We start from the raw sequence: 101,340 nt of genomic DNA on the forward strand, positions 1-101,340 counted from the left end.
TTCCAGAAATGATGAATAGGTTTCTCAGGATAATCCACAGATGTTGTTATTATGAACAGTTATTTCTTCCCGTAAAATACTTGGCGTTGACTCTGACGCTGACGTTGACATTGTTTCCTGTATGCACTTGTGCGGTGTGTTCTTGTGTCATTTTTTTCTTCCACAGAGAGATTTATATAATGCATTAAAGAAGAAGGGATCCCAGGATATCTGTCTAGCACTAACTGTTTTCTGAACAGCGCTCGTCATGGTTCCGCTTCTGTCGAGCACTTTTCAAAAACATGAGTACAGAGAGTGATGTCAATCGTAGCATGCTGTCTCTATCAAAACACTCACATGCTGTCAGAGGACTTACCTCTGTCTCCCCTCAGGTGTTTCACTGAAGGTGGCAGCACAGCAAAGGACCTGGTTCATTCTTCATCTCAGTGAAGACTGAACCAGCGGGGAAACGAGAGGCAAAAACAAGCTGCGAGAACCACGACACCAGTTTCACCCTGTTCTCAGCTGAGACGCGCCAAATGACATGTAAACTAGCCGAGAGTGAGGCTATTCAAAACACCTTTTTAGTGCCACTGCCAAAGCAAATGCTTACACAAAGACTAACAGCTCACATGGGGAACAATCCAATAATGACGAGATTTTCTGCATCAGTGCAGCTGGGTCCTTGGGACTTAATCATTTCGATCTGTCTGTGGTTTTGTTGTTTAGGTGTATACAGCAATACCAGTCAACTACAGCTCAGTCTTGTGAAAAAGGTTTATAGATGGTGATTAATAGACAACGAGCATTGCGGAAACCCCAAACATGTGTGGTTGTGCACTTTTGGCTAACTTTTTTGTCTCCGCACTCTCAAAAGCCTCATTCATCAGGAAGCACGGACTTAAGCGATTACATGATCACATTTATCACATGCAAAATCACATATAAACACATTAGCTCACCGAGATCCATCCTGCCGTCCCTCTGTCACTCGTTCAGGGAAAAAAAAAATGCACGTGGCACCAGCACGAGTTAGCACAGATGATCAGTGTCGCACCGCTTTCTGTCAAAAGGGGCTGCTAGTATCAGCGAAAACCGAAAGTTCCTTGTAGTCACTTTGAAGGGGCACTGTGTAGTGTTGGGGGAAGAAATTCAAACGCTGAATTTTAATATTTACAATATTAATAATGTGATAATACAAATGTATTTTTTCCATAACTGAATGAACAAGCTGTTCTCAGAGGAAAACAAGGTCCCCCGAATACTGTTTGACGCTGGAAAGGTGGCAGGGTCCGCCACATATAAACAAAGAAAAACAATATGAACTTGTGTTGTCCTTTAAGGTCAGTTTGTTTATTCAGTTATGAAAGCAAAGAGGGATTGTTTATTTATTTTTCTTTTGGAAAAAAAAAAATACACCAATGAGGAGCTTTATCTTCTGCTTCCTAAAATTGACAAATTGCTCCTTTTCTTGTGCCCTAGAGAATGATCTGTGAGCGTTTTGTCGGTGCACCAGTATAGTGGGAGGGACTTTATAGATCCGACAGAGAGACTGGGAGGTACAGAGAGAGAGTCACAGAGAGAAATAAGCGGAGGAGACTCGGAGCTGGTGCAGTCTGTCTCTGTCTCTGTACGTCTCACCGCTCAGCGCCACTTTTAAACTGAGCGCCGGCTCAAGAGACGTTTCATAAATATTTTACAAAAACCTGGAGTCTGATATCGAGGAGAAAGCAGAAGAAACAGAGGAAGGAAGTCTTTAACAGTCGCTCAAGTGTTGCTGCTTCCCGGCAGAGTCAGTAAAAGGTGAGTGATTATTAATCACCATGATCAGAGGAGTTTCAGTGTGAGATCACAGCAGCAGCAGCAGGGAGACTTTAACAAGCTGTGTGAGAAGAAAATGCTTCACAGGATTGAAAGTTGATATTGTTAAGTGTCAGCACTCAGTTTGTGATTGTGTCATCTCTTCCACACAGAGATTTCTAAACTCTCTGCAAGACAGAGGAAGGGGAAAGTTGACGAGTGGCGCTCTGAGTCAGCTCCGAGCTGATGGGTCTCTCCGTACATCCCCGCCGTCTCTGCTTCCAGGCGATGGTGTCAAGAGGTCAGGGTTTCTGTCTGCTGTCTGTGAGCTCCTCCTCAACCCTCCTCTGAGCAGGCACACCTCTCCTCAGCAGCTTCACCATGAACGACAGCGTGCTCTCGAATGAGACATGCTCCAATATCACCTGCAATGATACTCCCATCGTGAACTGGAATGGCAAGCCGGTAACGAGCATCATCATGTTCCTGGCCGGCGTGGTGGGGAACCTGCTGGCCCTCTTCATCCTCGGGGTGCACCAGAAGGAGCATCGCTCCAGGTCGTCTGTCTTCTGCATCCTGGTGACCGGCCTGGCGCTCACCGACCTGCTGGGCACCTGCCTCCTCAGCCCGCCTGTGTTCATCTGCTACGCCCGCAACATGTCCCTGATCAGTCTGGGCGGTGACGGCCTGTGTAACCTCTTCGGCTTCGCCGTGAGTTTCTTCGGCCTCGCGCCCACTCTCATCCTGTGCGCCATGGCCGTGGAGCGCTGTCTGGCCATCAGCCACCCTTACTTTTACTCCGTCAACATCCGCCGCAGCTTCGCCAAATTCACTCTTTTCTTCATTTACCTCTTTTCTTTGGCCTTCTGCCTCCTGCCGTACACCGGCTACGGCAAGTTCAGACAGTACTGCCCCGGGACGTGGTGCTTCATCGACATGGACGCCACAGGTGACGACCACTCCAGCCTGGTGCTGGCCTTCTCTCTGTCCTACTCGTCCCTAATGGCGCTGCTGATCTTGGCGGTGTTCGTGTGCAACGGCTCGGTGATCGTCAGCCTGTGCAAGATGCACCGGAGCCAGATGATGCGGCGCGGCTCGGTCGGTTCGACGGGGAGGAGGAAGAAGCTGAGCCTGGCCTGGTTCGGACAGGGGGAGGAGGAGATGGACCACTTGGTGCTGCTGGCGCTCATCACCGTCATCTTCGTGGTCTGCTCCCTGCCGCTCACTGTGAGTTCACCTTTGACCTTCCATCAGTTTATGTATATGTGTGTTTGTGTGTGTGTGTGAGAGAGAGAGAGATAACCACAGATTGATATCCCGTCTATTAAAGGTGCACTATGTTGTCTTTTTCCCTTCAATTTTTAATCAGAAGAGAAAGATCCTCATTGACGGATTTTTTTTTTTAAATAAACTAAGTAAACAATAAACTGAATAAACAAACCGACCTGAAAGGACAACACAGTTTCAAACTGTTTAAGTTTGTTTATATGTGGCGGACCCTGCCACCTTTCCAGCTTTACACTGTGTTCTGGGGACTTTATTTACCTCTGAGAGCAGCTTGTTTATTCAGTTAGGAAAGAAAGTGTTATCGCCCAAATCAGAGTTTTAATTTCCTCTCCAAAAATAACATAGTGCCCCTTTAAATTTCCCCTCTGTGTGACTTCGATGACACATGCTGTGGTCTCAGCATCATGAGCATTTTGTTCAGGTTTCGATCTCTGAATCGTAAATCTGAATCTGATGGATTTATTGGACTGGAAAAAGGAGGAGAGAGCTGCTGATGCTCTCATGTGTCATTTGTTCAGTTGTCGAGACATGAACCAAGCTGCTTCCTCGGAATTAAAAGAGGTTCAAAGAAGGTTTGCACTGAAAAGGGAACAGAAAAGGGTGCTGAAACTCATTTTCATTATTTTCACTACAGATGAGGTAATAATACAAACGTGCAGCTATTTTGTTTTGCCGTATCTGAATAAAGAGCTTTTCTCAGAGGAAAATAAGGTCCAGAACACTTTTTGAAGGTTTATTCCGTTTATTCAGCCGTCTTCTGATTGAAATTTCATCCCCAAAACTACGTCGTGCACCTGGAGCATGTGTCCAGCTGGATGTATGTCTGCACACTGACAACAGAGGGGCGTCACCAGCACGGAGTAGGTTTATATTAGCAGTATAGAGTCCCCAACCTCCTATGCGCCCGTCTTAATAAAATAATTCCTTCCACTCTCTCTGTAATCATCGTGTACATTGAAAGCTCAGCTGGCATGGCGACCGTTGATGTTTTTGTTGCTGTGGTATGTGTTTGTCTCCCTAACGGTTGTGCTTTGCTCTGCTGGCTCCACTCATAAAAGGTGTGCCTGAGAGCGCAGCCCTCGCCACACAAAGCACTGTGCGTGTTCGTGTGTTGGTACATTTGTCTACACAGCTCCATATCTGTCCCTGTTGCAGAGTGCCAAACCTGACAACCCTGGAGGACTGGTCTGGGCCCTGCCTTTCCCACGGGGCAAAGCTCCTCTTGGCAGGAGTGTGTGGTGAAGCAGCGTCTTTGATATGGGCTAGAGGTCCTGAGGAAAGTCAAGGCTGGGGGGTAAAAAAAAAAAAACAGCTGGAGGATGTGAGTCGTGATATAAAAGGCATCACTCCTTTTTATATATCCGCGTTTTCTTTTGTAACAGCACCGGTGTGATGATTGAGTAGTTTACAGGAAGCGGTAAGAAGTGCTGTCTACTCATCGTCTGCAGCTGAAGGGTTTCGTGGTCACGCTTGGCATGAATGTTTGACGAACCCGCACCACTTACAGAAGTATTTACCCAGAGCTGTGGCTGAGAGGGCGCCGAGGAGTGAACCGTGATGATGGCGGTGTACACTTGTCAAAACCATGTGACTAAGACTTCAGGAAACTGAAACCCCCAGCTTCACCACTGGCAAAGCTCTTCTTCTGTTCTGCAGAGTAATTGGGTCGTGTTTGTTTCACTTGTCAAACAACACCGGAGAATTTGCTTTTTCATCAAGACCTCCGTTGCCTCCGTGGTTCAGTAAGATTAACTGTAAATGGAACGGCAGCTTTGCTTTTTGCCAAATACATAATTGACTTGATTACATTACAACTCTAAATTTAGATTTAAACATGTCAAACAATCTAGACTAACAAAGACTCATCAGCAGAACATCATTCGGAACAATTCAGGACTGTCCTCGTCATCTGCGCAGACGTGTGTGCGTGTTTATTTTTGCCTGTTTGCTCGTGTGTGTGTGTACATCCTTGTGGTTGTAACCGAAAGAACTGAGACAGCGGTGATGAAGTGTGTTTCCAGACCGCTGCGTCTTCATGATTAATACCAGTTATTTTGCCTGCAGCGCAACAGATGTTGGCGAGAAACTCTTGACTCTGTTTACTGCAATGAAAATATTGTAAAGCTCATATTTTGATATGACTCACCTCAGACTGACACAGTCCAGTACAAGTGTACTCCTCCACCTACACAAGCGACATTCAGTCGTTAGTCTTGCATCGAAACAACAACGCGCCAACACAAACCATGTGTTCCTGCTCCAGCATGTGTTTCCAGTCAGTATTTCTTGACTCAAAGCACTTTGATGGAACTGACTATACCTTGAAGGATGATTGTTCTCAATCTCCGTCTGCAGCTGGACCTCATAAGCAGCGACTGCACGCTGGTGGCTGAGATGGAAATCAGGTGCTGGAAGAATGAATGCTTCCTTTTTAAAATATAAGTTTAGCAGAGGAGATAAAAGATTATAGATTTAGATAACCTTTATGTCCATGGCATCACATGCATGAACGATGTTGCAGACTTTGTAATAGCTGGTAAAAATTGCGTGTTTTTGTCATTTTGGACAAAAACAAATGAGGTGGCAATCGCTCTGCATACTTCTGCATATTCTGATTTCTTGTGATTGTTTCTTCACCCCAGCAAGATTATTCATTTTCAGAAGGCAGAGGTTTACTTTGGTTTTGGTGCGGTGATCAGGGAAGTGATAAAAGGTGTGTGGGAATTTCTCAGAAAAGCTTAGTCTCTTTGGAGGTACGGGGGTGTGTGGTGAGCTGTCAGAGACGTTCTAAAGCTAATCCATTGTCTGTGAATGTTTGTCTTGTTCGCTTTTACCTGAATCACACAGGCTTCCCAGGCTTGTCACCCCACAGCCCTGACCCTGGATGATATATATCACCTCCCACTCGTTTTAACCTACAGTACATACTGTCCAATTACAGCAAGCAGCTCCGCAAAGATAAGGTGTCATTAACCAAGTGAACTTGATGTGCTGAGTGTTATCACTGCAGCTGCTGTGTGAAAGAACGTTTGATTTGTTTGATGTAGCGTGAAACACGAGGTCCTCTTGGTTTGTTCTAGGAGCGACTGTTGACATATCGTTAGACGTTACGCCATATGGAGTACATGGTTACTGCTTGTTTAACATTTTTAAATACAGTTACGAAACACCATTGATGCAAAGCCTCCCCTCTCAGAATAATAAAACACAGTTAGTGCTGCATTATGTAAGTTTACACTAGAGCTAACATATGTTAAAGGAGCTTAAGAAATCTCATTTCATGTTGATTCTGGCGGTTCCTGTGGACAAATACGGTACACGCACCACCCTCAGCTGTAATAAAGATCTTGAAAATATATATTCATGGATTTGTAAGACCAATAACTGTAATGTGACGATGGCGACAGAGTAACATTTTGTTTTAGTGCCATTCAAACACCTTGGTCAGGCTACATTTAGTCTGCTTAGTAATAATAATCTAGTTAAGAAAGTTAAAGTTATCACTGTTAACATTTTTGTCATGATACAGGAATGTCTAACTTTGATACGATACCTTGAAAAATATGAATATTTAACACAACCTCTAGGGCATAAAATATTTTTTTATTTTTTTGTTTAAAGGTAAATATAACACAGATAATAACGTGACAAGGACAGAGGATGTCATTCACTGTACAGACTGTTAAGACCATTGAGGCAACGTGATTGTGATTTTGGGCTATATAAATAAAACTGATTTGATTTGATTTGATGACAACGCGGTACAACTAGTAGCAGAGAACAGACAACACCATCTCCTAGTACACATGTTACATTTATGCAGGGAAGCCACCCTGTGAAAGGTATTAAGAATAACTGCAATACATGTATAGAAATAGACATCCACTTGCTGATGGTTTGCTGAGGTTCATATGAAGGGGCTGGTGGAAAATTTAGATTGTTACATAAGCAGTTCAAATTGATGATTTGATGATTAGTGCTGAACCAAAAGCCAAGTAGTTGCAAGTTTAAGCTTCTCCATTGTGAGAATTTGGTGCCTTTTATCTGATGATTGGATCTTTTAGGACTGTTGGTAAGGTCAAGCACTTCAAAGATGTCACCTCTGTCTCTGAGAGGTTGTGATTGACATTTTCTTGTCTAAAGCAAAAATCACTGAATCACAAAAAAGATCAAAAGGTTAATGGGGCATTAAAGCTGATCACCCTCAATTGTGGCCTTATTACTTCCCTCTCAGTCCAAACGATGTCGTCATTCTCCTGCAAGTATTTAAAGTCAGTATTTCAGGCATGTTGACAGAAGGGCTTCCCTTTGAAAGGGAAATCAACACTTTGACCTTTCTTTGTCCTGACATCTTCAGTTTATAAATGAGAGAAGCTGTCTACTGCTGGAAGCAACAGGTACAGACTGATAGCCTTGTTGTGACCGTTGTGACCCCCCCTTAATGTTCCCATGGGAACCACAGAAGCTGCCAGGTGAGTCATATGCTGCCAGTCAATACCTGGATCAATAAAGTGGTGCACTCGTATCACAAGCTGTACGCACGACTGTAAGTGGTTTCAGCTCTAAACGTCACCTTTTATAATAGTAATCAATAGTTTGGAACGAAAAATGTTAGCTTTTGTTTTGAGGTGCAACTTGCTGTTTGAATCCCTGATGAGGGTTTCCATTTGTGTTCTGAGTCTTTGTCAGCAGACTAATATTGTCCACGTTAGACGACGGGGAGTGCGACAAAGGTCCATAAACTGAATTATGCCTCACAGCGTTGTTGAAAGTCGTTGCTGTGCTCACTAAAGTCCTAAATGATAGAGTTGAGGTCAGGAAGTTGGGAAAGAAGTGAAGAATTACAGTTTCCTAACAAAGTTTTTTTGTTTACGTTCAGAGTTGATAACCAAAGCACGCTGTGAAAGCCTGAATGCATTTCCTTCCTTGAAGAGTTTTGTAATAATTTAAAACCTTTGGTGCGTACATCCATATCTGCTCGCCAGGAGCCTTTCTGCCTCATTTCCTTTATTGGCACACTTCTATATTTCTCAGCACGTTACCCTCACCTGTAGCTCACTCAAATAGCCTGAAAAACATTGGCATGACTGTGTGTTGTGTCACGATGCGCACAAGCATAGGCATCCTCTTGTCTCCCAATCCCTCTGTCTCTCCCCCTGTGGCTACCAAATAAAATGTTTTATGCAAATAAAAAAATAAAAAAAGTCTCAGGGGCTCACATGAGCACAGAACATCGCGTGATTTGGAAAAAAAAAAAAGAAAAATGAAAATACCAATCCCTTTCCAATAACTCTAAGCGATGTGTCAGGAAGAAGATAAACAACCGCTCTGGCACATTTACGGTCACAGGGCATCATGCCTTCGGGAATCAGTGCAGCGCCTCATAAATCCGGGGCTGCATCTCACAGTAAGCCAAAAGAGAAGTGCTCTGAAACAAAAGCACATGGAGTGAAGTTTGTGACAGTGTGAAGCAAAAGACTGTTGTTTTAAGATGCAAAAGCCTCATTGTTCACATGTTCAGGAGCTCTGACGCTTCATCTGAAGGCTGATTACAGATGAGATGCTGCTTTAAAACAACAAAACACTTCGGATAAATGAGAAATTGTACTTCCCCCGTAGGACTTTAACCTTAAGCATTCAGCTAAATCAACAGCCAGCAGCTCTTACATCCCTCAACATGCCCAGTCAAAGCCCGGACTCGAATTCCATCGGAAATATGCAGAATGACAGGATCGTAGTTATTCCCAGACACTCCCCTCCTCCTCCTCCAACTGGATCTGATTTAGTAAATCGGGTGGAGGAAGACGGGAAGAGGGGAAGTCCCAGAATTCAGACGAATCCAAGATGACTCAAAGCTGAAATGTCCTCCTGTCCCAGAGGTGGTATCGGATTAGTCTAGTTTTGCAACAGCACAAAACTGGAAAAAAAGCTGGAAGTCTCTGTGACGACAGTGTGGTATAGCATGACGTTTGAGGTGTCAGATGCATGCACATGGCGCTGGGCGTGTCAAAACATACATGCTGTGACAGAGTTAAGAACACAACCAGCTTTGTCTCCCGACCTGTTATTATGCTCCAGAGGCTCCAGGTGCTGCTGGGAGATAGTGTCATTGTGGGCTTCGTCCGGGTTTCTATAAGGAAAGATGATGCTCCGCAATCAGCAGCAGGCTTGGTAAAATAAACAATGAGGGTGCTTTTCTTTGGTGGATGGACACTTAATCCCACATTCAACATATACAGAACACACAGATACTGGGACTATATAGCACAAATATGCTCCTATTACGGTTGCCAGAGGGCCACAGGCTTGCTAGTTCTTGCCTGGTTTGTTGCACGTTGTCATGTTTGGAGAAACCGGGTACAACGAATGAGAGCAATGATGATCCTCAAGGCTATAAGGTGTAGATATTGAACCCCTTTAATGTGTCATTAAAGTGTCTGGGTGATCGAGACCATGGCCTCAGGCTTTAGTCACAGTGCAATAAGAGGTGAGCAGGTGCCAGAGATTTTAAAGGTTGAGGCACAGGATGACAAACAGAGGCTATAGAGAGACGTGGAGAGCAGATGTGGGATTAAAAAGAACAGCAAAAGTCATGGTTATTTCATGGCGTGCTATTTCATGGTGTGTTATTTCATAGTGTGTGTTCAGTTATGAAAATGAAAAAAAATATTCACGAGTCAGCGGCCCAGTGATGTTATATGTTAAGCTGAGCCTTTCAGCAGTTTGCATGAATTTCTATAAGCCGAACAGATCGTCTTCTGTTGTCTCTTGGCTTTCACCATTTTACTCAATTACATCAGGTTTTTATCTTCCACCTGAATGTGCACAGTAAATGACTTTGCAGTAGTCACAGGTGTTTATCAGTTCCAGCTCTGATTGGCTGTGATGGAAACACAACACCATGGGGGACACGCCCATTTTCACCCCTTTTTAGACACAATGCTGTGATGCATGTTGAAGTTAAGGATGCTGGCTTACTTCAATACTTTTTGTATCCTCCTCTTTTTAAGAAGCATTCAAACAGCAGGTGTTGAGTATGAAACAGAGACAGAAGTTGAAGATTTAAAAAAAAAATAGAACCACTAGTGGCAAAGCTTGCGCATGTGCAACTCTCAACTGAGATGAGAAAAGAAGTGAGATGTCTCACTCCTTAGCAGCTTCTTTTATCAGGTCCAGAAAAAACAATGTGTCTAATGCAAAATGTTATTAAGAGTTCAAAGAGGTTTATGATTTGCTGATTTTCTACTGTTCCCTGTTTCTCCTTTGCATTTGTGATGACACAAGGACAAAAAACAAAAAAAAGGCCAACTTGTCTCCTTGGCTACTGTAGGGCTGCAGGAACAAACTATACTGATGCATCATCACTTTCAGAGTTGATATTGCCAACTTGTAGCAAACGTTTACTCGAGCTGGGCAATATGATGATACTGTATCATTATTGTGACGTAAGAATATGTCGTCTCAGATTTTCATTTTATATATTGTCTCATGGCTCAAGTGTCGTCTTTTCCTGGTTTTAACGGCTGCATTACAGTAAAGTAAACTTACCAGACAGTTGTTACTACTTGTTCTAATGCTTGAGTTTATCTACTTAAGCCTACTTAGTCATTATACCCACGCTTATTTCCCTCTCTACTGTTACCCTGAGAATTTCTTCCAGGGGAGATCACTAAAGGAAGATCTTATATTATCTCACTTAGTTATCCGTGCAATAGTATCAGAATATCAATACTGAGGAATTTGATTTTGGTACCTAGGCCTGAAGTGCCTTTGAGAAGATTTCAAAATATGTTATATATGTATACTGTAAGCTGATGAGAGCTGTAAAAGTCATTTAAAAAGGATAAAGTTGTGGGCTGAAAAAACAGCTTAAAAATGCTAAAACATCTCACTGGCTGAGAGAAATAATTCTCTGTGAGTTCATCACTACAGTTTACTACAGTGGCCCATTTGCTCATGTTTTTGTATATGCTTGAGTTGCCACATTTTTCTGTAGAAGTGGAAATTATCAAACTTGCCTTTTTTTTGATTAGTCAGAATGTGTCACAGCCTCAAAGCATTCAGCCTGCAGTGGAACTGTTGTGGATCTGAAGTCAATACAATGTTAATTCGAGTGGTGACACAGCAACAATGAACAATGTCCTGTTTGGGTGTTCTTGTGTTTCATGGGTTCTTGTTATTTATCTTTTGAATGATCTGCATCTACTTCCAGACAGACTGGTTACCACACACTTTTCTCTGCAGGCATATTGAGAGACATAACTACGTTGGTCAATCTGGTCTGAATCAATACCATCAGATACAGTTGCTCCCCCGTACTGCTGAACTCTCAATGATTATATGTCAGGTTGAAAAGTATGACGTGTAGCTCAACAAAGACATTCAGAGCAATTGAAAACCAAAGGCTCCGGCCCCACAGTTTACTGACATCTGTCCTTGCCGTGCAATTGCATTTTGAGGAACTAAGACAAAACAAAAACACAGGAGTGTTGGCAATGAATGTGCAGTTTGCAACAGAGGATGTGTTAGAATTAGGGCTGTCAAAGTTAACGCGTTAATTGCGCGTTAACGCAACATCCTTTTAACGCCATTAATTTTTTTAACGTGCGATTAACACTATTGAAAAAAAAGGAACGCGCATTGTTTGATTTACGGCCGTCAATGGCACCTGTATTCTTGATCCAGAGGGTAGCAGAAGAATAAGAAAGGGAATCAGAAGAAGAAGAAGCAGGGTTGGCGTTCGGGAAAAACACGGTGGACTGAAAAGCGTAAGTGAAAGTAAATGGAGAAAGGACTTATGAACGGCAAATTCACTTTCAAAACACTGCCAGATAGTTCAGTCAATAGGACAAAAGTTATCTGCACGTACTGTCGTCATGAAATGAGTTACCACTGAAGTACGTCGAGTCTCAAATATCATTTGCAAGCCAAACACTTGGCAGATGCAGAGAGCCCACCGCCCCCCCTTGCCAAAAGCAGACATCACCATGTCTTGATCCCATTTAGGGTAAGGGGATATTTTTTGAGCCTTTTATTTTCCTTCATGATTTGAAGTGTTGAATAAACATTTTTATAATGCAAGCATATTTGCCCTTTCTTATGTTGTTAAAAGTATTAAGAACATGAAAAAAATACATTAAGGTACATTTAGAACAGAAAGAAATGTGCCAAAAAAATTGTGAGTAATTTGCGATTAATCACGAGTTAACTATGGACAAAATGCGATTAATCGCGATTAAAAAAATTAATCCTTTGACAGCCCTAGTTAAAATGTATTTTGATTTGTGAGATGTTAGAAGTGTTTACATGTTCTGCTTTTATGGCTTTGATTATTTCATTGACCCATGTAAACATATATTTTAGTGTATATTAGTAAATATCCATTTTCCACTAGTCATGACTGTGTCATTAATGGACTTTTTAACAGTGGGCCGACATTTAAATGTCAAAGTGAGGGGCTTGTAATTTGAATTCCCGTGTTGTACTGTTATGGTGTCAACAGGGATAGACTTACAGTTAGTTAAAGGGTAACTCCACCATTTTTACACATTAAAGTGTGTTCAGAGGTCTTGTGGAAAAAGTAGTATAAGCCTTTTGTGGCCCCAGAGGAAGCTGTGTGTGGCTATGGTGCATTGTGGGTAATGTAGGAGCCAGGTTTGGAAAAAGAAGAAGTATGCGTGGAATAAAAAAGGGGATATTTCTGATATTACTGTCCATAATGAGTCCAATAATGTTATTGGAGTGCAGTGCTAGATCAGCAGACTGCTTTTCAATATATGGCACCTATGTTAGCCACAATGCACCTTAGCCACTGAATGCATGCAGCTTCCTCTTGAGACACTAAAGTCTTTATACTACAAATATGCATTCATACGACGTTAGACTAGTAAACAAACTTTTAATGTGTCAAACTAGCGGTAACCCTTTAACACTTAAAGATGTCCTGTATACAGTAAAAATAACTCTGTAAAACATTAGTGTCACATTTTCACCAAGCGGAAACTGAAGAGAACAGACGTAAACCCATTTGGATAAGTCAAAAGTAGAATCTGCACACCACTGGTTAGGGTGCGTCATCGTTACAATTAGTTGTAGGAAACGCCTCTGGACACGTGTCATTAATTACCATTGTTTTTCATGTTTTTTAATGAGGTTTGCTTTGCGGTGTTTTTGTGGCTCACTTGTCATTTCAACAGATAATTAAAGCTTACACAGCAGAATGATATACTGACATTCTCCTTCTCTCTGTAGAATCACCACAAGGCCCACGCACGTCTTACAGTTTATGACATTGACTAAATAATAAAAAAGATTATTGATCTGGGTGAATGGTATTAGTTGTGGGCCTAGCTGACGTCTTCAGGAGCTGCAGAGACATCAGCCCAGATTAAACCTGTCTCCTCTGATCGATCGCTGCCTCCAGACTCATTTGTTTAGTTGCTCACACTCTAATTGAGCAGAGGGCCTCCTGACAGCAGCTGTCGTTTGTTGGTGTTATTTTATAGACGTGTATGTTGTCTTCCTGCAGATGCTCCTATTCTAAAAATACTGATATCTTCACTGGGCTTTTTGTTCAAGGCAAACTATTAAAAATTCTCAACCCATCATCCTGTATTTTTCTAGTCAGTCAGAAGGAAGAATCTAACCAGAGTGGATGTACATGCAGCGTGTTCAGCTGTGTGTTAAGTGACACACGCTTTCACTTTCAATATCTTTTCTCAGGAAACATCACCTACTGATGACGTGTGTTAGGTGATTGCCGTCAATATCGCAGCGTAAAGAACAGTGAGACAAACTACAGACAGCAGTGATGAATGAAAGAAGCTTTTTTGCAGGAAGTGAAAACAAACAAACACTGAGGATGCTCGTTACTTGTGTAAAAAGAAGAGGGGCATCAACACAGGAAGTTCTTCAACTTTACTTGAAAACCACATTCTGTAACGTGAAATGGTTTCTAATTCATTATTTATTTAACAGAAATTACACAACAATCAATACAATAATCCTGTAACAACTCTCTCTTTTTTAGAAATAGAAATGTACAGTATATATTAGAATCAAGCTCAGCGTTACAAATGATCACAACTACAAATAGTGAGAAGAGATCAACAGATTTTTGTTCTGGGTAGTGAATCCACCAGCAATGAGCTTCATCTTATGTTTCTGCAATTTGATTTTGTTATCTGATCAATTAGTCTTCTTCATCACCACCATAAACACCATCAGGAAACCACTTTTCGATTCCTCTCCAGAGGATCTGCTCTGTTGTTTTCCACATTGCATTTTCTTCCTTCTTTTCCCGCTTGTACGGGTTGAGGAAGACCACCGAGCTGTAAGCATGTCTTCCTGCTGATCTGCACTCTGAAGCAAAAAGGAAAAAGATTTCCCGCTGATGCATTGGCGTGCAAGGTCATTGGTTGTGGTTGCAGGTTGTGTGCATGTGTTATCAGAGAGGTTGTTTGAAAGACTTCCTAGCTGATGCCAAGACAAACAAAAAATATCAGGCAATCTTTCTCACACAGTCGTTAAGCGTACACACATTATTCATATCTCCATTAGTATCTATTTGGTTTCTTGCGATGTGTGCACACTTATTCATCTATCCATCAGCTCCTTTGTTGTTCACAAATAATTGTGTGAAATGTGCTCCATCCCAAGTGTAGAGTGTCTCAGCCTCAGGGGCGGGACCCCTCGCGGGATCACTCGATATGTACTGGCTGATATATTGATATTCATTTGTTGCCGGTGTATTTATTCAACATTTTAGTTTTAGTTTTATGTATCTAGCTATTTTCAGCTCCATTCATGGTTTCTGAAAACTTAATATAAGAAGTATATCAAACTAAAACTTAATATATATTTCAGGATAAACAGACACTTTATTAGACAGTTTTTTGGCTTGATAGCTTTTATTCTGAAGAATTATCAATGATGTGTACGTTGGTGGTAACTAGGGGAGGAGTTTGTTTTTTTGTTTTTTTTTAATCTTTCACATTCAAAGACACACTAAATCTGCTTATTTATCCTATTTTGTTTAACTCAACAACATTTGCAAGTAACCAAAAGCTAAAATACCTACAGGTTGTTGTTGTCTCATGACCTTTTGTCAGCTGAGAGAGCAGAAACACAATGGTTTTTATTTGGAACATGATTAATGTTAAACAGGTAACTGCAACCTGAAAAACCAGGTGAGTAGCATCATGTGCATTAAATGTATCTGACACTATAAAAGATGTATCCTAGTGTACTTCATGAGCTACCTGCTCCACATTCACAGCTATGAAGTGGATTAACATCTCGCCTCAGGAGATTTTTAAATCAGCGATAACTACTACTAGCTACTTCAGGGAAGCCAGAGAAAACACACCATTGCCGAAAAACCTTTTATTGTAAACTTGTTCACAAACAGTTGTTTATTTACACATGTAGTCGGTATGAGCAAGGTTATCATTAACATGGAGTCTTAATTCTGTCTTCTTGGTGAATAATTGTTCTCTTTTAGCTCTGTCTTTAGTTTCTACCAACTCCTGAGGGAAATATCTGTCTCTTTAGCTGCTACATTCTCCTCTATGTTCACTGGTAGGGCTGTGAAAAATCAAAAACAAACATAACAACACAGTTATTGAGATATCTGTAGAAATTTGAAAAAGAAAAAAGTAGCCAGAAATCAAAATTAACTTTTTTCACTTCGTGGCAAATACATTTCCCTTTAGTTTAGGGAGTCGGAGGTAGAGTCTGTAACTATTACTATAAGTGTACAAAAACAACAAATACACTCAATTACTATTGACAAAGCAGTGGTGTTAATGATTTAATGCACAATCAACGATGGGCTATAATTCCAGGGATTCTCCTGACAGGCAACCGGATCCAAAATGGTGCTGCTATCCAAAACCATCCCAGGTGCTAAATTAATGATTAAATCATCAGAGAAATGTATTTGCACAGAGAACAATGGGATCCTTGTTTCACGCTCCATGTAGCTGGCATTCTCAGGAGATATATGATCTATTAAAACTTGGCTAAGACACTGCGGTGAAATAAAACACCCTCACATCAAACAAACCCATGTGGCGATCATCTGTTGCCGTGCGGAGAGAGGTGTGAAAAAGGGAAATAATTTACATAATTAAACAAAAGCCTGACATTGCTTTACACGCAATGAGATGAGACGAGATGGACACATTCCAAATCATCTCAGGTCCTTCATCAGAAGAAGACAAAGTCTAATATGAATTCAGCCGCATGACTTCATTCAGAAAGGAATCGCTGAGGAAAGGAAGTATTAATGTTATTGTGGCTTTGTTTTCTGTCTTTGACATCAGCTGGCATCAGATCGGTTGTGATTCACAGCATTCACCTTCAAAAACAGATCCACGCTGTGCTGTGGCCTGGCTGGGTGTTCCCTTTTCTGTCACAACCAGTCAGTGATCAAAAACTGATTATGATGCCTGCGTGTGCATGATTCACTCCAATTTCAATAACTGATCATTCTTGCATGTCAAAACAGCAGAAAACAATGCTTTTCCCAGTCTAATACATTTCTTTTTTTGGGAGCAGGCCTCATTACGTTTGTCTTTGTGAACTTTCCAAACATTTATTTTTTTTCTGCTGCGTATGGAACAAGTTCTGCCTTCAAGTAGTGTCTGAGCCAGACTATGCAGACAACAGGGACTAAACAAATTCAACAAGATAATTGCAACCAGGCAGCCAGTGCAGATTCTGTGGTTTGGGATTTAAGGGCCCACAGATCCCTCGCTGATGTTTACTAGAGCACAGAACCTGAAAAAATATGTGATGGGAATAAGTTCCCTTCACTCTCCACTGCTCCCAGAGACTTCCTCTCAGTCCTAAAAATACATTCAGTAAAACACTGTCAATGTCACAGAACAATAGCTCCACGACTGGCTTTGTATTACGACGCTGACAAACGGTTAATCCCCAGATCAGTTTTGAGTCGCTTTATATTGTTTGAAATGCGCAGCTCAGAAAAGATCCCTGTTTATAAAGACCAAGAATGTTTATTCGAAGAACTCCTCTATAAAACTGTACAGTCAGTGTTGCAACTGGACAGAACATCTGTGAAATGCAGATTTGTTTGTTTCATTTGAGTTTTTATCATCCTTCTTTACCTTTTTACTTCGCTTGGGATGCTAAAGTTTGCAATGGACTGTAGTGACCTTTTCTGGTATAATTTTGATCAATCAAATGATTTATTGAGAAAAGAAATCAAACTTATTAATTGACTAAGGAAGTAATCAGTAGTTGTAGCCCCAACTCACATAGAAAACACTGAGAAGAAGACAGTTTGACATTAAGTTCACTCACAGTCCTTTTTTACAGAGCCAGGCTTGTTTTGTTTCCCTGCTTTTTCTGCTAAGCTAAGCTAACCAGCTACATTGTAGACGTGATAGTGGAATCAAACTATAACGATCGAACCAGAGAGGCAATTTAGCCCATTTCTCAAAACCTCGAACTGTTCCTTTAAGTTAGCCAGTTAATCAAGATAAACTTCAGGGTTGTTGCATTTCCTGTGCTATCCAGGGCACGATCCATGCACATACCACGCATATATGTTAATCAAAAGTAGATAGATTATGTTACCCTTTATGTTTAATTCCTTTGGTTTCACACTAGCTATGTTGTTGTCAGGTGTTTTTTTAAAAGGCTGTTTGTCTGACAGTGTTGTGATGTCTGAATGGGCTAAACTCAAACAAGATTCTTAATTAAAGCCCAGGGCCACACATTTGCCCCAGATGGCTTCAATCTGTGTCAAGTGTAATTGTATATCAGGGTACTGAGGAAGTCTTCACACAGCCTCTCCTTGTGATTATCTACTGTTTAAGAGTTTGCCTCAGATGCCCTTTTCAGTGTTGCTGTCCAGCTGACGCCCCCACCCTCTGACCAACGGCCCCGGCACACAGATTTATGCTCCCAGAATCCCAGAAGGAAGAAACTTGGATGTTGACAGAAAGGAATTCTGGATGCTGTTCTGACAGAGAGATCGTTTACGAGAGCTCGCCAACTTTCCCAGGACAACTGAAGATCAGAATAAACATGGAAGCACAGCTGCACGTGTGCTTATTTGTCAGCATCGCTTACTCGTACCATGAAGAGGACGTTTGACGAACGCAGTCTGAATTCTGCTGAGCTGCGCAGTGACTGCCGAATGAATTAATTTCTGTTCATCATGTTGTAACATTTAAACCCATGACGCAACAGGTGGTCTAACTGAAGCGCTTGCCAGGTGGATTATGAATCAATCCGCTTTTGTTTATCCAAAAACAACATTGTGATTTTTGCCATTATATTAGGTGTTTAAGCCCCGAAACAAAAACACAGACAGACTGCATGTTGAAATGACTCTGACAGCACCACTGTCAGATTCAGTCTGAGTAAGTCATATATCTGCAGGCCGAAACTTGCGATTCCTCTCTGTGATGCTGATTGTCTTGTCCTTACACTGTGTACTTGGTAAAGCTGCGAGCAGCTAACCAGAGCAGTAACACTGAATAGCAGCACATGGACAGCAGGTAGAGCCACAGTAAAAGTCCCAGTCTTATCTTGTTACAACATTACACTATTGTGAGGATATATTTAGCTTTAAGCAGTCAAAACACATATCTAAGCTCACAGATTTTGTACCCTGAATCGTGACTCGAAGGAGAATGACAGGAAAACAGTAAAAAAAAACTCAGCTCGTTTTTACGTTGCTTGCTGTTTTTGGCTGTAATCACTATGTGTCAGTTAATGATTTTCAAAGTCTGAGATGTGGGCCCCCCTCCGGCAAGGCTTGGGAAAAGGCGCCCCCTCATCCGAACATGGTTTGCTTTCTTAGTTTCACACAACTCCCAAGATGCCTGTTTGATCAGAAATACGTTATTTGATTGAAGGAAGATCAAAAATCGAGACAAGATAGGCCAGTATTGCGGTTTGGCATAACTTCAGATGAAACCAAATCCAGAAAAGATCAGTCAGAAGAATACTACAATTCCCCAAAACTTTGGTGTGTCTGAACTCGTGATCTCTCTGGGATGTCCTTTTTGGTTTTTTAAGTAATTTTTTCCACTTCCATTCACCAAACCTCCGCTGAAACTGTTTGGAGCCCCCACGGGGAGGCCCACTTCCTGCTTTGAGAACCTCAGCTATATGTTATGATCATATCCATACAGTCCTGGATGACAAATACTAGTAGTCAGACATTAAGCCAGGCCATTTAGTATGGCTGGATCACCAGTTCAGCCATGTACACAAACTACCTTTCTAGAGTTGAAAACAAAAGGTTGGTGTTTCTATGCAGTGGACAGCTGTGATGGACATTTTGTGTACATCCACCTTCGTTTTCACTTCCAAATAAGTGGTTTAAAGAATAAATAGAAGTTATTCACAGCCCGTTTAGTTGTCTGATGCCTTAGCCCACGTAGTTATGTTATCACAGATGTTATCACACCTCAAGAACTCCATAATGAAGTTGTTGTCCTAACTGATAAAAATGATGAATAAACCAACAGAAATAGAACCCAGATTTCAAAACAACAGAAAGGTTTCAAGCGGATGCCGCTCACTGCCAACGAAAATAAAAAAACTAAAGTTATAATGCTGAGTTTTGCTCAACTCTTGGCAAATGAGATGATGAAGTGTGCACAAGGTCAGGAATTAGGAAAAAAAGGGACGTGGCTGCCGTCCAGGTGGCTTTCTTTGACAGGAAGTGCACCGCAAACTTGACATTAAGAAAACTGAAGAGGGAAATTAAACACAAGTGTGAGTCAACAATAATCACATAAATTCAAGCTGTTGGGTTCAATTTGAGATCGTGACTCCCTTTTATCGGGAAGGAACAGGACGTGACTTCGCCTGATGATTTTCATTGGTTCTCGCGTCTCTCAAAAGATAATCTGCTGCTGATCTTAAATGCTGACGCTGCGATGCATTACCAGACATCAGCAACATTGAGTAGGTACAGTACAGCACAGGGCTCGGGCATGTTTATCTCTCTTGAAGGGGAACTGTGGTCAACGTCTCTCGAGTGCCTGCTGCAAGAGCTACTCGGTTTTGCAACACAGACAAAGTAAATCTTTTCTTATCTTATATTGACACATATCAGCCCACCTCGTATTTTTTGCCCAATTTGTAAGATGGCAAGTTTCACAGTTGATTTCCCCTTCCTCTTTACTGTTGAGTGCATGAGAGTGCATGCATGACAGTTAACTCATGAGAAGGCTCCCACTGACAGTTGTAGTTTGCTGTAAATTCTTTGATTCACACTACTTGTGAGAAAAAATGGGTGACGATTATAAATTCTGTATTTTATCTTATCTTATATTTTATCATGTTATTTTTTTCACAAACTGAGGATGAGAGTAAGGTTTTGTTCTGACCCAAATGCATCACTGACAGTAGCAGGGTGTTTAAAAACATTAAATTGTGATACTTTTGCGTGAGGAGAAACTTTATCAACTTTGTTAAACACTGTTTACAACCGTTTCATAACTGTTTGGGACTGCTTGTTAATTCGGCAAATGTTTTTTATGAACACATCATTCGAGATGCCAAGATGCATTCGGGTGAATAAAAAAAACAAAAACAAAAGGCAGGCAACAAAAGCAAGAAACCAAGGGAAAATAACAAAATTCAGTACAAACCAGGATGAGACGAGGAACAGAAGCAGCAAAGACAGTGAAGAAAAGAGCAAAACAGGACCGGGGACAAACAGACAACAAATGAGGGAACACACGTGGATGAACGATGAGTTCAGTCAGCATCAGAGGTCGGAATTTCCTAGTTGAAATTTCCAACTTCCTACTGCTCCAAGCGTTCCAGGTGCACGATGCCAAAAGTTACAAACAAAAAACATGGCTGACCGTAACAAAATAATGTCTCACACACGCAATTGAACCCTTCGCAGTGCAGCCTGTGTGCTCAACAAAACTGAGGAGGAAAAACATTACGACATTGTACACAGATGTAAATATTCTATTTCATCAGCCTGATACAAATACTGCCATCAGTCAGACAACTGGCTGCCCATGAAGTCGGGGTAGATGGATCTGCCCCAAGTTTGCAAGTAGGAATTGCAACATCAAGTGGCGTTCCCCTGCAGATTTTAGACCGGAAAAGTTCAAGTTCCAAGTTATCTTGAACGCAGGGTAAAAAAACTAAACCCAAAACCATGAGAAATTAAGCATAAAACAACACACTTGATTTATAGCAGAATGGAATGAATTGTGTGTGTGTGTGTGTGTGTGTGCATGTGAAATAGTTTGTTCTCTGCGTGCTCTGTGGTCACGTTTCCTCCCAGATCGGAGGAGTAATGACTGTTCTCTGCTTTTCTCACAGTCCATTGTGCACACAGCTGATAAAAGCTCTAATAGCTCCAGGTAACTCACCCGCAGCCCCAGGGGAACTTCTTAAAAAGGAAACTCACTAATGGATGTCCAGACAGGGTAACTCCCCTGATGGAACTTGTCTTTAGACAAATAGATCGTCTTTACTTCCTCATCAACATTTGGTGCTTTCTTGCTCCTTTCTAAATCAACAGTTTAATTGTGGTAGACTTAGATATGCTCAGGATACAAAAGATTTGTGAGGAGGAATGACCATAAATGAACAAATTGATCAAATGCACCAGATGCATGTAAACGCTCTCGCTAGCAGACACCCACTCATTCTTCCTCTCTGTATCTTTCTCTGTATCTCAGATGAAACAAACCACCTCCTCAATAACTTTTCAAACTGCAGATTATGGATCAGTAAAATTTCCCCCCAGCTTAGAAACGCTCCAACCTTTACCTAAATGTCTGCACGGTATGACTCACCGCAAGCATTTCTATCTGTCCGTCAAGGACTGAGCGTGGGGCGGAGGTTAGTGTGGTCAGACCGCCCGAGGACAAACATATCTGATTTTTTGCTTCCACTCGGCGCCCAATGCTGCACCCGTTGATGGAGCTCGGGGGAGAAAAGGTTTAAATTGTGAGAAATAATTCCCCCTGCCTTCATTTCTCACAAACCCAGTCAATTCCAATGAATTCTGGATCAATGCGCTGAAATGGACAGCTCCTTGTCACAGGAGCAAATATGCTGCACAGACATGAAGTGAAATTAAAGATGCTTCAATTTCTGTCGATTTTCTCTGAACTGTACCATCAGACTGAGTCACAAAAAATGAGGAGAGGAAAATGGCTTTGATTTTAAAGAAATGGGCTGTGGTGGAGTTGCAATCTTTGTTCCCAAGCAAGTAATCCAACTTTGTTTTTCTGCACATGAACCAGAAATGTTGACACAACATTTTGTGTTTTTAGGAAAAAGTTACTGTGAGTACTTGTTTCATCCATCTGTTTGAACACACAGTTCCACGATTTCACCATTCACACCAAATGTATTAACATTTGATAACATACTGTCAGTAAACGTGAATTTTTATAAAAACTATATATTGTAACTGATTGAGGTACTTCTTTGTCATCTGAGGAGAAAGTCACCAGACTCCCTTACAAAAACACTCAATTTTGAGACTTAAAGTGTTTGGAGGAAAATGTTATGCTGTCTACAACAAGTTTTTAACCTTTTGGGCCTTCTTGTTAATTCGGCAAATGTTAAACATGAAGATGTGTCTTTCTTTGCATAGAAAATGTAGTATTGGTTTGTTCCAGTTATGTAGCTGTGTATTTTTGTGTGAACTGACGGGCTCGGGGCTGTCCACTTCATCAGTGATCAGATCACGCAGGACGGATGGTAAAACCAAACTGAACAGCCTCTTAATGTACCGCAAGAAACCTCCAGCAGTCCTGTTGAAGAAGGGCGTAGATTTGGTTTAGGGAGGTGCACGATGAAGTCAAACAAAAAGAATTCCTAAGTAAATTCCTGCATTATTAATAAGCTTATCCTTGATATTCGGCCGTAATACATGATATCATAAAACGAATCCAACATCAACAGAGAACCATTAAGTTCAATGGATAATTTTCCCATATACTACAAAGAGCACTGCTCTCTCTTTCAAGTGTTTCTTCACGAGGATTAGCTGTAAACTAAAACAAATACACTATGCAGAGGCGGTAAAGGACTCTTTATCCCTGATTAGTGTAAGCGGGTCTTCAACAACCTCTACCAAGAAGGTAGGGCAGCTCATATGTTGCCTGAGAGGGGAACGCAGGGCAACACCAATTGCAAAATGACGCACTATTGCTTGTAAAACTTTATAGCTGTGAGCACATTATGACATATTGAAGCCAGCTCAGGCGAGCAAATTAACATTTTTATCTTCTGAACCATAAGACCACATTGAATGAAAAAAAGTTCTTTGGTGAATGAATCATCACAAAACAGTAAAAATGGGTGGGGTGAATTGTTGGGGGGCAAAATCGCGATTCTTCACCCACAACGGAAACTACGACGTTGCATCATACTGCAGATGCCAGGTTTGATATCATCCTGCCTTTACAGAGAACAAAACCAAACCCTTTACCGACCAACAGTGTCTGGAAACCCGAGCTATTAGCAATGACACAGCTACAGGAGTATTGGGTGGACTCAAGGATGGATAAAGAATTTTGTCCCTCAAGAACCAGCAACTCCCTCTAAAACCAGACTTTATTGCGAAAAAACCTCCTGACTCCATCCCCTGACTTAAAGCTGCCACAACCAACATTTCTGTGTTAGTAATACATCATATTAATATGTGTAATGTCGTGTTTGTTGCAACTATCCCACAAAGAATTACCGCCTCATGCTGCACTTCCTTTCTCCTCAGCTCAGCTTTTTTTTCAGACTTTATTTGACAGGACAGCTGAAGGGTTGTTGGGAAAAGGGCGAAAGAGAGGATGATGTCTCGGGGATGACACAGCCTTTGTAAATAGGAAGCATGATCCATCAGCTGAGCTCCTAGGGTGCCCTGGTGCCAGACAAAGTTAACTTTTTTAATTCCTGGAGCAGCGGAAGAGTTTATAGGAAAGGGGTGAGAAAGGGGGATGACGGGAAGCAAAGGGACAACAGATCGGATTCGAACCCTGAGCTGCTGCGGCGTGGACACAGCCTCTGTAAAACGGCAGCACTCTCTACCAACTGAGCAACTGTCCGGTGCTGGAGAAATTATTATTATTTTGTGGCTTCACTTGAGAGGACAACTCAAGAGTTCATAGGAAAGGAGCTAGAGAGAGGGGACATGTGGCAAAGGCATCCCGGTGCTCAACAAAGTGTGACAGACAAAATTACAGACTAGCTTATGATCACAGTGGAACATTTAGCTTCTAAAGAGCGATATATTTCCCTCATCAGTTCATGGAGGCCAAAAGTGCTAAATAAGGAGTGAACACTGGACTCTAAACAAATGCTGCATTTGCTAACAAATCGACAATAAATCAGTTATCAGAGGTTTAACACACATGATGTAGATATCAATCTTTCTTATGTTACTCTTGGAAGAATTGCATTCAACTACTAATTTTAAACACTTGCGCAGCACTGCAGCATTACTCTCTCTCCCTTTTTGCTCACGGCTGTCAGCAGTCCTTTGCGAAGGGCCTGTAATCTCCGCACTGCCTCCTCTCATCCCCGTGTAATGATCCCAAAGTGAAACAGGATCAGGAAGAAGGGAAGTTGGGGAGAGTCCTTAAGGACCAACAAGATGGAAAATAATGGCTGGTAGAGTGTAGACATCCATTATGCGGTCTGTTTCCTGAAAGACACGGCAGTCATCAGCCCTAAATAGCATCTTATGTGTCTCTGCCAGGATGTGCCCATTTACACCAGCTGAGTCCAGGTACATGAGGAGAGTCAGGCACCAGGACATGATGTTAAATATGAAGCAAAAATGCTTTGAGATTGTAAACAAGATTAGGGAGTTGTGCGATAACAAATTGAATATCTAATTTTCACCATTTTCTATCATTTTTTAGACATATCAGACAATTTATTTTGTGTGATGAGTGACAAAGATAAATGATGAATGGCAAAATATCTCTGTGACTGAAACACGGTTCTGTTTGACATTTAGTTTCAGATATGAATCAGGTACAGATGCAGAGGAGTAGACAGTGATGGATGAATGTGTTTGCATAAGAAGCAGCAGTGTGTCCATCTGTCTGTGAGCGCACTGTATGCATCTGTTTATACTGTGCAGGTGTGAACAGATCGGCTTCTGCTCCCTTTGTTCTATAAGCAATCTCACGATATGTTCTTTCAGAGCTTTCCTCAACAGAGTAATATCTCTGTTCTCCTAAATGATCGCCCTGATCCTCGCCTGCTGTGAACCCTTTCTGGCCTGCTCTTCATCCACACGCTGATACATTAATATGCTCCTGTTTAAGGAGAGCCTGACATCCCATCAGTTTTGGCCCCACAGCCTGCGGTGCTTGTGGACGACAACCTGTGATTAGTGTCCCTCTCTGCGGGGCTCGAGGTCTGCTGAGAGGACCATAAGAGGCAGGGTGGCATGCAGGAACAGAAGCAAGGGCGAGGGGTGGTAATGTGGAGCAGGACAACGAGAGTGACGGTGATGGCAGTGTGTGTGAGGATGTACGTCTGTTTGAAATGTTTCTGGCAACACCGCAAGATGAATAAAGTGTAGGATCGCGGCACGCCGAGCACAAGAGACATTTGTTGCTGTGCTTGTTAGTGTGTTTAATGCCAGTAGGCCTGAGTTTCATTTCTTACTCTTGACTATCAATTCAAATAACAAATTGGTGCCAGGCTAAGTTCTTTTTCTTGGTCAAAAGCCGAGACAGTTAATAGTGCTGTGAGTCTTGTTGTGAAAGAGGCTGTGGTCAAAAAAGGACACCTGTCATTGTTGTTTTTGAGGCTTTTAACATCAGTGTGCAAATAACCTGGCAAAAATTTCATTTTAGTTGGAACTTAGTCTTGTTATGATTTAAGTGAAGATTTATGCATCACTTAAGTAAAACGGGCTGCAATCCTTCGGGGAATGGTCATTTATTTGCATCACAGTTTTCATTTTCACTGAAAAAAGCTATACATTCATGATGATGCAACATTCGTTGAGGTCTGAACCAAACAAACATGTTTTCTTACATCATAAGAACAGTATTTTTAGGTCAGGGCATCTTTACCTGTATCAAAATAAATTTCCTCTTCTGTGGTTTGGATGTTATATTCAACCACATTGCAATTTCAATAATATAACTGTATAACTGTGCAGCCCTACACCCAGTATTTGACAGATGCAGCTGCTTCTGACAAAGCTAATGTTAGCTAACATTGTATCCTAGCCTGAGCCGCTTAGATCGAGGCATAACAGAGGTGCTGTGAAAAATTATACATTTGATAATAAGCGTCTGACATGAGGTAAATTGGGAAGATTTTAAGTTACATTTTAACATGATATACCTGCAATAACAAACATACCAATTGAGTTTGGCGAAGGCTAGGTTAGCATGATGTGATATTTCCTACACTTGCTAAACTGCATCAACACTTCCAACTAATATTTTCAACCCCATTTGTGCATATATGAATAATGCAAAGTAATATATATTTACAAAAGATTAGTAGATTGTTTGTCAGCCTTAAAGCTTTCATTTTTAGATGTTATGTTACAGCCTGCTAGGTTAATTTTTTTATTGGACAGCGCCACAAATTTACAGATTATTAGCACTTTGCTAATAAAAAAGCTTGGTCATTTCTTAAAGCTGCAAATGCCTCTTACGAATATTTCCTATGGTAAAATTACCATTAAATGTCTGCGGTACTTCATACCTCATGTTCCTGTTGTACTGTACTACATTTAGTAAATTCCTGTGTTAATCAGAGGCTTGTATGGTATTTTGGGATGTTTACCGCAGTGCTTGTACCTCAGGCTGTGTGGTAATGTACCATACATTGTGTAATATTGAATTGTGTGTCATACATTACAACATTTTGGTAAGCCTACACAGTGGCCACCAAAAACTTGAAAGGTCCTATCTATAGCCAGCGTTTGGTTTGACCATTCTGGGCTACTGTAGAAACATGACAAACTCGTTAGAGGAGGACCTGCTTGATCTAAATATATACATGATTGAAAACATAATTATGAATATTTTATTCCATTTCTGCTCATGGATCCTTTCCAACTCCTACACACAGGACCTTTAATTTCTAACTGGATCTAATGAGTCACTCCTTTAAGACTACTCACAATAACCTTAACCCTAACCCTAAGATATTTTTAGTTCAATGCCAGTCATACAGATAAATACAGTGATCGATGACTGGGAAGGTTGACTGACAGTTTGACAAAGAAGTGGCGTCCGGTCAGATTGTGAAGTATGTTGTTGGTTTCTCGTCACAGTCAGCAGTTTTTTTGGGGACAGTGTGTTTGGGGGAAACTGAGGCCACGCTGTCCCGATCTGGGTACATGTTCATTATGAGTGTCCTTGCGTGCGTTTGTGTGTGAAAAAACTTTATTACGATGCATAAATACTTCACGGATCAAGGCTCTGGAAGCAGTGAGAATTAATCATGTGTCATTCTGACATTGGTTGTGTAATCCAAGAAATTTCACGCTGCCTCAAATAACATGATTACTTCCCTAAAAAGCCAAGAACATCTGGGCAGAGTTATGTTCAAGCTCGCTGACCGCTTGTGACACATCTAAGATGACAACACTGTTCCAGGGTTTTACTGTTACTATGCCAGTGAGCTCAGTGTGTCCTAGAATCAAGTTGATTGTTGTTGTTTTGGGATCGTCTCTGTCTCCCTTGTGGGTGTACCTGCAGATCAATATGTGAGCGACCACATCCTTGTGAGTGTAGCTTGTTAATGAGCATGGAGCGGACGTAGTCAGCCCTGTGTCTGCTCCCTGCGGCAGTCTAGTTTGGCCTGGCTCTGGACGTGCTCCCTCTGGCCCCTGCCCGCTCCTTCTCCCGCTTATTAGTTTTCAGTCAAGGCCCTAGCAACAAGGAAACATTTACACCAATGCACTAAAGCTTTCAATCAGCACGAGCCATTAATTAGTCCACTGTTTGTTGGATATTTCATGGAGGAAATGGAGAATTGTTGATAGAGAAGAGGAGCGAGGTGACAGAGAGGCTTCCTGGGCCAGCTGCTGCCTCTCTCTCTCTCTCTCTCTCTCTGCACAGGACGGATGAGTCGCCGGCTGTGGCTGTCTCGACCGCCTGTCTGCAGCCTGTCATACCTTATAGGTCAATGCAGGAGAAAGCTGTGGTTTTGTCGTGAAGCTTCGTCTGCATCTGTATTCAGGATTCTTCTGCAATATCAAAGGCGTGCTCCCCCAGAGCGTGTCTCACTGGTACAAAGAGACGGATGTTGACTTTTGGTAGAGCCAAGCATAACATGATGAACCACAGTCTCAACTGACACTGATACTAAACACACAGTCATGTGTTCTCATCTGGTTTTAACACCAAAGTGCCGACAACTCCATCACGATGTTTCAGAGGCTTGAATCGGGTTCGATTTGGCTCCGTCCAGCAGACGAGATGTTTCATCTTGTAGGACGACCAGTTACCAAAACTCTGTCCAGTAAACAAGCTACCTTTTGAAGATTTGATTAATACATTGATTCTTTCATTGATCATTTTGTCTATAAAAGGACAAAAATAATGTCAAGAATCATTTACCATTTACCAGAGTCTGCCAGTCGTCTGAAAAGTCATCTGTCATCTATAAATGTTTCATATTTTGGTTCATCTATGCTTTAAAACTATTAACTGTCGTCATTGATAAATTGTCTGTTAACAGAGCCGATGACTGGTCGTTTCATTTAAGTCCACATAACCTTTCAATAGGGCAACAAAAAAACAAACTCACCCAAAAACACAAAAACATTAAGTGTGACAGCTCAGAGATATGACACTCATTTTTTCCAGGTGTGATTTCGTCACATCAGATTTAAACATATCAGTGTCTGACAACACAAAAATCCCCACAGAAATTTTCCTGTTACAGATGTGAAAACAAAATTTGTCGTCAAAAGATGTCAGATGTCATGTTAAATGTCAGATATACATTATCAAAACACTTAATATCTGAATGGAAGCTGATCTGACTCCAGTGGTACCAAGAATATGATACAAGGCCTTTTTGAGACACCTCCATTTCTGCATCTGTATCTATTTATTTATTTGGGTGAGAGTCACATGGTGTTACTCATTTTGTCATTGATCCCCAAAAACACACATAGTTCCTTTAATGTCTTGTGACTAACCAAGGATGTTGCAACATTTGAACAGCAACCTCAAACTTTGACATTTCAGAGTCAACACTATACAAAGTGAAGCTGCATTTGGCTTCATTGCTGCTCAAATGTTGAACAAATTGCCAGAAGAGCTAAGACTTGCCACCTAGCCGAGTTACTCTGCCTGCTTCTGCTGTTTGTGTTTATTGTTTTATCCTACATGCATGTTATTGCTTTTTGATAATGTCTTCCTTGTGCTTTCGGCTGCAACACTTTGGGTTGCCTGTGGGTGTGCAATGCCTCGCCTTGCCTAATAGCTTTGACTTTAAGTGCTGTAAAGTAAATAATCAAATTCCCTAAGGGCTTTAATGTGTTGAATAACATTATGCTGAGAGGCTTTCTAAATGTATCGGTGTCAGACGAGAGTCAGATAACAAATAGCACAAATGTTTACTACACTACACTCTAGGTACCGTACTTTACTACGATACTCCAGCAAAGCTTAAGCTGAGGAAAGAAAGAAACGTGAAAAACAAGGTGGGTAGTGAGTAGAGAAGTTGAAGACATGACAGCATTATTCTAGATGAGTTGTAAAGGCTTGAGGTCAGATGGTGAGGAGAGAGGATGGATGATGAGACAAGACTTCACAGGATGTGTGCGTGTGAAGCAGGTAATTTATGTTACCAGACCTGCTCTGGCTAAGAAGAGGTCAATGAAGGCCACGAATGTGGCGGCAACATGATCGTCAGACTGTCCTGCCTGCAGAAGCTTTTTAACATTTCTAGGCTTCTTTACATTCGTAACCAAGGATCTTGTGTCTAACCTTCACTTCTGTTTCTTTAGATTGCAGGTTTCATCAACGCCATCCGACCGTTTTGTGGCGACGAAGAGAACCTGGCAGCCTTCCGCTTCTACTCCCTCAACCCCATCGTGGATCCTTGGGTCTTCATCATCTGCCGCAAGTCTGTGTTTCGCCACCTCTGCTCCCTGCTGAGCTGCCGCTTCAGCCGAGGAGCGGTGAAGACGACGGCACACTGCGCTCTGTCTTTACCGCTTGACAATCACATACAGCGCAACCCCCCCGACGTGACTGTTCCGCAGAGCAGCATGTACGCCAGTTTACCTCTGTGACCCAGCAGACACCCTCAGCTGTGCAGAGAGCTGGGAGACTTTAGCGTTGGATATACAACGGTGGAGCAAAACTGTCAAATGAAACTTGAACATTTGCATACAGGATTTCTCCACTCACCAAGACTTTGACAACGAAGTGTCTGTCACAGCGGAAATCTTGAAAAAACGTGGCCGTTACAGTTTCCCTATGAACTCACTTTGGGGGAAAATGATTGCACTAAGTCTTTAAACTTCATCGACTGATGGAAACTGTTTCAAAGTTACCAGGTGAGTTGTGCCATAAAACAAACAGCACTGTAACGTAGCACTAAGAAGCGCATCGAACCATATCATGCCTATGAATCATATACTGTCAAATCAGAATATATGCACTCGGGTAAAGCTATATGCATCAATGTATACTGGCTATTCTCTAAGCCTTTTGCTCTAAGACATTGCCAGGTATCTGTTGATTTATAGATTGTCCACAGCTACAGTGATGAAGTATACGCTCAACATGAAGATGACGGTTTATTTCATTGTTCAACTATTTTCCCTTGATAATAATAATAATAATACATCTGAGACACATTTTATTCAAGGACAGGTTGTCACTTGAATAAGGTAACAAGGTGCAGCATGAATCTTAATATAAACCACTAGCAGGACGCGATTTAGACTAGTCGATCATGTCGGAACTCAATGTCACGCTAACCTTCCTTTTAAGGCTTAACTCTGGCACAGAGGTGCTTTGAGCTAAAGGCCAAAGTCATGTGCTCACGATGACAAGCAGGCGAAAGATTATTAGATCAGTTGTCCACTGTTCACGTAACCAAATATTTTGCAAATCATATAATGATTCTGTGTATTTTTTTTTTTGATTTCTTGATTCCAGCTTCTTAAATGTGAATATCTTCTGGTTTCTTTACTTCTCGATAACTGAATATAACTGATAACATTTTTTCGTTTTGCATAATTTATTTGAAATTTTATAGACCAAAACGACGAGTTGATTAATTGAGAGCATAATATACATCATGATCACCAATGAGATCATCGTTAGTTGCAGCTCTAATGCCAATGCTGACATGAGGATATCAAGCAGATACAATGTTTACCGTATTCACCCTCTTACAAAAAACAAGGTACAGCTGAGGCTGATGGGAAAGTCATCGATTTTGCAGATGTTTAGTCTTGACTTGACGGAATTCAAATGTTGACTTCAGGATGTCGATAAAAGAAAAAAAGTTGAAAGGTGTCACCCAAGTTGATACTATTTACATTGTACCTGTGATAATCGTCGGACTCATACTGCTGAATGTTGACATAGCTCAAATATTCGAGGCGTGTTCCCTGCACACAGCACTTCTTACCTGCAGCACAGACTGCTGGTAGAATGAAATATGAATATGAACATACTGTATAGACACTAATCGATTAGAATCTCATCTTTCTGGGTGTTCAAGCAGGAAGGACCTGTTGTAAAATTAAAACTAGAATAGGTTTGGGACTCTTCCAAACCAGTCAACCGGGTAAGGAACTCCTGTTCCCCTCCAGATTCTCATTGTATTGCATGAATATGTGTTCCCCCCCCTTACGTCTCCTTCTCACTGATTTCTAAGCTACCTATCATGATGATTGTCTATGAATGTATCTTTCTATTCGAAAAAACTCTGCTGCTGCAAAATGCACTGTGAGAAATTGTCTTTTGCTGTTGTTGCTGTGACTTTTTAATGCTGTAACTGCGTTTTAAATATAGTGTATTTATGCCTTTAAACTGCGCTGTAATGTTGTGTATCCCCACACTCGTGTTAGTTTGGTTCATGCTGTGTAGTGCGGATGTTAAGTTGTAACAGAGACAGGGATTTGAGTTCAGTTTTTGTTGTGTTGCACATTCACGTTGATTCGCTTTACTGTCCTTAAATGCTCAGTCATGCGGGACCCGAGGTAAGTCACATTACGACTCGCACATTTGGTCTTTTTGGGGGTTTAAGTATTTGAGTTGTTCATCCAATAAGATGAATGAAAGAATACATTTTTAGACTAAAAAGACAGTATTCATTATATGGCACACATTTTGTTCATGTGAATTAAAGTATTAATAAATGAAACGATCTCTCACAATGTATGTCCGTGTGTTGTGTTCAAAAACTCTGCTCTCCATCGCAGCTTATGTGAAGTTCTTAAGTGCCGTGAGACCCGCTGTACGTTTACAGTGTATGCACTGGAAGCAGAGACAAGATAAACAGCAGACGGTTGTGTTTAAGTTGGATAATCACATGTTTTTGTCTTGTTACAGCCATAGTGTCAGTGCTGACTACAGGGGGAACATCTATTTCACATGCAGTATGACTGTAGCCCCTTAGAGATGTTGGAATCAGCAGCAACCATTTGTTCCAGTATTTTCAGTTCGTAGGAGTAAAAGAGAAGAACAGCAACATTCAGATCTCCAGGTCAAACTCTGTGTTGCATGTCATTTAAGAAGGCATAGGCCGCATTCACACGGCAGCCATTTTCCTCTGATGTCATTCTCAGGGTGGGAAGTTGGGAAAAGGCTATGCTGCTATGCTTTAAGTTGGTGGATAGGGAAGTTCTGGAGGGACATCGGGCCATTCTTCAAGGTTACACAACACATTTGGTAACCATTAGCGACTGTCAAACAACCACTATTGTTAGCATTCAAACACTTTCTAGCTAACATTACTTGTGAGCTTAAAATAAATGTTCATATTTTAGAATTTATCTACACTTTTAATATACATCATGTAGCTTTATCAAATGGTAATGTCAGCTAGGGATGAAGTATGGTCCAATGTCCCAATTCTTTTTTTGTTTGTTTTTCCTTGAATGTTGGCCTGATCTCTCCCAGAATTGCACCACCAATTGTCATTTGAGTTGCCAATCAATCCGAAAACGATACAATTATGATAATGGGCTTAAAACCAGGAATACAGCAGTGCAGCATTTGACTTTAATGTCCGGGAAAATGGCCGCCGTCTATAGCCTTTTTTTGGTTATGAATATAATTATCCATTTGCAACCTCACAATCAGGAGTAATGATACAGACTTTGACCTGACAGCCCAAAACTGTAAATTGATGTGTGTACGTGTGTGTGTGAGATAGAGAGAGAGAGAGAAAGAGAGAACATATACTTCTAACTTTTGATCTGTTCAAAGATGTGTCACAGATGTGTGATTCAGAGTGATTGAAAGCCAAAGTGTTCATACTGACAGATAAATATTTACAGCTGAACATGCCGGTTTATTCGGGGACAAAAGAGGTTCAAGCAAACCAAAATGACATTTAACATAAACAGCACTGAATTCAAGAGCTAAATGATGGAAGCTTGTAAACATTCTCATTTATATGTATTAATATCGTTTCCCGTCTTCAGAAACATCTTAGAAGTCTCTCATATTGGAGTTGCCAAAGCCTGAGGCAGAGGGGCCTCCCCCCGGTCACCGCACCTGATTCAAATGAACGGGGCGTCATCAGGCTTCAGCAGAACTTAATGAGGAGCTGTTCATTTGAATCAGGTGTGTTCGAGCAATATGAGGGACAGGTTTTGTCAAAGCGTGAAGAAGGAGCCTCCGCAGCCACCAGTTTACTTTCTTGGTTTTGCTCAATTCCCGGATGCCTTCAGGCTCTTTACTGTATGTTATCTGATGGATAAATACTCAACAAGATATAGTCTAATATTGCAGTTTGAGAGCTCTTTAGACTACAAAAATACATTTAAAAAGGTCTGTCCTCAAGCGGTTATTAGTTGCTGACTCTGGAAAAGTGGAAAATTTCAAACCTGCTGTGAACTCTCTTTTAAAACAATTGACACCACCTTGCACTTTGAGAACCCTGGATTTACAGTCCAGAAGGGCAGCCAAGCAGTGATGGCACTGCGGCACCACCATGTGGTTAACAAATGTAAGCTTCCGAAGCTGTCAGTTTTTCATCAGGCTGCCACTCTTCAGCGGCAGCATAGTGGCAAAAGGGATTACGGCAATATGCTATAAATCAAAGCAGTCGCGGACTTGTATGTGCTTTCCAGTCATCATTTGCTCAACAAAAGATCCCCCGCAGGCTTTGAGAGAGAATGATGACTCATAAGAGACCAATTAGGATGTGGCTCAGTGTGGTTTGTTATATCTCATGCTCAGACAACTTGATTAATTGCAACACCACTGCAGAGAGGCTTCATGTTGTTCATAACAGAGGCCACATGTGTGGAAGAATTACTGGAAATTCACCATGACATTTCGAATACTTCTATTGAATGCTTTGACATCATGGAAGAGAAGTCGGTGATTATCACTACAAACATTTTCTAGTGAACCCAGCTGCCCCGCAAGGTGATATACTAACAAGTACTGCAGAGGAATTTAAGCAATAAAAGTGTGATGCAGTCCATTATTGCAACTTTTCTCTTGAGGTTTATGCATTCGTGTAAATCACCGAAAATTTGAAAAAGGTGCACTATGGAGCTTTCTTAGGAATAGTTCTAATAACTCAGCGATGCCCTCTTTGTGCTCACCCTGCCATGAATCAAATACAAGACTGTTTTACTCAATCGTTTGCAAACTCAAACTATTTAAAAACACCTCATGTTAGGTCTTGCAAACTGTCTGTTTAGAGGCCCAAAACAAGTTACATTGTGCACCTTTAAAGCTGTTCTCAGTATTATTTTCTCGTCAAATTAAGCAGTAAATAGCTCTATATTCCAACAGCAATTACTTCCCTGAACACTGCTCTTGAAAAAAACAGAAAGGAGTCGTTCAAGTGTGGTAATGTATAGCACACGGAGGGGATTGCCAACAGTTACCTCAAATGACGACAACAATCGCAGCGGATTTAATTTGCGTTTCTTTCAAAATGCTATATATCTGAAGTTGCTTCACTCCGACTAAAACATGCTCAGTGACAACAAATGATGCCAGGCATAACCATCATTTTATTTTCTGTGACCTCTGAGCACATACCAATCATAACGTTAAAAAAAAAAAAAAAAAAAACAGTTTTAGACATTTGTCAACCTGTGAGAGGAAAACTCAAATCTCCATCTCAATGTCCACATAACTGATAGGAGCTCTACGAGTAGCTTCCTGCCTTAAACAGTTTGATGACGATGGCTTCGTGGGGCCGCAGCTCCAGTTTGTCCAGAGTCATGGACCCCAGTCGGTCCATCCCTGTGCTGGTGACAAACACTCCAGCCACGGGGAGGCTCGGGGCCCAGGCAGGGTCCAGCCGGTTCATCTCTGGCCCAACATTGAGCAGGATGAGGAAGTGGACGCAACCCCAGGAGCGCAGGAAGGCCAGGATCGGCGGAGATGAAGGAGAGGCCAGAGTGGAGTTTGAGGAGAAGGAAGAGGAGTTGGTGGAGGAGTTGAAGGGGAGGAAAGTGAAGCTGCCGTACAGGAGAGCTTCTTCTCTGCCTCTGGAGCGACTGAGGGAGGTGAAGAGGGCGACAGCTAAACGCTTTGTCTTCTCCCCATCCTGAGGGAAGGATGGTGGGACAGACAGACCAGTGTCAGACAGACCAAACTCATGTACTCTTTTTTTTGTAGATTTACATTAAGATAATACTCATTCATATTATTTGTAGGGCATCCATTACTCACTGTACTAGTGTCTGGTTCTATGGCCTCTCCCTGTGATGAGCTGACCTTCATAGACACGTTCTGTGTGGAAGACAGGTTTCATTTGGCAACATGACATTTTAAACAGACAGTTAATGAACTGTAATGCCTCGGGCAGGACTTCACCTGTGTTTGGTCGAGGTCTTCGTCATACCGGACTGCAGGTGATCCTGGCAGCGTCATCATCAACACAAGGAGTAATTTCTTCAAGTCGCGAGATACTTGTCCTCCAACCTGGAAAAGAACACGTTGCAGTTGTATGAGGACAACTTCTCTAAACCAAAGCTCAATAAAACTGCAACTATTTTCCGATTCAGGCTCCTCCAGTGTGAGGTCACATCACTGTAAACTGTCATTAGGTCCGTTAGTCAACTAGATATCTCAATAGTCACCATTTGTCTCCATTTATGTTCATTTAGGAAAATTGTCCTCAGAATAAGTTGTTGCTCGTTAGCCACATTCATTATTATTCAACTAATGGGTGCAAATTGTCACAAAACTCACCGGATGAGGAAACACTTTTCCTTTCCATTCCACATTTTGAAAAAACAAGAGCATTGTGTTTCCAATGAGTCATGACATTTTTATTTTGGCCACGTCTGTTACAAGCTGTTTTTCATTTGGGTATGCCAATGAGGAATTAATTAAAACACATATTAATCATCAGACCAAGTTCACTGTGTTCGGTGCCTTACTGTCCAGCTGGGCCATATGACGTCTTCTCTCGTTTGCAGGTGCGTCTCTATGGCATCAGCGACTTCGTTGGCAGACAGGAGGTGGCGTGAAGATGGCAGAATCGACCTCATGACCACATCCACCAGCGTGACGTTGTTCAGAGGTGGCAGAATGTCTTGCGTCTGTTTCACCACCACTATCCTGCAGAGACACATGCGCGCAAACAGATTTACAACCACCTCTGAGCTTCATTTCAGAATGAACAGAAACGTCCGCCTGCGATACCTTTCCTCGTCCTCCTCAGTGCTGAATTCCTTGAAGACACCTCTCCACTCCACCAGAGTCTGAAATGTAAATATATCATTAGACATGAGTCTGTGGAAACGGCTTGCATTGTTGAGTATCATTTTACCTTTTCTGAATACGCTGCGTCTGTGTCACAGATGGCAAACCCTGCCACCCCCTGCTCCAACCAGAACCGCAGTGTATGCTGTGGAACAGAGAGTCCTCATGTTATCATCAGACATCCAGCATCACTGAGAGCTCAGGTTCAGTAGCACGAGTAGAGAAGTAGGTTTATATGCGTACTGTGGCTGAGAGGTTCAAACGCTTGTTTCCTGCTACATCCTGTTCACAGACGTCCAACACCACTTTGAGACCTGCAGGACCAATGAAACGCTTGTTTATCATCAGATCATGCGGTAGAAGAGTTTACTCTGGCCTTTACTCACCTGCTCTGTTGCTCTCTGCGAGCAGATGCTGGATCTCAGCCACAGTCTTCAACCTTTCCCCAGTGACAGTGACGTTTAAAGGAGACGCCTCTTTGTCAAACAGACCCGCCAGGATTAGGGCACCGAAACCAAGAGACCTGAAGTACGGAAGCTGCTCACACAGAGCTGCAGAGATTGAAACATTAGACTAGGCCAGTAACATAACTCACTTATTTTCTATAGTGACTCAATTTTTTCCTGGATGACATCAAGTAAAAGTTTATTTTCTTAGGCCTGTTGTTCATAGTTTGTTGCAATCATGTGGTAGCCCGCAACATGATCCCTGTGCTGCTGACACAGAGGCGTTGTGATGAAGTACAAAGTAGTTTTCCGCCCTGATGAGACAGCCATGTGCAACCATTTCATGAGAGTACAAAAAAAACATTAGCCTCAGATTGATATTCTCACAGTCATCAAAGAGCCGGATTGAGGTTTGTCAAAGGTTGTGGTCGAATCAAATGTTCTCATACATTTTGAACTCGACTGATCAGATTCGTATCAGCCGTGTGGTTTTCATTTGACGGAACTGCAGCTCAAAAAAAAAACAAAACTGTAATGAACAACTTCTGAGCGAGGCTGCGTTACCAAGGAGGCAACAAACAGATACAAGACCGACAAAGGTCACTGTACGTCAACTTGTTTGTGCTGGTTTCATTGGCATTTCTTGGAGGAATAAAGACACACAATTACAGAACAGATTCACCCAAAAATGAAAATTCAGTCACATTCTACTCCCCCTCATGCTGATGGAAGTCTGGGGAAGTTTCATAGTCCACAAAACATTTCTGGAGCTTTGTAGCATTCTCCTCAACATCTGAAGTAAATGGGGGACTAAACTAAAAATGCAGGCACGTGCACACATAAGGCCCGAGGGGTGCTTGAGCCCCTGCCCTTTTTGCCTCGTATTAAAAACTGCCTTTTTTGTGTATTTTTAAATGAATACATTCCTGTTGTGCATAGGGATGTGAAATAAACGCGGTATAAAAACGCCACGGTTATCTACCGTACGTATTTCGCACGTAATATGGTGTTGTGTGAGTGTGTTGAGCCTATAACGCGGCTTCTCTGTCTGTGGCCAAATAATAAACCAGCGTTGTATTGCTTTTCAAGAATTGCAGCTGAATTGCATGTCTTCCGAACCTCAGTATTATTATAATGTGAATCAAATCATGTTGACAATACTTTATTGACACAAAAGAAATGGCAATTGCGTATCACTCACAGTTACCCAGGATAGACAGCTAAGTAGTTGGCTTTCTATACATACTTTTTAAAATTAATTTTACATAAATTAATCTACATGTCATTAAGGCCTGAAAAAAAATTTGGGCACATACTGTCCTTTTCTGACTTTGAGCCCCTGCCCCTCTATAATCATGTGCACGTCCCTGCTAAAATGGCTCTATAAAACTCGTCAAGCATAATCCAAGTCTCTGGAAGCCCCAAGATCTGAAATTCATTTGAGGAAACGTTATTTACAGCTTGTCATTTCAAGCTTGTTCACCCACATCAGACCGGACGCATGCCAACACGTCTTTTCAAATCACCTCAGGACCCCGGGGCTTGTAGACTTGTAGCAGGCAGGACATGCTATATTTCGGTTGTTTTTTAATGTTTTAACACAAAGTCTCAATCTACTTCCGTTGTTTGGGAGAACAGCAGCGATGCCATTTTAGCTTTGTGGACCATGAATCTTAGGAGGTAATGACTGAATTTTCATTTTTGAGTGAACTTGTCCTTTAACATGATCAAAGCCTTAAAGTAGGCTCTGCTCCATTGCAAAATCTTGAAGCCTTGACATTAGAGTATTCTTTTTTCTTTTTTTTGGTTTAGCAACAGACATAACTAATAAATGTGCTTATCTGCCAACCAAGGAAATGATCAGATGGCAGGAACGAGGTTGTCAGAGGGCCACATCTGGCCCCCTCACCACCGGTTGAACAGGTGTGCTCTGACCACCAGGAGGCAGACAGACAAACTTATGAATGTGAAGAAATGTAGTTGCACATGGACTTCAACTAAAGGAGCTGGTTTTATGAGAGACTTGCACACATTTATTATATAAAACGTCTCATTTTCTTTAATGACAGCAGTGTTTCCTCACCTCGGACACCTCCTGGCCCCTCATTGTCGGGCTGCAGCTGGTAGAACTGAGTCTTCTGCCACCACCGGAGCGGGGTCACCTCCGGCCGGGGGCTCATCACCACGATGGCGATGGAGATGGCGAGCATGGCCAGCCAGGCCAGCCAGAAGACCAGCACCAGGTAGCAGCGCACCTTCCTCCACCCCGGACCCCCCGCGGCGGCCTCCAGCTGCTCCCTGGACAGGGGCTTCCAGCGGTGGACCGCCCCGGGCTCCGGCTCCTCTTCCGGGATGAGCAGCGGGGAGGACTCGGAGGCCGCCACGCTGCTCGACAGCACTGAGCCTCGCACGCTGCCGTACCCGGTGTCTCCCGCGTTCAGAGGCATCCTGCCCGGCTGCAGGTGGGGGACATAGAGACAGGTTTCATTTAGATAAACATGGAAACAGTTTTTTATTTGTTTGTTCTGTCTTCATACCGTGCTGCCTGTCGCCTCAGTTTGTTCCATATAAACCACAGGGACACTATAGGTGTTAATACTCAGCATGCAGCTCCACCATGACCTGCAGCACCCACCTATCCCCTGCTACTTCCTGTCTCACACAGGTGTTTTAACTCATTTCATTTACTGCCGACCATCTCTGGCACCTGATTGGCCTTAAACACCAAAGAAGAGGAGGAATAATTAATGTTACTGTGAGTCTCTAAAATGAAAAAGGGGGCCTGTGTGACCTGTTGAGTTATCTAAAATATGAGAATACAAACTCTGGACCTTCATGTTCATGTGCACACTGAAATAATTAATGACTGCAGGTTTCTCCTGTGATCCCCTTTATAAACCAATTACAGTGTAAAGTAAAATGTAATGTCACAATGTTTTCCTCTTGACATCCTCTTGCCTTAGACCCCCTCGTCGAGTGAGGAAAACGTGTGATATTGAGAGAAAAAAAGCTTTTAACAGTGGAAGATGGAAGAAACATCAGGAAGAGCCACAGAGGAGAGATCCCGCTGCCAGGAAGGACGGACGGACATGCAGTAGATGCCGCAGGTACAGAGCTGCAGAACTAAATCACAGTTTACACATTTCATTGACAAGTTGAACTGAAGCTGAAATGAGGGAAACTCAAAGTCTTTCGCAGGGATCATGCAAAACACTGTGACACACATGTGCAATTTTGAATACTCTCAGAGCAGAAAAACACACACACACACATATATAAATGTAATTATTAAAAGGAACCACATTTGCCACTTGCTTTTCTTCTTATCACTAAACAACAACACAGGATGAGATTTAATTTTACTTATATGGACAAAGTATCAAAGAATTTAATGTTTTGTTGATGGCTGTGTGCAGGAGCTGCAGGTTATTTGGCCAAGTGGAAAAGTCACACCATGCCGTTGTGAATAAAGCCTTGTGGTGCTACAGAGACGCTCCGGCCTGTAAATCATATTTTTCAGACATAAGGGAACGTGCTTGTTTGGTACAGACAAAATAAAATACCACTCCACTCCAAAACTGTGACTTTTATAGCAATATCTATACTATTTATGATTGTTTTTCTCCATATCGTTCAGCACTATGATCTCTTCACTTTGATACATTTTACCATTAGTATGTTTGTAACCTCTGTGTGCTAAAGGCTACAGCTATCTTGGCCTGGACACTCATATAATAATCCTTAAGTCCTGGTCAAATGAAGTTAAAGTCTGGATTGAGATCATTTAAAATCACTAAGGCTCATAAAACCCATAAAAAACCCTTTAAACAATAATGGCATATTCATTGAAGATGATACAAGCTTCACCTGACAGCAGTGGCTAGTTCAGGCGCCCTCTGGTGGCTAGTAGGATCTAAAGAGCTGCTTAGTTCACCAGTAGGCCCGGATCATGGAGAGACTCTAGCTGAACGGGTCAGGTTCAAACTCAGGACCATCCTGCTGTGAGGCTGCTTTGCCTTCGTGCTACACAATGAGTACTCACATTGTCTTTCTGAGGTTTCTTGCCTTTCCTCTCAGGTTGTTTCTTCTTGTCCTTCTCTTCTCTTCTCTCCTCTTTATCTTTGTCCACAAGTGTATCCCAGCTGAGCAGCACCAGCCTGAGTGGAATATTGGAGTGATCAGACTTGTCAGGAGTGAGGAGGTGAGAAGGACGCTCTGTCCAATATAAGCGCTGCTCCGTCAATTAATACAGAGGTGCTGAGCCTCACCACACCCTTGCAACACATTCATGAGAACCCGTGACTGCCAGAGAGAGAGAGAGGGAGAGGGAGAGCCCCCTGAAGACCCTCTTGTCCGAGTCAGGACAGTTAGTTTTTATAACTTCTTAGTCTGTGAGCTGAACGTCTTACACACTTTCATTTGGGGTGGAGTGTTTGAATGAAATGCGGGATTGTTAATTCAGTGCCAGCGAGATATCGTCATACAGTCACTACTATACTTGTGTTTTTGACATCTAGATCTTCAGATGTCATCAAGATTTAAAGTAACTTAGGGCTCTAACAATTCAGTTATCAATTAGTTGTATGATGAATTTCTCAGTTAATAGTTTTGCCTATTAAAGATGTCAAATATAGTGGGAAAAAAGGGAAACTTGATGTACATTTTCAAGTTTTTTGGAAGCTCAAACAAACAAATGTTTGACATTTTTCTCTTGAAAAATGACTCAGATGATTAATCTTTCATCAGATTAATTTCCACTTACACTTGACTTTTTCGGTCAATAATTAGTTGGTTGGTGTTCAGCTGATTTCTTGTTTTCCTACAGAGATTAAGAAATTGAGACTGTGTGGTTTTACATGAAATAAAATATCATATTTCAGTAACCGTTTCGCAAGTGCAAAGGGTTTCAGCTCCCAGAAACGTGAAAATGCACTGTTTGTCTTATTTGATATGGTCTAATAACTTAATGTCACTGTAGACTGTACCATTGTTTGTACAAAGCAAACAAAATAGATTTGTCAAGTTTTTTTTTCTGGACATTTTTAATGGACAAAACTATAAATTGAGAAATTCATCAGCCAACTAATTGATAACCAAGTTGTTAGAGCCCTAAATAACTGTCAATCTCAATGAGATAAGTCTAGATGTCAAAAACACGATATTATGAAACGAAACATATAGTAAAAACACTGGTCAAAGAATGAAGAAAAATAAACGTGTGATTTTATAGTATCTTTGTATAATAACAACACACTATGCTATCAGTCAGCTCAGTCTTTTCTGCTCAGTCTGCTTCCTGGAGAACGACAGAACGACTTTTGAATCACACTGTGACGAAACACATGACACGTCCCCTCTAAAGTGCCACAGGCGTCCACGTTTAATGAGGTATGTGTGCTAATTCCTGGGAACATCTCATCCTCTTACCCTAATATTGGCCCTCCACCCTCCCTCCGTCTCTCCCCGGTGTTTCCTTATCCCTTTGTGTCCCCCCCCCCGGCTTTCTTCTCTTACAGTGTACGTTTATGTTCCTCGCTACAATGAGTTATCGCTATCCAATGTCACCTCTGCTACCTGACAGCATTGTGCAAACTGATTATTTAGTGAGAGTCGCTGCGTTTCCTCACGAGACGCTCTGACACACATGCAGCTCACGTGTGGAGCACATAGAAGAAACCAAAGCTGTTTACAGTGCAGTGCTATTTTGGGGAGTTTTGCGAGATTAATTGCTTTAGAATAAAGAATGTCAGATCATTTATTTCCACGTGTACAGTTTGTATATAGTATCGGCTACACAGTGAAGAAAAATGAGCAGCCTTACACAGAAGCCGCCAGCATGTGCAGATAATTCATCTTTCAGACACTTTACTGTTAAGTGTTATTAAATACTCCCTGTCGATAACAAGTAACGTAAACAGAGAATGCACTGTAGCATCAATATTGCAAAAGAAATGACACAGCAGGTGTTTGATTTGAAATGTTGCTTTAATGCACCTGAAAACAAACGCTCATGGAGAATATGTCACACAAATTCTTCCTTAGCTTGGTGCTCATCTAAAATGTAAAGTTTCCCTTTGAGCTGGTCTCAGTTGAGCCGGTGATGAGTCCCCCTTCTCTTTTAGTTTGAGTCCTCCTCCGATCCTTCGATGTCCTGAAATGCAACGAGACACATTGAATACTGAACAAGTATTTTACATACAGAAGAGCAACGTGTACTTTTACATCAGTTTAAAAATGAAAGCACACAACGTCAAGTTTAGTTTTCTTTCATGAGACATTCCTGAATATCTGCGTTACCCTCACTCTGAATGCAGACCAGGTGGTGGAGAATATGTATTAACTTTTTATTCACGTAATTCCTGCGTCTACAAATGATTTTCATCATCGATTTATTGGTCAATTATTTTTGCAATGAATCCACTTGGTGATTACGGTAAATTGAATATTTTGTTTTCTGATGTTTTAAAGACAAAATGATCACTTGATAAAAAGCAATATACAAATGAATTGGTAGTGACAATAATACAGCCATGGGAAACTGTATGGAGATTGTTTTGATGTGATCATTTCCTTGTATGTATTGACAGCCACACCAGTCACGTCTTACCATTGGCTCCTGAGATTTGATAATGGCGACGTGTTTCTGGTATGCAGAGATGATACAGTCTCGCCTGAAAACAGAGAAAATACAGTGGTATTATGTCAAAAGAAGTTGAAAATGTTTTCTTTCTTGCTTTTTTTGTTTGTTTGTTTGTTTGCTTGTGCTCGGACTCACTTGCTGGTGATGCCTCCTCCCGGTGGAAGTCCTGGCATCTCCTCCGCAGCCAGGAATTTGATGACGTACAAAAGGTCGGGGTCCTCCTCTCTGGACCTCATCATCTGGATGATTTCTGTGAGGCGAGAATCAAACTGGTTATACATGAAGAAGCTAACAGGAGTCTAGAGTGGAGAGTGTTTTGTTGTTGGGGTCTGGAGCGACTCTTTACCTTCCACTTTCGTATCGATATGTTGCTCCAGCTCTGCCTCCTTCTGCAGGGCCTCCGGAGTCACCTGGGGGGCGCCGGGGAAGCAGACGATGATGATGCTGATGTTATCCAGGCTGCCCTGTGGAGGGAGACAGAGCACAGACAGATCAGAGTTTGAGGTATTTACTCAAACTGACTTTTTCTCCATTACATTTCGTAGGGAAATAATGTGCTTTTTATTTCATTATTTCTTGCTTTTGATTAATTTATTTGGCATCTATAGTAACTGATCAGTTACTTTGCAGATTAATATTTGGTAAACCAATACTGAACATATACAGTAAGTGACGTGTTATCAAATGTTACACAGTACATTTAGCTACTTTTTTTTTTTAACTCCACCTCTCCCACGTGTTACATGAAAATACCACTAATATGTTAAGTCAGTAATTAATTGTAATACATGATGAAATAACTCATGCATGGGTCCTTTTTCCTGTATTATAACTGATATACTTCAGATACTTTGAGTACATTTTCTGCTAATACTTATACAATGTTTAAAAATTATTTTCTGGATTAATCATTAGTTATTTGGTCTATAAAATGCCAGTGTTTCCCAAGATGAAATCCTCAAATGTCTTCTTTTGTCCATGCCCAAACATATTCAGTTCATTATCATGGAGGAAGAAAGAAACCAGAAAATAATCCCATTTTAGAAGCTGGAATCAGATGATATTGATTTTTTTTCCTTACAACATTGCTTTAACCAATTAATTGATTATTTAAAATAGTTTGTGATTGATTCAATAGTTGACACAGTTCTGAGTAGTCAGTACCAGTACTTTAACTTAAATAAAGGATCTTAAACCTCTTCAGACCCTTGAAATAGACCTGTCTACTAAGAAAATAGCACTGAGGTCTGTGTCAGGTTGGATGGAGATATATTTTGGTCTGTACATGACATAAACCCCTTTATTATGTCACAGTTAAGTACCTAAAGATGTTGATATTCTGATTTTTTTTTTAAATCATTACTTAGTGTAGGCTTTGGAAAAATGCCCCTGATGATTTGAGTTAGACAGAAAACTCAGCTGGGCTGATATAAGCTGTTGCAGATAGATTGATCTCAATGTCAGTGTTTGCTGATAACTGATACAAAATTGCAGAAATGCCAAACTTCTTGTAGGTTTGAGGTCATTACAGACCATCTGTAACATGATTGCTTGTATGTTGTGTGTTCATCTTAAAAACAGCAATAAATAGTTATCAGATTATTTTTAACATCCACTGTTGGCTGGGCTATACTGTGAAGTCATTGCAGCTTTTCCACCCATCAGCCACGTTGGTTGTGACGTCAGAGGTGCGAGGCTCAGTGCGTCCTGGAACATGTAGTCTACAACAGCGCAGGACAGTAATAAGCCTTTTCAGGTAAGATAAATAGCAGCCCATCCAGCCGGGATAAAGACTCTGAGCCTGTCTATGGAGCAGTGACACAGAGCTGCCGTCGACAGACGCACATTCAGTCTTAATCCGAGCTGTGTGTAGCATTTCTCCCCTCCTATCCCGTGTCCCCGGGATGCTCTAATGCAGCTATTTATAGGGCGAGCGGAGGATTCGTCAGTGTTCAGACTGTCAGCTACTAACAAGCGCTAAGAAGACCTGCAGGAGAAATCCCCTTATGTAATTCGTCCTCACAGAGACCCTCCCCCCCGTGAACACCTGTCAGGATCTTTTAATGTAAAGTTTCCCATTCATAAATCCCCCCGCTGCGACGCCGTGTGTCGAAGAGCAATTCAGTGAACTGATTTTGCAGAAATGTGTAGAAGTTCCCTATTACTAAAGTAGATTAATTACTTTTTTCCATACATTTTTTTTTAATTGCTGCACTCTTATCTGTGCTTTTAGTCATTACGGAGATTAGAACCGTACTTAAAATCTGGAATGACTGCTCTGACGAACAATTAATAAAACACAAGTCGTATGTTTTGACTTTGTTGCCCTCGCGGTTTACGGCCAGATATTGAACCTCAACCTTTTTGCTGTCCTTTACAAGGTTCAATATGTAAGGAATTTAGTTTAAAAAAAACATTAAAAAAAACTAGCAGAAATTTTCTGAATAAGAAGAAATCTGAAGAAATAACAATGTTGACATTATGACTGCTACTTACTGTGTTGCAGAGATATTCACTGAGGTTAGCATGCTAACCAGCTAGCCCCGGCCCATCTCGGTCCAAAGCTCCCATTCTAGAAGTGTTACCACCAACACTCCCATGGGGCTCCGAGCCTGGACCGCTAGCTGCATGGCTAACTAAGATATCTAGCTAAGGGCAGCTACAGCTAGCAGCAGTTAGCTGTTACTCTGGTGATTTTTTGCCCTGTATTTTCTTTTTTGAGAATGACTTTGACAGGTGGCTAATTTTTACAAAGTTCCTGTTTGTGTTTTAACATTGAATACTTTTCTTGAAGCCTGTCGTTTTACACTGTGATCTCCCTCTGCAGGTAGAGTTCGTGCAGATTCGTGACATATTCGGGTGTTTGTATTTTCGATATTTGGAGCATCATTTTGAAAGCATTAGTTCTCATCCGTTAAAAAATTGAGATTTAAAAGTTCATTCTTGACCTTGAACACAGTCGTGGAGAAAACAATCTCACCACAAGTTCCATTACGTGGCTACATTGAGAGTTTCTAATCGTAACTGGTTTTAAATATTTTCACAAAGGAATGCTCCAGACCAGTTGCTAAATCAAACTTTGAGGGATAGCCAATCAAAGAAGTATTGTTGTGACGTTGGTTCTGAAACTCAGGTATTGATTGGCAGCACTGCATTGAAAAGTTACAAACGATAGTCATTCCTAGTCATAACAAACTGATTCAGATGCTTTTATACTCAGGTACTATCTTCTTCCTCACTTTTTCATCAAATTATTATTAGTAGTAGTGGAAGTAGGCTGTGTCTGATATCACCCACTCATGCCCTACTCCCTAGTCACTTCATAGGGAGTCCAACATAGTGGACTATATAGGAAGCTCATCGGCAGAAGGAAAATCGCACTTTCAGACACTACTGAGGCGCCGTTAATTACGTCACTGCTGTCGCGCAGTTGAAACATTAAATCCCGGAGATCAGCTCCCTCTCCGCTACCCCCATACGTTCGTCCGCAGCGCAGTGCAGTGCATGATGGTAAATATTGCTTGGTTAGTGACCATTGGTTGTATACTACTCTTGCGATACATTGTGGGATACTTTGCGTCCACCATATGGGGTATAATAATTCCCACTAGACATTCTGACAGCACTACAAAATGGCGTAGTCACTATGTAGTGCACTACATAGTGAGTAGTAGTGAGTAAGATGTAGTATTCCAGTCTGCTTGCCGTTCCTCCCTGGTGTAATATTTGAATGCCAAATCTGAAAGATCAACCTTGCAAGGGTTAAGAAATGTGTCTGTCAGTGTCAGAATCCTTTATCAAACTGTATTATTGTGTTGTTGACTTCTCACCTTATAGAGACAGAGGTCTATGACCTGGGCGCAAATCTCTCTCAGGTCATCGCACACCTGCAGCCGGCTGCGCACAAAGGCACACAGTTCCTCGTTACCGATGGCGTCCCACACACCGTCACACGCTAGAATGAGGAATTCATCTTCTGGCGTCCTCTCCAGCTCGTACACCTCGGGCTCTGGCGACACTAGCTGCTCCGTCTGCGGCCTCCAGTCCACCTCCTTGAAGTCAAAGTCACCCAGAGCTCTGGAAACGGCCAGCGAGCCATTGACCCTCTGCAGGGTCACCGAGCCTCCAGCGTTCTGGATGCGCTCTTTTTCTCTAGGGTTGAACGGCTTGTGGTCCTCCGTGTAGAAGACCACCTGGCCGTTGTGGCAGAGCAGGGTGCGGGAGTCCCCACAGTTAATAAAGTAAATGTAGCGTGGTGAGATCATGACAGCCGCCGCGGTGGAGCCGCTACGGTCCCAGTTGTCCTGGCGAGTCAGTTTGTGCATGTGGGTATCAATGTCCAGGAAGCCTTCACGGATGCCCTCCTTCACCTGCTCGGGGTCCTCGTTTGCTTTAACTCCACCTGTGGGAAATGAGGGGGAAAAGTTGTGATTTTTAAGATGTAAACCATACTGTGTAGTTTCTGATGCTGCCATATTTGTTCAGAGGCCAACACACATAAAACCAGATATCAAAATAAAGGGTAATATTGAAATGTGTTCACAGGTCTTGGGGATAACTAAGGCGTATGTTAAAAATAGTAGTAAAAAGTGTTCAATGGTTCCAGAGGGAGCTGCATGTAATCTGATAAATTGCATAGACCGATGTCATTGATGTAGGCAAGTTGTGTTGTGGGTAATGTAGGCACCAAGTTTTGAAAAGGAAGAAGAGTAAGTGGAATAATAAAGGCTATAGGAACCATACTAGGTCCAACACTGTTACAGGGGTGTAATGCAGGACAAGGGACTGGTATGCTTTTAACACCTGTTTTGTTCAAGAGTAATCTGGCCTTGATATGTTGCAGAGTTACAGACTAAAGATTACAGCCTGTAACTATGTAACATGTAATTATCATTGTTAATCTTCTCATATGGCGAACCAATCCTCTCTCAGCTCATAATGTTAAGTATAAAACTTTATATCTGCATGAATGAAAGCAGCTGAGTTTTGTTTTGATCACCAAAATGTGTCAGGCCAGTGAAGAAACACTCCACAATATCCAGGATTCATGTTTTTTCCAAGGCAATCTCACCATTTAACCAACTTTTACAATATTCTGATTTCACAAGACTCAAAGACTTTATTGTCACGTGCAGAGATAAACAAATTGTAACTGCAATGAAATTCTATGTTCACAATATCTCTACCTATTTAAAATATACTGGAAACATTAAGTTTGATAAGGAATTGTTAAAATATTACAATAATATAATATGTAGTACATATATTACATAACATTCATTTGTAAACAAAATAACTTACAGTAAGTAATACATTCTGAAGAGCTAGATGTCCTTATATAATTGAGTAGTCATCCAATTATCCAATTATCAACTGAAAGTGTTTTCGGTGCCACAGTGCGAGTGCTTAGAGACACGGATAGGCCTTTATTTTTAACCATCCTGGATTCTGAGATTAATCGTATTAGCCTGTACTTGTTCTGTACCTGTTGCCAGGATGTGATCCAGCAGGTTTTTGGAGCAGTACTGTGCCACCGTGGTGCCTGCGTGTCCATCAAACACTGCAAAGTATCCCCACTCTGTCAGCTCGCCTTTCAGCTGGGGCATGCAGGTGTGGGCATCCTCCATCTGAGCCCTCCAGCCCTGCATGCTCGCCACAGCATAGTTCATCCCTGAATCAGAACTCCCCTCCGACACCTGCTTCTCCAGGATGGGACGGTCCAGGTACGGGCTCGGCATCGAGTCGTCCTCGTCCAAACTGTCATCCTCGTCAGGCCTCGTCCCCCCTTTGAAAAAGAAGGTGACCATCTTCTCTGTCTCTCTGACAAGCTGCCGGAGAAAAGAGGGTACCTCCACATTACTGGCCCGCCTGGCTGTCCTCATCACCCCGCGGAGCCTGTGCTCAAGCTTCTTGCTCGACCTGGCAGCAGCTCGTCTCCTCCTGGTGGCCCTCCTCCGACCCTGCGTTTTCCGCAACAGGTCCAGCGCAACAGTTAAGTCGTGGCAGACCAAGCAGGTAAACAAAAAGTGACGGTAGATAAAAGAATGATCCCTTTAAATGGAAAACAAAATTGGTTTTCTGTTAAACAATTTTAGGGCCATTTTTGCATTCTTCAGCCTGCAGGTTGAATCTGTAAATCCTTCTTCTGTCCTTTTTTCTTTGACAGCAAGACCACAAGATGTTTTCCTCTCCTCTTTCCTTTCCTCTCTGTTGTCTGTTTCTACGTCACCCTCCTCCTGTTTACCCGTCCTGTATCAGCTCTGTGCCTCTATTGGCCAGTCTATTTTAATTCTGTTGATTTATCCCTCTGCTCTGACCCCGCCTACTGCCTCTCTTCGTCCGTCTGTGTAACACTGTGGGATAATCACCTGGCCTATGTCTGCACACATGCATGGATTTACGAGTACAAACACTTTACACAACACAGGGTGCTCTCGTAATCAGTCAAGATTTTATGTCTGAAACAAGGAATTGTGAATCCAAATGACTTAATTTTGTGTTTAATTCAGCTTTTTAGTTTGGGGTGATCACAATAGTGAAGTCAAAACACTGCACACCCTGCAGTTACAAGAGTTGACAACTCAACCGTGTGCCTCTGTCATTTTAAAGTCTGTTCTGAGGCTCTCCATCATATCACAAGGTCTTCATGAGCACACTTTACAAGCTTTTACGCTTTCATAAAGCTTGTTATAACCTCGGTATTACTATCACCATGGTAACCTGCTCCAGAGCCTCAAGGATCCAGACATGGACGCAGAGCTCACAATGAACTGAGAAGTTATAATGAGCAGTCAAGACAATAAAAACTTGAACTTTGTGTCAGTTTTCTTCTCGATGAGCAATTTTGAGCAGCAGCTTATAAGTCAATGTGGACGAGAACCCTAAAGTTAAAGTTTGAAGACTCAATTTCGCTGACTCAGCTATTATTCTATATCTCTGGGCTTACGGGGCTATCAGAAAGCTTGGCATTGCCATCACCATGATTACTAATGCTGTGTTGCTACCTGGCTCTGGAGACTAAAAGATTCTGACATGGAGACAGTTTACAATAAATTGAGAGCTAATAAAGAGCAATGAAGAGAATTTATGGGAGAAACTGCGAAATTGATGTGGGAAAAAGTTGAAGTGAATTTTTCCTCAATGAGTATATAGAATGAACTTACAGGGATTTATGAGTTTAATACAAACACAGATCTGTTACCAAAGAAGATCTTAGTACATCATGTATACGTGGGAACAGCCTCTCTGAAAGCTTAAAGTAACGTTACGTTCAATTAGCGTTACACACTCTGTCATACGTCATGCTGAATCTTGTGTCATCGTGTCACCCGAATGAAAGGTCTGTGTCATCTCCGGCTCATTATTATTAAGGTTGTCTGGAGTCTCTTCAAGGCTAATCTCATCCGTACGTCCAGACACCCAGAGCCTTCTCACAAAAGTGCCAATTGTGAAACGTGGGAGTATCCATGTAAACAAGGGTTAGGATTACAGTTTCACTTTAACCAGCCTAAACTGATCAACCTAAAGAAACAGCACCCACAATTGTGATTATAAAGTGAATTCATATTCGTATCGTTTGTTAAAGACAAAAGATCACCAACATGTCACAGTTTATTTGTTTGGCAGGATTTCTTCCACCATGTGCTCTCTGTCGGAGGGTCACATAGCACCTCAACTTATTTGAGTTTCTGTCATTTTCCAATGTTTTTTTTCATTAAGAAGCACTCTGTAATGAACATGTAAGAAATTAAATAAACTAGAAGACTAAAACAAGGTCAAACGTATGCTGACACACCTGCTCTGTGTGTGACTTGCTGATTCCTTGTTGTGCCTGCATGACTGCTGTGTGCCTTAATCTCATTACCTGCGCTGTATTTACAGGTTCTGACCCCGTTTTCCATGTTTGACCCTCTGACGTTTAATGACGTTAAAGACCATATATGTGTGATTATCCAGCGATAAGTAGGGCTAAGACTCGCCATCAGCTGATGTTGGTCTGTGATGGCAGTGTTTCAGGTGAAGTGTGTGTCAACCTTTACTATCCAGAAAAGACAACTCGGGAAGCGAATCCTCTAGTGGCTGGTATTTTCAGTTCCTCTCAATTTGGCATCAATGATAATGATGATGGTGATGATGATGATGATGGTGATGATGATGCCATTTCTTAAAGGATCAGGACCACAACGCCATTTATCATTTGTCTTGTCAGCCTGTCAAGTTATTTGTCAGTCTCATGTCTGTTATTCCCAAATTAAACATGTTGAGGTACAAGTTGAGTTATTATGACACCCTGGAACAAAAGTCTTCAATGTATCTAACTCGCTCCAACGCCAGCAACCTTTGAATTAAGTGTTAAACTTTAATGATGTAAACAGAGAAAAATTGTGTTGTCTTATTTAAGAGCTGGAACAACACACACCTCCGTCAAGGCCAATAGTCCACCCTTATGATGTGCAAAAATCTGCACGAACAACCAACAGTTGTTATGAAAAACTGCATGTTTGTAAGGAAGATAGTTTTGTTGGAGTCAAGTTTGCGCCTAGAACAACCAAATTAGTGTTATTATTTCAACGATATGCGTGTATTTACACTTTCATAGCCTCACATTAGTTTGAGAAAAAGATTGTTGTTGCAGTTGTCGTGTTTTGTATAAGCTCTCTCATGATTCCACTTTATATTTGGATGTAAATACTGTTACTCTGCTCTGGTTAAATAGGCCAAACATATATTAAATATTTAGATACATTTTTTATCTATGATTAAAACTGAAAACTTCATGCGTACGACTGACTTACACCATCGCTCAGCATTCAGTTACATCCTACTCTCTCCTTTTATAAAAGAAATATCTTTTTATCCCATATTTAAAAAATTACATCGCCTCGCTTTAAATTTCTTATGCTGTATTTGTTATTAATGTCTTTAAGGCCTTGTTGAAGATGAAGTGTGTTATACAGTATAGTATAAATCAAAGCAAAGAGGCCGGTGTGTGGAGGCATCAGCTACACAATGCTGCCCCCTGCTTTTCACAGCTGCACAGGCCTCAATTCCCTTTATAGAAAAAGCTTTTAGTTGACCCTGTACATTATTTATACTCCAGCTTTAAGGATGATTTAGGTGTGGTTTGTTTTTACAGGTACGATTTGTAAAACAGTCATATATCTTATATGTGAAATGGGGATGTGATGTATATCATCAAGACGTAACAAAGCTGACAAACCTTACAGTTCGTGTTGTTAAGCTATGCTCCTGACCGTCCTGCACATCCTCAAACTCATCCTTCTATGTGCATGTACTGTATAGGCTCATGTTGTACATTATTAATGACCCATTACTCCTTCTCTTACAGGCTGCTCCTATGAGATCCTCAGATGAAATCACATGGCGAGGGAGAGAGAGGGAGCGTCAGATCATCATCAATGAATGGGAGATGAGAACGAGCTCAGACAGACACAGGGACACACTCGTGCTTCTCTCCCTCCGCTGTGGTGTGCGTTACTCCCGCTGCAGTCATAAGGATGCGAGAGGAGATGAGGGGAGGAGGAGGAGGAGGAGGAGGAGGGAGGATGGTGGTGTGAGGCAGGCAGGGCGGGGCTGAGTTAGAGAGAGAGAGGGCGAGAGGAAGCTGCTCAACAGACGACCAAGAAACAGAGGGAGGAGGAGGTGGAAGAGAGGGAGTGTATCCACAGGACGTGAGTGCCGGCAGCTGAGGAGGAGGAGGAGGGGGGGCTTCCAGACTGGATGGGCCCAGCGATGCCTTGATGGAGTATGGGCCAGGTTTTAGGATTCTCCCACTGCCGTGAGTCTGCTTTTGTTCTGCTCTTTCCATCTGTGTGGGAGGTGTGCATGTGTTCCTCTCACTATACCATCGTCACGTATTCCAGCTCAGCATCTTTTCTCTTGCTAACTGCTGTGAGCATCATATGCATCGACTCCCCTCCTCTTCCTCCCCTCACTCTCCATTCCTCTCTGCTGCGCACACCCTCTATAAACACATGGCCGAATGGCTGGATGCAGAAGGAGAGCCGTTTTTGTTGTTGTTGTTGCCTCCCTTTGATTTGTAGGTGTTTTATGTGGTTGTGTGCGAGGAGGGCTCTGCAGGCAGGAATACAAGTTATTTCTCCCTAAAAAGCTTCTGTTGTGATGTCACATCTCTTTTACAAGATATCCTCTGCAGTTAAATTAAAGTGGTTTGTGGTGATTTGCATGTGTTCGTACAGCCACAGGAGAGATAATATGCTGCGTTCTGTGCTCAGCCTGGGATTGATTTATTGGCTAATGTCATGCTGGCTATCTAATGTAGTGAAGGCCTTTCACTGCTGCCAGTTTAGCTCTGTGGGGAGATGAGTCTGTATTCACTGACCTATAGAACGCAACTAAAACTGTCACGCTCCTCGATCTGGAATTGATATAAACCGAGCCTTATGTCTTTTTGCATAGCAGTTGGTATGTATTGATTAGCTTGGCGACAAATACTTCAGTGTGAGATACAATGGAGGAGTGTGCGGCTGTTACTGCTTTAAAAATGAATCATAACAAGGTACTGCAGGGCTTTCGTGTCGGGCTTGTAATGCTCTTAGTCATGTCACATCGGTACACTGACATCCAGTGTTTTGAGATGCACACGTGAAATGGTGGAAGAGATGGTTTAAACGTGCAGTATGTAGTTTTAGGGAAGACATTTGAATCAGAAGAGAAAAGATCTTTGCTGTCTGATTTTCTGTGCCTAAATAAATGTAATAAACAAACTCTTCCTTTTCATGACTGAATAAACAAACTGAACTTAAAGGACGACAGAACCTCATACTGTTTTACCTTTCTAGTTTCAAACAATGTTCTGGTGACCTTATCTTCTTTTCTTTAATTTTTGTTTATTCAGTTATGGAAAAAAAACCAGACATTTCTCAGTTTGTGTCATTACCTCATTAATGTTATTATCATTAAGAATCTGAGTTTGGATTTCTTCTACAAAACTACATAGGGCCCCTTTAACAGCATGTATAAACTACATGTTTATGTCTCTGAAATTGTTTTGCTACTGCATGGGTTTAAAGCACCAATAGTTATCATTTCTAACTGCATGTTTAGTGGTAGAATAAACTAAACTTGTGACTGTTTTCTTCCAGAGGAATATGGCTCTGTGGCGTCCACTCCAGACTCAACGCCTCCATGCACCGATGGTAAGGAAGCCAACACTTCCACTTAAAATCCATCCACTGGGAGATTCTGTCACACAATTAGATTAGACTTGTATGTCCGGAGACAGAAGAGTTAGGTTAATTGTGGGCTTTAGATTGCATTTGAATGTTAACGTGAATGGTTGATGAATGGGCGACTGGCCCCCCTACAGCCCTCCAAAGGATAAGCAGTTATAGAGATTATATAATAGTTACAGAGATTCCTGCTTCCTGTCAGCCTTTCTTTTGAACCTAACATTAGAAGAATACAGCTGAGCACCTCCCTCACCTCAAAAAACACAAGCACTGAGGATCCACGGGCAGACACACAGGAAGGTTTTGATCACAGCCACGTTTTGGAAGCAGAGACATTTGTGGATTTATCAAAGAGGATTTCATTCTTTTTAGAAGTCACACCTTTTTTTCTCCCAGACATCAAGTGACACACCTGGCTGCTTTCATATGACAAAATCACTGTCCTTGTACGACACTGAGCTAATAAACACACTGTTAGCTGCTCTATAGATGAATAAACTGATGAGTGTTGTAAAAATTGCTCCTCTGCTATTTTCTTTCTTTGTCTGATGTCTGCATGTCACTCTCTGCGTTCTGGTGACCACATTTGTTTGTTTTTGTCTCCATTCAGGCGGAAACGAGGAGTCCGAGATGTGCGAGCTGCAAACAGCCAGGGAATGGTCTGACGACGATGAGGGGGGAGACGGGGATCCAGATGACGACGAGGGACTGGCGTCGTCCCCGTCCATCTGGGGCACCCCGCGTCAGAACTCCTTTGAGCTGACTTTCTCTTACATCGCCATCGCCGAGCCCGAGGCGGTGGGAGCCTCGCGTCACCTCCGTGACCGACGCAGGGCCGGCTCTCGGGGAAGCCGCACTCCTTTGATCCGCACGGACACCCTGGAGACACTGTTAGACTCCCCCGATGTAGACTGGGACCCTCAAGCCTTTCTCAGTCGAGAGGAAGAATCGGAGAGGAGTGAGCAGGAGAGGATGGCTAGCGCAGCGGTGAGGAGGGAGCAGCACAGACAAACTGAGACTATCACAATCCAGCCCTCTCCCCAAAATCTGGACCCGGACACTCAGGAGAGGGACGCAGCAGCCCAAAGAGAGGAGACGCCGAGCAGTCTGGCTGTCCAGCATCCCTCTCCGTCCCCATCTTCCCAGCATCAGAGCCCCTCACAGATACTTCAGGGTGAGAAACAGGGGGAATGTGTGAAGAGGTTGATTTATTACATATAGAAAGATGCCCCAACACAAAGACTACTTATTGACCTAGTGATAGCTCACAGCAAATTAAATCTCAATATGCTCAAGAGGCACGTGAATCTCAAGTAGGCTACGAAGTTCAGTAGATGATTTACAGCTCTGTACTTCCCTCAGACATCAGCATGAACCTTTCTTACATTTAACTACTTGAATGAACCTCTTAGCTGAGCTGCCATCGATTCTGGCTGTCGGCTGTCACCTGCTTAAATTTGAAATAATAGGCTGTGTAGTTGTAGGATGTGTTCACATGGCTGTTTGCAGTCTTCATTGTTGCTGAGAGGTTTCCACATTTGAACACATTTGATAGTTCACCGAGGTCTGTGGGTGTGCTCAGTTCAAGTCAGGCTATGCTTCAAAGATTGATCACTAAAAAAACGCGTGTCCACCCTTCTTCTTACCGCTTGTAACTCTTCCTCATTCCACCTCCCTGTCTGCAATGTGCCAGCGGCTGGTTAAATAGTCTGACTTATGATGATCTTAAATGTCTTTTCTTGAGGCAGAGGCAACTAGGATAAATGATATTTTTATCACAATGCCTCAGGGGTCTTTGGAATCTCACCACACCCTCTGTCCTTCAGCCATCACATTAGGATGGATCCAGAAAGAGACGTACGGCAGCTTGAGGTACGACCACCCCTCTGCCGTGGTTTCAAAAAGAACATTTACCAGTTTTGACAAGAAATGACTACATATGTGATCGGTGGCCAAAAGCAAGTGGGCCTCTATTGAAACTGAAAATGGCCCAGAGGCAGTTTATGATCTTTCGGTGTGGCAATGTAATAAAAATGTAGCTATTAAATCCTAAACAAAAGCTTGTGTCACACCTGCAAAAACAGATCATAAAAGTGCAACAAATAACACATACCACGTGTGATTTTTTTGGAAACATGAAGGTAAAAAGCAGTCCGCCTTTTCCTACAGTCCATACTTATGAAAAGAAATGATGACTAATGCTATCTGCTAATTTTAGAGCAGTTACAGCTGCATCGTTAGAATAATGGAAGGAGCCCAGCCTACTAATTATCAGCCTCGTCAGAGTGGAAGACTTAATTTTGACAGATTATCATACTCCAATATGATGCAGCCAAAAATGCTGACATGCTCCTAATATCTTCCCTGTATAATTTCCTCCACAGCAACATCCAGCTCATGAAAATGATGAAAAGTGAAAAAAGACAAAGATTTACAATATTATCAGACTCTCACAACAAGCGCCATATTTCCCAGGATGCTTCATCCTGAAGAGTTTCTGTAAGAAAAGTGCTAAACGTGGGAAAACATGTTCTCAGCTGTCTGTCCAGCAAAGTCAGCGGTGATGTCACCTTGATAGTGACATCATCTTCTCTTTCCAAGCAGCAACTTCACCGACCCCTGAGCCAGAGTCTCCCGTCGCCATGGAAACCATTTCAGTCAAGCTGCTCACATCTGTGCGACCCAGAGGCCCAGCTGCCATCGGTCTAAACTCTCAGGAACAGCTGGTCAGCGATCACTGGTTTTCGGCACTCAACCTGTCAGAGGACCCGGCAGTTTGCACCCACATCGCAGGTACAAGACTCGCACCTTTCAATCTCCTTCTACTTCCCTCATGTCTCTATGCCTTTGTCTCACTGCTGAGCAAGATTCTTTCCATGAGCCCGTTAATCGATGCTTTGAATGAAGAAAATATCAGATTTCAGCACGAACGTCCACGAGCAGGCGGACAAAGATAGTCGTCGTCCCCCCTCCCCTCATTGTTACCCTCTCTTGGGGATTTCAGGAATGATTTGCTAATTGTGGGGAGTGCATTCCTGGCATTCGCACAGATTTTGGACACCATCACCAGCTGATGTCAGAACGTGTCACCGTTTGACACACACACACACACACACACACATACACGCACACACACACACACAGACAGGCAAAGACAGGTGCACGTGTGTGTGTGCAGTTTCTTTTATAAGCAGGTTTGTTAGCACTTAAGGAGCGAATGAGAGAAAGAGTGAGCACAAGATAACATCCTGTCTTCCAACTTGATGGCATTTTAAGTGGACCTCCAGTCAGAGTGAAGCTTAGTCTTATTTTAGTGGTAGGCGGAGGGGGGGTGCTGAAACCACTGATTAATGGTTGGTCGGGCTGATGACAGAGTTTAGGGTGTCCTGAATAAATAGCACACATGCATGAATCTGAGCTTCATGTTTCTCCTGGTTTTATTACATGTTTTAGGGGCCGCGCATCAAACCCCATTGCTTTTTTTGGCAACTGAATTGTGTCTCTCAAAAACTATAAAAAAAACAAAATAAAATGGTTTTAAATTTGTGGTCATATTTTACACTTTGATCAAACTGTTTCTTGATATTTCAAGGTGTTGTTTCAACAACATTTAACATTTGAAAACCTTCCATTGCGATGCAAATGTTTGGCAAAACAACATGTAAGATATCCCGAAGTGTATTTTTTCCATTTGTAATGTAACTCATATATCATATCAGCACAATGATAACAAAACAAATTTGTTGGACATGCAAAGGATTTAAAATTTTTAGAAATGCATGTGTTTTTAGGGGGTTAACACATGTACACATACTGCAACTTGTTTAGGTAAACTGATCAAGCAAGTCTTTAACTGGACTCCAGACGTTTGAATCACTACCTGCACCTCCAAGTTTTGCGGCAATTCAAACATTCTGTCAGATTATATTGCATTGCTTTATTACCAAGCATACAACCCCCCTTTTTTAAAGATTTTACAATAACATACGCTTTATTTTCCGCATCTTCACTCAAAGAAGTGCGAGAGTCAAGCCCTCACCCCTTCATTATCAGTCATGGTTGCACAGAAAGGTTTGGCTTGTTACATAACAGAAATTAAACCCTGACTCTCCTGTTTCAGGTGCTGGATCGCACACAAATGTGAACCCTTTCTGACCTTTACCAAGGAATCCCATGAATTCATTATGTGCCACAGTGAACTGTTGCTTAAATCAAGACGTTTTAAGAGTATTGTGTGATTGTGTTGTGAATCATCCCTTTACGTGTGAAGCTCTCGGGAGTCTTGAAGAGCGGTGGGCGGTGCTGTGAACAAGATTATTTTGGGCTGTCAGGCCTTTGGACTGCTGAGCGAGCAGGGGGGAGGCCAAAAACAGCTCAGAGGGGCGAGGGGGAGCACAGCGGGACAGAGACAGGGTGACAGAGGGTGTGAGGGCAAATACTGGAGCAGACACCGAAATGGCCAGCAAAGGTGAGACCTTCGGCTTAGAGAGAAAAGGGGATAATTCAGGCAGCCCATCTATGCAGACAATGTTTAGGTATTCGTTTACAGCTGTGACCTGAATGTATAGAGTCGTGTTTGATTTCACTGAGAGGAGAGACGCTGTAGATTCAAATCTGAATGGGTGGAGACCATTTGTAGCCTCTAGTAGTCGACTGACGAGCTTTGTGACTTTGTTGTATTGGTGAGAGAGCCGGACTATCGAGGGACTGAAGGTGGGAATTTAGCAGATTCTTCTCGCTTCTCTTTGATCATTTCACAAGAAGAGCCTCCGGAGGCGGCAGCTCCTGTCAGCTAGAGGTGTGTTTGTCTTTCAACTGATGAGCTGTTCAGATGTAGCAGGGTAGCCTCCGTATCAGTGGTCTGTATTTGAACTAGCGACAGCCATTCAAATGAGTATTTACTGTCCTGTTGCGGGATGCTTTTTGCAGATAATAATTCTGCTGGCTGGTTTCACTTACATCTGACAGTTTCCTCTTCGCAGCTGGCAACAGCAGAGACATTTCACACTTAGTACGATGAGATTTCCTGGACACATGTGATTAAGCTTACAGGACCTGAGTCACATGAAATGGATGTTGATGGTAAAATGAGATGACGTTGAGCCAAAGTGTGAATGAGTCATGTGATATATGTTCTTATCAGTTGATTGGCCGGATTGCTTAATTGGATCATGGACACCTTTATACAATCACTCACTCGCTGCTAATTTATAAAAAAGGTAACTGACGGTAGTCGAACACATGGTGGAGAGTAAATGCTACTGAGTAATGATTGCCTCCTAATTCAGGGCAATAATTACTCACTGATTGCTGTTGAAGTATGTTTATGTCAATACAGTTGAAGGCAATTGAAAGATAAATATCGGAGCCCCCCATAAGGACTCCTAAAGGCTGAAATATTTACTACATCCAATAAGGAAGTGTTAGTGTGTGAAGTGTTAGAACATACAGCATGTTTTCCCCCTCATGTTACAGGTAGCGGCAGTTTATGATACGTATATGACACCTATGTTGTTTTTAGTTTAGTTAGTTAAACAAATGCTTTATAATAACTTCACCGTACGCTCATATGTGTCCATTAAATGCAAAGCTGAAGTGAGCTGTCAGTTACGGGGGGTTACTGGGGGCAAACAGCTAGCCTGGCTCTGTCTGGCCGCGACCAAAGTCCTCCTACTACCACTGATAAAGCTCACGCATTAATTTCTCATCACGTTTATTTGATATCACTGTAAATATGTCTAGAAATGCCTGACAACCAGCGGGCACTCCAGGAAGTCACTGCACCTGGCCAAGAAACATAACCTCCCCCCGACATTTTACAATGTGATAGAATGTCTCAATTCATGAGCTTAAAAGGTGCCGGTAGACAGATTTGATTAGCTAAAAGAGAGGGCTAGGTTAGCTGGTTCCCCCTTTTAAAGTATGTATGCTAAGCTAAGCTATCTAGCTTCCACGTTAATAAGAGAGTGCAGTGCTTGGTGCCGCTGGATATTTGCTCCTCCTCAGTCTGTTTGGAAAATCCTAAACGATTATTCCCAGATTAGATGCTTTCCGTTCACCAGTGTTGGTTTCTTTTCTGTTCTATGAAATGAGTCTTTTACCCTGACACCATGTCCCAGGATGATAGCAACACAAACAAACGCTTTGCACAGGTGTGTTCCAGGGGCATCATGGGTATTAATTGTTTGCTGTAATGCTTATAAATAACCCACCTGCTGTGAGTGCAATCTATTCAAAGAGGCTTAGCACTGAATGACAAGCACAAAGCTCGTCTTACAGTGCTGCACCGCACAACATACCCTGTAATTACACAGCACTGTGGACTGTCTGCCATAGTTTTTAGTTATGTGGTTGTCCACAGGTTTTTACATTAAACTGTATGTTAAAAGCTGTCCACTCTTGTGACTCTGTGGACGCCTCAGTCTCCACAGCAGCTGTTGCTGGGTGACAGAGAGAGACACCACCGGGGCGTGGAAGAAGTGCTGCTGACGGCCTGACGTGTGCCGGCAGGTGTTGCGAAAGGGCTGCGTTTAAATTCTGCCCGACCGCTTGCCTCCCTCTTTCATCTGAGGGGCTAAATTTAGCCAGAGCCGGAGCCTGACGTGTCCTCGTCGCTGCTGCGTGTGTGCTCGCTCATGCTGGAGGCTGGAGGTCCTTCTTCTCTGCCTCATGTCTCCCCCTTCCACTTCTTTGGCCTCCCTTCCCTTTCCTATCGCCGTGTCGGAACTACTGTCTCTTCCTGCCACTCTTCCTCTCTCCAGTTCCCCTTGAAAAATGAAAGGGCTTTTGGAGGGGCTGGAGGCGGAGTGAGGATGCTGCAGCTGCTGTGTGAAAGGCAGAAGGACGCAGTAACTCATAATGATGTCAGCTAAAAAATGATAATCCAGCTTGCAGCCAGCATTTCTGAGACTTGTAAATGCATGTGGGGATTTAAACAGTACTGGCCGTGTATTAATAATTCTCTAGACAAGTTCAAGTCTCTAAATCTGCAATTACATCCCGATTCAAATGTCTGATAATCAGTCTATATTGTCTCAACCATCCCCTGTACATTTCGCCAGTTGTTTTCTTACTCTGCACCTTGTTATTTCTCCATGCTTTCTACTGTTTCTACATCACTTTCATCCTCTCTCCTCCTTGCGTTTCAGTGATGGACCTGATCTACTGGAAGGAGACGGAGCGGACGGGCATGGTGCTGACGGGGTTAGTGGTCGGCCTGCTGTCCCTGTTCCAGCTCAGCATCATCACCGTGATCTCCACGGTCTCCCTCGCCGTCATGTGCTTCACCATCTCAGTGCGCATCTACTACCAACTCCTCTACGTCCTCAGCTGGGGCGACGGAGAGCACCCCTTCAAGTAAGAACGAGGACAGCGGGCGAGACAGGGGAAAAGACAAAAGGCCACAACAGAGAGATGACGACTCGCCCCATTCAGTCACAGCGTATAAACACCTGCAGTGAATTCAGCCGGAGGCTTTTTCAGTCCTATTCCAATTTTCTCTGTTTTATCAAGAATATTTGTTTCTGTTAACATAACAGGGGTTGAGTTGAGGCAGTTAGATTATCAAAACATTAAGGCTCATGGCATAATATGCTGTTGACAGTGTTTGTGTGCTTGTACACAAACATATTTTAGTGATTGAGTTTTCTTTATAATAGAAAACTTTAGTACTAATTGATAAGTGATAACTCTATGAAATGACAGCTGCATGGACTAAATTGATAATAAAAGAGTCATGGTAAGCCTCTGGACACTGACAGGCCTGGGGCTGTCATGAATTAAATTATAAATTCAAATTTGATTGAAATGAGCCTTCGATTTTAATAATCGAAATCGAGAGTGGCATCAGCGCTTTTGTTTCTATTTTATAATTCTATATAAAGTAGCACTTAACGTATCATTTGATGAAAGTTTTTCCTTCACATTGAGTCGATGTGAATAAATTAAATAACTCCATATGTAATGTATTACTTTTATGTCAAAAACTTGAAAGATTGCAGACTTAAGTTGTTTTATTTATCCACATTGTCTCAACGTGATTGAAATACATTAAGTGATATATTTTACATAGAAATTATGTAATAGAATTAGAAGGAAATTTAACGGCATCTCCGTAGCGTTGCACTTGATACTGTGGAGCCTATCCTTTTTAAATAATTTTAAAATGTAAATGACAGTGATTTAAAACAAATTGTAAATTGAAGACCTTAAAAATCAAATCAAAATGTGGATCTACAGAATCGTGACACTCCTGTGATTGACAGGAGTGAGTAAGTAACTAAATAAAACTTTATTCATTAAGTATCTTTTTGAACACAGGTCACAAAGTGCAATGCGTTAACATCCATACAAAAATAGAAAATTCAGATACTGAGTGGAAGGCGCATGCAAGAACGAAATAAACATTCAGAAGTCCAAACAAATGCACATGAACACAGAAAACATACAACACCCAGAGCAATCCTTGAAGTCATAGAAAAGCTTGTTTTTTCAAACACTCAACGGACTCAGCTAATGAGGAAGGAGGTCGTTTCAAAGTCTGGGTGGTGCCCAGCGGTGTCTGGCTTTGGTAGCACAGAAATACAGGCAGGTGCTAAGCCATGTAGTGCCTTTAAGGTGATTAAAAGAATCTTAAAATCAATCCTGAAGTTCACTGGCAGCCGATGCAGTGAGGCTAAATTAAGAGTGACATGAGATCTACGGTCAGTCCTGGTGGTGAGCCGCGCTGCTGCATTTTTGACAAACCTAAGTCGTGCAACGGCAGTTTGACTAAACTTACTGAATAAGATATTTGACTCCTGTAACTTGACTAAAGTTTGACTTTTGAAATGTTGAGAAGAAAAAAACTGTATTGAACCAAAAACAGGAAACACCACACAGTGTTGAGAATAAGTGTCTCCATCTTTTCTTTCTTTTTCAGCCTCATATTTTCTGCACCTCATGTCCTCTATTTGTTGTCTCACTCCCTCTCAGGTCGTACTTGGACCTGGATATCAGTCTCAGTGGAGAGGAGGTCGACCGTTACATGCGGAGAGCCATCGTCATGTTTCTGTCTGCTGTCGACACACTGAAGGGGCTCCTTTTTGTCAAAAACGTTGTCGAGTCACTTAAGGTGAGCTAAACTAGCAAATTAAGTCTTACTGTGTGTGTGTGTGTGTGTGTGTGTGTGTGTGTGTGCGTGTGTGCGCGCTCTTCAGTCTCTCATTCTCTTAATGACCTGATCTCGATGATTTTGCTCCATCCTGTCCAGATGTTCTCCTCCTCATTAACTCAGACGTCAGTCCATCTCTGCGGTCTTACATTTTGCTCCATCATTTGTCATTCGTCATCTCACTCCATCCATCATTGGAGATGACATCGCCATGCCAACCATCTCATCTCATTATGCTAACTCAGAGCTGAAGTCCCTGCTCCCTAAATTAGGGGCAATATCACAGACGGCAACTGTCAGCCCCAATGACATATTTTTGGTAATAATGTGGAGAGGAATCAGTCCCTTTGGAAAAAATATTTTAATTGAATTGGAACTAACAGCATAAAAATGAGGTGACCTGCCTCGCTCCTCTTATGTACCCTCTTATCCGGCCTCTGGGTACGCCTCGCTTGCTAACACATCCAATGCATCATGTTATATGTGATAGTCACAGACATATAGACACCCCACACTTTTCACTTAAACAGTGCTTACATGCACATGTTTTTTAACCCAGACTTGTTATAAGACAGTCTGGATTTAATACTGAAACCTCTGTATGACCAAATGAGACCATCAGTGAGAAGATTGGCTATTTTTAAATTGTTATTATAGTTATTCTTAATGCCTGTCCCAGGGTCAGATTCTGCGTCCTTATCTGTGTCGGGCAAGCCATAAAAAAATGTTTCCAGAGTGCCGAGGATTAAATGAGGGGTCTCTGACGCTGCTCTGTAGTCTGGTGATACGGGACTGCGGCAAAGTTTTATTTGTTTCACCATCATCATATTACAGTTATTAATCCTACATAGCCACAAACAGATACATCACCTCATCACCATGCATCCTGCAAACAGCTGTGCTTAAAAAAGGAAAACAGCGTTAAAAATATGAGTCTTTGTTTTTCACCGCTTCTAAACAAATCCATGTGCCAACCAGATTAAGACCTTTGTAATAGGAAGCTCTGGTTCTCATACGGCTCTTGTCCACAGAGGGCGCCAGAGTCGAAGCGAAACGATAATAGCAGCTGTTTTAAATGTCTCTTAGCTGGGGTGGTGAAGCGAGGCAGTTCTTAATCACAGGATTGGTTGTTCCATCTCTGACTCCTCGTGTTTAAGTACACAAACTGGACAGAAGGAGTATTAAAGGACTTTGAACACATTTTAACATACTACACACAAATATGAATGGACAAAGCAATGCTAATACATACTGTAGGTTTAAGCAGTTAAGCACAGTTAAAAAAAAGTGCAGGTACATTGCGCACAAACCTCATACAAAGTGTATGATAATGTCATATCATCCCATCAATACCGGCATCCAAAGAAAGAATATATCGAACACTAGTCACCATAAAAAGTAAGGACCAGTGTACTTGTACAGTGTACATTCATTGTTACATCGTGTCAGATATCCTGTTAACAATGTGATCGATGTAAATGCAGCAAATTACTGACAACTTTTCTATAAAAATATGTTTTGGATGTGTTTAAAAACATTCTCTTTCTGTTAGTTAAAAACAGCTGACAGCACAAGTGGTAAAAAAAGATCTTACAAGTTAACTTGAGCCAAAAAAAACCTGCAAAACCAATAAATATTCCATGATAAATGAAAAAGAAATACGATAAACTACTAAATATGACATGATTGTGACATGATACTTTAGAATTCAGTCGAATTGATCAATAATCGTGCACATTTCCGTCAGCGGCTACAGACACTTGCTTCATGTGATCATTACTATATAAGGACAGGTGGTACTGATGCAGCACTGACCACGCGTCGGTACCAACCATCACTTTTTCAGCGCGGTACGTAATCTTCTCAGATGTCAGTGTAAACTGTTGCGGATCAGACCCCGGCAGGACTCGGTGCGGTTCATCCCTAATGTAATTTTGGCATTTCACTAATTAACAGCAGCCGTTTGTGAGCAGACAGAGTTAACACGTTTACAGTAAATGTTGAGTCAGTGTGAGCTGAGCCCCGGAGACCTCCAAAGTCTCAACCCTGACCTGGCCGGTATGTGACATGACACACAGGAGGAGGTATGTACGGAGAGACGCCCCGAGATTCTCTTTCCAGTACGAGACAGGGGTGTCCCATATCAGGGCAGCTGTAGACGTGTCACTGTGAGATATAAGAGGAAACGCCGACGGCCATATTGGGAGTCTCGCACTTGGAGCTATTTCTTTTTCTCGTCGAGGAGGAAATGATGTCAGTATGGGTCGTTTCATGGAGTCACGTGATTGATATCCATGCAGGGAATTATGCACCACTGCAGCAGGATTTACTGCTTCATACAAGAATGAAATTGAAACCACGTGGAGCACTGCTGATGGATTTTTGCTTGACATCAGCACAAATCATTGATGGGAGGTACACTGACTCTCTCTCTGCTGCTGTTCCTCGTAGCTCCTGGTTCTGATGTACCTTGTGACGTACCTGGGACAACTGTGCAATGGCCTTACTCTGCTCATCATAAGTAAGAAACACACATTTCCTGGTGGAAACATATGTTGGAAATCTATCAAGAGGCTGTACGGCTGTCACGTTAACTACTTTACCTTATTTCTTTCTCCTCCAGGTGTGATTGCTGTCTTTTCTCTGCCTCTTTTATACCAACGACGCCAGGTAGTTCTCCAAATGTGTTCTTTGTACCGCCGCTTCCTTCAACGCTTCCTTTTATCCTTTAACTCTTCCTGTAATACTGTCATTTCACAGGAGGAGGTGGACAGCTTTGTTGAGAAAATCCAGGCCAAATTTGACAACATCAAGGACATGTGAGTATGGCGCCATCTTCTGGAATAATGTTGCCATCAGCACAGGTTTACTGGCATTTTGTTACTGACGCAGTTAAGTACGGCGGCCCTGCAAGCTGAATGTACTGCAACCAAAGAAAACACACAGCTATAGATAAAAGACAGGCAAGTGTTTCCAGGGGACCCTAAAACGTGATGAACCACACATGTAAAATGAAATTGTACTGCTGAGATATCTAAATCCAAATCTTTACCTTATCCTAGTGATTATTTTGCAGAAAAACCATATAACTCTTGAAACCGATGATGATGCAACAAATAGGTGCTGGTTGTGCAAAATAACGTCTACCTGAGCAAATAATGGGAAAAAAGATCTAGGATTTCTAGTCCTTAGTGCTGTTGGACAGCTGCTTTTGTTTTCCGGCTCATATGAGACTTTAAATTAACATTTGTTCATCTGAAATTTGTTTGACAGTTACTCGTCATCTAAAATGTCATCTTCCTGGTATCACAGATTCTTCTGTTTCTCTTTCTACAGCTTTAAAAGACTTGCCCAGGGTGGTGGCCCTCCTCCTGACCCAACTCCCGGCGGCGCCAAACCCAAAAACCAGTAAACACTGATGGACAAGGACTTATAGAGAAGCTCCCGGAGTCACAGGCTGTCACTCAGATGTCTTACCCAGCAGTCTGTGCTCGAAAACTCCAGAGAAGTTGAGCTCCAGAGACTGGGGAAGGGAAGGGAGATTATTTAAACGGACAATGACGAGGATCACGCATGGTACTTTATACTCTAACTGTATCTAGGTTATGGGGTTGGAGGTTTGGGGCTTGGGTTCAAATATAATCGAGGTTCATGAATCGCGGATGAGACTCTCGCTGCTGACGTCACAGATGGGAAGATGCGACGACGCAGCGTCACGTATGTGACCATTTTTGGAAGTAATGTTTTTATTATGTAAAAAATGACTCAAGAAGTGTCTTTGACGGTTGAGAGCTGTAGTCCAAATGAGACGAGATGCTGCAGCCAGGAGAAGTTCCACACCGACAGGGGAGCGAGGTGTTAAGGTGATTGAAGTGAGGAGACAAAAAAACAGGGCTGATCATTGATTCATGGCAGCATAAAACTGGCAATTAAGGGTGCATGTGTCAGCACATGCTCTTCTCTGAATGCATATTCATTCTCATGTGGTTTATCTGTGTGTATGCAAGTGTGTGAGAGTGTGTGTGTGCTTGCGTGTGTGTGTGTGTGTAATTCCTGACATACATCTCGCTGAAACGAAAACCTAAAAGCAATTAAAGTCACGTTTCTTCTTTATTTTCTACAATGTTCTGTTTTTTTTTCTCATCCACACGGCTGCACACTTTCATTCACACCGATCGTTCGTTTGATTTTTACATTTCTGGTCACATTTTTTCATTCCACTTCATCGCTTACATGCGGACGAGGATTATGGCCACTGGGGGGGGGAAAAAAAGGTTTTAATTAAAGTCAGAGAAAAAAAAAAGAATCATGTCTTTTTTTCTCAAAATTCAGATTTTTGAGAAAAAATTCTGAGAAAAAAGTCCAAATTTTCTCACGTCACTTCATTGCTTACATACAGAAGGGAATTGATTAGGTTCTGACTTTTTTTTAATCACAGTTCTGACTTTAATCTCATAATTTTGATTTCTGTGAAAAATGGCAAAACTTGCATTTTGGTCTTTTTGTTTTTATTTTTGACAGTGGCCCTAATCGTCCTCTGTACTTCCACCACTGGGTGTCATTCATTGATGCAAGTGTGAAGCATAATAATGAGAACGATTACGATAGATTCTTCTGCTGGGAGTTCAGTAATTACGAGGTATCATAAAACGAATGAAATCATTCAACAGGAAGTTGACGGGAGGCACTTAGGGTGTCCGTGTTCGCTTCAGCTTTGGGTGGACTAATGATACGAAAAGATGCTTTCGGACTGATATCATCTCTCAGTGTGATGTGAGGGAATGCGAGAGTGAAATACAGCAGGTGCCTTTTCTAACTGCAGGTTACAGTGCATGATCTGATTCACAGTACTTACATATGCTGACGACAGCTTACTTCTCCTGTAATAACAAACCACCCATCATTTCCGCCAACCATCGCCTTCCTGAGAGTGGAGCTGTGTACGTGTACAGTACTCGTGTGATAGTACGTGTGTGCCATGATCAAGGTATCTTATACAGAATTGTAAGTAGAACAATTTTAGGAATAATAAAAATCATTCAGGATGCTCTCTGCAGCTCGCAAGTCCACATCTCCCTTTAGCGCTCGCTCTTAAAGCTCTCACCAAAACGTGTCTGTTTCTATGCCTTATCGTCGCATCATGTACCTGCGTGTGTGTGTGTTGCACTCAAAGGTTTGTTATGTTGACAGACACCATCCATGACACCTGTTAGCCTTAGACATCATGTGCTGCTTCGCCTCGGACACACGCCGGCCTCCTGTAGCAGTTTTCTTTCTTATGTCCTGGGATTCTTCCAAGGATAACGACAAAGGGCGATGACAGTGAAATGAAAGGCGCAAATTTTCTTACCTATCTACGCGGCATGGTATCTACGAAAACCTTTCATTCTCTGAGATCTGTCGTGTCGAGCTATATCTGTAGTCGAACTGTTCATTTTTCGTAGAACTGTCTCACTAAGTCTAGACTCCCCACATGCTTAGGTTTTTCTATATACTCGCTGCGTGGATGACAGCTAAATGAAATCCCAAACAGGAAAGTTAACTTTTAGTTTAGATCGTTACATGCATTACATTAGTACACTGATCATTTTGTATTCTTGAAAATAACTAGAGTTTTAATCTTGGAAAAATAAAACACACTGAAAAGATAAAAACAAGCGTAATGTGGCTTTTTCAGACGGATGTTCAGTGTGTTAGAGACTGGACAGACGTGACACGGACTGATAATGAAAAACAAATTTATACAAATTGTACACAGCGGATCTTCAACCTTGACCCTCAGAGATGTCTTTAAATTGACGGAGATTGATAGTCTACATTAGATTAAAGGATGTTCTGCTAAAAGTAAGGTTGTGTTCCAGGTTAAGGGTGTTTCTGTAACTCCTCCTTCATTTTTTTTATCTTATCTCAACATGGACACATAAAGTTAAGTTGGTGCATATTTGCCAGTGGTGGAGTGGAACTAATTATATTTACTCAAGTACACAAGTTTAAAGTTCTTGCACTTTACTTTACTTTACTTCTTTTCATGCACACATGTCAGAAGGAAATATTGTACTTTATACTTCACTGCATTTATGATATTACTACATTGCAGATAGTACAGCAAGAAGATTCATTTTAAAATGATTTGATTAACTTTTTTTACATTAACATTTAGGGTCATTTAGCAGACGCTTTTGTCCAAAGAAACCTACAGTAATTCATGCATATATTCATACACTGATGGTGGTGGCTGCCATGCAAGGTGCTGACCGGCACATCAGGAGCAGTTTGAGGTTCAGTATCTTGCCGAAGGACACTTCGACATGCAGACCAGGGGAATCGAACAAGCGACCTTTTGAAAACAAGATGCTGGCTCTACCCCTGAACCACAGCCACTCAAGTGAAAAACATTTTCATGGTTCCAACTTCTCAGATTTGAAGATTTGTTTCTTCCCCCTGCATTTATTTTCAATATTCAACCCTCATGCCCTCTTCAGGCATTTTTGTACATTTTTCTCAATGTTTTTTTTTTTTGATTTGGTGATCATTTTGGCTGTGTTACAGCTTGTGGCATCAATTTTTGAAGGAACTTTTCTTTTTAGTCCAACTTTTGAAATACAGTGTCTTTTACTCTTACATGTCTTTTATTTTCTTTGTATGCACTTTGCACCCTCTAACCACCGTCGTGGCAAAAATGTACACGCACAAAAAAAAATTCTATTAAATGGCCCTACATCAATATTTTTTTCTGCCTTTTTCCCCCATAAATCACTTTATGAATTAGTCGCAGTCCTGTGTAAAATGATTAAAAACGAGCTCCACCGCAACAAAATACACCTGCAAAAATATTGCTTTTGGATTAATGCACGAGTAAGAATAGCAGAATGATTTGATAATATAAAAGGGGACATTTTTTATTGAGTTATTTTACTTTGAATACTTTAAGAACATTTCCCTTTCCTCACCACTTACAAACTTACAACTTTTCAGGACCTTACGTTGTGAACTCAGTATTTCTACTGTCTAAAGGATCTGAATATTCCCTCCAACATGTAAACTGGACCTTTGGTAAGCATCACTTGAGTTTAACGTTCCCGTGGCAGGAATTTGCCTTGGATTAAAGGAAGTACAGCATCGGAGCAGACATTACAGCAAAACGACACAACAGCACAAATTTAAAAACTGACTTGAACAGGTTAATCCCAAAGTCACGCACACTGTTAAAACAGCATATTTCTCAGAACATAAATTAATCAGCACAACCAGTCACTGTCTCACTAACATGCTTAAAAACAAACCTGAACTTCTCTTCTCTCCACCTGTACCTCCTCCAGCTCATACTTTCATGCCCTGTGAGTGTTCCACTATCAACCACAGGGAGGCGACAACAGTCCAGACATCACTTCCTTTCTGTTTCCCCAAGCATGTGTGATAAACCGAGGGAGACTTCTCACCTCAACCACTGGACAGTTTGAAAAAAACACCCAATCAGAAGCAAAGCTCCTTTTGAATTTCTGTCCGTTTCCTCGCTCAAACATCTGGACTCCTGACTGTCTCCTTTGCTTGGAGCTGTACATTCTCCAGCAGCTACAGACCGTCTGTGGCCACTGGCTGCTCCTTCTCAAAGTAGGTCACGGGGTCTGAGTAGTGGGTTTGAAATTTCAGCTCTTTATGCGTCATGTTCAAAACGGACATCAAGGTTGTCCCCTTACTACTGGTGAGGAGGACAAGCCTGGGCTTGTCTGCACCTTCACAGGAGATAATAACAGAGTCGGGCGCAATGTGCTTCTAATTACAGATGTATGAAAAATAAATGAGGAGCGTTTATTCAGAGGGCTCGTCTATTCTATTTCATGACCCAAGAGAGGCCAGTAAGAATAAATCTTTAAATTTGCTCACAGATGAAACATTTTCTCGACTCTCATCCACCTGTGCGCGCTCAGCCCTGCGCTCGCTGCTGGGAGGTGGAGTGGGTGGGATCAGGCAAATCAATCCGAGGACATAACGCCTTAGACCCGCCCACTCGTTGTAAACTGCGGGCTCCCAGTCTGGAGCGCTCGTGGTAACGTGCCACAGTTGGATTTGGCAGCGCGCAGGGCAGGAGGAGACGCTTTACGCACGGCCCCCCTCGGCTCGCGTTTATGAGCCTTTGGACGAGAGAGAGGAGCAACCTGTGTTCTCATGGTGGGTCCTTTCTTCAGCTGCCCGTCGAGGAGAGCGCGGTGAAGTGCTGGCCGATTGAATGTCACCTCCAGTCACCATGGATTACGGACGGACCATGGCCCCTCCGGTGCCCCCACACAATCCCAAACCCGCCCGGCCAGGCGAGGCTCAGGAGCGGCTGCTGAAGTGCATCCTGCTCGGAGACGGAGCGGTGGGCAAGACCAGCCTGGTGGTCAGCTACACAACGAACGGCTACCCAACTAAATATGTTCCCACTGCGTTCGACGACTTCTCAGGTGAGCAGAGGACAAATATTGATCTTACACTCGTTAATACCCCTCATTTTTATTGACCAGGGCTTCTCACAGACTCTTCTGCGTTTGCAACGATTGTATGATGGTATAACAGCACAAATCCACTGCAAATGAGTGTGTAGATTGTGGAGCCTGTGATCAAATTGGTGTGAATTAATTAATCTCCCTAATGTCCACTGAACTCCTCTTCAACTTTGCATGTTTGTAAAGCAACCCCCTCGTCCTCTTGTTCTACTGCTGTGATGGGTGCGTTTGTGTTTCCTATTTATCTGCGTCCCATCAGCGTTGATGCACACGAGTTATCCTCCCTGATCTTTCCACTTGGCACAATTCCACTTTCCAAACTGTCTCGCTTGTCCCAGCAAGCTTCGTGTCCTGGAAAATCGGTGTAGACGAACCAAATCCCAAAAGAAGGGGGAACTTTTTCTAAACTGATCAGAAAAAAAAAATGCACCTGTGACCTGTTGATCAAGTCCCCTGTTAGCTCTATTTGAGAAAATAAATGAGTAATCCCACATGAAGGAAAACATTTTTATTCTCATTTTGACTGCAGAACACTGACCTGACTTGCATATTTAATCATTTTTGTCATCAATCTCTGTTAATTTTCGTGCCTTACGCTCATGAGCAGTACAACCAATAACCCGGGCCAACACAAACCCATAAAACACTCGCTGAGAAGAACACACACCCACCCTGGGATGTTACCACAGAGCACAGAGCGTCTCTGGTTCAGGGGTTTGGGATTGCACAACTCTGCCTATTGTTGTAAGCCTTGACCCACGAGCCCTCTCCTCTATAGTGGAATGGGCACATCTGTTGCAAGTGGCTCAGAGGCAGAGATTGTCTTTCGCCCCGGTCCTGACAGAGACTGATTGTGCAGTCGAGGGGGCCCTTAATGGTGATGTCATTTCTCGGTGCCCGGACTCCAAAGAGTTTGAAGAGCTGACTTCTGAGCGGTTACGCAATGCCACAGGTGGCAGAGGACGCAGGGGGAGAAGGGACGATAAGAGGGAGTTTTGGGCCAGAAAATCAAAGGCGTATCATATGTCAGGGATTAGGAAATTATTACACAATGGTGGCTCTCTCTTATTCACTCTCTGCTCTTTCTCTGGTCCCGCTCTTTCTTCTCCTGGCCTGGTGCTGCGATGCCTTGTCCCACTACTTGAATAGTCCCGGCAAACTCTTTGATCAGGTGGCATGACCGAGCACACACACTCCAGGCGTATTGTAAATGTTTCCATGTGCCTGCTGCTCTGCATTGTGTCCGCTTCTCCTGAGAAGAATAAGTGGCCCTGTAATGAAGCGCGCTGTGAGATGACTCATCCACTTTTTCCAATTCTGGAAGTGAGGCCTATTGGAAGAGAGTCACTGAGCAAACAAAATCTGCTCTGTTTTTAACCCCCACCCCACCCCAGCCCCCCTATTAGACAACCTTGGAACGGCCTCTGTCAAAACACAAGGGAGAGAACAAAGCTCACAGAGTGGTCGGAGCAACAGTAAAGTGTTGTGGTCTCAACAGTAACTGGCAGAGTGGGTGGGCGAGACGGAGCAGGCCGTCTGTGAGCTGGGAGAGCAGAGCAGGGGGTCTTTGTGTTTTCAACTGGCAGGCTTTTGTTTATGCCACACTATATTCTGTGTGTGTGTGTGTGTGTGTGTGTGTGTGTGTGTGTGTGTGTGTTAACCTCTGAAGCGTCAGGTGGGGGCTGTATATTGCACGCGGGCTTTAAAGTAATGTTGACAGCTGTGACTTATTCTCTGTGTGTGTCTGTTTTTTTCTGTGTCTGCAGCTGTGGTTCAGGTGGATGGAAGCCCGGTCAGGCTACAGCTGTGCGACACTGCAGGACAGGTGAGTCGTGTTCACTCTCAGACGCATGTTACATGACCGTTCGGCTGAAACATTCCACTACATACGCTCTTCCCGTGTCACATTTGAGCCATGTCAGTGGCGTGGCTCCGTGGATGCCAGCGTCAATTGGTCGGTCGCTCCATTTTTTTGTTCAAACTGAGTGGCAGGGAATTTCATGTCAGACATTCATGATCCCCAGAGGATGAAGCCTACTAACTTTGCTGATGCCCTGAGTTTTCACCGAGCGACAATGCAAGGCTCACATTTATGGTTGTTGAATAGATCGTCATGTGATTTGATTCAAATGGCAGCGATTTTCAAGGTATACCGTGATATGAAAGTTGATGATTTATCACAACTTGCTTATCTACGGTATTATTATTTTCTCTTTTCAGATCTGGCACAAAAAGTAGTTTCAGAGGCCTGCTAGTTACGGTGATACTTTGAAACTGTGATATTTTCTGAGATGGTTATCGTACTGTGAAAATCTCATACTATTGCAACCCTAGCACAAATATCTGCGTATGATTTGTAATAACTCTGGTGACCTCGCTACATTTGTCTTTAGTGAATTTAGTGCTATTCAACCAAAATGTACTACATATACTTAAGCTAACATGCTAAAATATGATCGTGAGCAGCACACCTACTAAACATCAGCGTGTCAGCATTGTCATTCTGAGAATGTTAGCATTCTGGTGTTAGCTTTTAGCTCAAAAGTTTGTTGCTTGCCAAAAAATTGGTTACAAACATGCTGTTTTTGCGGGCCCCTTACCTGCTATTACAGGTAGCTCACCTGTATAGAAATGGCCAAATTCCTGAGCTCAGCTGTCAGTCTTCATCTGCAATGATAATAGTGTTGCTTCACACGATAGGCAACAGTGACAGGGCGCTGAAGGAGAGGGGTAAGCACATGAACTGGAGGTGATCGTGCAAAACCTTAAATTCTTCCTCCCTGTCTCTCTGCTGTTAAGGACACGGGTCCTGGCACAGAGACGGAGAAAGACAGGGAGCTTGCAAAAGTTATTGACTCATTATTCTGTTGGCACCGCAGGGCAATTTTAAAAGGAACATGTTGTGAAAGAGTGTTATTATTTTCCCCGGAGCGTGTGTGGTTGTTTCATAATCCCGCTCAATAGAACCCTGCCCTGGGAGCAGCATATTTGACATTCACAAACGCTGCGAGGGCACTGCCAGTTCTGCACAGAATCAAAGAGAACTTGGCTGTAAAGTGGAGCGAAGCATTTCAACAAGCCCTTAATATGTGTTAAACCCCACAGCGTGTTGCAAGCGGCATACATCGTTCAAACTGTACACACGCAGACAAGCTCGGGCAAATGTGGGCAGATGAAAGTCGGCACACACTTACTGTACTCATGCAATTTCATAAGAGGGGAGCTTGTGCTAGAAGCAGGTTGGGGTGTGCCAATAAATAGGGATGAGGGGGGGAGTGAGTGAGGTGGAGAGAGTCGAGACAGACAGAAAGAAAAGGTCTGGAGAAAAATGATAACAGCTGCCGCCAGAGCTGATAAACAGAGTTAGCTCCTTACACCAAGATGTTGATGTCTGTGTACTTTGCAGATGGACCTACGTCATGAGATCGCAAAGCACAGCCAAAGCTTGTGCTGGGAAAAGTTTGATAAGTGTCCACTGCTGAATGATTGTTTCTGCAGCTTTTATAGTCAGTAGGAGATACTGTATGTGCTGGAAAGGAGACGACTAAGAGAAAGAAGGAGAGGTGTGCGCTTAGCTTCAACCCTAATCCGTGTACACAAGGGTGTGGGAGGGCCTTGTTAGTCAGCTGTGTGGCTCCAAAGTGTTAATTTAATAGATTAACTGTAGGTGTTATAAGTGAGTGGGCAGGGCTTGTGTATACTTTATATCGACAGAATATAAATGCTGTTTTAGATTTATTTTTTAGCACAATTTCCTTTCCTGGGAGTGTGTTGACCACTGAAGAGATAACTGGAAGTGCATTAGTCTGAGGTCGACCTGAGTGAAAGGTGGAGGGTGATTTTTAATCAAAAAATAAAGATAACGCAAATTTTCAGGTGCATAACTTAATTTTGGGTTAGAACTAGAATATGTTTATATGCTTTAATGCTCAAAAACACATCAGACTTCTCATACTGTCCAGTGCTGCAGCTCTGTATTGCCCCTCTGTCTGTAACACACTGTTTTAGCTCCTGTCTCTTTAAGGCCCCTCCCCCTGAACACCTGGTCTCCTGATTGGTCATCTTACACATGCCTGAGCCAGCACTGCTAACACCAACCGAGCAGCTTTGCTAAATTAATTAATACATTCCAAACTAGCAGCCATGCATAAAATAGTGTGATGTCACAAAGTCACATAGTTAAAGGCGGGACTCCTGACAAGGAGCAGTGTTTTCTGTGCGAGAGAGGAACTCCTGTTGGTTCTAGTGACTTTCTTAGCTTTCAAGATGCTTAACGTGCACAAGATCCGATATAAAACACTAAAGAAAAGGAAGAAAATGAAAAAGTGTAATAGGTCTGCTTGAGATTTGTACATCATGGTCATCACCACACTGCTAACCATCTGTTTCTGTCTACATCACCAGGATGAGTTTGACAAACTCCGCCACTTCTGCTACAGCCGCACCGACACCTTGCTGCTCTGCTTCAGCGTGGTCAGCCCAGCCTCCTTTCAAAACGTCTGGGAGAAGTGGGTCCCAGAAATCCGGCGCCGCTGCCCTCTCACGCCCGTCCTCCTGGTGGGCACGCAGTGCGACCTGCGGCAGGACGTCAAAGTACTCATTGAGCTGGCGAGGCGGCGGGAGAGGCCTGTGCTGGAGGAAGATGCCAGAGCGCTGTCGGAAAAAATCGGAGCTGTGACGTACATCGAGTGCTCGGCGCTGACACAAAAGAATCTGAAGGAGGTGTTTGACGCAGCCATCGCCGTGGGGCTGCGTCACTCTGACAGGAGAGTGAGGCGGGAGAGGAAGGTCCGCAGCACAGCTGATAAGATGAAGATGCTCTCCAAGTCCTGGTGGAAGAAGTATGTGTGCGTCCAGTAGAGAGGGAGGAGAGGACTGTGACTGATGAATAAACTGGAACTGCTGACTTATTGGTGGGGACTGAGTTGGATGTAAGGACTGTTTTTACGTTCACCTGGACGGCTCCAGATATGGCGGCCAGAATGACTTTGATTCAGTTGAGCAACAGCTCAACAGAGGCGGAGTGTGTCTGCCTGAGATTGGATTTTTTTGACCAGAAAAGATACCTTTGTTGATGCCTAAAAGACAGAGAGCGTAAGACTGTAACATCTGCCTGCTTCTCTGAACTCTTAAACAAGACTGTGACCAACATTCAACCAAAAGTTATGGAGCTAATAAAGTTTTATGGCACATGGACTGCGTATCATACTGGACACGTCCAACGGAAATGTGAGCTGAGTTGTTCAGATGGTGTTATGTACTGAAAGTATACTTCTCCTGTGTCTCTAATCTGATACCCTTCTTTTACAAAGTATATTATTTTATGTGTTATACACTGTAATTCAGACCCTCAACACTTCTTTTTTATTTCACTGAAATCAGAACATGAAGATAAAGGTCCAGTTTGTAAGATACTTGATTTTTGAATCTCATTCTAGTGACGAGTTGGGTTGGTGGTCTACCAAGATTTGGTATATTGAGTTGGGAATGACAATCAATTTTCTTACAAACAGGAAGTTTGAGGAACTTTAATGCAAGCTGCTCAGCTTAAATCCCAAATTTAATAAATGCAATATTTCTGCTGTTGAAAATTGAAGCCAGACATGCACCTTGTCTCAGAACTAACTCATGCTTTTTTGGATTACAATCACGTGTAAATGAGTATAAATTAGGGCTGCAACTAAAAATGATATTCATTTTTTTGACGATGAATCGTTTAGGCCATAAGTAAAACATTTGTGAGAAAGGCTACATCTTCAGATTGCTTCTTATGTCCAGCCAACAGTCCAAAATCCAAACACTTTGATTTACTATTATGAATGACAAAGAAAAGCAGAAAATCCTTTGACTTTTTGTAAATGTTTTGCTTGGAAAATGACTGAAACAATGAATCGATTACCAACATAGTTGGCTGTTAATTTTTCTTTCAATCGACTAATCGATTAATCAACTAATCGTTGAAGCTGTGGGAACATATTCTTTAAATAATCTCTGAGCTCTTCGGGGATGTGACGCTGTGGTTTGAACATGTTGTAATCCAGCCGTTCACTTCTGTGAGATCGTGTTGGGATTTCTCTGCGCTGGCTTGTGTCTGTGCTACATTCTGAAGCGTTGACACAGCTGTCACACTGTCAGAGGTCTGTGTGTTACCCACCTACCACAATAGACTGATGCCACAAATCATTTACAGAGTACACCGAATGCCTATTAGTGCTGATGGTTACCCGACCAAGCTTCAGTTGACCGAAAAGTGTGACCTTAAATCAGTTTGTTAGTTTTTTTATACTGTTACAAGGTTGCAGCAATAAGTTGGGTGGTGCCACTGTACATTGCACTTATCACACACAGTCTAAACTCATCATCGAGGTCTCGCCATGCAATGGCCTTTGGACCGGTGGTGTGACTTGAACACAAAGCAGGTAAAAGTGCTGAGATGTAGTGGTCGATCTGCATGTTTCCTGCACTCCCCTCTGGTTCAGATGATCCCGGAGTCTTTCCTCGTTATCTTCGTCAGGGCCTTGAACAGATATTTGTCCATCGTTGTCTGTCCATGCGTTGGAGCTCTCTCCTCATCTGAAACAATGACAGTAAATGAGGTGAAATCAATGAAGAGACTGATTCTACGTTTGCTTCTTATTTTTCAGAAGCCTTGTCTTTCAGCTCTGTCTCTATTTATCTGTTCCTTCTGGGCCAATTACTGATCAACAGCAAGCAATACAGAGCAGATGTATGAATTATTGTGTGTCATTATGTATGTTACATAGTAATCATTTATGATGTTTGTAATGTCATCAGGATAAATCTGTGTGTACATATATAAGTGACTCCAGTCATTGGCTGTCCAACTCTAAAAGGTACTTAACAGTGTGAGTGTTTCAGATGGTGTCTGAGAGCAGTTTGTTGAGCCGTGTGAGAGAAACACAATAAAATGTGAAATATTTCACCTGTTTTCACTGTTGACTCTTCCATGGAGATACGTTATCTCCACTGTCACACTGTAGAGACAATTATGTGATGATAGGAGTGGAGTGAAGTGTTTGTTACAAGCTCGCTTTCTGATGTCAAGAACAGGTGTGTTGACAGATCTGACATGTTGTGTATGTTCTACAGTAGGAACAGTTACTGCCATAAAAACAGACAAACCTGGACTAAAATTGTGTTGGGTGCTCCTGGAAATCAGGGAAAAAGTAATTAATTCACCAGAAGGTAATCCAGGCACTCCAAATGTAAGAATGTGTAAAACGAGAGGAAATATTAAAAAGACTTTACTATAGTGGATAAAAAGGAACAAAAGAGGCACCTGGTCTAAATATAAAGGTTTCAGACAAAATGTAGGTTAGTAGTCTATTGCCAAAGGTGAACATGCTGCCTTACAAAACTTTAACATGCCTTAACTGGAAAAACACACTGACCTTTGTGAATAAACGACACTAGTACTAGATTGAGAGTGATGTTTAAAGGTACAATGTTTGAAAATGTATCTGAAAACATTAAACAATTAACTAAAATCATCAACATATTGTGGAGAAATTACAGTTTGGACATCTAAATTGTGTTGCAGAGCTATCTCCTGAAGTTAGCATGCTAAAGGTCAAATGCTCCTGTTCTAGAAGTGTACATACCAACACTCCTGCTAGCTGCATGGCTAAATGAGCTAACTAGCTAACATCTAGCAGCAGTTAAAGGTTTCTCTGCTGATCTGCTGCCCCCCTATTAGTTTTGAGGATGAATTTGACAGGAAGCCTATTCTTACACATTAAACCTTTAATCTAGAGGTCTGAAAACCTAAGTTAATAAATATAAAAAACACTGACTGTGTCCAAAATTATTTACTGTTAAGCTTAGTTTTGTTTACATTATTAGCCTTATTATTATAATATTACTATATTATTATATACTCCTCTATACAGCATGCTCACTTCTTCTGTTATATTTTTGTTATGAAATATCACACCTATTTAGTTGACACAAATTATCCCATAATGCAACACAAAAAGAAGTGTATTGATGGCCACTAACCATCATGCATCGCTAAGACAGAACAAAAGCTAAATATAGACAACTGCTCTATGAAATGATCTTAATAGTTTTATAACTTTTCATAACATATTCCCCCACATAGTGATTTGTGAACAAGCAGTCTCTAGAATTAACCAAAAACTTTATACACAGTTGTGAAAGGGTTAAGTACGACTTCAAAGATTTAGCCTCAGAGGTTTTGTCGGCACCGAGACTTCTAACTATGCAGGATCAGATGATTATAATTGCCTCAAATAGGCTTTTCCTCCTATTCATAGCTGCACGTCTGCACCGCAGTATACAACAATAGGCAGAGAGTGACAGTTAGCAAGGTATCTCGTACTTGTTTAGAAGCACTAATGATAGGGTAGGCAGCTAAAAGAGAGTTTGTGTCGTCTGGCAGACTGCAGATGAGTATGTTGTCCGGCCTCAGAGTGGGTGAAACTAAGGTAAGAGTCGTGCCTAGTGGTCTAATTATGATCGTCAAGATGGCTCCACTCTCCACCAATATTTTAGCAGGAAACCCCATTGTTGTGGCCCAGCAAGGTAGCCATCTTGCGAAACATGTAGTGATTTAGCCTTGTGGCTTGCATGCTTGACTGTAATACCTACCTGTCTGCTAGAAGTAAAGGTTATCGTCTGTGGGGGGAATCTTTAGCTGTCAATCATGAGACCAACAGCCGTGAAACACATCAGGGAAGAGGTCTACATGTCTCTCAAGTTTCACAGTGAGATCGTAAGACTGTGTATCCATGTGCAAGAGATCCACTAATTTAGTCTGCTCCGCTGAATCCAAATACAGAAACTGTACCCAAGGGAGGAAAAGTGAGTAAAGACTCCACAGAGCTCATTGTTAAGCAAACATACGTGGGGGTATTTGTGTGACCATATATAAACTTAAAACACGTCACTGAGCCAACATCAAGACCGAGGGCACTTGTGGAACTGTACAAAAATTATCATCCAGTGGTAATCTAATGTATGCGTTGGAGCATTTCATGGTCACAGGTTCAGGGAGGCAAAAGCAACATTTGAATGGCCTTTGTGTTTTCCACTGTGAGAGACAATAGGTTCAATAGAGCGGCTCAATTTCTCTCTAAGCAGAGCTGGAGGTCTAGTATCTAGTATTGTTGGTTTAAAGAGGATAACTACAACTGCTGAGGGGCGCCCATTGCCAGTATATGAGGTCATGAGTCCAAATTCCTTTACCACAGTCCAACCAACCTAAGAAAGTCTTTGACTTGCACCCTCCAAACTCTTCACAATTTTCTGAGTATTTAATAACAACTTATTTATTCAACCATACATGTTCTGTAAATGTTATCTCCCAATATTGTCCAAATATACATCATTGTGGTGACAAATACTAGCACTGGACTACTACTGGTTTTGAATAGTTCAACATTTTGGTAAGTACCCTAAAGACAGTATTTACACGACAGACATTTATCTCTGACGTCACACTCAGAGTGGGAAGCTCAAATGCCGGGATAATATTTTGCTGCTGTGTTCCTGGTTGCAAGTCACATAAACACAGAGAAGCTGACATAATGTTATCAAATCACCATTTCCCGATAATGGATTGTGAAAGTCTGTGAGGGATACCGGGACATTGTTCAAGTAAAACAATCCCATTAGCTTCTGTTAGACAACAGCAAACGTTAGCATTTAACTACTTCGTAGCTAACATCACCATTTGATAGTGTAAAATGAAAGGAGTAAATTAACTCAAAGATATCAATGCACGTCTTGGACATACATTGGAACTGAAACACAACAAATGTGATTTATGGTAATGTTAGCGAGCCCTGTAACACTGCCTAATGTTCCTCCAGATGTTCTAACAAGCCATTGTACTCTTAGCTGTCTATCAATCAGGAAGATGGGAAATTAAAACAATTTGTCAGATTTCCCATGTTTATACGATTTACAACTTAAAACACAGCAGTAACCTACATCATTTGAGCTTCTCATCTTTCCTGAATAAGTTAGGAAGATTGATGCCAGTTTTAGATTCCTAACGTCAACGTGAAGCCGGAACCAGCAGCCGGTAAAATTAGCTTAGCATAAAGACTGCAAACTGGGGGGAAGCTGCTGGCCTTACTCTATACAGCACATTATCCCTGTAAACCGCCAATTCTCATTTTTACACATTTTGTGTGGATTAAAGAATACAAGATATGTCATGTCAGGTAGTCAGCATTAAGGGCCATGGTCTGTGGATTTAGGTAGCTGGGGTAGCTGTTTACCCGTCTCCAGTTTTTATGCTAAAATGAAGAAATCCAACAAACATATATCCTGAAATGTGTAAGTCTTTCTTTAAGATATAATATATATAACAAATGTTGTAATCAGCCTAAATTAAAGCATATTTTTGTGTGAAAAATGTAAACTCGTGTTCATGTCATCAAAGCCCTCACATCACTGAAGTGTAACGGGTATCTACGGCCTTGGATGGAAACTATTACATATCTTTTAAATAATGTTTGATGAGATAAATGTGTGAACTGGGTGGCCCAGTCAGCTGTAGCCTTCCTCTGCTGTAAAAACCGACGGTCGTTGAACTTTTCAGTCCTGATAAACCCACTTTCTTACATAACCTCTGGGAATCATTTAGGTAACAACTGAGCTCTGACTCCACATGAAAGAGCAGCTCTGTAATCAGTTTTGATGTCTTAAAGTTGGCGAGGGATTTCTCTGGCACCCCTCAGATAATTGCCAGCGTAATGACTGGAGCTCAGCTCATGGGGCGGGATTACTGAGGGACATTAACAATGTCGATCAAGTCTGAGGGGTGGGAAGGGATCCAACCCGTAGACTGTGGTCCACTTTGTACATTGTCTTTAGGATTAACTGTTGCCCAAGCTCTTGTAATGCGATGCAATATGTCTGGGGCGCCGATTAAAAGACACCCACACGTAGACTTACCCAACGACTGTGTACAGTTCATTATTCTTGACAGAAATCTGCTTTAAATTGTGTTAGACACCTCAGTCTCGCTCTTGTAAGTTACTTTAGTGACTCATTCCCATGTTCTCATAAGTTCACAGGACTGTGTTAAGTGCTGGGTCAGTATGCAACTATGAGACAGGTTTACTGAGAGGTAAGAGGGTGGGAAAGGTTCAGTGTGTATGAATCCCCCAAAATGGTCAAACAGGAACTGCAAATAGCTAATTTGGCATTCTTTTAATGGTGTCATTCTAAATGTAAATGTAAAAAAATATAGACTGAAAAAATCAGCTGTCTTGATTATTTCTGAAGGGTGACCCTCAGACTGTCAGACTTAAAAAACATATGATGTAGACATTTGAATCATCTGTCTGATAGCTTCCTGCTGTGCTCAGCATCAGTCGTCCCTCCTGCAAACGCTGCTGAGGGACTCAAATGCTCCACATAGTGTAGGTAGTGCAGTGCCAGTTCACTGAGGTTTTAAAGTCAAAAGTTCATTCAGACGCACATTTTTGTCTGCCCACCGCTGTAGATTTTGAAACACATGGAAATCAGAGCCAGACAATAACCCGTTCAGTGGAGGAGATTCAGAGGCCTGTGTGGTGGAAAAGCTTCAGTGGTGCTGCTGCTCTCACTGACGTTTTACATGAACAATGTGTCCAAGAGTAAAAAAAACAACAAGATTAGACACATTACGTAGTAGATTACAAATACAAAAACAATGCTTTTATACAACCAAACTGGCCATTATCTATAATTTTAAAAATTTCTCACTTCTTAACTTGCAGCTTCTCATTTAGCACATCAAAGAGAGGTACTACTGGGTATCTAAGACAATTTAATAGATATTACAGAATGAACTACATTCACTTTCAATATTTTTGTAGATTCACTTTTGGGGCTGAAACAGCAGGTCACTCTTTATCGTTTGTTGTTAACAGAAAGAGACACGGAGCTACAAAAAAGAGATAAGACTGAAATTAAAAACCAAAACACAGTCACTCATATGACATACAGATCTTTTTTCACTCTTAAATACAACTGAATGTGCTTCATTGGTGGTGTTGTGTGACAACAGTGTGTTACTGTGTCACACAGGTGCTTTACTGTAGTTCTGTCCTGCACCTGCTGTGGTGAAAACAGAACTTCTGTAGTGTTAAACAATGCACAGTAAGAGGCAAAGCAAAAAAGTCAGTCATGAAAAGTAAGACAATACAAATCATAGTTTAGTCCCCAAAAAAGATTGAATCCACTGGTATTTAAGTTTATATATGCATGAATCAGAATAGTTTGTCTGAGCTCTCTAGAGGCACCAGCCTGCTGTTAACTAACACTGTGGTTGCAGGAGTGGCCGGTCTGGCATGCTACAGTATGGCGTTGCTAGCAGGATTATGTTTTAATAAGCTTATATAAACACCCCCCACAGCGTGGTCTCATTATGGGAAGCTAATTGAGTTGCTCTGTCGCGGGGTCATCGGGTCCTCTTTGAACAGCTCAGTGTTTTGCTTTAAAGAGGCCCATCTCTGCCTCCAGAACATCTGTCCTGTGGTTTGGGGAACATGTGTCTTTTCTTCAGGCAAACTGTTTTGGACCTGCACATTTTTGTGTGTTTGCACTTGCACATGTACAGTTGTTGTTACTGTAGCCTACAGGTTCATTCACATTTTGCGGAAAACTATGAATACGACACCCTGCTGCTCAGGCATATTCTCTGCAAAGCAATTAAGCCATTTTTCAACCTGACGTAGTACTCTGTCCTTGTTTCACTCCAGTCTGTGACTGGTCCTATTGAGCCTTTGTAGGCTAAGCATAAAGACAGCTTTGTGGTCTGTCTGCATGCTTTCATGGTTAATTCCCATTGTTATCTTTAGCCATGCTAGCAGCACTGCCCTCCACTCTAAAATATCTCAACAACTGGGTGGAAATTTCTTTTTATTTTGAGATATTTATGATCTCAGAGGATAAATCTAACAGTTTGTCATGTTTTGATGACGCAGTGCTTATGGTCTGGTCAGGCTTAGGCACCAAAACAACTTGGTTAGGGTTATGAAAAGATTATGCTTACACTTAAAATACCTGGTTTATTGCCACAGACAAGGCTGGAATATGTCAACATAAATTAATTCATTAAAAATATACAGTGGTTTTGTTACACATGTTGTAAAACTGTTTTGAAATGTGTACTCCCAACAATGCCAACATTTTATTCTGGGAATGTGGCTGAACCTAAAACATTCCCATCAGCATCCAGCTATACTTTCTGTTTAAATATAATTAGCAAATGTTAGCATGTTATTGTGCTATACCAAGATGGTGAAAAATCAATATGACTGCTAAACATCAGTATGTTAGCATTGCCATTGTTACCATGTTAGCATTTAGCAGCCTTACAAAGCTGGCGTGGATGTAGACTTCATAGTTTTTTTTTTTCTTTGTAACGATGGAAACTCCACATCAAAATCATTGTTTGTTTAGATTTGTCTTGTGTTTGTCGTCCTTTATCCTGCACGAATGATAAAGAAAAATACACTTGTTAAAAGTTTCATATTACATTTGAGGTAAGCAGGAGAGCTTCCTCGCCAGGGTTAATCCAAGTTAGCCAGAGCTCTTCATGTCCTATATCTCATTCATACAGTACACTATGTTCCACTGGACATCTGGGATAGGTTAATCAGTAAAGCCATGACACCTGCTGACACATCTGTCACCTTATTTCTTACAACTTTAGCACTGACTGGCTGATTAATTTAGCTTACATCTGAGGTAAGTTTTGTTTTGAAATGGATTGATGATGCCTCCATTTGTGAATGTCAGGCATTAAACAAACTCAAACACTTCATACATTCATTTGTTGCTTTGTTCACAAACACACACACACACCCACATGGCCGTGTCTCGTGTCTTTGCCTTTACAACACATTGTTTTCAGAGAGATAAACACAGATGAAGGTTGTTTTCGATTTCTTTGTTTATGGCTGAGCACACAGCTGAAAAGGTAATTAAGCTGTTTCAGATACAATGAGATGACAGAAGCAACTCCATATCTGTTCCTTATCTGCAGTTCTGCTACACAATGGAAATTCCTCTCCACGGAGGATTGCAGTTAATAATTGACTTGAATTATGTCAGAATTTCACCCATTGTCTCTCCGAGCATCAGCTGTAAACGTTTCGGATCTATATTCTGCAGAGTTCAGACACTAACCAGATGCTGTGTACCTCTTGATAAGGAGAACATCTGCTGTTTGCAGAGCGTCTCAAGTTGCCTGCACTGTACTCGGTTTCGGTGTTTGGAGCCAAATTGTATCTGGGGCATGAAAAGTAGTCCTTCCCTGACTCCGGAAAGTGATATTGCAGAGGAAACTGGAGCACATGAGCAAAGACTTTAGGGTTTAATTCAATAAGGTCTTGATTTCCAAGAGACCTTTGTAACGTTTCCTCAGTAGATCATATTCCCTGGTTCGAATCCAACTGTACGTCTGATGTCACGGACAGCGATTGTGATTGGCTTACAGCTGCAGCCTGATGTTATCTGATTGGCCTCCGGGGACATACGTTGTTCTCTGTGTGGAAATGGCTCATGGGTGTAGTGACCTCATTTACTCTGGGACACATGTGAATGTCTTCTCTCTCCCCCGTCTCTTTCTCCTCTGCACTTGTTTATGTCTCCTCACCCTGTGCTTCCCCTTTCTTTTTGTCGCCTCCTTCACTTGCTCTCCCTCTTTATCAGTTTGTTTTGTTGGCGTTCCCTCATTCTCTGTTTGATCGCTGTCAGCTTGTGGCGCTTTGATCCCTCATATGGGACGGATAAGGGTACAGGGTGTGTGTGTGTGTTTGTATCCATATGCGTACACACACATTTATGCCCTGTTCTCCCTCGGCCTTGATGTCCTCCCGTGGTTTACCACTGTTTGGACTGCAAATCCAACAGCCTTCGGTTTGACCGAGTGACACGGGACAAAGACACCTCAGATAACGTACGGGTTACTCACCGGTTTTAATATTGATCTCACGCCCTGACACGGTGTTTCCAAACATCCCTGCAGATTTGACATTATCAACAAGAGTGCGACTTTATTCCCAGAGTAAACAAATGCCCATGAAGTCAGTCCACAGGTTTTTCGTGGCCGCTGATAATGTCAGAGGTGGAAGCTGATTATTTACCCAACCCTGTGACTTAGTAGGGGCCTGACCAGCTAAACACGACCGATGGACCAAAGTGTTCCTTGTTGCAAAAGTAAACACAGATAACTTTGCTGCATACAGGCGCGATGTAATTAGTTTGAGGTCATCAATTCTAAGGAAATGCTGAGACTGCCCTTCCGAGAAGGAAGGTGTTGTCGTTTCAGCAAATGTGAAAGTGATGAAGCCAGCTCGTGACTGTAGGAATACGACTCTTTGGGAAAATAGAGGAAATAGTGTGACATTATTATCGACACACAAAGTCTGCAGAGGGTGGAGGGCAGGTCGAGGGATGGGTCAACAAAACGTCTGTATTTAACTTTGGAGGACAATCAACATTGTTTGTTTTTGACGGTGGCCACCATTGTTCCTCAAGCACGCAGGTATTTTTAGCCACGCTGATGGCTCTAGACAATGAGTGGGCGATGTCAGCGTGTTGGTCACTCTGTGTGTCTTTGGTCCAGACTGAAATATCTCAACTACTGTTGTCATGACATTGGTGGTCCCCAGAGGATGAGGCCCAATGACTTTAGTGATCCCATGACATTTCCTCTAGCGCCAGCAGAGCGGCTCAGGCGTGTACTGCTGTGTTCCACGTTGCAGATCCTTCAAACTTAGGGAATTGTCATAATTCCACTGCTTCCTTATTCATCAGTAACTGGAAAGACAGGGGATGATGAAAATCTGAGAGGAAATCAGCCCATGTGTATTTAAGTATGTCTTTTTCCTTCAGTCTTCTTCAATTCATCTGATTTCATTCGTCGTCTCCTGTGTCTGTTCCCAGTGTTTCTGATTTGTTTCCCAAGGCTTTAAGGTTGCGTTTAACTCTTTGGTGTACTTGGATTCTCCTTGTTGCCCTTTTGTTTTCAGCTTTTTGCTATCCGCCTTTATGTTCCCTGCACTTTGGATTTCGACTTTTGGACTTTTATGGCTAATGTTATTAAAGCTCGCTTTTGTTTCATAAGCTGCCTGCCGTTGTGTCAGCATTTGGATCCTCGCCTTTTTGGCAAACTATCACAACTTCAGGGGACATTCCAGTTGAAACTACTGACTGGGAAGTTCCGACTTGACAGTTCAAATTGATTGCAACACATCAGCATGTTAGCATTGTCACTGAGGCAGGTAATGATCCTCACAGATTCTCTCCCATGGCTGTCGATTCTTGTTCTAACCATGATGATCAAATGCCCTTTACCTTTTCACTGAGTAGTCATTTTAACCCACACCATAAGGTTTCCCTCACCCGAAACCAAGTCATTATGCTCAACCAAACCTTAACCACAGCAGAAAACACTTTTATATGTGCAACAGTGATTTGTTGCACTTTTGGAAGGCAGATGATCAGAGACATCAGGTCATAAAATGCCTCTGGGACACAACTGTAAATCACATATCTTGTTATTTGATTTCGAGGACTTTTTGGAAATGTTTGTAGTAGAAACTGAAGATCTAGTGGAAACACTTGTGCTGTAAATCTGGCAGGTTTAATGTTCCAGTCCTCCCCATATCCTCATTTCGTCATCTCGCAGTGATTCACTGAAGATACACAGTTTACCTCATGGTGATACGCTTTAATAACCGGTCAGTGCTTGAAGCTGGGGTGTGTTACAGTGCCTCATCGTTCATCTCAAACAGTTTGAAATGAACAAGTGGGTCAGCGTTTTGAAGTGAGTAGGGTTCTTGGCACTTGATCAATACATATTCTCTCGCGCTCGGACTGAAAAGATGCATCTTGATAGGAAACAGAACCTCTCATGTCCAGGGGACTCTCTGTTCTCCTCTTGGCTCTAATGTGCTTACTGATGAGCGCATGAAATCTGGATCTGGACCCGTAGAGGCTTTAGTGCTGGAAGCCGGGACTGAGCCAGCTGTTGGCAGTTATGGGGGCCAGTTATGTAAGCGCGTCCCTCTCTCCCTGTGAAGCCCAGCTCGTCGCCTCACGCCACGCTGTGCATGAAGCTCTTTATCAGTAACTGAGATAACACCTGCAGAAGCGCTCCACTTCCCCGTCCCCGTACAGTGGACCGATTATACAGCTCAATGGAAAACAGCAGGGTTCAACTTGTACCTCTGACGTCAGTGTAGCTCTTTTTTGCCCTTTTATTCTGCACATTTTGTTGCAGGTTCCTTGATGTGTGCTCTCTTGTGCACTCTCCCTCACCCTCTTCATCTTCCTCACTCTTGGCAGTCTTTCTCTTGTCTTCTTTTGTCTCCTCCACACCCACACTCACTCCCATTTTTCCAACCCCCACTCTGCTCTCATTCTAGAGTTGCCCTTTATCCCACTTCTGAATATCAGCATTCACTTTCCCGATCAAATGAGGAAAAAAACAATGACTTATTCTTCGGGCCCCGGCTAGCAGAATGACCTTTACCTTCTCCTCTCTCCGCCCTCCCAGTCCCTTTCTTTTATTTCTCTTTTTTCCCTTTCCATTGCAAAGTTTCTTCAACTCTTTTCCATCTTTTTGTTGTCCTATACCTCCCAGTCGAACTCCTCTTTAAACTACAACAGTATTTACCAATCCATCTTACAAAACCACCCACACACGCATGCACACACTCCTGGCAGTCTTATTCCCGACAGTGAGCTCACACTGAGGCTGTGTTTGTCCACTGAAGTCAAAAGCAAAGCTGCCCCCAGTGATTGATTGCTCAGTAATCCCACAGTAACAACACACACTAAAATCACAGTTGCAGCTCTGCCACACAGCAGGTAACGAGCACCCAGAGACGGACCACACGATTGGCCGAAACAGCCTGACGATCATCGCTGTCCCCCTTCATTCACCAAAGGATATAAACGCTTCCATTTTTAGTGTTTAATTGCGGAAGCCATTACTGCGATCTCACAAAGACACAGCGGCTCTAACTAGAGCTGCGACCCAGCGACCTCGGCCCCCAGCGAGCTTTGAAACCTGAGAAAGCAGCCGTGACCTCTGACCTCCAGCCTCTCACCTCCCACGGTAAGAAGAGCCCCTGGTTTCTCCCCCTTCGGACAGGATGTGACCTATGAGAGGAGCCCTGTAGGAGGGCCTTGACCCCAGACACTGTCCAGACTAAGTGTCTGGACCAAACTGATCTGAGGCTGGCAAGACCTGACAACAAGATGCAAAAGGTTAAGATAAGTGTTAAAGGAACAATCTGTGTTCATGCCCTGTTGTACTTAGTATCAGTTATATTTAGTTTGTCGTTTTTGAACATGTTTCTCTGATCTTTCAGGCAACCACTGGTTACAGTTTATTTCCATATGTTACTTGAGTGAGACAAAAGTAGCATACTACTCATACTTGAGTAGAAGTGAAGGTATCAGGTTTAACTCGTATGGCACTCAGGAGAGCACATACCTCCACTCAGGCCCAACAGTCCCCTTCATCAAGCCTTATCCAAAATCAAACTTGATAGCCCTGTAACACTCATTGATATTAGCAACCTTAATACAGCTGGGATTTTTATTTATTTATCAAGATCTATGCATTACTCTCACATCAATTAAAAAGTAAAAAAAGAAAACTTTCTATCACTCAATGTTAAAGACAGTTAAAATCATGTTTAAGTATCCAAAGTACAGGTAAAAGTAACCTATATAAAGTATATGTATATACTGTGCATACTATGTGTACTATTATTGGCATTGCCGATTATTAGAGCCAATATTCAGCATTTGTTGATATTGTGGTTTTTTTAATGTATTTATTCATTTTTAATCTGATTGCCAATAAAACAAATTAATTGAAAAACATGATACTCTGGGTCTGATGCAACATTCAGTCTGCAAAGTAACTAATAGCTAAAGTTTTCAAATAAACGTAAAAAGCACAATATGTGCCTCTAAAGTGCAAAAATGCAGTGCAACGGAAGTATAAAGTAGCAGAAAATGGAAATACTCGGGTAAAGTACAAATGTCTTAATGTCTTAAAGTACAGTATTTCAATAAATGTACTTAGTTACATTACATCACTGGAGTGAGGTTTGTTAGGTAACCTAACCTATATAAACCTCATATGTCCGTTTATTTTGTAGTTCTGTCATCATTAGTTCAGTGGTTGATGGTGATGGATGTGAGGTCTCTGCTGCACTGTATTACCAGGCAATGATAATATATCTTTGACAACAGACAGACATGATGTTAACTAAGATGGATTACTGATCTCAAGCAAAGCTCGGGCAACTGCAACATGAATGGAAACTAATGACTAACTGCCCTGCATCCATTTAAAACACTGTGTCATGTGGAAAAGTGGTTTTAATCAGACTTTATACTCCTTAATCCAGCATTGATTAAGTTTGGCTTTTTTCCCTCACATCATCCTCTTTGTGTACTAAAACATTAAGTCACATTCATCTTTTCCTTGTCCTCCTCAAGCCATCCTTTCCCATTCACCTCCCGACATAATAAATGTATCCAGTCACTGCCGGTAAAAGTTTATAAGAACAAACTCACTTTGTGATGCCACTGAGCAATGTGAATCCACATCATTCATTTACTTTTGTGGCTGTATTTAGCTTAGGCTTTTCTCCTCAGCGCAGCCCTGAAAGGTAGTCCAACCACCATCTAAGCTTCTCTATTCATTTCAGAAAACGGCTTTGATGCTTTGGACGGAGGTGTTTTTGTGCGACTCCCTTTCAGTTTGGACTGGTGATTCTTTCCTTTGTTGGCCTGCACAGCGTCAGCCAACAAAACATCAGGAAGAGCTGAGTTGTTAAGAACAGGGAGAGGGTTTGGACGCGTTGGGAACGGGGTCATGACGTCTGGTGTGTGTCAGCAACAAAGCTGCTTTCACCAACTGAAGAATGAGAACAAAGACCTGCTGCAAGATTTCACTGGGTCTAAGTACTTTTACAGTTTAATATGATGTGTTGTTCTGGTAAATGGGAAACAGTTCACATTGTGAAACTTCTTCAAAGTTCACTGTGTTCGGTATTTCTTTCATACATGTGCAGTTTGCAAACATTCAGACTTTTAATGTTCAGCAGATAATCATCCAGATGAGTGGAAAGTTAGGTAGGTACATATACTTAAGTACTTTCCTTTAGTAATTTGCTGATGTGCGTGTACTTTACTTACTTCACTTTAACTTTACACCACTTCACACCGCTCCTTCACTACTTTTTACTTCTGTATAGCATTTGACAGTTCAGGCAGCACAGGCACAAGTAAACATGAATGCAGAAGCTTGATGGAGACGTTGGTGTTGACCCCATCAATTAGATAGATGTATAAGGATAGAGCCTTAAAATAGCAGAGATCCACCCAGTTGATGAGGCCTTGGTGATGAGGGGGTGCCACAGTGACAGCAAAGAGAGACAAAATGAATATGGCGATCAATATTCTTGAGCAAATATGATTGTTGGATGATAGGAAACCAGTGAAATAATTACAGTTGAGGGGCGAAGCCTCAATGTGATGATGAAATAGGCTGACGGTTCCCAGTTACTACTACACTGTACTGTTGATGATACTCTCCCAATGTAAATGCACAGATGGTCTACTGTGTTTGTGCTCAGCCTGTCTAGCTCACCCGGTGCTATTCTACTTACACAACATGGTCACAGAAGACAGATAGAAATAAAAGAAACTGTTTATAATCAAAGCGGAAGAGTCTGTGATGTCCTGACTTATACCCACATATTTAACCCACATGCAGACCTTTTGAAAAAAGAGAGCAAGTGAGAGCCACGGAAGATATTTGAACAACGGAAATCGATGAAGCGGTCTTTTAAATGTTAATGCATTAGAAATAATGATCAAATAGGCTTTTGTAAGCACTGAAACATAATCACAACAGGGCCTAATCCACTGTATAATAGATTCTTTTAAGACGAAATGCTTTTGTTGATAATATTGTACTCCTGTCCTGCCAATATTTTACTTTTTTTCACCGCTGGATGATGAAGTGAGCACAGAGGTTCATTGTCTCAGTCAAGGTTGAACAGCACACATGGTTGTTAATGGACACATGCTGGCCGCTGTGGGAATCAAACCTGTGTGTTTGTGTGTGTGTGTGTGTGTGTGTGTGTGTGTGTGTGTGTGTGTGTGTGTGTATGTGTGTGTGTCTGTGTGTGTGTGATCGCTCATATGGGACACTGGGCTGATGGGAGTGAACCACACGGAGACAAGAAGGGAGGGAGGGAAGGACAAAATGAGATACAGAGGGTCTGGGAGAGACAGAGGGAGGGAGAGACAGAGCAGAGCAGACAGTGAGGGAGGGTGATGTGAGTGGAAATGAGAGGGTGAATCGAAAGCGGTGCCATTTTGCCCGGCTGTGGGAAAAGAGTCACGTGACAGCTGCAGCCGACAGCTAAATTCAAGGAGAGGCCGTATTTATTGTTTTTAAGGTTTTTCGTAAAAATGTGGATCATTTCCGAGGACAAAGTGAGGCTTTTATTCCTGGTGGGATTTGAGAGAGGGATGGAGACAGACAGAGAAAGAGATTGAATACCTCCTTGCGGCAGCCTCCTAATTGGTCTTATTACTGTGTAACTTCCTGGTGAATGCGTGCTGCTCTGACCTTGGCCTTTGAAATATAGACCCATGGCGTCTCAGAAGCTGCGAGCAAGGGAGGACTTGGAGGAACAACCACTCTCTCTGTCAACCACTGCATGCCTCTGCGTGTGTGTGTGTGGATACATGTGAATGAATGAGCGTAATGTGTGTGCTCATGGGTGCCTCCGTGTGCTCAAGAAAGACTGGGGCATGTGTGTTCAATGTAAATCTGGTTCACTGACATAGAAACTTATTTTCACGTCCAGTCTGCCACTGAATACGAGGAGGACCAAGCCCTTCCACAAATTCTTATACATGAAAAGAAAAGCACATGAGAATGTCTTGTGAAAGTCGGGAAATTCAAGTCCACATGAGGCATGAGGAAATCTTTGATCACATGTGAAAAAAGCCAGTCACTTGTGGGAATGTTCACCTGACATTATTTCATTTTCACATGTTTAAATTTAAGTTCACATGTGAAAACTTGTGAAAATGTGCAACTCAAATGTTGGTGGATTCCACCTGCCATCAAGATTTGTAGATTGTAATCCATGTGTGGAGAAAAGCCACATGTCTAAAAAGTATATAACTTGTAAAAATGTGTAATTTACATGTGATATGGAATTTCCAATCCACATGTGAAAACAGTCAGTCATATATGAATGGATGTAATTCACATGACAACATTTTAGTTCAGATGTGAGGATAGCCAATGGTATCTGAAAAACTTTGTGTGCCATGTTTTGTTTCCCCATTTGAAATTCTAATCCACATGTGAAAACAGTCACATACTGTATGTAGTTCACATGTGGATATTTTCATTTGTAAAAAGAAAAAGAGAAAAAAAGCCACTTTATGAAATGTCACAAAAAGTTCACATGTTAAAATGGCCATTGGCGTGTAAAAATGTGTAATTCAAATTCTGAAGAAGCAAATTTCACATGATTCTAATTGACATTATCTCATTTTCACGTGTAAAATGTTTAGTTCACATAGAAACAGCCAAGTACACATGATAACACACTGGGTTAGATTAGCGAGCCAGCAGCTGCAGTAATCTGCCGCTCAGTTTCCCAGATGGACTGAGGCTGTGGCTGTTAACCTATATAACTCACATTCCTCCTCAGATATATTTTCACTACAGCAGCTCATACATGGTCAGTGTGTACACGGTGCAGTTTCACAGTCTGTTTTGCTGCTGTCACACACAGTGGAGGCCTGTTAGTTGCCTGAGTGAAGAGCAGAAAAAAAATAGGTCCCTCAGGCCAGTCGGTGCCACAGCTCGTACACGACTCTGCCTTCATCAGCCCAGTGTGAACAACATGCTGCTCTGTAATCATACATCATTCAAGACATTCTTCGAGATCACAACATCTATCCATCATTTTCAATCTTTAGGGTTCTCTATCTTTCTCTTTCCTTCACGTTCTGTCTTCTCTGCCAATTATCTCCATCCTTGGGCGTAAGTTTGAAGTGATGACTGATGACTTTACTGGACTGACATTGAAGCTGTATGTTCTTGCAGTGTACATGAGAGCTTCAGATTATTTTTCATATTACGATATTCTGAGAGAAACAAATGTGCTGCTTGGAAAACACGGTGGCTGAACTGGTGCCAGACGTGGCTCTTCTGTGGTATCTATGACAAAGAAGATGTTTAACGAGTGTTTCCCAAAATGTTAAAACACACTTGTAAAAGAGTAAAATCTCAAGGTTTATTACTTTGAAAATGTTGCCAAAAACACAATTAACATGTCTCTACCTTCATTCAAAATGCTGCTTCAAATTAGTAGTATGTAAATGTGATTTCAAATACAGTCTGTCATGTCTACCCACTGCACTGCTTCAGCTCTCTTTAATTTAGATACCTTTTATGTCTTGCAGTGCATTTTTTTTTAACAAACAGGTTAACAGACCTCCTGTCATTGTGGACAGCCTCTCAGTTTGTTTAACCATAACGCAGCTCACTCTGTGTCTCATCAAACACTCATTTCCCAGTTGGCCTTAATAGCAGGTTATCCTTCTCCGTGTATCTCATATCTTCCCTGTCATTCGCTCAGAAGAACACACTTATTCCGTCTATTTCTTCTCTCTCATTTGGCAATCCTGCCATTCTGTGTGGCCGACTGTTGCCTAAAATGAGCCCGGTGACTGCGTCGGCCAGCTGCTGCAGATGTCTCAGTGGGTCTATAGATAGAACCACTCTAGACTGGCAGGCCAATCTCCATGCTGAAATCAGCTCATCTAAGCACACGCACACACACACACACATACAAACACACACACACAGTGTAAATGTGGCACACTCAACTAGCAAAATCCAGACGGATTTAGGGCAGCAATACATATCACGCTACTCAAAAAACCTGCATGAGTGCGTGCATACAAAACCTGACAGTTGATATTTTATGACTCCACAGCACAATGCGATACATAAAATCACTCTTTACATTGTTGTATATGAAATGTCACAGTAACCTGATTGTTGTCAGAGTATCACATTGTCGGTAAGTGAGTTACAGTTGAGCTGCCGGCCGTGGAAAACCTGAGTCCAAGTGACACCTGACATCTGTTTGAACAGTGCTGTCATCAGGACATCTGTCTGCTCTTCCACCTGGGTCTGTGTGAACAACAGTGTGTCTTATTGTACCTAAATGATTCATAATCTCTTCACCAAAATGATACAAACCCTGAGCATGCCGCTGACTGTCATGACAACAGACATATAGCAGTGGAAGGGAAACCAGAAGATATCCTGAGGCTGTTCTGTACTTGAACAAGTACTTGTACTAGTAAAGCCAGCAAGTACTTTAAAAGGAGGTAGAAGCACAAAGCAAAAGGACGAGAGCCAGACTTTATGATATTAAGATATATTTTGGATATTTTGTCGTTATGTGCGTTTTCTTTTGTTAGTTTTGTTACAATGAGACATGACACCCTCTCTCTCTCTTCTGTCCGTGAGCCATGCCAGCCTCTTGATGACTAACACATATTGTAGCAAATGAGATTTTAAATATGTGATTGTGTAATTCTATTGACTTTTAAAGCCCTTAGATCGGAAGTTATGCAAATTCCTGACATTTAAGGCAATTTGCTCTTTATGTAGGCTGTTTTTCCTCCTGAGCACTTGTAATTGTTACTATTTTATGTGCACACAATCAGTGTAAATAAGGTGATAATGAACTATAACAAGTTTAATTCTCCTGTTACTCTAAAACGGAGGTATTTTGAGGTCATAGAATGGCATTTTCTCTGCCAGTTGTCTGGATATTTCTTCAGAAAAACATGTGCAAGTCTCCATGTTTAGAGATGTTGTTATTAAATTTCAACCTGGGCCATGTAAGATTATATGATGTGGACCCGTTGTGTTTTCCAGCTAATAGAGGCAGTTACAGGTCATCTACAGGCTTATTATTACATTAACATCAGGTGAGAAAAATATATAACTTAATGTGTTCAAACTCCTGTGGATCACTGATAAGATAACACACAGATCAACAATTCAGGCTGCAACCTTTCAAAAGAGCCCAACACCATTTACTTTGGGCTGGACTGAGATAGGTGTATTCAGATAATCGTACAAACTGCACATTTGTATGAATCGTACGCTGCAGTATCTTATCAACTGTGTTGACAGGGCAATCAAGTATTGAAGCTTGAAAAGCAGAACATGTTGTTTATGAAACATGGGTGGGGTGTTTTTTGAATGGACGTTTTGTTTTGACTTCGTGGAGGTGGGATGGAAAATAATGAAAGCGTCCATGGGCCATTAGGGGTCAGCTGGTGGGAGTGAGCGGCAGGTTGACGGATGACGGACAGTGTATCTGTGTGTCTGTCAAAGGGCCTTATTGATGCGTTGCGGAATGCATATAAACAAGAAGTGGCATTCTCTCATCCCGACATGTCGCAGCATGGAAAGACAGCGTGCTGTATGTCCGCCCCTTTGCATTACTCTGTTCTTCTACCCACCCCCCCAGTTACATAACCCACCCTAAACTTCACTGCAATGTACTATTCATCCACACACACATGCAGACACGCTCCACTGAACAATAGAGTGACAGAGACATAAAACCCACTATCTTCTGCAAAAGAAAAAGCAGACGTGATGTACGTATTGCTCATAATTTTAAATGTACTCGGTGGTCTGAATTTATTAAACAGTCTTTGCTCAGACATTTATCTAATAAGAGAAGTCGCAGCTGCATACAGAACCCACTGACTAGAGAGTGAATCAGTCAGACACTAGAAACACCCAGTAACATAAATATAGCAAGATAAACAGACCCGACAAGCAGCTGGATGAGGCTGCTGCGTTATATAAAGCCGGTTGCCTATTTGAGACACGGCGGCTAATGCAAACACTGTCTCATAGTTTCACCTGGAAATAGACATGCAACTACTGCAACTTACTTCCTACTACTAAAGACAGGAGGTCAGAAAAACAGTGAGTGACACTATGTGAGTGTCTACAGGCTGATGGAAAGTGGGAAGGGTGATGAGCGCTGCTTCATGGCCCGATGACTGACAGAAGCCCCCAGGGCTGGAGACAGAGGGGGTGACATAACCGGGGGATGTAGAAGAAGTAAATGATGGGCACAATGGCGCAACTCCAGGCAAGACAGGGGGAGAAATGGGACCGTTTCAAGAAGGGAGATAAAGGAGGATACAAGTGGGGGAGGGAAGCAGACGAGAGGGGGCAGAGGGAACAGATAAGGAGGTGGGAGGTGAGTTTGGGGGGGGGGGGGGGAGCCTGGAAAATCGAAAAAGAAGAAGAAGAAGGAGAGAAGTTGAGGAGAGACGTTCTCATAAATCTTGAGTTAGTGAAACAGAGGCTGTAAAAACTGTCCCCAGGATGAATTGCCGTGGAACACACACTTCAGCCTTGTCAGTAAGTCTGCAGCACTGACGTCAGAGCTTCTCAGTGAGAGGGAGAAAAGTAAATATGAGGCCGGTTTCGAAAGAGGTTTGTGAGGATTAGGCCTAACAAAGGACACCTGCTTACCATGGCTGCTGCTGCGAAACGTTGTAAGGGCATTTACTGGAAGTCAAGCACTCACACATACACACACACACACACACACACACACACACACACACACACACACACACACACACACACTCTCCCTCTCTCTTTGAAGGGTTATTACAGTGAAACTGGTGGACTTTGTTCTCTTATAGAGAACAGAGGGAGCCCCTTCCAGCGGTGTAGATAAGAGCAGAGAGGCCTGTGTGTCAGTATGATCATGTGAGTGTGTAATAAAAACAGCTCTGGGTTGCCTTCAGTTGTGCTTTTGTTGACTTAAGCCCACTGACACACACGCACAACACACACACAACACACACCTGAGCAACTGCAGAGGGCGCTCAGGTGTGGCGATGCATAACGATCTGACCAGTGCATTTAAATAACTTTAATCATAGAAATAATTTCTTTACTGGGTGTGGAATATGTGGGAATGTGGGTACTGCTGTCAGGTATTCAGAGTGGCACTGGGATGACCTCTGGAGGTTTTAGGTGACCGGTGACTTTATCTAAGTCGGTATGAAGAAACCTCTGTCTGCTTTAAACTTGCAAAAACAGATATTTTCACTTCTTGAGGTCAGCAGAAACAGGAGTTATGAATGTCCAGTAATCACACCCTTTTAACAGTTTTTGCTCTCTACCAACTCCTGAAGGAAATATCAATCTCTCTAACTGCTTAATGTTCCACTAGCTAGATGCTAAGTGTGTCTGTCTGAGCAGGTAGTGTACAGCTGGTTTACGAGCTTGTTCGCTGACGACAGCCATCTGCTGCAGCGATGCTATGAGAGCAGTGAGAGTCCAGCAAGTTAAACAATGAACTGAAACTTACAGCTGTGGTGGACAATTCACGTAAACCTCTTTGCAGGGTCTTCAACATAAAGTGACTTAATAGAACCATACAGTAAGTATCGACTCACCTCTTTACTTTGTGTAACTATGGTAACGGCAGCGTCATTTTGGGTTTTAAAGGCAGGCTGTGAAGGCGCCATTTTTTGTATATGGGGTTTTGAGTGTTTGAACAAGCAGACAACCACAGGGGTGTGCAGCTTGAAGGGAGGGTAGCCAATCTGTGTTTGTCCCAGCAACCTCCCCAATACAGAACTCTGTAAAGCCGAGCAGATGCTCTACAGAGAGAAGCATCCTTTCACAGGTGCGTTTCCGTTGTGTTATTCAACTGAAAACACTGCAAAGACACATAGAAGACAGGGAACTCTCAAGGAGGCAGTGAGACGGTGTCAGGAGGAGGCAACGATGGTAACTGAGGTATAACACATTTATCTTTAGATGACCTGAGCCATTGCATAAATAAAAGCATAAACCTGAATCTGAAAATGCGGTTAAACTGGGAACACGACAGGTGTCTGTAGCCAGTCCACACAGCTAAAACACAAACACGCACACAAAATGTCTAAATCCCCTCTTATCCTGTTTTGGCTCTTATCCTGTTTTTGTTGTCAGGCGACTGAATAAGCAGAAAATGACGATTCGGTAACACTTCAGCCGGGCTAAATGTGATAACAAGCGGCTGGTAATGTGAGTTATGATTGAAAAGTCATCGGATATTATCACATGATGAGACAGAGATTCCAAACTGACTGAGGTGATTATTTTAAAGTCCTGACACACAGTGTTGGTCACCGAGCCTTAACTTTGCTGCTATCAGCGCTGCTGGCTTTTAAAAGTTTATCTTCTCTGGAGCTCAGTTTCCTGCTGTGAAAACACTGAGAGGCAGAGGCTGAGAGTAAAAAGACGGGCTCAAATTTAACAATCTTAGTCTGAATATAGA

At 42.2% G+C, this 101,340-nt stretch overlaps 5 protein-coding genes and 1 long non-coding RNA gene across 9 annotated transcripts; 4 read left to right on the top strand and 2 right to left on the bottom strand.

The window, feature by feature from the left end:
* The first annotated feature begins 1,563 nt into the window (after window positions 1–1,563).
* Window positions 1,564–32,431, top strand: ptgir (prostaglandin I2 receptor). The gene is made up of 3 exons (XM_030440241.1): window positions 1,564–1,782; window positions 1,953–3,006; window positions 30,041–32,431. Exons 2-3 carry the CDS (start codon window positions 2,161–2,163, stop codon window positions 30,326–30,328), a joined length of 1,134 nt encoding a protein of 377 aa, XP_030296101.1. The 5' UTR covers window positions 1,564–1,782; window positions 1,953–2,160; the 3' UTR covers window positions 30,329–32,431.
* A 2,803-nt stretch (window positions 32,432–35,234) lies between these two features.
* Window positions 35,235–41,583, bottom strand: LOC115594100 (4F2 cell-surface antigen heavy chain). Of its 2 annotated transcripts, none has more exons than XM_030437908.1 (10): window positions 41,448–41,583; window positions 39,489–39,861; window positions 37,346–37,510; window positions 37,203–37,273; window positions 37,027–37,104; window positions 36,900–36,958; window positions 36,635–36,815; window positions 36,066–36,173; window positions 35,922–35,981; window positions 35,235–35,796 (listed from the first exon to the last, which is right to left on the bottom strand). In XM_030437908.1, exons 2-10 carry the CDS (start codon window positions 39,850–39,852, stop codon window positions 35,392–35,394), a joined length of 1,491 nt encoding a protein of 496 aa, XP_030293768.1. In that variant the 5' UTR covers window positions 39,853–39,861; window positions 41,448–41,583; the 3' UTR covers window positions 35,235–35,391. The 2 variants fall into 2 exon arrangements, with proteins under 2 accessions (XP_030293768.1, XP_030293759.1); XM_030437899.1 differs by lacking the exon at window positions 41,448–41,583 and adding an exon at window positions 39,943–40,097.
* Window positions 40,386–42,793, top strand: LOC115594117 (uncharacterized). The gene is made up of 3 exons (XR_003986427.1): window positions 40,386–40,512; window positions 41,538–41,606; window positions 42,694–42,793. It is a non-coding gene; the product is annotated as an uncharacterized LOC115594117 (long non-coding RNA).
* A 578-nt stretch (window positions 42,794–43,371) lies between these two features.
* On the bottom strand, window positions 43,372–50,302 carry ppm1na (protein phosphatase, Mg2+/Mn2+ dependent, 1Na (putative)). Its single transcript, XM_030437919.1, has 6 exons — window positions 49,531–50,302; window positions 47,876–48,447; window positions 44,392–44,509; window positions 44,181–44,295; window positions 44,013–44,076; window positions 43,372–43,556 (listed from the first exon to the last, which is right to left on the bottom strand). Exons 1-6 carry the CDS (start codon window positions 49,925–49,927, stop codon window positions 43,524–43,526), a joined length of 1,299 nt encoding a protein of 432 aa, XP_030293779.1. The 5' UTR covers window positions 49,928–50,302; the 3' UTR covers window positions 43,372–43,523.
* Window positions 50,303–53,667: 3,365 nt separating this feature from the next.
* Window positions 53,668–69,459, top strand: rtn2a (reticulon 2a). 3 transcript variants are annotated; one of them, XM_030392275.1, is made up of 10 exons: window positions 53,668–53,844; window positions 55,172–55,225; window positions 55,869–56,432; window positions 57,863–58,051; window positions 62,407–62,614; window positions 64,232–64,370; window positions 66,861–66,930; window positions 67,033–67,079; window positions 67,170–67,228; window positions 67,746–69,459. In XM_030392275.1, exons 1-10 carry the CDS (start codon window positions 53,814–53,816, stop codon window positions 67,819–67,821), a joined length of 1,437 nt encoding a protein of 478 aa, XP_030248135.1. In that variant the 5' UTR covers window positions 53,668–53,813; the 3' UTR covers window positions 67,822–69,459. The 3 variants fall into 3 exon arrangements, with proteins under 3 accessions (XP_030248135.1, XP_030248144.1, XP_030248152.1); XM_030392284.1 differs by lacking the exons at window positions 53,668–53,844; window positions 55,172–55,225; window positions 55,869–56,432; window positions 57,863–58,051 and adding an exon at window positions 59,597–59,726; XM_030392292.1 differs by lacking the exons at window positions 53,668–53,844; window positions 55,172–55,225; window positions 55,869–56,432; window positions 57,863–58,051 and adding an exon at window positions 59,904–60,056.
* Window positions 69,460–72,411: 2,952 nt separating this feature from the next.
* On the top strand, window positions 72,412–79,838 carry rhoub (ras homolog family member Ub). The gene is made up of 3 exons (XM_030392304.1): window positions 72,412–72,853; window positions 74,662–74,720; window positions 77,300–79,838. The coding sequence occupies exons 1-3, from the start codon at window positions 72,637–72,639 to the stop codon at window positions 77,753–77,755; spliced, it is 732 nt and encodes a 243-aa protein (XP_030248164.1). The 5' UTR covers window positions 72,412–72,636; the 3' UTR covers window positions 77,756–79,838.
* The last annotated feature ends 21,502 nt before the right edge of the window (window positions 79,839–101,340 follow it).

This window comes from Sparus aurata, chromosome 2, assembly GCF_900880675.1.
Source record: "Sparus aurata chromosome 2, fSpaAur1.1, whole genome shotgun sequence".
Lineage (NCBI taxonomy): Eukaryota > Metazoa > Chordata > Actinopteri > Spariformes > Sparidae > Sparus > Sparus aurata.

What these genes read in the sequence shown, in the direction of transcription:
- ptgir (XM_030440241.1), top strand. Translation starts at nt 2,161, where the DNA reads ATGAACGACAGCGTGCTCTCGAATGAGACATGCTCCAATATCACCTGC. An exon ending in TCTGCTCCCTGCCGCTCACT is followed by an intron (nt 3,007 to 30,040) that starts GTGAGTTCACCT and finishes CTGTTTCTTTAG; the next exon opens with ATTGCAGGTTTCATCAACGC.
- LOC115594100 (XM_030437899.1), bottom strand. Translation starts at nt 40,011, where the DNA reads ATGCTGAGTATTAACACCTATAGTGTCCCTGTGGTTTATATGGAACAA. An exon ending in TCATATGGCCCAGCTGGACA is followed by an intron (nt 36,174 to 36,634) that starts GTAAGGCACCGA and finishes GTTCTTTTCCAG; the next exon opens with GTTGGAGGACAAGTATCTCG. An exon ending in TAGAACCAGACACTAGTACA is followed by an intron (nt 35,797 to 35,921) that starts GTGAGTAATGGA and finishes TCCTTCCCTCAG; the next exon opens with GATGGGGAGAAGACAAAGCG.
- ppm1na (XM_030437919.1), bottom strand. Translation starts at nt 49,927, where the DNA reads ATGAGGACAGCCAGGCGGGCCAGTAATGTGGAGGTACCCTCTTTTCTC. An exon ending in TATCGATACGAAAGTGGAAG is followed by an intron (nt 44,296 to 44,391) that starts GTAAAGAGTCGC and finishes CTCGCCTCACAG; the next exon opens with AAATCATCCAGATGATGAGG. An exon ending in TCAAATCTCAGGAGCCAATG is followed by an intron (nt 43,557 to 44,012) that starts GTAAGACGTGAC and finishes GTTGCATTTCAG; the next exon opens with GACATCGAAGGATCGGAGGA.
- rtn2a (XM_030392275.1), top strand. Translation starts at nt 53,814, where the DNA reads ATGGGCCAGGTTTTAGGATTCTCCCACTGCC. An exon ending in TTTAGGATTCTCCCACTGCC is followed by an intron (nt 53,845 to 55,171) that starts GTGAGTCTGCTT and finishes GTTTTCTTCCAG; the next exon opens with AGGAATATGGCTCTGTGGCG. An exon ending in AACGCCTCCATGCACCGATG is followed by an intron (nt 55,226 to 55,868) that starts GTAAGGAAGCCA and finishes GTCTCCATTCAG; the next exon opens with GCGGAAACGAGGAGTCCGAG.
- rhoub (XM_030392304.1), top strand. Translation starts at nt 72,637, where the DNA reads ATGTCACCTCCAGTCACCATGGATTACGGACGGACCATGGCCCCTCCG. An exon ending in TGCGTTCGACGACTTCTCAG is followed by an intron (nt 72,854 to 74,661) that starts GTGAGCAGAGGA and finishes CTGTGTCTGCAG; the next exon opens with CTGTGGTTCAGGTGGATGGA. An exon ending in TGTGCGACACTGCAGGACAG is followed by an intron (nt 74,721 to 77,299) that starts GTGAGTCGTGTT and finishes CTACATCACCAG; the next exon opens with GATGAGTTTGACAAACTCCG.